The following is a 126,537-nucleotide window of genomic DNA, read 5'->3' as shown; positions in this document are numbered from 1 at the left end:
TTACATTATTTCATCATATGGCACGTTTTTACAACATGTTCAAAAATCTCATTTTTTTTCGACATAGTATAGTAAGGCGTTTTTTTGCGCCAAAATTCATGATGATTTTTTTTTTTTTAAAGAAAACCTCTCTGGAGTGTTTTTCACGGCCTCCTTTACATTATTTCATTATATGGCACGTTTTTACAACATGGTGAAAAATCGCTTTTTTTTTTGACATAGTATACTATGGCGTTTTTTTGCACCACAATTTATGATTTTTTTTTCCAAAGAAAACCTTTCTGGAATGTTTTTCACGGCCTCCTTTACATTATTTCATCATATGGCACATTTTTACAACACGTTGAAAAATTGCATTTTTTTTTTCAAAATAGTATACTATGGCGTTTTTTTGCGCAAAAGTTCATGATGATTTTTTTTTTCAAAGAAAACCTTTCTGGAGTGTTTTTCATGGCCTCCTTTACATTATTTCATCATATGGCACGTTTTTACAAAATGTGGAAAAATCACATTTTTTTTTCGACATTTATACTATGGCGTTTTTTTGCGCGAAAATTCATGATTTTTGTTTTCAAAGAAATCCTTTCTGGAGTGTTTTTCATGGCCTCCTTTACATTATTTCATCATATGGCTCGCTAAACTATGATGTTTTTGTCACATTTTGGACGACATGCTATACTATGACGTTTTTAGAGCGACATGCTATACTGTGACATTTTTAGAGCGACATGCTATAATATGACTTTTTTTATCGACATGCTATACTATGACGTTTTTAGAGCGACACGCTATACTATGACGTTTTTTGAGCGACATGCATGCCGTTTTTTTTATCGACATGCTATACTATGATGTTTTTAGAGCGACATGCTATACTATGACATTTTTGAGCGACATGCTATACTATGACATTTTTGGAGCGACATGTTAAACTATGACGTTTTTTGAGCCGCATGTTAAACTATGACGTTTTTTGGGCGACATGCTATACTATGATGTTTTTAGAGCGACATGCTATACTATGACGTTTTTAGAGCGACATGCTATACTATGGCGTTTTTAGAGCGACATGCTATACTATGGCGTTTTAAGAGTGACATGCTATATTATGACGCTTTTTGAGCGACATGCTATACTATGATGTTTATAGAGCTACATGCTATACTATGACGTTTTTTGGGCGACATGCTATACTATGACGTTTTTAGAGCTACTATGACGTTTTTTGGGCGACACGCTATAATGTGACGTTTTTATAGCGACATACTATACTGTTACACTTTTATCGCGACATGCTATACAATGACGTTTTTAGAGCTACACGCTATACTATGACTTTTTTGAGCGACATGCTATACTATGATGTTTATCGAGCTACATGCAATAATATGACGTTTTTAGAGCTACTATGACGTTTTTTGGGCGACATGCTATACTGTGACGTTTTTATACCGACATGCTATCCTATGATGTTTTTTGAGTGACATGCTATACTATGACGTTTTTAGAGATACTATGACGTTTCTTGAGCGACATACTACACTGTGACGTTTTTAGAGCGACATGCTATAATATGACGTTTTCAGAGCGACATGCTATACTATGATGTTTATCGAGCTACATGCTATACTATGACGTTTTTTGGGCGACATGCTATACTATGACATTTTTAGAGCGACATGCTATACTGTGACGTTTTTTGAGCGACATGCTATGACGTTTTTTAATCGACATGCTATACTATGACGTCTTTAGAGCGACATGCTATACTATGACGTTTTTAGACCAACACGTTATACTATGACGTTTTTTGAGCGACATGCTATATTATGACGCTTTTTGAGCGACATGCTATACTATGACGTTTTTAGAGCGACAGGCTATACTATGACGTTTTTAGAGCGACATGCTATACTATGACGTTTTTAGACCAACACGCTATACTATGACGTTTTTTGAGCGACATGCTATATTATGACGCTTTTTGAGCGACATGCTATACTATGATGTTTATAGAGCTACATGCTATACTATGACATTTTTAGAGCGACATGCTATACTATGATGTTTATCGAGCTACATGCAATAATATGACGTTTTTAGAGCTACTATGACGTTTTTTGGACGACATGCTATACTGTGACGTTTTTATACCGACATGCTATCCTATGATGTTTTTTGAGTGACATGCTATACTATGACGTTTTTAGAGATACTATGACGTTTCTTGAGCGACATACTACACTGTGACGTTTTTAGAGCGACATGCTATAATATGACGTTTTCAGAGCGACATGCTATACTATGATGTTTATAGAGCTACATGCTATACTATGACGTTTTTTGGGCGACATGCTATACTATGACATTTTTAGAGCGACATGCTATACTGTGACGTTTTTTGAGCGACATGCTATGACGTTTTTTAATCGACATGCTATACTATGACGTCTTTAGAGCGACATGCTATACTATGACGTTTTTAGACCAACACGTTATACTATGACGTTTTTTGAGCGACATGCTATATTATGACGCTTTTTGAGCGACATGCTATACTATGACGTTTTTAGAGCGACAGGCTACAATATGACATTTTTAGAGCGACATGCTATACTATGACGTTTTTAGAGCGACATGCTATACTATGACGTTTTTAGACCAACACGCTATACTATGACGTTTTTTGAGCGACATGCTATATTATGACGCTTTTTGAGCGACATGCTATACTATGATGTTTATAGAGCTACATGCTATACTATGACATTTTTAGAGCGACATGCTATAATATGACGTTTTTAGAGCTACTATGACGTTTTTTGGGCGACATGCTATACTGTGACGTTTTTATGGCGACATACTATACTATGACATTTTTTGAGCGACATGCTATGCTATGACGTTTTCAGAGCGACATGCTATACAATGATGTTCTTTGGACGAAATGCTATACTATGTTTTTAGAGTGACATGCTATACTATGACGTTTTTTGGGTGACATGCTAAACTATGATGTTTGTTGAACCAAAGGCTATACTATGACGTTTTTAGAGCGACACGCTATACTATTACGTTTTTAGAGCAACATGCTATACTATGACGTTTGTTGGGCGAGACTCTGTACTATCGGGTTTTTAAATTGACATATTACTATGACTTTTTTTTGTCTTAGTTTTTTTTGTTGTTTTTTAGCAACATATTATAAGAATTTAAACAGTTTTAAAAATTACTATACTTTGGCATTTTTTAGACAACATCTTATATTCTGATGTTTTCTTGAATAACATACTATTTTGACAATATACTGCACTATGACATTTTTTGAACCACATATCATACATGACAATTTTAGGCAACATCCTATCATTTTGCACTTTTTTAATCACATAATAATCAGTTGTTTTTTTGCCAAGCTATACTATTTACTACAGGCCATACTATGTTATTCTTGAAAAGTATACTGTACTTTGACATTTTCTGAACTACATCCGATACTATGGCATTATACACAGAGTGCTCTGGTTACATGTTGATTTATAATCTAGATTTTTTTCTGTTTTGTTTTTTGATGGGACTACCAGAGACCTGACCGTGAACACCGTTGACACCCACCTGAGGGAGATGATGCCTAAGATCTCAAGGCTGCTTGGTCGTGGTCTTTCTGGTCCTGCTCCAGAACGCCTTCATCAACTATGTCTTCTTTTGAAGAGGCCCTCAGATGCTGCAATCTCTGACCTTCAGGAGGAACTGCTACTTTCACTCTGTAACGAGACGGCAGTTATTTTAAAGACCCAGTTCCTGGTGACCCAGCTTTGAGTGAAAATTTAACGTCCATCAAAACGGAACTACAGACAGTTAAATCTGAGCTGTCGGTCAGTATTTCAAACATCAAGTCCGACCCGGTTGCCCTAAAGCACGCTGTGGGTGAAACGGAAACTTCACTTTCCACATCACCGACGACATCGTCACACTCCAAAACAGAGCACCTGTCTGCTGAACTTTTAAAAGTGGACAATAAATGTGAAGACTGTGAGCAGCAGCAGACTGTGAGCAGTGGAACAGATGTGATCAGAAAGAAGTCATTTTCTTTTCTTTCTGGTTAACTTGATGCTGTCAGATGCAGATGTTGGAGCTGATTCTGATCTTTCAAGATAAAAAGCTGCTTTTCCTTCACAGACTTTTCAGGAAATTATTCTCTCAGGTTTTCTCTGCTATTTATATTTTTATTATCTGTGATTATTTCATTATTTCTTTATTGTAAAATAAAGTTTGAGGCATAAAGACTCATTTAGTTATTTTATTCCTGAAATCTTTGATGTAGCAGAACTAAACTTCCAATTCCTTCTTGTGCTTCTGATACTAGAACTAAACGTATCTTCAACACGGATCATCTGGTTTTAATGAATCAGCAGCAACATCACAACAACAAATGAGACAATTTTCAACAAATTAATGAAACTGATGTCATTTAAAACTATCAGAGTCTGTTTTGGTGTCAAATTAAAGCTGATTACTGACAACTAGAACATTAATGTTACTGTTTTAATCACATTTAAGTTTCCTGAACGTTACATTAATGTCAACCAGCCACAGTTTTATGAACTTAATGAACCACATTACAGGAACAGAACACACTTCAGCTGTTTACATGAAACTCAACACATTAGCTTGATGCTACGTTAGCTTTAATCAGGCTAAGACTGAGCAGCTAGCTCGGTTAGCATCGCTAACATTAAAGCTAATATTTACTATGCTAACTTTCTTCTCTGGTCAACACACACTGAAACAAACTCCACCAACATCTGGAGTGCATGGCACACATTACATCTGACACTAAAGCTGCATATAAAGTGCATTAAAAGCAGCACCGATACGAAAATAAACATTTACTTAACCGAACTATCAGAGTCCTTTCAGTGTCTGCTGGTAGTAGTGATGCTACGAGATGCGCCGAGGCTTCGAAGCGTGTGTCGAGTAATGGAGGGGGCGTGTCCAGGAAGCGCGTATCGAGGCTTGCTTCATTTAGGGGAGGAGCCAAAATGATGACGAAGCCTCGCAAGCCGGTCGTACCACGTGACTGGTTCAGGAAGTGGTTCGCAGGTTTGACGTGCAATTCAAAATATAAGGTGCAGCGAAACGCAATGGATTCCCCGTTCACATTTGTTGGATTTTTACCTGCTGTATCTTTGCATTCAATCGCTTTGAGACTCTGTTTTTATATATAGAACCAGCCAGAAAGAGAAGATTCTCCCCTGTCTGGGAACACTTTGACCTGATTTCTCCTAATAAAGCAGGCACATAACAAGTGTAATATGAATAACTGTGACAACACCAAACACCGCTTGTTCTAATTTCTTTCTTTTTTTTTTTTGTATTTTAAAAGGTGAAGTGTCTGTTGTGTTCCAAGGAGCTAGAAAAATATTGTCCAAAAAAAAAGAAGTCGCCTGAATCCCAGCACTGTGGAAAAATTGATATTTTTGAATGAAAACAAATAAAATGTTGTCCCTACTTTTGTTTTACAGGTTGTCACTGGTACCACACGCAGTCACAAAACAACAAGTAGCAAAAGCACAATAAATTTCATTTATATAGCCCTTATTACAATTAAAAGCATCTAAGCACTTTACAGAAAGCCAGAACCTGACATCAATCAAGCAGTCAAGCTACAAATCTCAAATCTCTCCCCAATTTGTTTCCATTTCCCCCTCTGTCCTGCTATCAGGAAAAGCAGACACTATATTAAGTATATTACTTGTTTATTGGCATTATCATTTAAGCACAATTCAAAGCTTCACAGCAAAGCTAGTGCGTCATTATTGGCACTCTGCCTGTTTTACTTTTATTTGTCCAGTTGATGGCGCAGTAGAGCAAATGAAGCACCATGAAGCTTCAAACCATGAGTGAACCAGTTGGATGGAAAGCCTCAATGCTTCATGAAGCTTCATCTCGCCATCACTAGCTGGTAGAATCAGCCGAATGTAGAAAACGGGTTAAAACAAGCCAAGGGGCAGGAAAACTGTCTGTGGAAAATGTTCTGCTGCTCCACCGATAAATAAACCAACAGTTATTATATCAGAATTAATCCAAACGAGGAGAGCAGAGTCTCTGCTTCCTCCTCCATAGAACCTGTCAATCATTCCAGACCGGACTGTCAATCAAGTAGTCCCGCCCCCTGGCTTTGCAAAACTTTAACGCTCTATAAAAAAATCAATATTGATTTATTCTAAGATCGGCCACCTGATCTCTCATTTTGACGATGAAAACTAACGAAAAAAAATATATACAGTCTATGCACCGTGCTCTGTTTGGCTCCACACTTGCTGATGACCACTTCCGGTCTCAGAAAATGAAAAAACTGACCTTTTTTCGTTTCTGTCTCTTACTGATTTTACTTTCTTGCTATTCTAAATATAAAACGAAAATCAAACCATTTTTTAAAAAAAAAAAAAATTTGTATATCCGTTTTTGATCATGAAAAGGAAAAACGCCTTGTATTTCAATTTTAATTTTTGTATTTTAAAACGAAAATCAAATAACCACTCGTTTTTTGTTTTTCAGTACCCGTTTCAGAACTGAAAATCCAATTACCAGATCCGTACACGGGCCTTAAACCTTCCCTGCATTCATTGTACAGCTTTAGTTGCTTTACAAAAGTGTGATTTTTGCACAAAATGCATATAGAGCTTCTAAAATAAGATGGTTTCAGTGACAAGTAGAGCTGAATTTATAAGTACGTTGTGTAGAAAATGACAGGAAATGACAAGTTTTAATTGCAATTTGTTGTTTTTCAAATAAATTTTATCAATGTAGAACATTTTAAAACAACCAGAGTGCTGCACGTTTTATAAAGGCAGGCGAAAAAAACAACACAAAACACTTAAAAACAAGAAAAAACTGGTTTGCAACTTGTACAATCAGTTTCTATTTTTTAATCAGGACTTCTGGATCCTCAGAAGAATCGTTAACTCTTCAGTGGTAACAAGTAACTAAGTACATTCACTTGAGTACTGTATTTAAGTACAATTTGAGGTATTTTTACTTCATTCAACTTCAGTAGATGCAGTTATCGACCACATGGAGGCGCTCTGTGCTCACTGACAGACATCCAAAGTATCACGTCGATGGAAACCAGTAGAGACTTTACTGACGTTTCTATCATTTATTTATATTTAAGGTGAATGCATCAGTTCATCATCAGTCGGTTGTCCTTGTATGTCATTTTGTCTCTTTGTGTCTCATTTGTCTCTTTGCATCTTATTGTGTGTCATTGTGTCTCTTTGTATCTTATTGTGTGTCATTGTGTCTCATTTGCATCCTTGCATCTCACTGTGTCATTGCGTCTTATTGTCTCATTTGTCTCTTTGTGTCTTTGCATTTCATTGTGTCTCCTTATGTCTTGTTGTGTCTCATTGTGTCTCTTTGCATCTTATTGAGTCTCCTTATGTGTCCTTGTGTCTCTTTGCATTTCTTTGTGTCTCATTTTGTTTGTTTGCATTTTATTTTTTCCTCTTTGCGTCTCTTTGTGTCTCCTGTGTCTCTTACTGAGTCTCATTTTGTCTCATCATGTCTCTTTGTATCTCAGTGTGTCTCTTTGTGTCTCATTATGTCTCTTTGCATCTCATTGTGTCTCCTTGTGTCTCTATATCTCATTTTGTCTCCTTGTGTATCTTTGCATGTTATTGTGGCTCTTTATGTCTTATTGTGTATCTTTGTGTCTGAGTTGCAAAGTGTGTCTTTGCATCTCATTCTGTCTCACTGTGTCTCTTTGTGTCTCATTTTGTCTCCTTGTGTCTCTTTGCATCTTATTGTGTATCTTCATGTCTCCTTGTGTCTCTTTGTGTCTCTTTGTGTCTCACTGAGTCTCTGCTGCAGATCCTTGTACGATTTCTCTGATTTTCTGAGTGTCGGCTTGCAGAGCTTCATTATGAGGGTCGATCTTCAGAGCAGCCTGAAAATCCTGCAGCCCTGAAAACAAACCACAGGTAGAGCAGCTGAAGGTCACCTGTTACCTAGTCACATGATCACCTGGTCACATGATCACCTGGTCACATGGTTGTCTGGTCACCTGTTCATTCATCGTTCTATAAAACATTCTGTAGTGATGTAGTATTATTTTACCCAGAGGTGAAACCAAATCAGAGTTCTACAAGTCCCAAGTCAAATCCTTATTCAAGACCAACAAGTCCCACATCAAGTCCCAAGTTAAGAACAACACGAGTCAAGAACAACAAGCCCCAAATGAAATTCTAACTAATGACCAGCATTCCCAAGTCAAAAACAACAAGTCCTTGGCCAACAAGTTGTATGAGAAAGACAGCAAGTACCGAGTCAAATCCCAGTGTAAACACCAACAAGTCTCAAGTTAAAACTAACAAGTCCTTGGTCATGTACTTCTTCAGAATCAACAAGTCCAAAGTCAATGGAAAGACCAACATCTGAGAATCAAGGACAACAAATCCTGAATCCCAAATCTAGGCCAACAGGTCCTGTGTCAAGACCAGCAAGTACCAAGTCAAATCCTGAGTCACAACAACAAGTTGAAAGCAAGTCCCAAATCAAGAACAAGAGGTTCAAAGTTATATCCCAAGTTTTAACCAACAAGTCCCAAGTCAAGTTTTTAGTTAAGACCAATGTTACAAATCAAATCCCAAGTTAAATCCTGAGTCAAGACCAACAAGTCCTACAGAAGTCCCTGGTCATGACCAACAAGTCAAAACTAACAAGTACTTGGTCAAATCCTTATTCAAGATCAACAAGTCCCAAGTCAAGTCCCAAGTAAAGACCAAGATTCCTGGGTCAAGAGCAGCAAGTTCTGAATCCCAAATCTTGGCTAACAAGTTGTGTGACAAGAACAGCAATTACCAAGTCAAATCCCAAGTCAAAACCAACAAGTCCTAACTCACATTCAATGTCAAGAACAAGTTTTGAGTCAAGAAAAAGACGTTCTGAGTGAAATCCCAAGTTACAACCATCATCTCCCAAGACATATCCCAAGTCAAGACACAGCCTCAAGTCAAATTTCTAGTCAAGACCAACGTTCCAAATAAAATCCTAAATCAAGTCCCAAGTCAAGACCAACAAGTCTCAACTGACATCCAAAGTCGAGAACAAGAAGTGCTGAGTCAGTCCAAAGTTACAACCAAAAAGTTCCAAGTCAAGTCCAAGGTCAAGTCCTACACAAGTCATTAAGGGTGATTTATCGAGTTATTGCCATTTTAAGCAGCAGACCTTCTGCGTAAAGCTGCAGCTGGCAGAAAGCAGACCCTCGGCGGACGCTGGCTCTGACTCTGGCAGCTGCATTTGCTGCGACTGGAGGAGTCAAAAGATCAAGAGCCTGCAGAGACACATGTGGCCAGATGTTAATCAATGACCTGCTAAATCTATAATCAGTACAGCTTCAGTATCAGCACATTCACAGAGCAGAGTGTACAGAAACCAACCTACTGATGTGATTTTGAAATGTTAGAGCAGAGGTGTAGGGGAGAAGGTACCAGATATTTCATAGACAACATGATCAACTGATTATTGATAAATGATCAGCAGATAATAAGGACAGCAACAGCTGAACACAGACCTGAGAGGCGTCTCCAATGGCCTTGTGAAGGTTCCTTAACTTCAGGTGACAAGCTGCCCTGTTAGAATACAGAGCTGGGATCTTCCTGTTGAGTCTGATGGCCAGACCGTAGGCATTCACAGCTCCCAGGTAGTCGCCGCTCGCAAAACACTTACTGCAGGCGGAAGTCCTTTCAGTGACTCGGAGTTTCAAATATAATAAATATAAGAACAGTTAAACAGATCAGAGATCTAGATTCACTCACTCTCCTTTGTCCTTCAACCAGTCGGGGTTCTTCTGCTCCTCCTTCAGGTCCTTCAGCTCCTCCAGCAGCTCTGAGTTTACAGCTCGTCTGGCTTCAGCTTGTTTATTTAGCCACTAAAGGTTAAAAAGAAAAAATATACACATGCCTTTTATCCTCTTACATACAAAAGTTACATAATAATTTCTATAATCTGCAGAGAAAAACCACATCCGCTGAGTTCTGAGTAAAGGCCAGCGGGTTTCAAGTAAAGTTCCAGGTCTATACTAGAAAATGTCAAGTCAAACCCTAAGTTAAGACCAACAAGTTTGAAGTCAAGGACCAGGTGTCAGCCAGTAAGTGCCAAGTCGGGTCCCGGGTCCAAACTATCAAGTCCCAAGTCAGGGCCAACAAGTCCAAAGTCAAGTCCCAAGTTAAGCTCAACAAGTTCGAAGTAAAGGATCATGTTTCAGCCAACAAGTGTCAAGTAAGATCCTATGCCCAGACTACTAAGTCCAGTCAGGATCAACAAGTCAAGACCAACAAGTCCAAGTTTAAGTCCCAAGTCAAGGCCTCCACTAAGACCAACAGGTCCCAAGTTAAGTCCCAAATCTCTGCCAACAAGTGCCAAGTCAGGTCCTTGTTCCAGACTAGCAAGTCCTGGTTTCAGAACCAGATTAGCAAATGTCAAGTCAAGTCATTAGCTAAGACCAACAATTCCCAAGTCAAGTCCCGAGTCTCAGGCAACAGGTGGCAATTATGTTTACAGATCCAGACAAACAAATGTCAAGTCAAGCCTCAAGTCACGATTAACAAGTAACAAGTCAAATCACAAATGAAGATTAATAAGCCAAAAGCCAACTCTGAAGTCTAGTCCACCAAGTGGTAAATCAGGTCCCAGGTCCAGACTAGAAAGTCCCATGTCAAGATCAACAAGTCCTAAGTTAAACCAACAAGCTCCATGTCAAGTCCCAAGACTGGGCCAACAAGTGCCAAGTCAAGTTCTGGGTCCAGATTAGCAAGTGTCAAGTCAAGACCCAAGTTAAGATCAACAAGTCCCAAATCAAGTTTGAAGTCTGGACCAACAAGTCCCAAGTCATGTTCCAAGTAAAGACCAACAAAACCATTGTAAAGTTGCAGATCAAGACTAAACAGTCACAAGTCATGTTCTAAGTCAAGACTAAAATGTCTGGACTGTCTCAGAGTTTTGGTCCTGATTGTAGATATGAAACACTGATATTTACCCAAAATGTGATGTATTTTCTTGTAAAATTGTTGTACATTTTAAAAATTCCTTTTTGCTTGTGTACTGGAAAATGCACTTGTAATTTATGCTGCTGTAACTGGTCAGAAAAAGCAGCTCACCTCTTCCTCCTCCGCTACTCTGGACTCTCTGAGGGCTGTTGGGAAAACTCTTGGCGTGAAAGTGATCTGAATGTTTCCGCTGACTCTCGGAGGAGGCGGGTCGGCTTGTTTCTTGCTGCTCTTTGCTTCACTGTTGGTTCTTTGATCTAAACACAGGAATATGATCATTAAAATCAGCCAGTGTTGGAGCAGAAACCATCACCAGGACATCACTCACCCAGTTTGACTGACGGTTTGTTTTCCTGCCTCTGTTTACCGGCTCGCTGCTGGTTTGGACTTCCTCTCTGACTCAGTTTAGCGTCTTCCTCAGCTTCCTGTTTCTGCCTGAGCTGCCATGCTGCCAGCTCTGCCGCAGTTTTCTCTCGCTCGGCATCCTTTATCTTCTGGATGTTCTCTCTTTCCTCCTTTTCCAGCTGACACAAAGCAAAAAAACACTGTTAAAAATCCAACTAAATTTCACAGCAGCTTCTTGTCGACACCATTTATGAGATTTTACCTTCATCATCATCTCCAGAGTGTATTTTTTGTCTGCTTGCCGTTTCTCTGCTTTCTGTCTGGACTCTGAGGAAAGCTTCTCCTGGTACCTCAGCAGAGCCCTCTCTCTGATCTCCTTCTTCTTGTCTTTATCATCTGAAACTAATTTATGGTGAGTCATCTCTTTAAAATGATGATCTCTAATCATAGAGAACATGAAACAGCCAAAATATGAATCACACGCAGAGACAACACAGATCAGAACAGATAATACACCACATAATGCAGCGTCGCAAAGTTAAAAATCATTTCTAGACCATGACAAGTTATTTTGATCATAAAATAAAATGCTAGATTGTTGATTGTTCTTTTGTCATTTTGTGTCTCATTTTTGTAATATATTATCTTGCTTTTGTTGTTTTTGTCATGTTTTTGTTTTCTTGTTTTTGTTGTTTTGTGTTTCCTTTTTGTCTCACGTGTTTTTTGTCTTGTTTTTGACATTTTATGTTGTTTTGTGCATTGTTTTCCTCATTTAGTTTGTTTGTCTTGCTTGCATTGTTTGTGTAATTTTTGTCTCATTTTTGTTGTTTGACCTTTTTTTGTCACTTTGTAACTTTTTGGTCTATTTTTTTGTCTATTTTTTGTTTTGTTTCATGTCGTTTGTCTCATTTTTTGTCATTTTACTTCTTGCTTTTGTCGTTTTGTGTCTCGTTTGTGTAATATTTTGTCTTGTTTTTGTTGTTTTTGTCTTTTTTTGTTTGACTTTTGTCGTTTTGATCATAAAGTAAAATACTACATTGTTCAGTTGCAGATACCTGTAATTAAATGTTGTGTTCCTTTGTAGACACTCTGATCTGCCAGTTGTAATGTGTAAATGATGAACTGAGGCATGATATTGCTGAAATTGTCAAGAAATTTCTGGTTGTTCATCATGTTTTGTAAAAAGACAGTTCCTTAAATGTGAACATTTTTTAGAACATACGTTTTTGCACCAAAACAAATGGTTATTTATGGGTTATTATTTTGTGATTTTACTGGTCCAGCCCGCTTGAGATCAAATTGTGCTGAACTAAAATGAGTCTGACAATCCTGCCATATACAAAAATATAGTCTTCATATCAAACTGTCATTCATGCAGGATCCAAGCTACTGGGTTTTGTACATTACAGCTGGTTTGATCACTCTCTTCTCCTGTGGTGGAGGACCTGGTATGTCCTTCACACTTTACATAAGTAGCTGAGTCTTACAAAATGGAACCTCACTCGTGGTTGAAAATTTAATTGCAATTCTAGGATGTGGCTACAAATGATTCCGTCAGTGTCTACACTGGAGGAAAATAAAATAGAGGAAGTTCCCATGTATGAACACCTGGATGTCTTCATTGACGACTCCTTCACTTTCAAGCCACATATGGAGAAACTTGTGAAGAAACTGAGGCTAAAAATGGGTTTTTAGTTTCAAAAACAAGTTGTGGTTTTCTTTTAAAGCAAAAAAGCGACCGTCAAGTTCCTAGTCAAGTTGCAAGTCAAGACAACTAGTCCCAAGTTTCAGTCAACAAGTGCTAAGTCAGGTTCCAGGTCCAGACTGACAAGTGTCAAGGAAAGACCCAAGTGAAGACCAGCGTCAACCAAACCAAGAAGCAAATAAAGCCTTAAAAGTTTGAAATCTGGGCCAACAAGTCCCAAGTCAAGTACCATGTCAAAACTAACAAACCCCAAATCATGTTCCAAGTTAAGCCCTACACATTTGAATTCATTCACTTTGATCAGATAAATCTGATCAAACTTGCCTATTGAAAAACTTCCTGTTTATGGACTTCCAAAAACTATAGGTGAAGTTCTTCTGCATTTCTTTACTGTTTGCTAAATCAGGATATAGTTGAGCTTCAGAGAAAGTTATCATGGTCACTGCTTCTAATCTGATCAGAAATAGAGTCTAAAATATTTCCTCATCAGTTTACATTCAACCTTCCTGTGTTTCTACGTCTACATTAAAATATGACACATTTTGATGACTAAGACGTGGCTACAAATGATTCTGTCAGTGTCCACACTGGAGGGAAATGAAATACAGGAGGTTCACATGTAGAAACACCTGGATGTCTGGATTCACGACTCCCTCACTTTCAAGACACATCTGAAGAAACTTGTGAAGAAACTCAAGACTAAAACTGGTTTTTTATTTTCAAAACAAGTTGCATTTTTATTTTAATGTAAAAATGTGGCTTGTCGCTGCCACTTTTTTGTCTCGTTGGAAGACGGAGATCTTTTATATATGAATGCTTGAATGCTTGACATTGTTTACCATGCTTCTCTGAGGTTTATTATGAATTGTAAAGTGTCGACACACTGCTGTGAGTTCTACTCTCAGGTAGGATGGTCAGCTTTAGTCACCCCAAGGATCCGTCATTGTTGTACTTTCATATACAAGGCAATACTTGGACTACTGCCTGCTTACATTTGCTCTTAATTGCACAGAAAAGTTCTGATCTTTACTCTTCATTTGTTGCTTTTAGTTCCATATGGCTGTACTGAATTGGGTAAAAAGGCTTTTGTTTACTCTGCATCTTCTGCCTGGAACATGTTGCAGACAGACTGGAAACTAACTGAGTTAATCTCCATGAACACTTTTAAATCTGACTTCTTGAGACCGACTCCACAACATGCACTTGTTTTTCATAATTTGCTTGTAAATTTTATCTTTTTGTTTGTTTGTTTTTTGCCAGTGTGTGAATTGTGTTTTAACTGTGTAACTTTGTAACTGTTTTGTATTTGCTGCTGGACTCCCTTGAAAAAGAGGTTCTTGATCTCAGTGGGATTTCTCCTGGTTAAATAAAGGTTAATAAAACTAAATAAATAAATTACTGCAGTGATCCCATGTCAAGTCTGGCTGTGGAGATGTGTGACTTGTCATTCCTTCCCTCTCTACTATCATTGTTGAACCCGTACAGCAGCACACTAGAGTCCTGGGATCTTCTTGGTCGAGCTGCAGAACTTCCTGTCGGCTTCAACCTCCATGTTGGTGAAAGCTGTAATTAGTCAGTGTGGCCACGACAACGGCATCCTGAAACTGGCCAGAAGGGACAAATGAAGTGTTTTGATTTGAACTGAAGAATCCAGCCAAGCAGTTGCCATGGAAATGCCATGGAATGACATCACTGAAGACATCACTTGTGCCTTTATGACATCACATCACCACAGCTATAAAAGACAGGACGGTCACCTCAAGTTCAGAACTCACTGAAACAGTCAGCACTACTATCAGACCAGCAGGATTTGAAGACTTCAGAGCAGATTGTTGTAGAAAACTTTGGTTTTTCTTTGACAGTTCAACATAATTGTGCATTTTACTGACAAGCTCCTTCAGAACAAGATGGACAACAGAGGAGACGCTTTTAGAGGACTGCCCATATTCCAACGGCCCGCATTTGATTGGAATAACCAGGGAAATGGAGATAATCTAGACCATGCACCTGCACTGCTTGCTGGGGCGCCCCAAAATCAGTTGAATTTTCTTGGCAACGTTAACAATGTTGAAAACGACCAGATAGAGGGAGCAGAGGTGGAGAAGATCCAGGAAGTAGAAAGTGTTGATCTTCAGCCTGAATTATCACGACGACGGAAGAGAGAGGAGGACGGAGAGGATGAAGGTACACGAAACAAACGATTCCGTTGGTGGGATGAGTTTGACGATACCGACTCTGAGTCTGACTCTCTCAGCGACACCGAGGACGACGATGAAGATGATGTTGTTGCTGAAGTTGAAGTTAGTCACCAAGTCAGTCAGGCTGATGAAGGTGTTCTTCCTGGTTCCTCCACAAAAAGACAGAGAGAAGATGATGAGGAACTGGATCATCAGAGCAGCAAACGCTTCAGATTGTGGAATGAAGCCTCTGAAAAACAAAATAATCCTTCTGGCTCTAAAAAAAGAAAAAGAGATGAAGATGAAGATGAAGATGAAGATGAAGAGGACAACAGCAGAAGTCCAAAACATTTCAGGCTCAAGTGAGTCAAACATGAAGAGCTAGAAGTGATCTGCCAGGAAGAAATGAAAAAAAAAAATAGAAAAGTAATTCCTGGTTGCTTAAAAAAGACGAAAAAGGAAAAAGAAGAAAAAAAAAAGTCCAAAGTATCTTAAGTGCAGATGATTATTCTCTGCAATCCCTTTTCCCTAAACCCGACCGGTCAAGGCAGATGGCCGTCCTCCCTGAGCTCGATTCTGCTGGAGTTTTCTTCCTGTTAAAAGGGAGTTTTTTCCTCCTCGCTCATAGGGAACAAATCTGAATTTGTTGGGTTTTTAACATAAAATTGGTGTACAATAGTTCAGTTGGTCAAGATTATATATATGTGATATATTGTATAATAATATACTAATAGTTTATTATATATTTTTGTAATAAAAATAAAATCTGCAAAAGATTGACATTGTCTGGTATAAACCACATTCAGAACATACTTCCATGTGTATCTTAGTAGCATGGATCAGGTATCCAGTAATGTACCAGGTTTATGTGCTACTTTGACTAACATTCTCACCCAGATATGAGGATCTGCAACACAAACATTACAAGCTCAAAATTTAATATGATTCAGGTGTTCAAGTGGAACTCAACATCTACATTTTCTGGATATTCCATTGATGACTTCATAATGACTTCAAATATTTAAGAGTCATTACTCACTTCAATTTTGACATAAACAGTCCAATAAAACAAATATGAGCTTGAAGTCAAGTTTGTAGGTTGAGTCAGTTCATGGTTCAAGTTTACTATCCAGTAGGATTGTGTGGTTAAACAATTGGACCCCAAATAATTTGCTTGTTTATTTTTAGAAATGCTAAAAGTGATGATTGTAATGTTGCATGTTTGGTCTTTCCAGAGTTAGAAATGCAAGTAGGAACTTATGTGCAGTATGTATAGCATCCTTTTTTCCAGTATGTTTAACACCTGCAGGCACCTGGAAAAATGTAGTACATTTTGATTTGGACTGAGTTTTAGATTAGCTGTTTGACAAAAATGTAACTACTGATTTACAGTTTGATTGTTATAAATTTCACCAAAATTATCAACAGAACTTGGCCAGAATTCTCTCACACTGCCTGAAGGAGGAAAAGAAAATTCTGGCTTTGGCTCCCAAGGTGCAGGGTTGCAACAATCCAGGCATGGAACAAAACTCTGCAGAGTTGGACAACAAAGTCAGTGGCCTGAAACAGCAGACTTTGGAGGTAAAGGAGGTAAAGGACGAAATTAAGACACTGGAGGATCTATATGAACACTATCTTGCAGGGACTAGATTCCAATCCTTTCCACAACTGAAAGGATTATCGAGGCAGAATTTCCAGACTGTGCACCTGCAACTTTTGCACTGTAATCCATTTTACATTTTGATTCCAGGTTCAGGGCTGCACGGTGGCTTAGTGGTTAGCACTTTCACCTTGCAGCTAGAAGATCCCCGGTTCGTGTCCCTGAATTCCTGGGATCTTTCTGCATGGAGTTTGCATGTTCTCCCTGTGCATGGTGAGTTTTCTCCAAGTGCTCTGGCTTCCTCCCACTGTCCAAAAACATGCTGAGGTTAATTGGTGACTCTAAATTGTCCGTAGGTGTGAATGTGAGCGTGGTTGTTTGTCTCTATGAGTAGTCCTCTGATAGACTGGTGACCTGTCCAGGTGTCTCCTGCCTTCACTCTGAGTCAGCTGGTATAGACTCCAACCCCTCAGGACCCTAATGAGGATCAAGCAGTAGATAATGGATGGATGGTTTCCAGTTCCTTAAAATTTTTGTATAATAAATTATCAAACAAATGTAATTTTCATTTTATTTTGATCTTTCTTATGGTTTACGGAATTTTAACTTTGTTGTACTGCAACAGGGCTGCACAGTAGCGTAGTGGTTAGCACTTTTGCCTTGCAGCTAGAAGATCCCTGGTTCACGTCCCGGCTTTCCCGGGATCTTTCTGCATGGAGTTTGCATGTTCTCCCTGTGCATGCGTGGGTTTTCTCCGGGTACTCCGGCTTCCTCCCACAGTCCAAAAATATGCTGAGGTTAATTGATCATTCTAAATTGCCCGTAGGTGTGAATGTGTGAGTGCTTGTTTGTCTTTGTATGTAGCCCTGTGACAGACTGGTGACCTGTCTAGGGTGTCCCCTGCCTTCACCTGAGTCAGCTGGGATAGACTCCAGCCCCCCCATGACCCTAGTGAGGATTAAGCGGTGTATAGATAATGGATGGATGGATGGATGTACTGCAACAAAGATATGTTTTGAGCTCTCTCTGCTATTAGCCATCATGGTTGTGGGTCATTCCAGAATTCAAAGACATTTGGGCTTAGATTTTTTTAAAAACACCTTCTCTTTTAGAATTTTCTGCTACATATTCATCAATAATAGGTAATAAACTGTCAAAGGCTTGATTGGCTCAGCTTACACATCAGTGGTAAAGTTTTTATTCCATGTTTTATTAGTTGTTTGCTAACCCTACTCTAATCACAGTAACAGGGTTGCTAATCCATGCTAATGTGATCTTTTTCTCAGCAGCAGAAGCTAGATATTTAGCTGCTGTTACTGCTGACCAAGAGGACAAACTGACTGATGGAAAACAGTCAAAAGAATTAGTCTGATCCTGATAATATGAGGTAGAGTGAGACATTCAATCAAGGCTGACAATGTTATGAAAATTTGAAAAATAGAAGAGAGGACATAACGTTGCTCTACCCATTCTTTAGGGAAACTGATGATGTTAATTCCAGCGTATCATGTAATTCACTGTTTTCTTCTTCTTCTACCAGCTAAAATGGTTATAGTAACAGGGTTGTGTGCATGTTGTGGGACACACGTTCCATGCATAATAATTATCATTTAAATGTCATCAAAATTCATAAATGAAACACGATGTTGTCTTTGGATACAGACAGAAACCTCAGAAAATTTTGCCCATGAACACTTGAATTGGACCTTTTTTAAAGTGGTCTACATGTCAGAAAAGCAGTGAAATCTGTCTTTGTTGCATTTTCACAAACAGAATTGAGGTTTCACAAATAAAAAAATGTTTATTTTAAAGGTTTTTTGGTCTCTGCAGGGCAATTGAGTCCAGATTTCACCCGACTATAGGTAGTTTTTCATCTGGAACTCATCTAAAGTGGTAAACTTTAGATATGCTGATTTAAACAAATAAAAAAATGTGGATGCAACCTGAATACCGCTTCACATGTAATGATGCCGTAAAAGGCAAGCTGTGAGAAGGAAGCTGAGTCAACAAGCCAAAAAATACATAAATATAAAAGTAGAGTCACAACACTCAACATACAGAACTACAGTATCTACATAACATACACTATATCATTAACTCAATACTACATATACAGAAGTAGCTCTTACTTGTAGTTATCATCAGCTGATCCCACTGTTTGTTGATCCTCTTTGGTAAACTGATGAGTGCGACTCCATTTCCAACCTTTGCTGAGCTTCTGTCTTCATCAACAGGTTCAAACAGGAAGGCTTCAAACAGGTACGGAGGAAAACTCACCTGTACACAAACAAAACAGAAAACATGTTATTTAGTCAAACAACACAAGGTCAATCACAAGACCAACAGATCCCAACTCCCAGATCAAGACCAACAAGTCCCCAGCAAGACCTATGAGGCCCTATTCAAGTCCCAAGTTAAGACCACGAAGTCCCTAGTTAAGTTGCAAGTCCACTCCTAGGTTAAGACAAGACCAACAAGTTCTAGATCAAGTCCAAAGTTAAAACCAACAAGTCCCAAGGTCATGTCATGGGAACAGTTTGAAGAGAAGGACCACACCCCTTCAAAAAATCTTTAGCTTTGTACTTCAGGTGGGTTGAAGTCAATTCCTGGATCAGGACAAGACCGACAAGTCCCAAGTCAGGACTAATAAGTCCAAAGTCAAGTCTAAGTCTAGGCCAACAAGCTATAAGTCATGTCCTTAGTCCCAAGACTGAAAGCTTGCAACTCAACCCAAAGTTAAGACCAAAAGGTCACAGATCAAGTTTCAAGTAAAGACCGACAAGTTCTAGTTCAAGACTAAAAAGTCCCAACTCAAGTCCTAGGTCAAGATCAACAAGTATCCAGGTCATGTACCAAGTTAAGACTGACAAATCCCAAGCTAAGAATCATGGCCCAAATCAAATCTAAAGTCTGGGCAACAAGGCCCAAGTCATATCCCAAGTTAATACTAACAAATTCTAGGTCAAGACTATCAAGTTCCACTTTAAGTCCCACGTAAAGACCAACAAGTCCAAAGTCAGACCTCAAATGAAGACTAACAGTCCCAACTAACCCCCTGACACCTTTTGCTGCGAATTAGCCGAGATAGCGTATCCATTCCCCCAGTGTCAGTTTGTGCATATTCAATACGTACCTCGGAACCTTTTGCAAACACTGGTTTCTCGTAGGACTGGTCCGAGTGGGACCTAATTATTATACATCTGTTATTATTATTATTATTATTATTATTATATATCTATGTTCTATGTGTAATAGATAAATAAACAACCTCCACTTATTTTAACATCAGCTGGAAAGCAAAAGCACACAATAAATGTTTTATATAATTGTAAATAAATTCAGGTGTCAAGAGGTTAAGTCTGGGCCAAGAAGTGCCAAGTCATGTCTTGGGTCAAGGTTACCAAGTCTGCTGTCATGTCCCAAGTTAAGACCAACAAGTCCCCTGTGGCAGGACATGAACCTCTTCGGAGGAACAAAGCTGGAAACCTGTTGTAGAAATTTTAGTACTCAAATTAGGTCAGCTGTAAAAATTGTGTGCTTCTTCTAAATCAGGAGACAAAAAAAATCTACGAGCATGTTGTGATTCTGGTGTTGTAGAAGGACTAAAATCTAAATAATATTGCATTTGCACATTTAAAGATTAAATTAATGTAATGTAATTAAATAGAATTGTCTTTATTTAATCAACTCGATCGTTTTTATGGTGTTTTCTATGAATTGTTGTTTTTTTTTTTTTTTTACCCTGTTCACCTGTAGAGTTTCTCCATAGCATTAAAAAATAATGGAATAATAACTGTCTCCTTTAACCCTCGTGTCGTGGGGATTTTTAAAAAAATAAAACTTTTAAGGGAAACTTTTAAGGACTTTTTTTTTTTTTTTTTTACATTTTCTTCCTGAAGATTTTGCAAATTTTTACAAATTTGGGGATTTTTTTTGCTGAACTTTTGGATTTTTTTTCAGAGAAGGAACAATATTTTTTGGTTCCCATAAATGAGGACAACAGGAGGGTTAAACTCCCTGGATTAAAAACTAGCTGGCTAACCCAGAAGACCTGGTAAGTAGAGTGTTTTTCTGAATATCCTTCTCATTTATGCTAATTAACACGTCTTTAATTATTCAGTTATTCAGAAATAGTATTGATCTGGACCTGGTCTAATGTGGTCTAGATGCGAAAAAAAAGCATCGAAACTGCAGCCAGTCTTCAGATGTGGTATTATTAGTGGTAACAAAGCGATATAAAACGTAACCTAACAGACGGTAAAAGATCTGTGCTACTGTTTGATAACTTTACCTTCAGGTATTCGTCCGTAGAAACTATGTCCACTTTCACGGCTTTAGCTCCCTTTAACGGCACGTTAATGTAAACGGTGGAGTCGTTCTGGGTCCAGGAATAGTCCGACACGAGTAGCGGCATGTTGGGCTCAGTTCTCCTCCCGGTGGCCCGCTGGACGTAGAAGAACTAGCAGCTTGTGCTTTCATAAAAATATCGACGTTTTCAGGTTAAAAACTTCTGCGACGAACGGTCCTGAAAGGTAACACCAGCGAAGCGTCTTGTTGCTATGGTGACCACATACAGAATGCTGCCTTCAGGCGTATCTGAAAAATCCGAATTTAGATTTTCTCCATTTCCACAGTTTTAAAAAAATATTTTCTACAGAGAACATGAACATGAGATGAAGACAGACGTCACAGTATCAACATGAACAGCAGAGGTTCGTTTTAAAGTGACCCTGATTTAACATGATTTAGTGTCTTATATATAAACAGAATGTAAACTCTTAGAAGAAGCAGGAAGTAGTTCTGACGTTACCACGAAGTTAGCGAGATTAGCTTTACGCTAACATTTTAGCCATGATGTTTTAGTCTTTATTTGTGCATATTTCAAAAAAATACCAATGCCGAATTCTCTTTTAGCAGTTTGTGTTTGCTGTATATCATTAAATGTGCTGACAACTGTCTATAAACTACTTTTGTAATGAAGAAAACTTAAAAATGTGACGCTTCTCAGTAAAGTTCAGGAGCTACACAGAGCGTCTTTTTCCATTATTTTTTAAGCCTATTTCTGTTCACATTTTGTAAAAGTAACGAAGCCAAATTCCTTTTTAGCTGTTCCTATTCCCTATGAACTATTGTATGGGCCAAAAACTGCCTATAAGTTAGTATAAAACTAAAGAAAGACCCAGGCAAGTTCTGGGTCTTCTTATATGGTTTGTGGACAGGTTTAGGTTTTTTTTGTTTTTTTTTTGGCAAATAAGTGTTAGGTAGTAGTAGGCAAAAACTGCAGGTGACATCATATATAAAAATATGAGTTCTGAGTTCAGTTGTTGACACTAAATTTACCTTGATTACCTCTACTGCTGCTGCAACTGCTGATGAACATCCAAATAACACACCTGGACACACCTGTCCTGTTCACCTGATCAGTGACGTGGTTCAGCCCAAATGTTTCATGATTTATGATGTCTTTGTATGATTTCAGCTCTTTGTATGATTTCATCTTTGTAGTTAAATGTCCTTCTGTGGCAGTAATTTATACATTTCTATTGCAGCATATGTTTTAATAAATAAAGCAAGTAACAGAATGTGGAATAAAGGTTCTGGATGTTCGAAACCCCTAAATTTAGGCAGAATTATCATCCATACAGAACAACATCCTGGGTTAAGTAACTATGACATATCAGTAATACTGCACATTCAGAAAAGCAGACCACAACAGTAAATTCTTAAGAAATAGTTTTATTTACTTTATCAGAATGGAATGAAATGGTTGCATTGAAATATCTAAAAATATCCAGTCAGCATAGACATACAGTTTCATAGTTATATAGACTTCACTTTTTACATTTTTGCACAGCAGTATCTCATAGGCAAAGAATACTGACAAAATTAAGTATTTCAATTTTAAAAGTGCACAAGTATTCCTTTGTCATAGCCAGAGCGAGTGTGAACAATAAATAAAGGAATGTCCTCATTAACAATCCAGTTTTATCATAAATTATTTTGCAGTGGGACAACAAATACAGTAAACCTTAATTCTTAAATCTGAGACCCCAAAGTTGTCAACTCAGGAGCTCAATATTAAACATGAAGAAACAGAAACAATAGAATCTCATATAATTTAGAGGCCAGAGAGGACTTTTTGTTTCCTCTGTCATCACTAAATTATCATCCAAATGTTATATGAAAACATACAAAAAAATCCCCATTTACAAGGAACTCCTTTTCTATAACCACGAGATTGTAAAACTATGTTAAAAAGCAGATTTTTAAAAGGAAAAAGCAACAAAAACATGTCTTCTCTGGTCCTCTGACTTAAAGTGTCACATTTTAATGTTATTTATATTTCTGCTTTCAAGGATTCAAAATATATTGTAATTTCCAATTCAATTTAAATAAATTGCAGCACCAGCAAAGCTCAGCAGCTAATTTGGGTTCCAATTCATGCTAAAGGTGAACAGGCTGTGAGTACTACTTCCTTCCAGCACCGTATCTGCTTCAGTCCTTTAAGGTGACTCAGGTGTTGATGTTTTTTTCCTAATTACTGTCCTATTTGTCCCAAGGACCTGTGATGTCATCACCATCATCTGCTGTCAGAGCAAGAGTCCACAACGTGATGATGGTTGCCACGGAAACCAAGGCTAAGACCAACACAAACACTCGTGAGTAAAGTCTAAAGATTTATATTAATGACAAAAGAACATTTTTTAAATTGCACAAAGAACAAGTAAACTCCTCATTAGGACTTAGATTCAGCTATGAACCAGTTCAGAACATTGTTCTTGTTCTCTGCGATCCATTTTATGTTGGCGACGGTTCTCTCGATGGACTGATCCAGTGCCAGAGTCCCGGAGCCAAAACCGACTTCGGCGTTATCGGCCTTGAACTGTTTCAGCTGAAAAACAAAACATACGATCAGGTGAGTGATCTGAAAATGTACAGGTTGTTTTCTTTTTATTACTATTACAAACATCTGCACTCTACACACAAATATACATAAAACTGCGTGACTTTCCTGTTATTTCTAGTGCTCAGAAACTGTGGTTGTTCTACCTGGATGAGTATTAGTCAGAGCAGATTGATATATTTCATGTTTCTACTTTCTTACTGGTTAGTGGTTATTGCAGGCAGCATGTTGCATGAAGTCGAGATTCTAGACTTTTGGAGCCTCAATCTGCTTTAGAAAGTCCCTTTTCTGGAGATTTTCTGGGTTCACAAACTACAAATTTGTCCTGAAAAACTGTTGGTGTGCAGTCAAAGCAGCTGTGGAACTATAACTGAATCACTGGATGTCATCTTCATGCTCTGGTTCTGCTTTAAAATTATTTAAATCATGAAAACTAACATCTTCATCTGCAGAGTTTTTTCATCAAAACCCTCCAAAGACCTGACAATCAGGTGCTGCAGCATCAAGTGACAATGATAAGACAAATTTCTGGATCATTGGGTCTCGATTTAGGCATCTTAACAGTGGGACAACACTGCCACCATCAGGTCAGACTGTGGATTACAACACTGAACAGTCATGATCGGTCTATCAAACAGTCAAATATTTGTGGTTTTATTGAGTTTAAACTAAATTTGTGTTGCATTAAATGTGTGAAGAGGAACAAAATGTGCTGCAGTTCATAAGTTCAACTAGTTCTAATGTGTTGGGCCTGAAAATGTGGTCAAACCTTCAGTTTCTACAACTTAGTAGCATAACAAAAACCAATGGAAAAAAACAAAGAAATATCAAACCTGCTGAAGCTCGAATTCAGTGGAAAAGCGTTCAGTGACTCCGTTGATGAGGTTGGGGAAGGAGTTCGATTCACTACCGTACCTGAGAGGAAGTAAAGCAAGAGATAATCATCAGTTAACAGCAACTAAAAACTGAAGAATCCTCTATGGTTTTAAAATGAACCATTTCTTTCAAATTTAGGCTGCCCTTTTACTGTGAGTGTAATAAAGATGTACATTTTTTTAAATCATAAATGAACTTATTCAGGATAAGATAAGCTTTAATTACTCCCACAGTAAAGAAATGTGTGGTGTTATATCAGTAAAGGGGATAGTGTTAAATGCATTGGGGAATTGGTAGAAGAATAAAAAACAAACAAGAAATATACATAGGTGCTGTTGATATTGTACAGATTCTTCTGTGTAGAAATGCAGATATTGCTGAGATTCCTTTGAATGTGGAAAACAATATTCTGCATGTAAAAAAAAAACACTTTTATGACACAGATTCTTCCATGAGTAAATACTACTAATATTAAAAATAGTGATATTGCACAGAGTTTCCGATATATAGAAAAAAATCCCTTGTAGCCCAGTTGGTGTATGACATCCCATCCTGCCATAAGTCTTTCCTAACTTCTCTACCAACACCCCCTAGCTATGTTAATCTCAAGCTTTGATATAACTGTTTTTAACTGTCAAAATCACAAAACAATCACTCAAACATCAAACCATGTTCTCATCTGATCAGGTGTGCAGGGTTTATGAGGACCAAAGGTCACCTGAGAATGAATCTGAGCACGCCGGGTCAATAAAATCTGTCGCTGATGAAAACTGTTGAAGTGCTTATCTGCTTCCAGTTTGAGATGTGCTGCATTACATAAGAATCTTTGTTGTACTCACTGGCTGAAGATGTAAGACCATCGAGCCCTGACAAAGTCCCACGCTAGAGACTGACCAATCACATTATTGGCGATGTAGACGATGGTGGACATGGCGTCCTGCTTCCGGATCATGTTTGGGTTCAGGGCGTATTCCAGATACCTGTACAGGTACGAGCAGACGTGTGCTGGTCAGTAGCTGGAAGTTAGACGCTGTGATGTGATAAACATTAATAAGGTTGTGTGTGGACTGACCTGTTCAGCAGCCAGGCCTGTTTGGTGCAGGCCAACGCAATGCGTAGTTTGTCAACTTCAGCGGCAATGCTTGTGTTTTTAAATTTATCCCAGGCAAACTCCCACTCCGCAGCGCCCCCTGTTGCAATGGCGTTACAGTACATGGTGGAGCGGAGGTTGGGGTGGATCCTGAAGGAAGAAAACATTGGTAAAATCCAGCAAATGACAGAGGGTCTCTTTATGTACAGTTACACAAAGCTGTAGACTTGAGACGTGGAGTCAAATCATGAAAATGAGAACTTAAGACTTCAGGGCAAAAATCTGAGTCTTAATTTGGTGACTTGGATGAGCACTTTAAAGAGTTGAGACCTGAGTTGGACTAGTCCTGTTAAGGCTTGAGACCTGACTTGGAAATGAGACTTGACTTGGACTACCTCTTAAAAAACTTGCTTGGACAAGGTCTCCAAAGACTTGAGACTTAACTTGGACTTGAGATTTGATGTAGAATATCTCCCTAAATACTTAAGACTTGACATAGGATTTGGCTTGAACTAGCTTTCTAAAAACTTGGGAACTGACTTGGACTTGCCCTCTAAAGACTTGAGACTTGACTTGAATTATCTCTCTAAAGACTTAATACTTGGTTTGGATTTGACTTCTAAAGACATGATTCTTAACTTGGACATGACTTGAAGACCCAAGGCTTGAAGTGATACTTGACTGAAAATAGCTGTCTCGAAAGACTTAAAACCTGGTTTAAACTTTAGCCATGGCTTGAACTATCCCTCGAAAGTCTTGAGGCTTGACTAGGAATAATTCTCTTTAGAAACTGAAGACCTGATTTAAACTTTAGATGTGACTTACATTAACTCTCTAAAGATGTGAGACTTGACTTGGACTAGTTCTCTAAAGACCTGTGATGTCACTTGGACTAGCCCTATAAAAAACTTAGACTTGACTTGGTCATGACTTGAACTATCCCACTCAAGGCCCAAGATTTGGCCTGAGACTTGGAGTAGTTCTCTCTAAAAACCTAAGACCTGGCTTAAACTTTGGACTTGACTTGCACTAGCCCTCTGAAGACTGGTCACTTGACTTGGACTAGCCCAATAAAAACTTGAGACCTGATTTGGACTTGAGACTTGACTAGGACTAGCTCTCTAAAGACTGAAGACCTCATTTGGACTTGCCCTCTTAAGAGACGAGGCTTGACTTGAACTTACCTTTTCTAAAAACTTAAGACCTGGCAAAAACTTTAGACTTGACTTGCTCTAGCCCTCAAATGATTTGAGATCTGACTTTCACTATCCCCCTCAAGATGAGAGATTTCTCAAGGACTAGGTCTCTAAAGACTTGAGACTTGACATGGACTTGAGACTTCGACTAGATCACTAAAGACTTGAGACTTGACAGGGTTTGATTTGAGCTAGCTCACCCTTAAAATTTAAGACCTGACCTAAACTTTAGACTTCACTTGCACTAGCTCTCTAAAGACTGAGAATTGACTCAGACTAACCCTCTATCAACTTGAGAGTTTAATTGGACTTGAGACTTTAACTAGCCCACTCAAGACTTGAGACTTGCCTTGGGCTAGTCCTATCCGAAGACTTGAGACCTAGCTTGGACTTGACCTGCGCTAGTCCTCTAAAGACAGGACTAAGACTGGCTCGCTGACAACTTTGGACCTGACTTGGAAGTTAGATTTTTATAAGCCGTCTAAAGACTTGACTTGAGAATTGACTTGGACTAGTCATATCTAAAGATTTGAGACTTGGCTTGCACTGAAGACTTGACTTGTTCTAGCCCTATAAAGACTACAGTCTTGACTTGGACTTGATCAAAGACTGCAGGGAAGCTAATTAAAGTAGTGGTCAGGAGAAACTGTCGACTCACTTGTTGACACCGGTGTTCATCCAGTCTCTGAACCAAGTCGTGGTCAGCTCCTGGCACTCCTGCAGGTCGGTCCTGCAGGCCAGGCTGATGGCGTTCACCTCGTTGTACCTGAGGAAGAAGGAGGAGTGTGAAGACAAGAAAACAAAGAAAATATCATCAAAATCAACCCATTTAACAGTGTATGACAACTGCAAAAGCAGCAACCACAGAACGACTCTTACTCCTCACAGCAAACCACAAATTTTGAACCACATTTTGCATGTTTTGTCACTTTAGGGTGGTTCTACCAACACACAACTGGTTTTGTTGCTTTTTGTAAATCTACACATGAACTGTTACCTATGCTTCCACCAATACAAAACAATCCATTATGAAGGATCTTCCAATTTTTTTAAATGAGGATTGAGAAGACAGGAAGCTTGAGGAGTCGCTTAGGATGAGAAAACACAAGTGGTAACTGTCTGACCTGCATCAGCACAGTCTAGACTGGTCTAACATGGTCGTACATACAGTATTCATCTTTACTTACTGGTCCATGTGTCCTGTAGGCACATCAGCCCAGTTCCCTGTCAGGTCTTTGTAGTAGTTGAACAGAGGAGTCACCTGTTTCCTCAGATAATCCTGTAAAAAGTGAAAAGACAGATTCAGGAATCCAGATGAACTCTAAAAATCAGGATCCTAACAACAATTTATTCATGTTTTTATTGGTCTATAAGAAGAAGCTCACCTGCATGGGTCCGTAGACCTCACTGCGGTCGAACATCAGGTAGAAGTAGTCCAGGTTGTTGATGGCCGACGCCCACGGCATGTAGGCTGTCTCGTTGTTCAGGTACGTGGTGGTTTCTAGGGCCTGCACTGTCTGGATGATCTTCGCTCTTTGGGGTACAGGATTGTGAAATTTAATGGGACATCCTTAATGTCCACATCATCAGCATCATTTCTTATTTCTGCAGATTCACCAGATTAAATGTACCACTTTTTTAGATTGTAATGTAACACCTTTGTGATGGGAAACCAAAAATAAACCTAACAAATATGTATTAAGTCTGTTGTTTATTTTTTCAAATACATTTTTTATCACATTTGTTGTAACTCATAGTAATATATCTCATCCATGTGCCTGAGCTGCACCCAAGTATTGATGAATAAACTGGTCTATTGTTTGAAAGTCATAAAGCTGAATTTACTTCAGCCTCATTAATGTGTTTATCGAGTCACTGAGTTATACTAATGCATTCTGAGCATCAAACACATAATTTCCTGCATTCTTGTGAATTTTTTGCATCAATTTACAGTGAAAATGTCTCTAGTAATGTAAAGAAATCAATAAATTCAGGCGACAGGTGATGGTTCAAAATATAATGGAATACATATGGATATAATTATATTTTCCACCACAGACTGAGGGTTTTTATGAGCTCATAATTCATAATTTGCAAGAAATCTACCTTTACCTGTGTGTGAAAATGAAAATGAAGGTTTTCTTGACTGTTTTTGAACAATTTACTGTGTTGCTGAAATACAGACAATAACTAGTAAAATGACAGAAACAAAAATATTGATTTATATGTTAGCTGTGAAAAAAGGTCATTCTTTTGACTGTAAAATTGCACTATTTTTAATGCATTTAAATCAGCAAAAAAAAAGTTATTTGCCATCATTTGGAAAAAATTCTGTATATTAAGAAATGAAAAATGGTTTAAAAGTTTTTATACACATTTTAAAGGTTTTGATGAATCACAGATATCTTATAAAGTCACGTAAACGATGATTTTACATGTTGAATGTAAAAAAAGAAAAACTCTAAATAATGTCCACATCAAAAATCTGTATTTTTACAAATGGCTCATTTGCTCATTTACAATATCTGACTGTAAAATTATGCTTTATTGCATTTAAACCAACTAAAAATATCATTATTTCACAGATATCTGCAGTTATTTTCACTATTTTTACTTTTTTCATGGCCCAGTTTTTAATGTACACTACAGTTCAAAAGTTTGGGGTCACCCAGACAATTTCATGTTTTCCATGAAAACTCCCACTTTTATTCATGTGCTAACATAACTGTACAATAGTTTTCTAATCATCAATGAGCCTTTCAACACCATTAGCTAACACAATGTAGCATTAGAACACAGGTTGCTGGAAATGTTCCTCTGTACCTCTATGGAGATATTCCATTAAAAATCAGCTGTTTCCAGCTAGAATAGTCATTTACCACATTAATAATGTCTAGACTGGATTTATGATTAATTTAATGATATCTTCATTGGGGAAAAAATGCTTTTCTGTCCAAAATAGGGACGTTTCTAAGCGACCCCAAACTTTTGAACAGTAGGGTAAGTTTTCTGACATCCTTGCAGCCAGATTTTGACTGTTTCTTTACTTATTTTTTAGACATTTTGTCCATCTTCAGTGCAGTCTTTTGGTTCTACTTAAGTCATCAGTTTGTCTACATCTCCTCATCATGACCACCACCATCCTCTGTGTGTGTGATGCTAAACATGTAGGACTTACCTGGCCAGGTTGAAGGCGTCGTCCACCAGCTGGGCTCTGTTGATCACTGGAATGACCTTTAATAACAAAAGCAGCAGTTCAGATCAAGAAGCTCGTCAGTAATCAGAGTAACGTCACCGTGTGAACGGCGACTGGATTCTACCTCATGGTTGGTGTTCAGAGCGTTGAGGAGTTTGTCCCAGTTGGCCTGGTCATAGTTGACCCTGTAGTATCCCGCCACGTCAATGTTGGCCAGCACCCAGTCATTCCCCGTTACCTTCATCGCTGGGATTGAAGCTACAGAAAAAAAAAACACAATTATTGTTGTGCTACATGAAAAGATAAGACAGAGCATTCAGTTTATTATTATTTGTCTTTGGGTTTGATTATCTGCAAGTGAACTAACAGATTCGTCATAGATATGTTGGAGTCTAAACCTCATTTACAGGTTTCAGCACCATATTTTCTCCAATGCAAACACATCTGAAGACACATTAATGTAGTGAGGAGAATGTATTCTTGGATATTCTATGTATTGATACAGGCTTTCTACTCTCTGAGGTATCTGATTGTTTTAAATCTTTCAGGGGTCATTTCTCTTCAAGTGAACTCATATTTGGGTTTCAGAGTTTCTGTTCATCTCTAAAGGAAACTCTGATGGAGATTGATACCAAATTAAAAGTTCTTTAATAAGTTGCTAGTTTTTACTTTAAACTCAAATATAAAAAATCATGTTTTTTATCGTGAGCACCAGCATTTTTTACAAAAAATATTCTGTAATTTGCAGCTAAACAGCAGCAAGTTTTCACAAGATTATTTGAAAAAATGAAGTCTCTATTATTAAGTTACCACACATAACTCTGTATGTTTTCAACACTGTATTGAGACTTAGAATTGATACTGATTCATACCCTGAAAAGTTAAAATGCTTTGACACATTCTTGCCATCAAGGAACATACAAATAAATCATTCTGAATCCACTGTACCTCTACTTGTGACCCTTGTTGTGTTTGTATTATTTACCTGATTTCGTCTCCAGCCACGTCAGAGCCTGCACAGCTCCGGTCTTCATCCACCGCATTGGAACGATCCACTCATAGCTGCAGCAGAGAAATACAGTTTGTTGTTTATTCTGCTTCTTATGAACTGGAAAATGAGCCTGTATCAGAGGATGTCTTTAAAGTTAAAAGGATTGTAAACAAATAGAAGAGTTATAGGTGACAGTAGAACTGATAGTAGTAATGAGAACAACAGCAAACAGTGGGAGGAAAGGATGATGGATGAGATCATGCAGCATAATTACTTGTAGGGGGATGGAGTGGTGACTACAGATTCTGGATCCAGCAGGAAGTGCTTCTGGGAAACGTCTCCAGTAGCGGTGTTGATGGTGACCACAGGGAAGCCCATCTGCAGCACCCAGGTGTTCATGATGTTATTGACCGACTGAGGTAGGGCAGTACCGGTGGCATCAACGGCCTGTGGAAGCAGGAAACAAGAAGACACGATGCAACTGGTGCAAAATCAGTCTCAATGGATTAGTTTTGGTTTCAGGAAACACTATCCTAATTTATTCGCAGTTAATTGAACACTTGTTTGCTGGCCTGAGGTCAGAAAGCCTCACATCAGTCTTTGTCATGGTGCCCCTTTAAAAGCTAGGAACTGCCCACCTCCTTTGGTCGCTACAGTGTTAAACAGTAAAAGGCTTCATCTAGTGGAACAACCAGGTACTACAGCTGATCTGCAATAATTTAAGTGTATATTATCTAGGAAAATTGTACATAACTGATTTAGATTTTCAATTTTTACCCAAAAAACTCTCAAAGAAATTCAACTTGTCTTCTAGTGACTGAAAATGAACAATTCATTAAAATATGCAGAGAGGAACAAAGAACTAAGAAGAGCAGTAAATGTTCTTCTGTAGAGACTACAGAGGAGAACGTACCATCTGCAGATGTGTCCAGAGGTCTGTGTAGACGGTGTTTTGAAAAGCAAATGCCTTCAGGTAGGTCTGCAAGATGGACAGAAAACAGTAAGATTACTTCAGAGGCAAAACTTTGAATGAAAGTGTGATGCAGCCGGTCGCAATATCCTCCAAATGTGACGTGTTTTAACTTCCAAGTGTTCAAAACTTGGGTCATTTTTCCAGTTCTCAGTTCACTAGTTTGTTCAGTTTGTACACTTCATTATGACAGAAACTTTTGTAACGGCACTCAACAAATGCTGATTCAACACTAGATTCACTTAAATTCATAGCTAATTATTAGTGGTGGAGCCATTTTTAAAGGCCACAAGAGGGGCGCTGTGGGAGATTTGGAGTGCACATATAAGGAACCACTGATTTGTTCAGGTGTGGCGCACAAGAGATTAATTGTTTTTGACCACAAGCTGGCAGTGTTCTTTTTTAGTTGTATTTGTTGGACATTTGATTTGCTGTTGAATCAAATAAATGGATTGGCATATCCAATCAAAGTAAGTGACCTGATGTCTTGTTTGTAGAAACAAAGAACTAAGTAGCATGCCAATGAAGCGCGAGTACAAAACCGGGAACAGTGTGTCATCAATTAGTTCTTTCATGTAGGGAGCAATGAATAATGTATGTCAAAGGTTTAATTCTCCGAAAACCCAAACTACAACTATCGAAGATAATGCGAATTTTGAATACTGGCGTCTTTACCTGAAACCCCTGTTCAAAGACGTCTTCGGTTAGGAAATCTGACATCATCCTGACGATAGAAGCTCCCTGAGGGCAAGAAAACACATTTTAAGATGTTATTAATACGTTTCTTAATCAAGCTACAAAGAGTTGAAAGAAAAACAACATCAAGCAGATGGAAGTGCTATAGTTTTCTCAAAATGTGTCTCTGACTCATTTATGGTATATATTTATAAGACACTACTCTAAAACATTGGAATTTAAACATTAATCGTGATCATAAAGATAAGTGTTGTTTTGTGGTCGTTTTGTGTGTCTGTTGTTGTTTTTGATCTTTGTAGTTGGTTTGTGTCTCTTTGTGGTCATTTTGTGTCTCTATAGTTGTTTTTGTCTGTTTCAGTTGGTTTGTGTGTCTTAGTGGTCATTTTGTGTCTCCAGGTGGTCAGTTTGTGTCTCTCTGGTTGTGTCCTCATTTATGAATCTTCACTGAGAGCAAATGGAGCTGTACTAATCTATTTCCTACCTGTGCAGGTCTGACTGTGTGTGGTTACCTTGCTGTATGTGATGGTGTCGAACAGCTCATTGATCTGGGCTGGTTTCTGGATGTCTTCCTCTTTAGAGGACAGAGGGTGAGAAGAGGCCAAGGCATCCACGGCGAACACTCGGTGGACGTCATTGAGCACGATGAGGTCTTTCTGTTGGGAGACAAAGGAGACACTCAGAACTCCATTGATCTCTTGCATCGATCACGAAGCGGTGAGGTGGTGGGTAAATCCTTACAATGTTCCAGGTGGGCTCGGCTTGGTGTGCTCCGAGGTACTCGCCGTAGGTCGCGAAACCTTCGTTCAGCCACAAGTCATTCCACCATCGCATGGTCACAAGATTACTAAACCACTAAAAGGACAGCGCAGGGAAAGCATGTAAATGCAATGCTGAGAAAAAACAAAATCACCAAGATAGTGGCAGTTTTAATAAGAAAAATGTTGACAACTCCATAAAAACTAGAATACTTTTAGAGGTGAGACTTGAAGACATTTAAGTCTCAAGGTGCACCATACTGGAAATTTCATTTTTGTGCACTAACAGGACTTGGTCTCAAAGGTTTGAAATTTAAGACGCTAATTTCACAGTTTTCGGGGGGGTTTAGAATGTGAGAATTGCAGAGAATCAGAGTTAAAAATTCCATTTTAACTTGTATTTTTAGGACTTGTGACTCGATTTTAACTTGTTTTTGAGGAACTGGGGCTCATCTTGATCATATTTTCCAAGAATTAAAAAAAAGACTTGATTTAAACTTGTTTACAAGTACTTGAGTGTAATTCAAACTTGTTTTCTAGAACTTAAAACTGAAACAAACTACTTTACAGGACTTGAACCTGTCGTGTTGAACCAGAAACTCAACCTGAACTTGTTTTCTCGGATGGAAAACTTGACTCATACTTATTTTGAGACTCAATTTGAAGTTGTTTTCCAGCACTTAAGACTTGACTTGAGCTTGCTTTTCACAGCTTGAGATTTGACTTTATCTTGTTTTCTAGGACTTGAGATTTGACTAGAACCTATTTGCCAAGACTTCAGAACTGAATTGAACTTGTTGAACTTGTTTAGAACCTGAGACTCATTTTAAACTTAGTTCCAAAAGGTCAGACTTGATTTGAACTTTTTTTCTAGGACTTGGGACTCAATTTAAGCAACTTTCCAAAGAATTGAGGTTCAATTTGAACTTGAGATATGACTTTGTTTTGTTTTTTATGACTTAAGATTCAACTTGAACTTTCTTTATAGGACTTAAGACTCAGATTGAACAAGTTTTTTTGGAAGTGAAATTTGACGTGAACTTGTTTTCTAGGACTTCAGACTCAATTTGAACTTGATTTTCCAGATTTGTTTTGAATTTATTTTGTAGAACTCAAGTCTCAATTTGAATTTATTTAAGGAGTGTGATTTCCAGCAGGAGTTACAGAAGTTTCCCTTCATTACTGCCCTCATTCCTCACCATGTGAGCCAGCTCGTGGGCAATGACAGTGGCGATCCTCTCCTTGTCGGAGTTGGACGAGTATTCCTCATCGTACAGCAGCGCCGTTTCCCTGTAGGTGATCAGACCCCAGTTCTCCATGGCTCCAAAAGGGAAGTCTGGCAGACCTACCTGATCTGATATCATAAAAATGATCTGTCAGTGTTCCTGCAGAGTTTCTTTACCAGCGTTTAACAGCATTGGAAGAAGTACTGACAACTAAACTCAGTAACTAAAGCTGCCAGATAAATGTAGAGTAAAAAGCACAGTAGACATGTAGAGAAATAGAAGTTGAAGTTCCAAAAAACTGTTAAACTCAAGCAGACATCCACAGAAATCTGGCACTGCTTAAAGATAGAAACAACAAAGTTATCAAGGTTAACTGTTAATAATTGATATGGTAAGTCGACAGATAAAAGTCTCCCTGTGACTGTCAGATCGGGACTTTGATAGTTAATGTTTATTTTCTTACTGGTGTCAGTTTTAATGCACTTTTTGAGCAATTTTGTGTCAGATATAATGTGTGCAATGCACTGTAGATGTTGGTGCAGTTTTTTTCTGTGTTGGCCAGAGAAGAGTTAGCATCCAGTAAAGATTAGCTTTCATGCGAATCAGCGATGCTAACTGAGCTAGCTGCTCAGTCGTAGCCTGATTAAAGCTAATGTAGCAGCATTAAGCTAACGATGTTTGTGTTGAGTTTCATGTAAACAGCTGGAGTGTGTTGTGTTCGTGTAATGTGGTACATTTAGTAAATAAAACTGTCAGTGGAGATGCTGGTTCACATTAATGTAACGTTTAGAAAACCTAAATGTGATTAAAACATTAAGGTTCTGTGTAGTCAGTAGTCCTGAATATCTGCTGAGTCTCTGAAGTTAAACTGGAGAAAACAGTAAATCTGCTCTCTAGTCGTTAACATTGTTTAATGACTGATTCACATGTTGTAGTACTTATTCCTGCAGTGTAGATTGGAAAAATAAACTCCCAGAATATGACCACAGTCATGACATAAATAAACTCCATCAACATTTGGAGTGCATTGCACACATTATATCTGACACTAAAGCTGCATACAAAGTGAATTGAAACCGGCACCAATAAGAAAATAAACATTTACTTACCAAACTGTCAGAGTCCTTTCAGTGTCTGCTGGTTGAATCAACTGAAGGCAGAAAACTGGTTAAAACAAGCCAGCGGGCAGAAAGACTGTCTGATAAATAAACTAACAGTTATTATCAGAATTAACCTAAACAAGGTTTACGGTGTACCAGCGTCTGGGGTGCCTTGTCCAGGACCTGTCAATCAATCCAGACCAGACTGTCAATCAAGTAGCCCCGCCCCCTGACGGGACTAAAACTTTAACGCTTTACATAAAATTCAGTATTGATTTATTTTAAGATCGGCCACCTAACTGTAGAAAATCAGTCTTTTGTGTTTTAGTTTTTGCCGTGTAGAATTGGGGTCCACTGAGCTTTTTGGAGCCAGAACCTGTCGAACGGATTGGTACTGCCAGTTTTTGACACTTCCGCGTTGGTTTCACTTCTGAAGCCAGTTGCTACGTCCATCTTTGTTATACAGTCTATGGTAACTACTGAGGTACAGGGCAGCAGAGCGGAACGCAGCCAGCATGAGCTCAGGGAACAGAAACCCTGATGTTTCAGACACGAATCTCTATCACGGCAGAAGTGTAGCAAAAGTCATGTGTAAAAAGAAAGCCAACTGTGAATCCGTTCGACTCGCAACTGGTGATTTGTTTGTATTTCCAGCACTTGTGTAGCCGAATACGTAGACTTTTCAGATATGAATGTCTTTGTTTGCATTGACAAATCTTATTACATGTGCAAATTTCAATACAGATTAACAGATTTTTTACACATTTGAAATTCTAATTACAGACAGACAAATTTTGAGACGACTTTTGCAGATTCTAGTTTGCACTGACAAATTCCTTTACGCATTGACAAATCTCACTTTGGACACACGGATTGAGATATATAGAGACTTTTACACGGACAGCACCCGACATGTTTATCTTTCGTCCTCGAGATTTCCTTTGCATTTAAAGCAACATTATAATGTGCTTTGTATTGTGGCCTTTAATGTGCGCAGTAAAAGCAAACAATAAAGTGCATCTTAAAAGCAATGGCAATTTACTGATCGCCACATTAAATTAATTTTGCTTTATAAAAACACACTTCTTAATTTTAAATGTTATTTATTTGTCTTTATATTTCTACTTTTATTAGTCTTTTATGGATTCTTTTTTTGATTAATATTGCTTTATAGAGCAACAATTTTTTTAAATTTATTCATCTTTATATTTCCACTTTTATTTGCTTATTCTTTTCTAGATTTATTTTTGTAATTTGGCACTCTCACTAGTCCATACATGTCTCTCTTTGTGGTCATTTTTTGAGTTTTAGGAGCCAATTTGTGTCCCTTTGTGTGCCTCTGTAGTCATTTTTCATATGTCTGTAATCATTTCTGTGTTTTAGTAGTCATTTTGTGTTATTAGTAGTCATTTTATGTATTTTTGTAGTCACTTTGTATCTGTCTGTAGTCTTTTAGTTCAGTTTGTCACAACTTTACGTGTATTTGTAGTCATTTGACATCTGTTTGCAGTCATTTAGTCTCAGTGAGGTCATTTGTTGTGTTTTTTAATGCATTTGCTGTCATTTTGTGTCTCTTTGTGGTCATTTCTTAGTGATTTTCTGTCTTGTTGTGGTTGTTTTGTGTTTTTGCTGTCATTTTGCATCTCCTCTGGCTCTCTAGTCTATTAACTGAGCTCTGTGACTTTCCAACAAGAAATACAAAAAGCCGCTGTGTCTAACTTACCAGACTTGGGCAGAGGGTAGCTGTAATTGTAATACTCCTCAAAGAATTTCAGCATGGGTCCAGTTTTGTTGAGAGCGTACTCTCCTTGGCCGGCAGCGATAGCAGGCTTCCGGGCGAAGATGCGGATCTGTAAACCCACACAAATCACACGATTAAACATTTAAATTCAATATCAACTTGTAGCTTTAGGCATTATTTATTTTGGGATGAATTTATTCCCTTTTCCAAACATACTCAGAAGTTACAAACACAAGAAGGACATTTAGTTTTTACTTAACCCTCCTGTTGTCCTCATTTACGGGCACCAAAAAATATTATTTCCTTGTCTGAAAAAATCCAAAAATTCAGAAAAAAAATTCCCCAAATTTCTGAAAATTTGCCAAACGTTCAGGAAGAAAATTACAATAATTCCTCAAAAATTTCCCTTAAAAGTTTTATTTTAAAAAAGTCCCCCAAATTTGGTAAGAAAATTCTTGTAAATCTTTTCAAAAAATGAGTAAAAAACTTCCAAAAAATGAGTAAAAATATCTAAAGTGATTACATATATATCAGCAAGGCTTCTAATATTTTCTTGAAGAACATTCACATAAAAATCAACCAAAATCCAGCGAAATTTGCTGGATTTTGGTAGATTTTTTTTGTGAATGTTCTTAAGAAACATTTTTAACATTTCTTTTTTCCATCAAAATGTTCAAAAATTGCCCCAAAATGTTGAAAATGTGGACATCAGAAGTTTCACTGTAAAAATATTTTTATTTTTCCACATTTTCAAACTTTATACCGGGTCAATTTTGGCCTGCGAGACAACACGAGGATTTACCACTAGCACTTTGACAGTCTTTCTGTTTTTGTCATTGTCTGTGGGGCCTTGTTTATTCACTGCGTCCACGGATGTGATGAATGCAGCCTTACAGGTCTCCTTAAGCAGGGTTTCCTTACTATTTGCATACATCACTGTGTGGCACAGTGTGTTTAATGAGACATTGAAATAGTAGCCCCCCCCTTTTTTCATTTTATTTTTTCATGCTAACCTCAGCTTTGTCAACAGAGGGCGCTGTAGGTCCTGTACTACGCTGATTATCAGTAGCTGAAGCAGAGTTGTCAGTACCTGATGAGTTCAAGTGTACAAGCTCAAGAGAGCGCTCCTAATCTGAACTGTATATCTCTCTTTCAAACAGGTAAGCTGATCATATATAATGCCCTGATTACAGACAACAGTAGTATGTTTTAATAGAGCCTTAGTGTGCAACTGTGACAGGCAGAGACTGTGAATTTGACCGTGGTCAGAAATGTGCGTCGCTCTCAATAACAAAATGGCGGGCGCACATAGCAAGGCCACTAGCTAAGTACAGTAAATACCCGCTAGTGACCCCCCATCATGCGTGTGATTTTCAGATGCGGCGCGTTCATGTGCGGGAAAAACGCATCTAGTGGACACGTACCTTCACTGTATGTTTTCTGTAAGTATTCAGGCACCGTGCTGCAATTCCAGCGTGCGGCGCCGGCGTTTGGCTCGAGAAAAAAAAAAAAAAAAGATAGGACTACATTGCCAATCGAATTCATCTACCAATGGAATTAGGGGAATACAGCCTTTGCTCTCAGTCAAACTAATATCACTAGCCAATGGAAAGTAGAGTGGGGGCGGGTCTTCGAAAGACGTTGAGATCCAGCTGCATTTGAGACCATACCGGCACTCAGAGAGCACAGTATTCCACCAAGGATACTCGGTTGTTGTACAATTTCTGACTGATAAGTCCGCAGCGGTAGATTTGTTGTAGGATTGCAATCATGTGATCGTCAGCAGGCAGCTGACATAGTGTTCAGTTGACATGGTTACAGTGATTCTAAATACATGTAGGGTTCCCATGGTTTTGAGTTTTAGTTGAATGCCCCTGTACTATACTATATATGTATAATACCCCTGTACTATACTATATATGCACAATACCCCTGTACTATACTATATATGTACAATACCCCTGTATTATACTATATATGTACAATACCCTTGTACTATACTATATATGTACAATACCCCTGTACTACACTATATATGTACAATACCCCTGTACTATACTATATATGTACAATACCCCTGTACTACACTATGTATGTACAATACCCCTGTACTATACTATATATGTACAATACCCTTGTACTATACTATATATGTACAATACCCCTGTACTACACTATATATGTACAATACCCCTGTACTATACTATATATGCACAATACCCCTGTACTATACTATATATGTACAATACCCCTGTATTATACTATATATGTACAATACCCTTGTACTATACTATATATGTACAATACCCCTGTACTACACTATATATGTACAATACCCCTGTACTATACTATATATGTACAATACCCTTGTACTATACTATATATGTACAATACCCCTGTACTACACTATATATGTACAATACCCCTGTACTATACTATATATGTACAATACCCCTGTACTACACTATATATGTACTATACCCCTGTACTATACTATATATGTACAATACCCCTGTACTACACTATATATGCACGATACCCCTGTACTATACTATATATGTACAATACCCCTGTACTATACTATATATGTACAATACCCTTGTACTATACTATATATGTACTATACCCCTGTACTATACTATATATGTACAATACCCTTGTACTATACTATATATGTACTATACCCCTGTACTATACTATATATGTACAATACCCTTGTACTATACTATATATGTACAATACCCCTGTACTATACTATATATGTACAATACCCTTGTACTATACTATATATGCACAATACCCCTGTACTATACTATATATGTACAATACCCCTGTACTATACCATATATGTACAATACCCTTGTACTATACTATATATGCGTCCAGGACAGTTATTTCTGTTGCACAGCACGCTCACTTCCGCTTTTGATGCTGTAACGTGCATGCCTATTGCGGAATCCGATTACTCAAGTAATAGAATAATCGATAGAATCCTCAATTACTAAAATAATCGATAGCTGCAGCCCTAGTCATGAGTTACAGTAGCTGAAGTAGAGTAATTGTCGTTGTCAGTATGTGATGACTTCAAGTGTACAAGCTAAAGAGAGCGCTCCTAATCTGAACTGTATATCCCTGTTTCTAACAGAAAATAAATGTGTTGCACCAGAGTGACCAGCTCATCATTCAAGTAAGTGGAACAACTGCATAACTCATAAATGTTTAGACTGGTTAAATATTACATTATTTACGATATGAAATGTGTTACTAATTTGAATGTTGTATTTTTTCTCTTCTTTTATTCTGAATTTGAAAGTTTTTACATTGCTTTCCCTTCTCTTTTCCTGGATTATGCCAAGTACTGGTTCATTTTTTTGTATTGTTTGTCTTGTTCTATGTGGGGTTTTTTTTGGTCATTTTGTGTCCCTAGCAGTTTTTTGTGTCTTCATTTTAAGTCTCTTTGTAGTTGTTTTTAGTAGGTCTATAGTCCTTTTGCATCTGTTTCTGGTCATTTTTTGTGTTTTAGTAATCTTTCTGCTTCTGTTTGTAGTCATTTTGTTTCTCTTTGCTGTTATTTTATGTTTCTGTGTCGCCATTTTGCATCAGTTCTTAGTCATTTTGTGGTAATTTAGGGAGCTTAGTAGTCATTTTACATACTTTTCTTGTTGTGTTTTGTTTCTTTGTAGTTGTTATCTGTCTCTTTGTATTCACTTTGTGTCTTGTGGTTGTTTGGTGTCTTTGCATTCATTTTGCATCTCCTTTCACTTTCTAGTCTTTCAACTGAGCTCTGTGACTTTCAAACAAGAAATATACTATTGCCTTTGTGTATGAAATTTTTTATACAAATAACTTGTCTTGCTAACATGCTTTTACTACAACATCTGATCTTGCCCAACATTCTCTACCTGTAGTGGCTGCAGCTTTATGAAACTGTTTCCTGTTTTTTTTTTAATGGCGGCTCTTGGGCACAGTTTTGGAAACATGTTGGTCTGCTTTTATAGAGAAAAAATCCACAGCTTGTTCACATTTAATCAAAACAACCATCTTTCCTGAACCTTCTTAAAGCCTGGAGTCTGGATGTGAACCACAGTCACAACACTTTGCACTCCTTCCATCCACCCCAATCTCCTCCTGTTTTCTCTGACACAGTTCATAAATGTTGCACTTCATCACATTGCGAAAATATTGCTGCATTTCCTTCAACCTGACTTGCTGACAGATGTCTGCATTTGTTATGGGTGAAAGCTGATTTGTTTGCATTAGGACGCACTTTAACATTTGCACTTGTTAACAAGAGGTGAGATCTTTGATTAATTACCAAAACATCATCGCTGTTGTCCTGGATGAAATCGAATTCGCTGACGATAAATGCCAGCAGATAGGTGGACATTCTCTCAGTTCTCTCAAATTTTGTCTTCAACACTTTAACATCACCCATGGTGTCCTCTGTTGTTTCTGTAGACGAGAAAATAAAATTCTTAGAAAAAGATATACTTTATAGTTCAACCTTGAATTTCCCCTCTTTCGTGTGTTTAAAAAAATAAAGTTCTGGTGTTAACTTCCTCATAGATTCAACTCAAATAACCCCGTCAAGTCACCAAACTGACCTATTTCCTTGCCGTTGGACAGGGCTACAGTCCCCAGGTCATGGATCAGAGTGATGTCGAAAGTAGCCTTCATCTCCGGTTCGTCGAAGCAGGGGAAAGCCTTCCTGGCGTCCGTCGCCTCCATCTGAGTGGTCGCAATAACCCTGACAGGAAACAGAGAAATTCAGTTTTTAATAAAAACCAAGAACCACATGATAGAATTTATATCAAATTGAATAACAGAAGTAAGCCCAGGATTTCTTTAGCCTGGCTTAGCATAAAGACTGAAAGTAAAACAGCTAGCTTAGCTTCCTTAAAAGGCTCCAGAAACTCAGCAGCTACAGAGTAGAGCAGCTGCAAAAAGAGCCAGCCGTGCACATGAACAACAAAGGTGAAGTTTGACTTCTATCCAACTACTTTGAAACAGCAGACATGTTTTGAAGCAAAAGTATTTGAGTTTTTCCAGAAGCAACGATCAAATTAATTTGCACAGAAGTCTAATTTGCTAATTTGGAATATTTCTGATTGCTCTGCAGGTACTTTTCAGTTGTTTCATATGACAAATAACACACATACTTCTTTACTCCGTTCTCAGTGTACTCGCTCCTGTAGAAGCCTCCAAGATCGTCAGCCAGCTCTCCTTCAAAGATGGTTTCCAAGATGTAGTAGTTGCCCTTCGTCAGGTCACCCTTCAGCTGCACGACCAGGTACTGAGTCTCATTCTGCAGCCACACGGACTCGATGCCGGGGACTGTGTCGCCATTGTTTACTGCAGTGAGCCTCGCCAAGAGGCCATTGCTAACTGGGCTGTAGGTCAGCTTGTGGGAGTGAATGAGAATCAGGTTGGTGGCCTCAGCGCAGTGAAACTCCACAGAGGATTCACCTGGAACGACATGAAATAATGCACACTGCAGTAAGAAACCTTGTTGAGTGGATTTGAAGTTTGAGATCCCAGAAGCAGCCATTAAAGAAAGACGCTGGTACTAAATGAGCAGAATAAGAGATTGGATGTTACAAAGTACTATAACACAATGATTGTATGCTTAACTTTGAGCTGATTATTGTAATAGTAAAAGTTGATTTGGGATAATTCTAGGTTGGGCTGCAGCTAGCGATTATTTTAGTATTCGAGTATTCTATCGATTATTCTGGCGATTAATCGAGTAATCGGATTCCGCACTAGGCATGCGCATTACAGCATCAAAGGCGGCAGTGAGCACGTTGTGCAACAGAAATAACCGTCCTGGACACCCACTTTCCTTCCCATTAGCTAGTGATATTAGTTTGGTTGAGCACAAAGCTGTGTTCCCCGCATTCCATTGGTAGATGAATTTGATTGGCAATGTAGTCCTATCTTATTTTTTTTTTGATCCAAACGCCGGCGCCACACGCTGGAATTGCAGCACGGTGCCTGAATACTTAAGAAAACATACAGTGAAGGTAGGTGTCCACTAGATGCGTTTTTCCTGCATGTGAACGCACCACATCTGAAAATGGCACACATGATGGGGGGTCACTAGCGGGTCACAACATCGTCACATGACAGCGCTCGAGCTTCAACAGGCCACTACGTGGTCACGTGACTGAGCTTTCAGCTTGACAGTCCAACAGATGCGTTGGATAAACAAAGCGGCTCAGCTGCAAACTTTCTCTTTTATTCCAGAAACACTTCAGGGAAAAGTATTTCTGAAAGCATTTGAGGCAAGAAATAATCTGTGCAGTAGCTGAATCTGTTCTTGTTATAGTTCACTGACGGCTGGTTTAGACGAGCGTTTAGACCGTGGACTGGTTGGTCCTCCTGCCGTAAACAATAGAAAAGCTGCGCTGGTTAAAATAGAAGCGTCCCGTCAAATTTAAGGACCCGGTTTGTATCGAATGAAGTCTGGGTCCGGCCTCGGACCGCGGTCTGCCATTTCGTGACCTGGGGTCTAGCATGTAGTGGATTAAATGAAGCATTGATTCAGAGAATGTTGCCTTGAGGAATTTTGGTAATCGAATTACTCAAATAACTCGAGGAATCGTTTCAGCCCTAATTCTAGGTAATCAAGTGATTTCTAACTGCATAATTGGTAAAGAAATGTTGTAAAGACGACTTGACTAAGAGGCCTCATCCAGTCTGTCCTGGCAGTCAGCACAGCTGCACAAAAGGAGTTCTTTTTCAAGTTAGACATTGAAGCAAATGAGGATTGGAAGTTATAAGTCATCTTACTGAGCTACAGAAGAGTGTGTGCTAATAATAAGAGTGTACAAGCTGGGAGGGAGAGACATGTGATGCATGTGTGTCCATGGGAATGTCCAAAAAGTACATAAATGAAGAGAAACGATGCTTTAGACAGAGTTCTTCGCTGGACCTCGTTGGAGTTCGATCTTATCTGATAACCTCCACGAAGGAGGATTATACTTTCCGAAAAGTTGGATCTGCAGTTCTACTCAGAAGGAATAATGGAATATTTTCTTTACCCTGTCTGAGGGAAACAGAGGAATATCAATCTTGCATTACTGAGAAGTGATGACCGGATGACTGTTCCACAAGTTTTGCTCATATGGATAAAGAGAATATTGAGGATATCCTAATCTACTGTTGTAGATTTACAAATAAAGAATATACCAGTTTTACCCAAATGGATAGAGGATTATTGCAGACTTGATTGGAGTCTGGACTTTCCTTCTCACCCTGAATGAAGGGGAACCTTTATAGGGGATTTGGGCCCTGTACCGGGTTTTCCTACTAATTTTTTTTTTCAAAGATAACTTCCTCACCCATCGGAGGGTGAGGAAGTTATCTTTGAAAAAAAAATTCAATTACCAAAATGACACCATTTATCAGCCAGAAAATGTAAGAACAAAAAGAATCATTTTCAAGTTTCTTTTTCCGACATATCTCATATAAAAAAAATTGCCTGAGAAGCCATCAAAGACTCAGCGGTGGCTAACAGTCACGTGAGAAAAATCAGGGAATTTTCAGGTGAACTGCAGGCAGTGTTTCCTCCGACAGGAGACAAGTATGGAAACAAATTATAAATGTAAACAGCTAAAATAAGATAGGACTTTATTAACCCTGAGGGGAATTCTTGTTCCAGATATTGCACAGAAAACAAAGATTAGATAACATGAAATGCAGTGCGTAATGGAAAAGCAATAGAACGTAAGTGCCAAATACAAACAAGTGAGCTAAAATGAGACTAGAATGGAAAATAATGATTCTGAGGTAGTAAAGTAATAAAGTAAAATAAAAACCCACCATTTTATTCCCAGTATTAGTAACACCTGTTGGAAAAATGTTGCACATGTTGATTCCAAATTTTTCCAATTTTTGTAAAATAAATATTTAACTTAATTCAGCTTTTTTGGGGGGCGTCATACTACACAGACTACATTTTTGATTTTTCTCTCCTTCTAGTTATGATGGTGCTGTTTTCATAAGAGGTGGAGGACTTCATATTGCAGTGAAAAATGAGCCCACAGTGAGGAAAAATGTGACCGAAGACAAACTGTTTGGGGTTCAGAGGTTTTAACCACTGCTGATTAGAAGATAAGGTCAGATAAAACTTTAGTAAGGGAATTCTTGTGCCAGATATTGCGCAGAAAAAACATAAAATAAGAAACTAAGTTTCTAAAAAGTACAAAAATGATAAAAGTACAATACAATAGCAAAATAAAATGTAAGCTAAAATAAAGATAGAATAGGAAAAAAATAAAGGAGGAGGGAAAAGTGCCAAACGAGGAAGGATTTAAAATCCTGAATACTTTCAGGCTCCAGAGGATTCACTCATAGAAAATCTTACCAGTAAAGATGTATTTTCCACTTGCATCTGGAGTCAGTCGTGGCCGCAGGGTGACGTTATAGTGGTTTGGCACCAGGTTAGAGGGCAGCCGATACTTGTCCCAAAGCTCATTGGACGGTTTAGCTGTTGTCGGGCCGGGAGGTTTAGTCACTGGGGGTGGTTTAGTCGGTTGCAGGTTACTGTCATTGTTTTTCGCCTTTTCCTGCGAGTAAACAACAGACAGAGCTATGATAGTGGCCACGGCGCCCACAGCTGCGACGATGCACACTATCCCAACAGCTTTACTGATAAAGAAACCCTTCGCCATGATGCCCGCCTGCACTGGAGCTCCACACCAAGTCACTGCAGGTGAAGGTGAGAGGGAAGCTTTTATTGGGCTGCATCTCCCCTCCCATCCACTGCAACAGGTGACACATTAACAGTGAGATTGTAAACACCCACATCACCTGGTGAACACACAACTACTTGCTCTAATGCAAGAAAGGAGATTCTAGGAAGCCAGAAATTCTAACCTAGTCTTGTTTCTCACTTTAAATCAGTCAGCTGCTGAATTTGAAAAGTAAGAAAAAAGCAGCTTGTATGTTTTGAGAATTCACGTCATATTCCAAGACATAAATTTCTACATTGAGCTCAATCTAAAGTCAAATATTCTAGATTTGGCTGGATATTTAAAGATGGAACAGCTTGTAAATAATGTAATCTTACAATAAGTGTCTTAAGATTTATACAAAATTACTTGTCCGGTTTCAAGATATTAACCCTCCTGTTATGCTGCAAAAAAAAAAAAAAAGTAAAATAACATTTTTGAAAGATCAACATCATGTAAAACTATTGTATTTTATATGTAGAGATTTCCATTGTACATTAAAAAAGTTTAATCTCTTACAAAAAACGAGTCAATTATCCTTATTGAACCATGATCTGTGAGAGGTAAAGAACACCAAATATTGGTAGAAATGGTCAGTAATGGAGTTAATAATGAGATATAAACAATGTTTGTTGGATTTTTTGGTTTCTCCCACTTTTGGATAATTAAACATGACCCAGAAGACACAAACCTAACAGGAAGGTTAACTCAAGCAACTTGAAAGACAAATAATCCAGTATAAAGCATCTTCAACCAGGGTTTTGTAACAGATTATTGTCTATATGAAGCTTTACTGGCCTGAAATCAGCACATTTCACTAATTAATATAGACTATTTTGTTATTTCTAGGATAATTGAACCACCATTTTATTTCACATTTAACTTTTTAAAAATAAACCTGAAAACATGAGTTAAAGATGACGCAAGAAATGAACATTTTTAAACATTTTTCTACTTGTACAATTTACTAGTATTTTTGCGGATTTTCCCTGTTTTGTTAAAGTACAATATATCTAATGAAATCACAGGAAAAAAAGGTTTATATTTCTATGTTGCCTGTAAAAAAATGGAAAATATGAAGAAGAGTTGAGGTAGCAAACATTGAACAAAAAAAGGCATTATCACCTCTCAGCTGCTGTTTTCAGGCCACGTCAGTTAAATATGATGTTTGCTGCAGCTACATCACCCTTCCATAGTTTTGTTATAACTTGTCACTGTGTTTTATGATCTCTGTTGAATGAGCAGCACAGTATTCATGAGAACATACAGTAAATATTTACTTCTAAATGTAACCAGTGGTTTCTCTCTGCATTGTTAATTCAGCCGACACGTACATCTTTTGGAGGCGATCTCTGTTTATTTTTATTCTTCACATTAGACAAAAAACCCACACAAAATCGTCCCTCTTACAAACTTGGGCTCCTACAAGAAATCAAACAATGCACATATCAGAATTGGAAAGTGAACTAATAAGTGGAATTACATAACATTAATACACACAAATCACAACTGCACAATCTCGCCTACCTCTCCTTATGAATACATGAATAAAAGGGGAGAGGTAAGGTGGGATAAACACATTTATAGGACACCGTGGGGCGGCTGAAAGTGCAGGAACCCCCTGTGCTTTGGTTTTGCAAACTAGTGGATAAGAATGATAAAAATTCAATTTCACAAATCTGCTCAGTCAGAGAGGGGCTTTCATTTGTACTGGTGGAAGGAAAACCTGTCAACTATACAATTGTGGAACCTTAAACCACGATGATAAAGTTACATATAAACAGAAATACATGGCAAAAAAATAGCATCCTATGGTTATTTTAGAGAGCCTTCAAACCTTCACAAACCCTGTTTTCAGCAGAGAGGAGCAATAAAGTACTAATAAACTCACAGACGTGGTTATGACCGGTCATGACTTTTATTAATAATTTGCTACTGTTAACTCCTTAATATAGTGACAGGATTTATCATTATTTCCTCACTGGACAGTAACTGATGAGGATAAGGACCAAGTGGTGATTTCATGACCCAGAAGATGACCTCTATGGTGTATTTTATCGAAAAGTGGAAACCTGGTAAAATATATGCAGGATGCAGAAGCAAACATTTACCTCCTTTAAATACATTTATTTTATTATTTTTTTGCTTATTTTTAAAATTCTGGCCCTATGAATAACAGTTGTTATCATGTTTATGAGCTTGTAAAGTAAATTGATCCTTGCATAACATCCATAAAGTCAAAGAAGTGTACTTAAGATTTAGTTGGCGTACAATTTTAAAATAACCCTGGCTGCAAGTAATAAAACTACAGCTTGAATCACATTTTACAAGATTTTATTTAAATTAATAAGAATATCTGTGTAGTGGATAAACAAATTACATTCAGCTTGAGTGAAACTGTTATTTAAAGGCTATTATTTATTTATTTTTCAATTTTTTGTGTGTTGTTTTAAAGCTGTTAGCATCAAGAAAGTTGATCTTTGAGCTACAGCGAGTTCCGTTCATGATATTGTGCCAACACAGCACATCTTTATTAATGTGTATCTGTTTCCGCCACTTAATAAAATACATGACCACAAGATAAGACAAATGAACTCTCTGCACACTTATTACATAAGGCAGGTGCATGTAAAAGTTACAAACAGACTTCCACACGGTCTAAATTGCAAAAAGTATATTTATAGCAACATTTGTCTAATCTTGCAGTTTGATTATGTGTTGGCAGTAGGTCACTTGAGTTACGTTGTAAAGCTTGATACAGATTAATAAAGATGTTGCGTCTTGGCATAGTATCGTAAACATAACTCGCTGTAGCTCAAAGATCAGCTTTCTTGATGCTAACAGCTTTAAAACAACACACAAAAAATAGAAAAATGAATAAATACTAGCATTTACATCTCAGTTTAACTCAAACTGAGTTTAATTTGTTTATCCACTAGACAGATATCTTTACTAATTGTAATAAAAACATGTAATACATGTGATTCAGGCTGTAGCTGTTTTCTTATTCTAGTTTTATTACTTGCAGCTGAGATCATTTTAAAATCGTACATCAACTAAATCTTAATATAAAGTACACTCCTTTGACTTTATGGATGTTCTGCAAGGATCAAAGTATTTTACAAGCTCAAAAACATGATAACAACTGTTATTCATTGAGCCAGAATTTTAAAATAAACAAAAAAGCTTAATTTAAAGGAGGCGAATATATTGCATGTATTGTATCATATGGTATCTGGGTCATAAAACCAAGATATTTTATTCTCTACATCACCCCGCCTGTTTAAATGTTTGTCTTTGTATTCTTTTGTGCTTTTTAAAGCTTTATCTTGCTTCTTAAATTTTATTTATTTATTTAGTTTGTTTGTGTTTATGTATGTTGTAATGTCTGTGGGTTTCTGTGGATTATCTGCAGGGAAAACATTGCCGGACGTTGTTTCCTGGCAGTAAAAATCCACGTGTAAAAATAGTTGAGCGAACACAAGAGAATCGAAACCTCTAGAAACCTGGAGGAGATGATGAAGGATTAGGGTTATTTCTTACTGTTTTTAACATCATATATAATTTATTCAGTTTTTTCAAGGTGGGAACGTGCATTGTAAACACAATTTTTAGCAGTTTTTAAATGTAATTTTTCCAAAAAATGTACTGTTATTGTACAGAATTTTCCCATTTTCCAAACTAGTTAAATCATAGAAAAATGAATTAAATTGTACATTAACTGTAACAATACAGGCTGAAACTGTAAATCACGTTCACATCAAAAATCTGACTTTTTTAAAATAAACTTAATAAACTCCTATACAGCATTTGGCCATAAAAGTAATTTATTTACTTTTTTTTTTTTTTAATGGATCAGTTTGACCCGCAACATAACAGGAGGGTTAATATCTTGAAACTGGACAACAAGTAACTTTCTATAAATCTTAAAACAAGACACTGATTAAAAGATTACATTATTTACAAGCTGTTCCATCTCTAAATATCCAGCCAAATCTAGAATATTTGACTTTAGATTGAGCTCAATGTAGAAATTTATGTCTTGGAATATGACGTGAATTCTCAAAACATACAAGCTGCTTTTTTCTTACTTTTCAAATTCAGCAGCTGACTGATTTAAAGTGAGAAACAAGACTAGGTTAGAGTTTCTGGCTTCCTAGAATCTCCTTTCTTGCATTAGAGCAAGTAGTTGTGTGTTCACCAGGTGATGTGGGTGTTTACAACCTCACTGTTAATGTGTCACCTGTTGCAGTGGATGGGAGGGGAGATGCAGCCCAATAAAAGCTTCCCTCTCACCTTCACCTGCAGTGACTTGGTGTGGAGCTCCAGTGCAGGCGGGCATCATGGCGAAGGGTTTCTTTATCAGTAAAGCTGTTGGGATAGTGTGCATCGTCGCAGCTGTGGGCGCCGTGGCCACTATCATAGCTCTGTCTGTTGTTTACTCGCAGGAAAAGGCGAAAAACAATGACAGTAACCTGCAACCGACTAAACCACCCCCAGTGACTAAACCTCCCGGCCCGACAACAGCTAAACCGTCCAATGAGCTTTGGGACAAGTATCGGCTGCCCTCTAACCTGGTGCCATGGCACTATAACGTCACCCTGTGGCCACGACTGACTCCAGATGCAACCGGAAAATACATCTTTACTGGTAAGGCTTTCAATGAGTGAATCCTCTTGAGCCTGAAAGCATTCAGGGTTTTAAATCCTTCTTCGTTTGGCACTTTTCCCGCCTCCTTTATTTTTTTCTTATTCTATTATATCTTTATTTTAGCTTAAATTTTATTTTGCTATTGTATTGTACTTTTATCTTATCATTTTTGTACTTTATAGGAACTTAGTTTCTTATTTTATATTTTTTCTGCGCAATATCTGACACAAGAATTCCCTTACTAAAGTTTTATCTTCTAATCAGCAGTGGTTAAAACCTCTGAACCCCAAGCAGTTTCACTATTATATTGTACTTTTGCCATTTTTGTACTTTTCAGGCACATTTCAATTATCTTACCTTATAATTCACAGTGGTTTGAATCTCAGAGCCTCGGGTGCCCAGATAGCTCAGCTGGCTGAGTGGGTGACCCATAAATAGTGGCTATAGTCCCAAATGCAGCGGTCATGGGTTCAAAACCAACCATACCATTTACTGCATGTCATTCCCCCACTCTTCTACCCACATTTTCTGTCTCCCTCTCTACTGTCCTAAAAATAACTTAATTTTAAAAAATCTCTGAACCCCAAGCAGTTTGACTCCTGTCACATTTTTCCTCACTGTGGGCTCATTTTTCACTGCAATATCAAGTCCTGCACCTCTTAGGAAAACAACACCACCCTGACTACAAGGAGAGAAAAATAGAAACTATCTTCTGTGCAGTATGATGCCAAAATTCTGATTTCATCTAATTTTTTAAAACAATTTTTTTCCAACAGGTGTTACTAGTAGAGATTGAACGATATGTTTTTTCAGGGCCGATACAGGTACAGATTATTCGTCGTCAAGGAGGCCAATAACCGATATTTGGAGCTGATACTCATTTGCAGTAAAAGTGAAAATATTGGTGTCAAAACTTTGAATAACACAAACTTCAACACTTTCTTTAAATGCCTTTAAGCATATGTTTATTAAACAGCTTTTCAGATTTGTAACATGTTTAAGTTTTTTTTTTTTAAATCTTAGAGAGTAGACACCTTTGTTTTAAAATTCTAACAAAAAGTGCAGGGAGCTCCTAGGCTCAGCAGCATGTCTTACAAAGTTACATGAAAGATGTAACAAATAAATAGCTCCCGAAGGTTTTATCAATATATTTATTATATTTAAATTAGGGGTGGGAACCTCTGGGTACCTTGTGATACGATACGATTCACGATACAAGGCTCACGATAACGATTATCTCACGATATGGCGATACAGCGATTATTGATATATTAGGCAGGAAATCAATCTAAGATACTCCAGAATACAACTATTAATGACAAAAACAAGGTATTTTTAAATGAAAAAAATAAAGTGTTTATTTTTTTTGCACTTTTACTGACACAATCTGTCAAAAATTACTGCCTTAACAGAATATTTCAGTGTAACATTTCTGTAAACAAATACAAGTGTCTTCTTAACAGTGACACTATTCTATTGCAATATTGTTGTAAACAAATGAGTGTCTTTCTTAAAAGAATCACTATTGTACTGCAAAATTTCAGCAACAAAGATATTTGTTCCTTTTTTAAACAGCGACACCATTTCTGTGTAACAGTGCGACCAAGTGCAAATCTACTGCAAGGCATCTATCTACCTGCACATTTAGAGAGAACATACCACAAAACAAAACTTCACAGCTTAAGCTTACGTTCAAATATCAAAATGATTTATCTTGAGAAATGATGTAGTTCAAAAAGTGCATTTTTAGACATCACACAGATTTTAGAACTTAAACACTGAGAATTCTACAAAACTGATCCACTTTCTGGACATGTCCATGTTACACAGGGATGTGCATGTTTTTCCTGAGAAAGAGCAGCTGCTCAGCATGTTCAGGAGTGAACATACTTCTCTGAACACTGATGATGTCGCCAGCGCTTGAATGTAAAATCCGAAATGTACCCACACTTTTGACTTGTAAGCTGCCGGTGCATCTTTCAACTTCTGTTTCTCGCTTGTTGCCGCCATGTTTTCTCCCTTTGTGCGCTCTATGGGTATCTTCTTCGCCTGGCGACTTCCGCCCACTTCACCGCCACTCCCGGCAGGAGCGCCCCTAGCGGACCACCAAGGAATTGCCCAATAAGCAATGAACATTGAAAGAGTCGTTTATAGTGGCCGTATGTTAAATAAAAGTATCGATCCTTGGCGGGAGCATATCGATAATCGATCGGGAGACAAAATATCGCAATATATCGCCATATCGAGATATTGTCACACTCCTAATTTAAATAGTATCTACAATCTTGTTTTAAATGATCTAGTTATTGGGCTCACAGTAACATTACTAGTAGTTGTGAGTTGTAGAGGACTGGGATGTTTACTACCATTTATAGAGAGTCTGCTGCCGTAACTTACCTTCGAAACATGTACACTACCAGTCAAAAGTTTGGACACACCCTCTCATTCAGTGGTTTTTATTTAATTATTTTCTACACTGTAGATTCATACTGAAGACATTGAAACTATAAAAGAATACATGTGGAATTATGTTGTGTGCTGCTAGACAGCCACCGAACCATTAAAGAAAACTCCGTACACAAGGCTTTCTTTTCTTGCATTTATGGAGGTCTCTTGTAGTCAAACGTGACAATTGGTAACTGTAGCATACGGAACAAGAAAAGCACTCAGAGTGCGCAGTACTCCGCCAAGGCTGTTCATTCCCCCATATGGCATTGTCAGAAATGCAGCATTTTATTATTATTGTTATTCCTGATGATCAGAAATCACGGTAACATAGAATGTGGCCATTTAATATAGATATAAATGACTTTGCGCTGAGCACAGGCGTGTGTTATGCATGTGTACATTATGTACGGATACTGAATCACGTGACCTACATATGTATAAATTATTATTATTTTGAAGGCCTATTTTTTTAATGTTAAGGGCTTTTATTTTTGGCACCATTCCCGCGGCACAGGAAGTGTTTATCTAAGAAGCGGTTTCTTGACATGAGTAAGATTGTGCCAAAAAGTCTGAATTCAGGATAGGTTAGGAAAACTCAGAAACACCCCCACAATTTAATCAATTGTTTCTTGTATCATTTCCAACGGATAAGCCTGATAAGTCAGTAGTAGGATCGTAATCATGTGATCATCAGTATGCAACTGATGTAACCTTCACTTGTTGTCATGGTTACAGTGACGCCATGCCGGCCACTGTGTCACACAATGGGAAATCTTTAACAAATCCGTGGATCCAGACTTTAAGCCGCATCACTGCCAAAATCTAATCACACATCAGTCACTGCTAACGGAAACACCATCGAGTTGGCAAAATTTACTTAAAGTAGTAATTCTATGGCCTCTGTATAAGTGCTTTGTCCACACAATAGAAGAAAATTTCCCAAAGCTGAAACGTTTTAGAGCCAACACAGCATATTCATGAGGTTTTTCAGATGTTTCTGCCGTACTGCTAGCTTGTTTTTCGCCAAGAGAAAAAACACCAAATATTGTCTATAGAGAGATGAGCATCCACTCTGCAGTAACCAAAACGATCCTTTATGGAGAGGTGTTTCCCTCTGATAACTTTGTAACTACAGCCTTTTAACAGATTTTACCATGAAATGAACTTATTTATTTATACACTGTTGTATTAATTTAAAATGTAGAAAACAATACAAATAAATAGAAAGCACTGAATGAGAAGATGTGTCCAAACTTTTGACTGGTAGTGTATCTGCTCTCCTAAGCTTCTCCACTCAGCAAAGCACTGCGCATGTACAGCTTTCACTGCTGATTGGCTGTTACCTGTGTCCTGGCTCTGCGTGTAACCAATCAGATGGTGCTGTGGGTGGGACAAAGCTGGAGACAGAGAGGCTGCATCAGAGCCAAAATAACTCAGCTTTAAATTGATCTCTTATCGGCCGTTGGATTTTTTAAAAAAAGGCAGATGCCGATATATCCCTAGTTACTAGTACTGTGAAAAAATGGTGTCTTTTTATTTTACTTTATTACTTTCCTACCTCAGAATCGTTATTTTCTATTCTAGTCTTATTTTAGCTCGCTTGCTTTTATTTGACACTTACATTCTGTTGCTTTTCCATTATGTGCTGCATTTCATGTCAGCTAATCTTTGTTTTCTGTGCAATATCTGACACAAGAATTTCCCAAATTTCCAATTTTTGAAATTTGTTTCCATACTTATCACCTGTCTGTAAAACACTGCCTGCAGTTCACCTGATTTTTCTCACATGACTGTTAACCACTGCTGAATCCTTTACCGTTTCTCAGGCAATTTTTTATATGAGATATTTAGAAAAAGCAAGTTGAAAATGATTCTTTCTGTTCTTACACTTTCTGGCTGATAAATGGTGTCATTTTGGTGATCTTAAAATAAACTAAAGTTAACTTCCTCACCCGTCGGAGTGTTTGGGAGTCAGAGGGTTTTGTTGAGGTTAATAGTTCCCTGAGTTTACTCTGGAACAGGGCCACTGGTCCAGCTCTTTGTTTCAAGGGTTAGATTCTATTTGCCTAAAGACATTGACCCTAATAGGTTCTATAGAACAGCTGGAGTCGAGGAAACTCACCTAGTTTCTAACTGCCTACATCCTGACGCCTGTCCTGCTTACTCTAAGAGTTAACCTGGCTGAGCAGCCTACACAGACAGGTTACCTTATTATCCACACCTATTAACGGCAGCTTTCCTCTGAATGGACTGAGCTCTTGGTAAGTTACTAGACTGTGATTCAGAGGTTAGGAATAAACTTCAGGGATAAGTTTACAAATCTGGAATGTCTACATGACTAGAAAAACCATTAAGAACCATTTGAATGTAGTGCACACAATCACCCCACTTTTTACTACCATCAGATCTTAATGATACAAAATGGCTAATTAAAAGTCCAAATTTCTTTAAATGCGGGTAAATAGTTTATTGCGACATATTTGCATGGGCATGACAACAGCTCTTGATTACAAATACTTTCTTACTGACTACGGGGGAATCCTCCTAGTAGGGTAGGAAAACCTGGTACAGGGCCCAAATCCCCTATAGAGGTTCCCCTTCATTCAGGGTGAAAAGGAAAGTCCTCACTCCAATCAAGTCTGCAATAATCCTTTATCCATTTGGGTATATTCCTTATTTGTAAATCCACTAAAGTAGATTAGGATATCCTCAGTATTCTCTTTATACATATGAGCAAAACTTGTGGAACAGTCCTTCATTGCTTCTCAGTAATGCAAGGCTGGTATTTCTGTTTCCCTCAGACAGGGTAAAGAAAATATTCCATTATTCCTTCTGAGTAGAACTGCAGACTGAACACGGCTTCTCTTTTTTCAAAGTATAATCCTCCTTCCTGGATGTTTTCAGATAAGATCCAACTCCGACGAGGTCCAGCGAAGAACTCCGTCTAAAGAGTCGTTTCTCTTCATTTATGTACTTTTTGGACATTCCCATGGACAAAATTTGTAGTTTGTGAAACCAGAAAATCTCAGGAAAAAGTCATCCAAGTAGAACAACCACAGTTTCTGAGCACTAGAAATAACAGGAAAGTCACGCAGTTTTATGTATATTTGTGTGTAGAGTGCAGATGTTTGTAATAGTAATAAAAAGAAAACAACCTGTACATTTTCAGATCACTCACCTGATCGTATGTTTTGTTTTTCAGCTGAAACAGTTCAAGGCCGATAACGCCGAAGTCGGTTTTGGCTCCGGGACTCTGGCACTGGATCAGTCCATCGAGAGAACCGTCGCCAACATAAAATGGATCGCAGAGAACGAGAACAATGTTCTGAACTGGTTCATAGCTGAATCTAAGTCCTAATGAGGAGTTTACTTGTTCTTTGTGTAATTTAAAAATGAAATGTTCTTTTTCCATTAGTTTAAGTCCTTAGACTTAGATTTGAAACATGAGTATTTGTGCTCCTAAAAAATGAGATAATATGTTCACCTTTAGCATAAATTGGGACCCAAATTAGCTGCTGAGCTTTACTTGTGCTGCAGTTTATTTGAATTGAATTGGAAATTACAATATATTTAGAATCCTTGAAAGCAGAAATACAAATAGCATTAAAATTTCACACTTGAAGTCAGACAGCCAGAGATGACATGTTTTTGTTGTTTTATACTTTTAAAAATCAATTTTTTAAAAATAATTTTACAATCTCGTGGTTATAAAGAAGGAGTTCCTTATAAATGGCAATTTTTTGTGTTTTCATGTAATATTTGGGTGATAATTTAGTGATGTCAGGGGAAACAAAAAGTCCTCTCTGGCCTCTAAATTCTATCAGCTTCAATTGTTTCTGTTTCTTCCTGTTTAATATTGAGCTCCTGAGTTGACGACTTCAGCGTCTCAGATTTAAGGATTAAGGTTTACTATATTTCTTATCCCACTGCAAAATAATTTATGAATTTATGATAAAACTGGATTGTTAATGAGGACATTTGTTTATTTATTGTTCACATTAGCTCTGGTTATGATGACTTTTTGCTCTGAAACCAGTGTTTTTTTAATTGTATTTCCACCTTTAAATGGACAAAACAAAAGGAATACTTGAGCACTTTTAAAATTCAAATACTAAATTTTGTCAGTATTCTTTGTCTATGAGATACTGCTGTGCAAAAATGTAAAAAGTGAAGTCTATATAATTATAAAATTGTACATATTTGCTGACTCTGGATACTTTTAGATATTTCGGTGCCACAGTTTCACTCCATTCTGATAAAGCAAATCAAATTATTTCTTCAGAATTTACTGTTGCGCTCAGCTTTTCTGAATGTGCAATATTACTGATATAGTTTCTTAATCCAGATTGTTTCACTCTGATCAATTTACTCCGTCTTAAACCATACATAATGGACGATACAGTTTCTTTGTTGAACTTTATTAAACATTGTGCGCAGGCAAACACATGCTCCTGCAGTCAGTTAGTGCTACTGAGCACTGCATATACTGTCACTTGTTGCTGTTACCACAATGTAACTTATTAAATGGCAAATAAAACAGCTTTATCAAGGCGAGTAAACAACTGACAGCTAGGTTTGACAGAATGTGGTCTCTGCTTTAAAGTCTTTCAAACAGCATGTATTAGTGACCACACTCAGATGAGTTTTGCTGCTTGTTTTGTCGCCTTGGTGACAGTTTCAAACTACATACTAAGCACTCCATCATTTCTCAAAAGATATTTCACTGATGGAGTGATGGTTATATCTGCAAAAAAAGTGAGGGAAGCTGGAACACACATCTTGTCTAAAACTTTGTTTTTTGTTCTTTTTTAGGTGCATACAAATGAGATGGCAGTGTAAAGTTTGTGGATTCAGAGCAACAACAAGGGGTGAGCTTCTGCAACACTACAGATTACAACACATGACACTTGAGATTGGAAACTCAGTACCACGCCTTGATTATGATTTTTCATGCTCCTTTAAAACATCAAATGCACTGAGAACTCATTTGTCAAGGTACCATGCTGAAGAAGGATCTAAGGAGCAAGGAGTAATTCACTTGTTCACATGTGTAAAATGTTCAACTAAACATAACACTGAATATATTATAATATTTCCTACATTTTGGTTATCACTTAAGGAGTCATGAAACTGTAGAGTGTGTTTCTGTTGGATATACATTCAAGACAAATATATATGGAACGTTTATTAGACACAAAAGCAGAAAGCTCAATCCTTATTCTCTTGATGACCTCAAGCCAGATGTCATTTGTGACCACCGCCCTTTGTCAAATGTGACAGATCACTTATTCCCAGGTGATAGTGATCGTGAGAACACCAGTTTAAGTCCTACAGTTGATGTATCTAAAGAAATCCATCAAAGAATTGGTTCACTTCTCTTGAAGTTGGAAAGTGTGTGTTGGAGAGGTAATGCTGTAATGAACGACATGGAGGCTTCTTTGTTCTTGCAGCAAGGGTAACCACACTCAGTGTAACAAGACACGTCTCGTGTGAGCTACCAAGAGGTGGGTCCCTGCCGTCCTTTATTTATACACAGCTGGGTTCACAAGGTAATGATATGCGAGTGGGTGTGAATGTGAGGTGTTACATCCTGGTAACCACCGGAGCAGCAAACCCCCAATACTTGGTATCAGGAGCACCTGAGAGTGTTGCTGTTGGAAAACTGTAGGGAAGTGGATCTTGTTTCTCACTACAATCTTCAAGATGTCTATCCACTTGCAGCTTATAATTTTGCAGGGAAGTGCATGGTTACACTGAAACGTTACATCTATTACCCATTTTAGATTATATCTCCCTCACTATCACAAAGTGTTTGATATTTTGTGAATTAGCTTATTATGTTTTGATGCATAATGAAAGAATAAATCTTCTTTTTGTGGCAGGATTTTGGAGGTTAATTTTCTCAACGAGCCACCTGGCATGGATTCAGCAGTGCTTAAGGTGATCTTTGATCACACAATAGAGAAACTGATTTTTCCACCTGGAATACCAGAGATGATGGAGGAAGTGAACTTGGCTGCCTGCCGGACGCTTGATGCCAGAAGTGAGAACCCGGCCACGGCTTGCCTCCCCTCCTCACCAGGTAAGTGAAAAAACAATAAAAGTAGTGGTATTTCACAGGCAGCCGAAGCATCCCACTTATTCTACACCTCTCATGTCTCTTCACAGTGCCAGACTAGAGTCAAGCTTAATAGGGTCTTCTCTCCCTGTTGATTCTGCCAAGCCCGTTCCCTTGGCTGTAGTTTCTCTAGATAGTAGGTAGTGACAGTGGGAATCTCGTTCATCTATTCACGCACATCACTAATTACATGACGAGGCATTTGGCTTTGTTACGTGCCGTAGCATTTCAGTGCATTTTTCCAGGTTTCATTTCATGTCGTCTTCCCTGAGACATGTGGCTCTATTTGTGGGCATAATTCTGCTTCCGTCTGCCTGGACATCTGGATCAATTTCTGGGAAAAATTCTGCTTCAGTCTGCCTGGGCATCTGGATCAATTTCTGGGCAAAAATCAGTTTTGGGTGCCTGTAGTGTATTGCAGGTGTAGTTTCTGACTTTCGCCACAAGATGGAGCCATTTACCTATGCAAAATTCTGCTTCAAGCTGTCTGAACATCTAGCTCTATTTCTGGGCAAAATTCTGCTTCAGTATGCCTGGACATCAGGATCTATTTCTGGGCAAAAATCTGCTAGATGTAATTTTGTCACATCACTGGAGCACAAATCACAGGTGACCACTACATGTTTGTGCTCCTTGCACACAGGCCTGGTGCACTGGGAACACCGGCTGCCAGTTTTTCTGTCTTTGGAACACAGGCAGATTGCACACGTCTTCCTCTTCTTTTGGCCCCCCTGGCTGATGTCCACCTGTGGCTGGGTGGTGGCTGTATAATCTTTTGTAACCCACATCTGTCTATTGCTCCGTTGGGCCTCTTCACATGTGGCATGACAAGCTCTCGGCCCAGCTCTTTGATGAATAGCCGGCGTGCATTGTTCACACCACCCTGGTAATCAGGATGTTGTATAGTGAAGTTAATGTAGACATTCAGCGTGGCAACGTCCAGCATCTTGTGCTAGAGCACCATGGGCCACCTCCGTGTTCTCCACTTGCATGAGTAGTTGCTACCATCTGATCCATTATGTCCACTCTTTCCTTTGTTCTGTTGTAGTACAATTGTTGGACAACATTCCCTCCAAGTTTCCTATGAGCCTCCTCTCCTGGCTGTCTACTTGTATAGACAATTCCATCTACTGCATAAGGTACCCTTGCATCGCACATCCAGAAGACTTGTATCCCATATTTCGCAGGCTTGCTAGGCATCTATTGCAGGAACTTGCACCTGCCTCGGAACAGCACAAGCTGCTCATCTATGGTGACACAGTAACTGGGGATGATCTGTCTTCTGCAGTTGATCTTTCAGTGAAACAGCTGTTGATCCAGGTGGAGGTCCTGGGCAGCTTGGCAGAATGATATCCCTTCTTGTTCTGCCATGGATGGCGGGATTCGCATGCCAGTAAGATCTAGTTTTACTCAATCTGTTGGCATCAGTCTGAGTTTCCTCATCAGACAACTCAGCAGATTCATGATCTGAGACCTCCATGTCATCAGAGGCGGCTTCATGTAGGAGAGCTGACACACTGGCAGTTCTAGCTTGACCCTATGGCAAAACATCTGGGTCGTTACCATCATCATAACTTCCAGACAGTGAAACAGGATGAATTAACCCCTTATATTCCTCGTCTGGTTCTTCCAGCAGCCTCAGTAGTGTTGTCTCAGCTGAAGAGCTGAGAACAGCCATGCTCTGGATAAAGTGAGTCAACAACACAGTAGTTTTTTCAGGTGTACATGAATACTCATACACATACATACATACAGTTTTACTTTGGTGACTTGCCTAAATAGCGTGGCTAAACTAACTTGGGTAACTGCTTGACGCAACCTAAACCTAATTACTTTTTATCTACAGTTATCTGTCATAAATGTCATCAGATATTTGCTCAAGTTGTAAAACAAGACCTACATGTAGCATATCTACTACACGGAGTTGTACTGAGCAGTGAAATGTCTGGCTGGTGAATAGTTGTTCGAGGAAAGTACTTTCCTACTTGAATTAATGGTTCCCACTTACCGTTTCATTGATTGCACCTGGGTTGTTTCGGACCTGCAACACAGCATAGATGAAATAATATGGAAAATGGATATGGGTCACTTTTGACCCATTTTGTGCATCAAAGGGTTAAGAACACTAGCAAGAATAACTGTCCTGTGTGGAGACAGTTATACCAGAGATTATTTCAAAATCGTACGACAACTCAATCTTAAGTGCACTCCTTTGACTTTATGGATGTTCTGCAAGGATCAAATTATTTTACAAGCTCAAAAACATGATAACAACTGGTTTTCATCAAGCCAGAATTATAAAATAAGCAAAGAAAAGCTAAATTTAAACTAGGCAAATGCTTCCTGCTGCATCCTGCATATATTCTAGCAGTTTTCTTTTAACTTTCTCGCTTTCATTTTTCTGTAAAATACATCATGAGATCATTTTCTGGGTCATAAAACCACCACTTGATCCAGATCATTCTCATCAGTTACTGTCCATGGAGGAGATAATGATAAATCCTGTCACCATATTAAGGAGTTGATGGTAGCAAGTAATTAACAGAAGTCATGTCCGTTCATAACCACGTCTGTGAGTTTATTACTACTTTATTGCTCCTCTCTGCTGATAACAGGGTTTGTGAAGGTTTCGAGCAGGGATGTCAAACTTATTTTAGTTCGGGGGCCACATTCAGCCTAATTTGATCTCAAGTGGGCCAGACCAGTAAAATCAGAGCATGAAAACCTATAAATAATCACAACTCCAAATCTTTCCTTTGTTTTAGCGCATAAAAGTACATTCTGAAAATGTTCGCATTTAAGGAATTGTCTTTTTACAAAACATTATGATCAAGCTGAAATTTCTTAAGAAAAATAAGTTCAATTTCAACAATATTGTGCCTCAGTTTACAAATTATAATTTACAGATTACAGTGTATCTACAAAGGCACAAAACATTTAATCATCTGGAATCAGCTAAATATGACTAGCATTAGCCACATTAGCAGTAGCATTGCATATTCCATCAAGCATATTAGCAGTTGTAGACTAAACTCTACACAAGTCCACTGTTGGTCATGTTTTAGTTGTAAATATCCCCAAATTCATTGCTTTAATCAAATTTATTTGTCAAAGAAATTATACTCCCCTTGAATTATCCTTTTATGGTATATTTTTCAGCCTACACTTTCTGTAACATACAGTGCCGTAAAAAAATATTTTCCCCCTTCTTGAATTCTTTTTTTTTTCATATTTTCCCAACTTCAATGTTCAAGATCATCAAACATATGTAAATATCAGACAAAGATAATCCAAGTAAACACAAAATGCAGTTTTTAAATGATGATTTTATTTATTAACCCTTCTGTCATCTTCATTTATGGCCACCAAAAAATATTGTTTCCTTGTCTGAAAAAAATCCAAAAATTCAGCAAAATAATTCCCCAAATTTTTGAAAATTTGCAAAACCTTTAGGAAGAAAATTCCAATAATTCTTCAATAAGTTTTTTTTTTTTTTTTTTAAATTCCCCAAATTTGGCAAGAAAATTCTTGTAAATATTTTCAAAAATGAGTAAAAATCTTCCAAAAAAAATCCTAAAAATATTTAAAGTGATTTTTTTTCCTGCATTTTCAAACTTTAAATTTGCAAAACCTTCATGAAGAAAATCCCAATAATTCCTTAAAAATTTTCCCTTAAAAGTTCTATTTAAAGAAAAATCCCCCAAATTTGACAAGAAAATTCTTGTAAATATTTTTTTTAAAAAATCTTCTAAAAAAAAAAAATCTTAAAAATATCTAAAGTGATTACATACATATCAATAAACTTCTAATATTTTCTTCAAGAACATTCACCAAAAAATCAACCAAAATCCGCCGAATTTTGCTGGATTTTGGTTGATTTTTTTGGTGAATGTTCTTAAGAAACATTTTCTTGAACATTTCTTTTTTTCCCACCAAAAAATATTCAAAAAGTTCCCAAAAATGTTGACAATGTGGCCATCAGAAGTTTCACTGTGAAAATGTAAATTTTTTCCCCACATTTTCAAACTTTAAAACAGGTCAGTTTGACCCGCAGGACGACACGAGGGTTAAGGAAAAAAAAACTATTGAAAGCTACCTGACCCTGTGTGAAAAAGCAGTTGCCCCCGAACCTGAATAACTGGTTGCTCCACCCTCAGTAACTGGCAACTCTGTCCGGCAGATTCACAGGAAAAAGTGGCCGTTTAGGTTATTCAAGTTGGATCAGCAATGATCAATGTCCACAGAGTCCAATGTGGTGAAACGAAACTGACACTTTACCAGTTTCCATGTTAACACACACACAGGTAATTATTGTACACACCCACCCACCCAGCTCTATCTTTATGGATGGGGTGGAAACTAAATTTGGGTAAATGAGGGAGGTGTGCACTGATTTTGACCTCTTGCCATGTTGTAATGTCTGTGGGTTTCTGTGGATTATCTGCAGAGATAACATCGCTGGACGGCAGAGAAAGTAAAGTTGTCATTGTTGTTTCCTGGCAGTAAAAAGCCACGTAAAACTAGTTGAGCGAACACGGAAAGAGAATCGAAACCTCTAGAAACCTGGAGGACATGATGAAGTAAGAAAAGAGAGTGAGAGAAAGCTGTAGTCAAAAGCACAAATTTCTTATGACTATTTTTCACTTTTTTTAATACCATATATATTGTATTATATCATTTTTTCAGTTTTTTTTTTTTTCAAATTTCATTTCAAACAGTTTGTAGCAGTTTTTAAATGTAATTTTTCCAAAAATATGTACTGTTATTGTACAAAGTTTTCCCATTTTAAAATCATCAAAAAAATGTTTTAGTTGCACATTAACCGCAACAATACAGATCAAAAGTTAAACAATGTTGACATACAAAATCTATATTTTTTTAAATAAATATAATAAGCTCCTTCACAATGTTTGATCATAAAATGACCCAATTTTGCTATATTATATTACTATATAAAGATTTATTCTTTTTTAATTGTTATTTTGCAGATTTTTCCTGTTTGGTAAATTACTGATGATATCCAGTAAAATCACAGAAAAAATGTTAATTTGCATGTTTACTGTAAAAAATAAAAAAAACACATTCAAAATTGTAAATAACGTCCACATCTATAATCCGTATTTTTTTAGATAAATATAATAAGCTACTTTACAAATTTTGATCATGAAATAACCCAATTTTACTCTATTTAAATTAGCTTAAAAGATGTATTTTTTACAGACATTTGTCATTTAAAAAAAAAAAGAAAATTATTCAGAATAAGGATTGAAAAATGATAAACATTTTTTGCAGATTTGCCATTTGATGAATTACAGATGATATCCGGTAAAATCACAGAAAAAAATGTGTTAATTTGCATGTTTGTTGTTAAAAAAAAACAAAACATACAAAATTGTAAATGATGTCCACTTTTAAAATCTGTAATTTTTTTTAACCAATAATAATTCTGCTCTTTTACAGCCTGTAAATATAAAATGAAACTGCTCTGCTGTATTAAAGCCAGTTTAAAATGTCATTATTTTAAAGATATTTGCTGTTTTTTGGAAGAAAAATCATCCATATTAAGGACTGAAAAGTGGTAAATAATTTTAAACTGTTATTTTTCAGATTTTCTTTGTTTTCATTGAAATTAAATGACAGATATTGAATAAAATCACAGAAAAATTTATTAATTTGCATATTTGACTATAAAAAAGGCAAAAACTGTACATAATGTCCACAACAAAAATCTGGATTTAGTAATTCCGTCTTATACAATGAGTGAATATAAAATTACACAGTCTGACTGCATGTAAATCAGCGAAAAATATCATTATTTTAGAGATATTTGCAAGAAAAATTATGTATATAGAGATTTTAAAAAAAAAAAAACAGTAAATCTTTTTTTCTGTTATTTTACAGATTGTCACTGGTTTGTTAAATGACAGGTAATATCAAGTAAAAATCACAAATTTTAATTGGCATGTCTGTGAAAAAAAATAACACAAAAATTCTACATAATGTCGAAAACAAAAGTCAGCTAATCCTGTCATTTACAATATAAATTTATACAGTTTTACTGTATTTAAATCAAAGTATCCTAGTTTTACAGATATTTACTGTTACTTTCACAGCTTTTTTTTTTTTTCTTTCTGTCCGTCACAGTATTCCAACATTTTTACCGTATTTTTTCCAGTATTTTTCTTTGTACAGATTTTATTTTTTTTTTTTTTTAGAGAATGTAAAGTTAAATTAAATGAGTCATTTACAGTGACTGTGGTCCAGTAACAAAGAAAAGCACCTGAAATAAATAAATCTGAATAGGAAATAAATCAATAACAATAAGAAAAAGGAAAAACTCAGTCAGCTGAAGTAACACCATCCATAAATACATAGACAGTAAATGCATATTAAGTATTTCCGGCGTCAACCTTTAAAGTTAACTATTAAATTAACCATTGCTGTTTTTAAATGTTCTAGAAGACAGCGGGAGCCAAATGTTCACATCATAACACCACGTCCCCAAACGTCTCAGTAATAAATAACAAGAAAGCTTTGACTTCGGCCCTTTCATGTGCTTCCTTTGAGCTGATAGACGTTTTTATCGGAGAGCTGCAGAGATAAGAACAAGGCCAGAGATAGATTATCACTGGCAGAATTTGATGAATCACTGTCTGGAAGGAGATGAAACTTTAACGTTGCAGTCCTGAGAGGATTTGGTTCGGTTTTACTTTTCTTTGTTTTGTCCAAAACATAAAGATTTAGAAAGTTGGGATAGTTTAGCTAGTTGTCTTTGAGCACAAGTGAGCTAACGTGATGAAAAAATTAACTATACCAACAAAACAAACTAAATCCGAAAATCTACTTCCAAAGCTTTAAACATATGTAATAAAACTTAAAATTGCACAAAAACTTACAAAACCTACTCTAGTACAAGTAAATTGTCATTTTTACATTAATTTATCTTATATCTACAAGTATTTTGTCAGATTCAAATTACATACCATACCTAAATCGGGTAAAAATAAATTATATGATGCAGAAAGACAACTTTTTATTCATTCATGGCACTCATTCATACAGTTTTGGACACAACTGCACACTTTTGTGGCACTTTTTGTTTAATCATTGTTTTGCAGGGTATAATTTAAAAGAAAATGTGTATGTTTTAAATTTCTATTACTATGCAAGACAACTACAAAGTCCAAACAAGGCTCAGGGTGCCCCGTGAAGAGTTAACTTCCACATTAGAAAGTTTTTTCACTTTACATTGTGATGGTTTATCAACACATGTACGCAGCAGTCAGCTGGAGGACAGCGCGCATTGATACGACGGGACAGGAAGTAGTGCCAAGTGATTACGTGGTGTGACTTTTTCGTGGAAATGGGTTTTTTTATGCAAATAAATCACTCTTTTGAACACATGCTGTTTTTAGAAGAAATACGTTTTATTTAAGTGACCCTGGAAACCTGCCGGACTACTTTCGCAGCGACCAGAACCGGACCAGAACTCGGCTCACGGGACACTGTCGGGGGTAAGACAGTGAGAGTGTACGTTACTAATGATAGGGATGCCATAGAGATTCATGTCAAAAATCCTGAACTATCCCTTTAAGTATAAGCTAGCTGACAAAGTAGCTGCCAGGTTTAATCATTTTTTTTCCCCTTGTTGCTATCTGTAAAACAAAATATCCCTTTTGATAAAGTGATGTTTTAATTCTTCTCATCTTTTGACTCACATACTTAAGTGTGTCAAATTGTAAAATCAAATATTGTAAGTGCTGGGATGGATAGAATATCCACACGCTATTAACGTTAAATATTATTCAAAGTATAGTTAATTTCCTTAATCACACTAGTTAAAATGGACCAGAAAGCTAGATTTCCAAAAGCCAGAATGCGATATATTTTTTACTTGTTAGGTGGCTTCTTTGACAATGCTTTCTGTGGTAATAAAATAGTTCAACAGTTAGCTGGTAAACTTTAAACCATTTTTCATAGTTTTTTAATTGAAATACAAGCATCTATTTCAGGTTTTCTGATCTCCATGAACAACATGCGAGGGAAATTGTGTTGTGAATCTGCTATGACTAGATTTTAGGAGTCGACGTAGGTACAAGCAGGTTGAGATTGTCATGTTCTTCATGTCTAAGTCATCCCTGCTGAAATGCTCATGCTTTCTGTCGCAACTTTAAGAAACAAACAGGCTTTGTAAATCATTCCACCTTAGAGGAAGAGCAGGAGGTTAAGTTAGACCGTAGTGAACTGCAGTAACTGGCAGGGTTAAAGGCTGCAGATGGAGCTCATCTTCCCTCCTGCTTTACAGCTGCACGACCATAAAGTGATATTCATAAAATAGTAGTATTATGCAAAACTATCCCTCTGTTAAAGTCTAACTACACAGTGGAACATTAGATCAAGATTACATGGAATGACGGGAACAACAGCATCATTATCGTGTGGCTCTGAAGAAATAAAATGCTGCATACACTTCACAGTTTAATGAAAAGATCATTTTTTTGCACTGCAATGAAACAGGCAAATGTAGGTTTGTAATACAAAGAACACATCAGACTTGCACCTTCATTTACCTCTAATTTTCACATTTCTACCCCCCACTAATTTTTGATTATTGCACCAATTCTTATCTGTTATCTTTATGTTGCTGCACACCAAGACCAGAAGCATGGTCTGGATTTTAGTTGTTTTTTTAAAAGGTAAATGTGTTAGGTAAACAACAAATAATCATATTTATCCACAGCTTATTCAGAAAACTAAGTAAAATAAAATAAATAAAAAACAGCATAAATATAGGTGCTGCCCATCGCCTTCTGATACCATCTTGATAGTGAAGCATGGTGGTGGCAGCATCATGGGGGTGAGTGGTCAGAGCTTAGAGAAGGATGAATGCTACCAAAGTAAAAAAAAAAGTGTGAAAATCTGGCAGCAAATATCTGTAAAATACCAGTAAATTGTTAAAGTTTAAAAATGTTTTAAAATGTTAATTTCTTGCATTGTATTTAACTCATGGTTTCAGGTTTATTTTTTAAAAGTTAAATGTGAAATAAAATGGTGGTTCAATTATCCTAGAAATAGCAAAGTAGTCTATTGTAATTAGTGAAATTTGCTGATTTCAGACCTGTTAAGCTTCATATAGACAATAATCTGTTAAAAACCGTGGCATGGGATGCTTTATACTAGATTATTTGTCTTTAAAGTTGCTTAAGTTAACCTACCTGTTAGATTTGTGTCTTCTGGGTCATGTTTAATTATCCAAAAGTGGGAGAAACCAAAAAATCCAACAAACATTGTTTATATCTCATTATTAACTCCATTACTGACCATTTCTATAAATATTTGGTATTCTTTACCTCTCACAGATCATGGTTCAATGAGGATAATTCACTGGTTTTTCATCAAAAATCCAATCTTTTTTTAATGTACAATGGAAATATTGATATATAAAATACAATAGTTTTACGTGACATTGATTTTTTTTTAAATTTTATTGTTTATTTGATTTTTTTTCTTTTTATGGAGTGATGTTGATAAATTAACATACTTCTTCTGTTCAATGTGAGTTTGCAAATATGTGAAATGAACCATTTTCATGTTTTATGTTGTTTACACTTAAGATGTTTCATACTGAAAAAAATACTTGTAACAATGTTTTTTTGTTGTTTGTTTTTTTTTTTTTTTTTTAGATTTTTCACTTTAAAATAGGTCAGTTTGACCCGCAACATAACAGGAGGGTTAGTATCTTGAAACGGGACAAGTAACTTTCTATAAATCTTAAAACAAGACACTTATTATAAGATTACATTATTTACAAGCTGTTCCATCTTTAAATATCCAGCCAAATCTAGAATATTTGACTTTAGATTGAGCTCAATGTAGAAATTTATGTCTTGGAATATGACGTGAATTCTCAAAACATACAAGCTGCTTTTTTCTTACTTTTCAAATTCAGCAGCTGACTGATTTAAAGTGAGAAACAAGACTAGGTTAGAATTTCTGGCTTCCTAGAATCTCCTTTCTTGCATTAGAGCAAGTAGTTGTGTGTTCACCAGGTGATGTGGGTGTTTACAACCTCACTGTTAATGCGTCACCTGTTGCAGTGGATGGGAGGGGAGATGCAGCCCAATAAAAGCTTCCCTCTCACCTTCACCTGCAGTGACTTGGTGTGGAGCTCCAGTGCAGGCGGGCATCATGGCGAAGGGTTTCTTTATCAGTAAAGCTGTTGGGATAGTGTGCATCGTCGCAGCTGTGGGCGCCGTGGCCACTATCATAGCTCTGTCTGTTGTTTACTCGCAGGAAAAGGCGAAAAACAATGACAGTAACCTGCAACCGACTAAACCACCCCCAGTGACTAAACCTCCCGGCCCGACAACAGCTAAACCGTCCAATGAGCTTTGGGACAAGTATCGGCTGCCCTCTAACCTGGTGCCATGGCACTATAACGTCACCCTGCGGCCACGACTGACTCCAGATGCAAGTGGAAAATACATCTTTACTGGTAAGATTTTCTATGAGTGAATCCTCTGGAGCCTGAAAGCATTCAGGGTCTTAAATCCTTATTTTAGAAAAAATGGGAAACATTTGGAATTAGCATGTGCAACATTTTTCCAACAGGTGTTACTAATACTGGGAAAAAGAAAAAATGGTGGCTTTTAATTTTACTTTGATGATTACTTTACTACCTCAGAATCGCTATTTTGTATTCTAGTCTCATTTTAGCTCATTTGTTTTTGTTTGACATTTACAGTCTCTTGATTTTCCATTATGCGCTACATCTCGCGTTATGTAATCTTTGTTTTCTGTGATACATCTGGAATGAGAATTCCCCTCAGGGTTAATAAAGTCCTATCTTATTTTAGCTGTTTACATTTTTAATTTGTTTCCATACTTGTCTCCTGTCTGAGGAAACACTGCCTGCAGTTCACCTGAGAACTCCCTGATTTTTCTCACCTGACTGTTAGCCACCGCTGAGTTTTTGATGGCTTCTCAGGCAATTTTTAAAAAATAAAATATGTAGAAAAAAGAAGTTGAAAATGATTCTTTCTGTTTTTACATTTTTTGGCTGATAAATGGTGTCATTTTGGTGATTCAAATTTTTTTTATTTTTTTCTTAAAGATAACCTCCTCACCCATCAGAGTGTTTGGGAGTCAGAGGGTTTTGTTGAGGTTAATAGTTCCCTGAGTTTACTCTGGAACAGGGCCACTGGTCCAGCTCTTTGTTTCAAGGGTTAGATTCTATTTGCCTAAAGACATTGACCCTAATAGGTTCTATAGAACAGCTGGAGTCGAGGAAACTCACCTAGTTTCTAACTGCCTACATCCTGACGCCTGTCCTGCTTACTCTAAGAGTTAACCTGGCTGAGCAGCCTACACAGACAGGTTACCTTATTATCCACACCTATTAACGGCAGCTTTCCTCTGAATGGACTGAGCTCTTGGTAAGTTACTAGACTGTGATTCAGAGGTTAGGAATAAACTTCAGGGATAAGTTTACAAATCTAGAATGTCTACATGACTAGAAAAACCATTAAGAACCATTTGAATGTAGTGCACACAATCACCCCACTTTTTACTACCATCAGATCTTAATGATACAAAATGGGTAATTAGAAGTCCAAACTAATTTCTTTGAATGCAGGTCAATTGTTTATTGTGATTATTCCTTCTGTGTAGAACTGCAGACTGAACACGGCTTCTCTTTTTGCAAAGTATAATCCTCCTTCGTGGAGGTTATCAGATAAGATCCAACTCCAACGAGGTCCAGCGAAGAACTCTGTCTAAAGCATCGTTTCTCTTCATTTATGTACTTTTTGGACATTCCCATGGACACACATGCATCACATGTCTCTCCCTCCCAGCTTGTACACTCTTATTATTAGCACACACTCTTCTGTAGCTCAGTAAGATGACTTATAATTTCCAATCCTCATTTGCTCCAATGTCTAACTTGAAAAAGAACTCCTTTTGTGCAGCTGTGCTGACTGCCAGGACAGACTGGATGAGGCCTCTTAGTCAAGTCGTCTTTACAACATTTCTTTATCAATTACGCATTTAGAAATCACTTGGTTACAAAGAATTATCAAAAATTAACTTTTACTATTACAATAATCAGCTCAAAGTTAAGCATACAATCATTGGGTTATAGTACTTCGTAACATCCAATCTCTTATTCTGCTCATTTAGTACCAGCGTCTTTCTTTAATGGCTACTTCTGGGTTCTCAGACTTCAAATCCACTCAACAAGGTTTCTAACTGCAGTGTGCATTTTCGAAATGTCGTTCCAGGTGAATCCTCTGTGGAGTTTCACTGCGCTGAGGCCACCAACCTGATTCTCATCCACTCCCACAAGCTGACCTACAGCCCAGTTAGCAATGGCCTCTTGGCGAGGCTCACCGCAGTCAATGGCGACACAGTCCCCGGCATCGAGTCCGTGTGGCTGCAGAATGAGACTCAGTACCTGGTCGTGCAGCTGAAGGGTGACCTGACGAAGGGCAACTACTACATCTTGGAAACCATCTTTGAAGGAGAGCTGGCTGACGATCTTGGAGGCTTCTACAGGAGCGAGTACATTGAGAACGGAGTAACGAAGTATGTGTGTTATTTGTCATATGAAACAACTGTAAAGTTCAATTCAATTTTATTTATATAGCGCCAGTACCTGCAGAGCAATCAGAAATATTCCAAATTAGTTCCTAGAAATTAGACTTCTGTGCAATTACATGGCTGTCTTCCTTATTAAATTATTTGCATATTATTTCTTTTTAATAATCAATACCAGGAAATAGTTTAAATACCCCAAGGTGACACTTCACCTTTACAGTTTACTGTGGTATAAGACAAAAAAAAAAACATTAAATCTTTGCATCTGAGAAGCTGGAACCATCAAATGTTGGTATCAGAATTAGAATTTTAATATCCAAATAGTTGCAAACTCATTAATTGGCCAGTGGTTGCAGCTCTGTGATGAAGAACTGCATTTATGAGCATGAGGAGGAGGTCACAAAGAGACATAAAATTGCTACAGCAGAAACAAAAAAAATGACCCAGAAATGACATAAAATGACAACAGAAAGAAACAAAATGACTCCAAACATACACAAAATCACTACAAGCAGACACAAAACTACAGAAACACAAAAAATTACGAGTTCTTCATATAGGTAATAGCAATGTACAGTGTGAGAAATATAATGTGTCTCAACAATGCAATTCCAAAAACTGTTTAATGTACACTGTCGCAGAGGTTCATCTTAGTACTGACGTTGAACCCGTTTCTTGAGGTTAGTCTGATAACATTATGGGAAAATTAATTTGATCTTTGCTTCTTGTTACGGCCCCAGGTGATTGTGTGCCATCTTGATTTCTTTGGGCCATTTGTATGGGGAGATGTCATGTGTTGGCCCAGCTGCGGCTGGTTTGAGAGCCCAACCAGGATTCTGGAGAGGCTCTCAAAGAACTCCACCCCAGAAACAAGACAGCACACAGTCACCTGTGCCCGTAACACACCTCCCCTTAAAATGTAAACCGCAGATTTTGCATACAACCATACTGCAACCCTTACACCTTGAGCAAACAGCTGGGAATATGTTCTCCACACAAAATGAGACATGCTTGATGTCAAATGACATGCTTTCAGCTGATCACTTACCTGCAACCAATCACCGTAAACAACCAAGTTACTAAGCAATTAAATTACTTTGCCTTTTTGCTGTGGGACCATTTAAGATCCCGGACGAGCCCCCAATTCATGTTATGCCCAGCCTAGGGGTTACTCGAATGCAACATGAAATGCCATCCTTCCCAGATCTCAAGCAGCCACTCAAAACACTTTTTCCTCTGAGAAAATTACAATAAATGTGATGTGATAAACAAAGGATGTGGTTAACAAAACAAAGCAGTGGTAATGTATAACTTAAATTCGGAGTGAGCCAAAAGCCAACATAGCAAAAAAAAGCCACACTCTCCTTAGGAGTCGGTCTTACCTACCAAAATAAAAGTGGCTAAAATAAACACAGTCTTGCCTCCCTTTCTACTTAAACAAGAGAAAACAAATTAAACCAAAAGTGGCAGCTCACTCCTACCATACGTTGACCACACTACTTGCTGTGTCTCTACAAAGAGCACTGTGCTTAAGCTGTGTGTGCTGGTTGGGATGCCGTGGAGGCTGGCCCGCCTATCTGACCTTCTCTCTGACTTCCGGCGACGTCATCTTATCATCTTACCTTAAATACCACGTTCTTCAGTAACTCAACCAATCCTGTCATTGGTACAGCGCAGCCCTATTTGAATATTAGAAAGGCACATAGATGGGAAGCACACACAAAGCACAGGAAAAACTACATACATATACTACCTTGGTTCTTGGATTTTGTTCAAAATGTCATTCTTGAAGCTTAATTTCTCTGTTTCCTGTCAGGGTTATTGCGACCACTCAGATGCAGCCGACGGATGCCAGGAAGTCTTTCCCCTGCTTTGATGAGCCAGCGATGAAGGCTACTTTCGACATCACTCTGATCCATGACCTGGGGACTGTAGCCCTGTCCAACGGCAAGGAAATAGGTCAGTTTGGTGACTTGACGGGGTTATTTTGAGTTACAGATAAAATGAGTTGAATCTATGAGGAACTACCAGAACTTAAAATTTTTAAACACACATGGGGGGAAAATCCAAGATTGTACTATAAAGTATATGTTATTCTAAGAATTTTATTTTCTCATCGACAGGAACAAAACAGATCCCCGTCGATGGCGTTACAGTGCTGGAGACAAAATTTGAGAGAACTGAGAGAATGTCCACCTACCTGCTGGCATTTATCGTCAGCGAATTCGGTTTCATCCAGGACAACAGCGATGATCTTTTGGTAATTAATCAAAGATTTCAACTGTTTTTAACAAGTACAATTGTTTTAGTGCGTCTCAATTCAAACAAATCGGCTTTGACCCATAACAAATGCAGACATCTGTCAGCAAGTCAGGTTGAAAGGAAATGCAGCAATATTTTGTAAATGCGATGAAGTGCAAAATTTATGAACTGTGTCAGAGAAAACAGGAGGAGATTGGGGTGGATGGAGGGAGTGCAAAGTGTTGTGACTGTGGTTCACATCCAGACGCCAGGCTTTAAGAAAGTTCAGGACAGATGGTTGTTCTGATTAAATGTGAACAAGCTGTGGATTTTTTCTCTATAAAAGCAGACTCAAAGAAAAAGAAAAGAAAAAATTTAACATTCAAATCCGTAACATATTTCGTATCGTAAATACCTAATATTTAACGAGTCTAAACAATCGTGACTTATGCAGTGTTTTATGTAGTCAGGAAACCCTGCTTAAGGAAGCCTTTAAGGCTGCGTTTGTCATTGTTTCCATGGATACAGTGAATAAATAAGGCTGCACAGACGACAACAAAAACAGAAAGGCTGTGAAAGTGCTAGTGGTTAAGTAAAAACTAAATATCCGTCTTGTGGTTGTAACTTCTGAGTATGTTTGGAAAGAGGAACAAGAATAACCTAAAATAAATAATGCCTAAAGCTACAGTTGATATTGAATTTAAATGTTTAATCATGTGTTTTGTGTGGGTTTATAGGTCCGCATCTTCGCCCGGAAACCTGCTATCGCTGCTGGCCAAGGAGACTACGCTCTCAACAAAACTGGACCCATCATGAAATTCTTTGAGGAGTATTACAATTACAGCTACCCTCTGCCCAAGTCTGGTAAGTTAGACACACTGACGGTTTGTATTTCTGTTTGGACAGTCACAGAGCTCAGTTAATAAACTAGAGAGCCAGAGGAGATTCAAAATGACAGCAAAAACTCAAAGCAACCACAACGAGACAGAAAATCACTATAAAGAGACATGAAATGACCACAAAGAGACACAAAATGACAGCAAATGCATTGAAAACACAACAAATGATCACACCGAGACTAAATGACTACAAACAGATGTTGAATGACTACAAATGCACAAAAAGTTGCCACAAACTGAACTAAAAGACGACAGACAGATACAAAATGACTACAAACAGACACAAAATGACCACAAAGAGGCACACAGACAGCAAAAGGACACAAAATGACTACTAAAACTCAAAAAATTACCATAAAGAGACATAATGACAACCAGGAGGTACAAAATGACTCCTAAAATGTAAAAATAATCACAAACTGATGCAAAATTGCTACAAACAGATGCAAAATGACTGCACAGGGACATAAAATGATTATTTATACACAAAAAATGACCACAAATGGGCTCAAAATAGCCACAGATGTAAAATGAAAATAAAGAGACACAAAAAATTATGACAAGATACAAAACCACCAGAAACACACATAAAACAACCACAATGACGGAGACTTTAAGTCTCTTTGTAGTCATTTTGTTTCTCTTTGGGGGTGTTTGGTTGGTTTGGCATCTTTTGTGGTTATTTTGAAAATTAAAAATGCCATAATTTTCTTTTTGTGACCAACACCACACAGCACGAATACAGATCTTGTTCAAAAAGCCAGATTCTTCTCTCTGAGGCTTTTCTTCTGCTGCTCACATGAAACAGCAGAACACTGAGTACGGATGATTGTGGAATCCTCTGATCTAACCTCGGTCGTGTTTATTGCCGTCATGTGTGTTTTTATGGCCGACTTCTACAATATTTGCTTTTATAGAGTGAGACATTGGCTGCAGTCTCCAATAAAACCACTGCGTTGGCCTTTTTTTTAGCCATGTAACTCGCCGATCTTCCATTCTATTCCTATCCTTTATTGATCATCTGACAGTCACGGGGAGACTTTTATCTGTCAAGTTATGACCTGTTATGAGAAGATCATGTACCGTATCAATTATTAACAGATAAACCTTGATAACTTTGTTGTTATATGATCGTTTATCTTTATGCAGTGCCAGATTTTATGGACCTCAGCTTGAGTTTAAGTGTTTTATGCAACTTCAACTTGTATTTCTCTACATGTCTACTGTACTTTTTACTCTACCTTCATCCGGCAGCTTTAGGTACTGAGTTTAGTTGTCAGAACTTCTTCCACTGCTGTTAAACACTGGTAAAGAGACTCTGCAGGAACACTGACAGATCATTTTTCTGATATCAGATCAGATAGCTCTACCCGACTTCAATGCTGGAGCCATGGAGAACTGGGGTCTGATCACCTACAGGGAAACGGCGCTGCTGTACGATGAGGAATACTCGTCCAACTCCAACAAGGAGAGAATCGCCACCATCATCGCCCACGAGCTGGCTCACATGGTGAGGAATGAAGCCAGCAGTGGAGGGAAACTTTTGTAACTCCTGCTGGGAATCACACTCCTTAAATAAGTTCAAATCGAGACTTGAATTCTACAAAAGAAGTTTAAAACAAATCTGGAAACTCAAATTAAAATAGAGTCTGATGTTCTAGAAAACAAGTTCACATCGTTTCCCAAACAAGAAAACCTGCTCAATCTGATTCTTAAGTCCTAAAAAGTAATTTCAAATTGAATCTAAGTCATAAAAAACAAAACAAAGTCATATCTCAAGTTCAAATTCAATCTCAGTTCTTTGGAAAGAATAAATTGAGTCTCAAGTCCTGGAAAACAAGTTCAAATCGAGTCTTACCTTTTGAAACTAAGTTTAAATTGAATCTCAGGTTCTAGACAACAAGTTCAAATCAGTTGTGAAGTCCTAGCAGATAGGTTCTAAGTCCTAGAAAACAAGATAAAGTCGACTCTCAAGTTTTGGAAAAGCAAGCTCAAATCAAGTCTTAAGTGCTGGAAAACAACTTCAAATTGAGTCTCAAAATAAGTATGAGTCAAGTTTCCCATCCTAGAAAACAAGTTCAGTTTGAGTTTCTGGTTCTACAAGACAGCTTCAAGTCCTGGAAAGTCGTTCAGTTTCAGTTTTATGTTCTTGAAAACAAGTTCAAATTGGAAAATATGATCAATATGAGCCTCAATTCCTCAAAAACAAGTTAAAATTGAATCACAAGTTCTAAAAATACAAGTCGAAATGGAATTTCAACTCTGGAAAGTAGTTCAGTTCAGATCTCAAGTCCTAAAAAACAAATTCAAGTTGAGTCTCAAGTCAAAGTATGTTTCAAATTGATTCTCACATCCTAAAACCCCCAAAAAACTTCACTGTGAAATTAGCATATATATATTAGCATATATAGCCTTTGAGACCAAGTCCTGTTAATGCATAAAAATAAACATCCAATATGGTGCACCTTGAGACTTAAATGTCTTCAAGTCTCACCTCTGAAAACATTCTAGTTTTTATGGCGTTGAGTCCACATTTTTCTTATTAAAGCTGCTTATATCTTGTTTATTTTGGTTTTTCTCGGCATTGTATTTACATGTTTTCCCTGTGCTGTCCTTTTAGTGGTTTGGTAATCTTGTGACCCTGCGATGGTGGAACGACTTGTGGCTGAACGAAGGTTTCGCGTCCTACGTGGAGTACCTGGGAGCACACGAAGCTGAGCCCACTTGGAATGTGGTAAGGATTTACCCACCACCTCACCGCTTCCATGATCGATGCAGGAGATCAATGGAGTTCTGAGTGTCTCCTTTGTCTCCCAACAGAAAGACCTAATCGTGCTCAAAGACGTCCACCGAGTGTTCGCCGTGGATGCCTTGGCCTCTTCTCACCCTCTGTCCTCTAAAGAGGAAGACATCCAGAAACCAGCCCAGATCAGTGAGCTGTTCGACGCCATCTCATACAGCAAGGTAACCACACACAGTCAGACCTGCACAGGTAGGAAATAGATTAGTACAGCTCCATTTGCTCTCAGTGAAGATTCATAAATGAGGACACAACCAGAGAGACACAAACTGACCACCTGGAGACACAAAATGACCACAAAGACACACAAAACGATCACGACGACACATAAAATAATCACCAAGAGACTCAGAATGACCAAAAAGACACATAATGACCAGAATGAGACACATAAATACCACACAGAGACAGAAAATTACCATTCGGAGACCGAAAATGACTACTAAGAGACACAAACCAGCTTAAAAAGGCAAAAACAACTACAGAGTCACAAATGGCCATCAAGAAACATGAAATAACCACAAAGAGAGCCAAAATTACCATAAAGACAAAACTACAGAGACCCAAAACGACCAGAAAGAGACACCAAACAACCATAATGAGACACAAAATGACCACGCGACTCAAAATCACCATAAAGAGAAACAAAACAACTACAGAGATGAAAAATGACCAGAACGAGGCACAAAAATACACCGAACAGACAGAAAATGACCATTGAGATACACAACCAGTAAGAGACACAAACCAACTCAAGGAGACAAAAACAACTACAGAGACACTGAACAACCACAAAGAAACGCTAAATGAATAGAAAGAAACACAAAACATCCACAAAGCAAGACAAACTGACCAGAAGAAGACATAACCTGACCACACAGAGACAAAAATCAAAAATCAGAAAGAAACACGAACCAATTACAAAGATCAAAAACAACCACATACACAACACGGCCATCAAGAGACACAAAACAACACCTATCTTTATGATAACAATTAATGTTTAAGTTCCAATAGTTTAGGGTAGTGTCTTATAAATACATACCATAAATGCGCTTTTATGCGCAGCGTGGGTCAGAAGACTCCCATTTTCCATTGGATTTGGGTCACTTCTGACCCATGTTGTGCATCAAAGGGTTAAGAAAACCCCAGCACTTCCTTCTATTTGATGTTGTTTTTCTTTCAGCTCTTTGTAGCTTTGTTAAGAAAGGATTATTAACATCTTAAAATGTGTTTTCTTGTCCGCAGGGAGCTTCTGTCCTCAGGATGTTGTCAGATTTCCTAACCGAAGACGTCTTTAAACAGGGACTCCAGGTAAAGACGCCAATATTTACAGTAAAGAATCTTCAATAGCAGATCTTCATTGGGCTTTCGGCAAATTAAACCTTAACATATATTATTCATTGCTCCCTACATGAAACAACTAACCATTAGCTATGAATTTAAGTGAATTTAGTGTTGAATCAGCATTTGTTGACTGCCGGTATAAAAGTTTCTTCCTCTTTAAAGCCACACAAACATCAGAATCACACTATTTTCATACTGAAGTGTACAAAGTGAACAAACTAGTGAACTGAGAACTGGAAAAATGACCCAAGTTTTGAACACTTGGAAGTTAAAACACGTCACATTTGGAGGATATTGCGACCGGCTGCATCACACTTTCATTCAAAGTTTTGCCTCTGAAGTAATATTACTGTTTTCTGTCCATCTTGCAGACCTACCTGAAGGCATTTGCTTTTCAAAACACCGTCTACACAGACCTCTGGACACATCTGCAGATGGTACGTTCTCCTCTGTAGTCTCTACAGAAGAACATTTACTGCTCTTCTTAGTTCTTTGTTCTTCTCCTCATATTTTAATGAATTGTTCATTTTCAGTCACTAGAAGACAAGTTGAATTTCTTTGAGAGTTTTTTGGGTAAAAATTGAAAATCTAAATCAGTTATGTACAATTTTCCTAGATAATATACACTTAAATTATTGCAGATCAGCTGTAGTACCTGGTTGTTCCACTAGATGAAGCCTTTTACTGTTTAACACTGTAGCGACCAGAGGAGGTGGGCAGTTCCTAGCTTTTAAAGGGGCACCATGACAAAGACTGATGTGAGGCTTTCTGACCTCAGGCCAGCAAACAAGTGTTCAATTAACCGCGAATAAATTAGGATAGTGTTTCCTGAAACCAAAACTAATCCATTGAGACTGATTTTGCACCAGTTGCATCGTGTCTTCTTGTTTCCTGCTTCCACAGGCCGTTGATGCCACCGGTACTGCCCTACCTCAGTCGGTCAATAACATCATGAACACCTGGGTGCTGCAGATGGGCTTCCCTGTGGTCACCATCAACACCGCTACTGGAGACGTTTCCCAGAAGCACTTCCTGCTGGATCCAGAATCTGTAGTCACCACTCCATCCCCCTACAAGTAATTATGCTGCATGATCTCATCCATCATCCTTTCCTCCCACTGTTTGCTGTTGTTCTCATTACTACTATCAGTTCTACTGTCACCTATAACTCTTCTATTTGTTTACAATCCTTTTAACTTTAAAGACATCCTCTGATACAGGCTCATTTTCCAGTTCATAAGAAGCAGAATAAACAACAAACTGTATTTCTCTGCTGCAGCTATGAGTGGATCGTTCCAATGCGGTGGATGAAGACCGGAGCTGTGCAGGGTCTGACGTGGCTGGAGACGAAATCAGGTAAATAATACAAACACAACAAGGGTCACAAGTAGAGGTACAGTGGATTCAGAATGATTTATTTGTATGTTCCTTGATGGCAAGAATGTGTCAAAGCATTTTAACTTTTCAGGGTATGAATCAGTATCAATTCTAAGTCTCAATACAGTGTTGAAAACATACAGAGTTATGTGTGGTAACTTAATAATAGAGACTTCATTTTTTCAAATAATCTTGTGAAAACTTGCTGCTGTTTAGCTGCAAATTACAGAATATTTTTTGTAAAAAATGCTGGTGCTCACGATAAAAAACATGATTTTTTATATTTGAGTTTAAAGTAAAAACTAGCAACTTATTAAAGAACTTTTAATTTGGTATCAATCTCCATCAGAGTTTCCTTTAGAGATGAACAGGAACTCTGAAACCCAAATATGAGTTCACTTGAAGAGAAATGACCCCTGAAAGATTTAAAACAATCAGATACCTCAGAGAGTAGAAAGCCTGTATCAATACATAGAATATCCAAGAATACATTCTCCTCACTACATTAATGTGTCTTCAGATGTGTTTGCATTGGAGAAAATATGGTGCTGAAACCTGTAAATGAGGTTTAGACTCCAACATATCTATGACGAATCTGTTAGTTCACTTGCAGATAATCAAACCCAAAGACAAATAATAATAAACTGAATGCTCTGTCTTATCTTTTCATGTAGCACAACAATAATTGTGTTTTTTTTTTCTGTAGCTTCAATCCCAGCGATGAAGGTAACGGGGAATGACTGGGTGCTGGCCAACATTGACGTGGCGGGATACTACAGGGTCAACTATGACCAGGCCAACTGGGACAAACTCCTCAACGCTCTGAACACCAACCATGAGGTAGAATCCAGTCGCCGTTCACACGGTGACGTTACTCTGATTACTGACGAGCTTCTTGATCTGAACTGCTGCTTTTGTTATTAAAGGTCATTCCAGTGATCAACAGAGCCCAGCTGGTGGACGACGCCTTCAACCTGGCCAGGTAAGTCCTACATGTTTAGCATCACACACACAGAGGATGGTGGTGGTCATGATGAGGAGATGTAGACAAACTGATGACTTAAGTAGAACCAAAAGACTGCACTGAAGATGGACAAAATGTCTAAAAAATAAGTAAAGAAACAGTCAAAATCTGGCTGCAAGGATGTCAGAAAACATTCACTACCGTTCAAAAGTTTGGGTTCGCTTAGAAACGTCCCTATTTTGGACAGAAAAGCATTTTTTCCCCAATGAAGATAACATTAAATTAATCATAAATCCAGTCTAGACATTATTAATGTGGTAAATGACTATTCTAGCTGGAAACAGCTGATTTTTAATGGAATATCTCCATAGGGGTACAGAGGAACATTTCCAGCAACCATCACTCCTGTGTTCTAATGCTACATTGTGTTAGCTAATGGTGTTGAAAGGCTCATTGATGATTAGAAAACCCTTGTGCAGTTATGTTAGCACATGAATAAAAGTGGGAGTTTTCATGGAAAACATGAAATTATCTGGGTGACCCCAAACTTTTGAACTGTAGTGTACATTAAAAACTGGGCCATGAAAAAAGTAAAAATAGTGAAAATAACTGCAGATATCTGTGAAATAATGATATTTTTAGTTGGTTTAAATGCAATAAAGCATAATTTTACAGTCAGATATTGTAAATGAGCAAATTGCCATTTGTAAAAATACAGATTTTTGATGTGGACATTATTTAGAGTTTTTCTTTTTTTACATTCAACATGTAAAATCATCGTTTACGTGACTTTATAAGATATCTGTGATTCATCAAAACCTTTAAAATGTGTATAAAAACTTTTAAACCATTTTTCATTTCTTAATATACAGAATTTTTTCCAAATGATGGCAAATAACTTTTTTTTGCTGATTTAAATGCATTAAAAATAGTGCAATTTTACAGTCAAAAGAATGACCTTTTTTCACAGCTAACATATAAATCAATATTTTTGTTTCTGTCATTTTACTAGTTATTGTCTGTATTTCAGCAACACAGTAAATTGTTCAAAAACAGTCAAGAAAACCTTCATTTTCATTTTCACACACAGGTAAAGGTAGATTTCTTGCAAATTATGAATTATGAGCTCATAAAAACCCTCAGTCTGTGGTGGAAAATATAATTATATCCATATGTATTCCATTATATTTTGAACCATCACCTGTCGCCTGAATTTATTGATTTCTTTACATTACTAGAGACATTTTCACTGTAAATTGATGCAAAAAATTCACAAGAATGCAGGAAATTATGTGTTTGATGCTCAGAATGCATTAGTATAACTCAGTGACTCGATAAACACATTAATGAGGCTGAAGTAAATTCAGCTTTATGACTTTCAAACAATAGACCAGTTTATTCATCAATACTTGGGTGCAGCTCAGGCACATGGATGAGATATATTACTATGAGTTACAACAAATGTGATAAAAAATGTATTTGAAAAAATAAACAACAGACTTAATACATATTTGTTAGGTTTATTTTTGGTTTCCCATCACAAAGGTGTTACATTACAATCTAAAAAAGTGGTACATTTAATCTGGTGAATCTGCAGAAATAAGAAATGATGCTGATGATGTGGACATTAAGGATGTCCCATTAAATTTCACAATCCTGTACCCCAAAGAGCGAAGATCATCCAGACAGTGCAGGCCCTAGAAACCACCACGTACCTGAACAACGAGACAGCCTACATGCCGTGGGCGTCGGCCATCAACAACCTGGACTACTTCTACCTGATGTTCGACCGCAGTGAGGTCTACGGACCCATGCAGGTGAGCTTCTTCTTATAGACCAATAAAAACATGAATAAATTGTTGTTAGGATCCTGATTTTTAGAGTTCATGTGGATTCCTGAATCTGTCTTTTCACTTTTTACAGGATTATCTGAGGAAACAGGTGACTCCTCTGTTCAACTACTACAAAGACCTGACAGTGAACTGGGCTGATGTGCCTACAGGACACATGGACCAGTAAGTAAAGATGAATACTGTATGTACGACCATGTTAGACCAGTCTAGACTGTGCTGATGCAGGTCAGACAGTTTCCATGTGTGTTTTCTAAGCTACTCCTGAAGCTTCCTGTCTTGCTCATTTAAAAAAATTGGGAGATCCTCCATAATGAATGATCTCTGTGTTACGGGACGGTAGGAAACACAAGTTAGCATAACGAAAAGCACCAAAAGACCGACTCGTATTAGAGATCCAACATGGTTGAATATGTTTTTATAGTGTTCTGTGGTTATAAACTTAGAGGTGTAAAATAAAAAGCTTTTAAGATCTGTAGACGTTCACTTCTGCCTTTCCTATATCTCACACACTCATTTATATGTGTCAGTCATAGACACAGAGTGAGTCTTCTTCCTGAATGGGCCGGAGACAGCAGCAGCTCAGCTTTGTTTAAAGTGACAGGCACTGAAACAGTCAGTCAATTGCATCTGACGGTATCGGTGACATGAACAAAGTTCTTCATCCAGCTCCTTCTGTCCAGCATTGCAGTCAAAAGTTCTTTGCCTTCCAGACCAGTGTCTTCTTCTAGAACCTTCGTTAATGTTGTGCTAGGCCTGCCAACCCTTTTGACAGCATCAGGTTTCCATAACAGTAGTAGACCAGTTGCTTCATTGTGTCTCACCACATGTCCAGCCAGGGCTGGTCTACGTTGCCTAATGATAGTTGACAAGCGTGCATGTGGACCATGTAGAGATTTGTTGGTGAGATGCAATTTCCAGGAGATGTTTTGTACCATCCATGGCATTCTGGTATAGGTCCCATCAATTCTTTTTGAGAGAGCCTTCGATAGTGACCAGGAGTCAGACCACAGAGTAAGATGGATTCCACTGACACCTTGAATACTCTCACAACATGAATTTCTAGGAGCAGAAATACTGTGACGACTTGCCAAGACTATCACAGGAGCAGTTCCCTACTGAAGGGGGCAGAGTTTCCCAACTGTTGGCTCTTTACAGTTCATCCGCTTAACAAACAGGCATCAGTGACAGAAACAGCTGTCTATCGATGTTCACCCACCAAAGCTATCACCATCCCTGCTTCCTGAATGGATCTACACGTCACCCTGCAACTGGTGGCTGGCGGGTGCTATGCCTTGCCAAAGGGCAGCCTGGGATTTGGTCCGGGACTGTTATTTGCAGCGAACCCTCATATCTGAGGGCCGTTCCTCTATCCGCCACCTGAGGACCCGGTGGATGGGAACCGTCAGCTCCACACCACCAAACAGCAAGTTTAAAACAGGACAAAAACCAGAAGTTATATAGTCAAATGAACCATCTTTGCTGTATTTTGAGCTGACAAAGTGCGTAAGACACTCTGAGGAAATGCAAGACAATCATGAATTAATTGAAAAGGCAGAATAAGTTAAAAAAAAGTTTGGTTTTAGAACCAGTTCTGTTGTGGACCTGTAGAACCATAGTGGCACCAAGTGAACCAGTTGTTACCAGAGTCAATGCTTAACCATAAATGAGAATAAACCAGGTGGCGGAACGCATTGTTTACCTGCAGTTTGTAGGTTCTTATTGCAAACATCTAAAAATGGATGTTTGACAGACGTACACAAGTACACACATGACTGATGGCGGCAAAAGTGTTTCTATTCACAGGATTTTTCTGCCCACCGATCACACATCAGGTTCTGCTGTTTTGTGGCTCCAAGCAGGAACCACGTTTACTGGTTTTTGCTTTGTTTTGTTTTGGTGAAAGCATAGGTAACAGTTCAAGTGAAGGTTCACGAATAAAAACAGAACCGGTTCTGTGTTGGTAGAACTGCCCTGAAATTACAAAACATGGAAACAGGGGTTCAAAATTTGTGGTTTGCTGTGAGGAGTAAAATATTCTAAGATGTTCTTTTGTTGCTACTTTTGCGGTTGACATACACTGTTATCGGCCCGATTTTGATGGCATTTTCTTTGTTTTGTTGTGTTTACACTCCTTCTTCTTCAGATATAACCAGGTGAACGCCATCAGCCTGGCCTGCAGGACCGACCTGCAGGAGTGCCACGAGCTGACCATGACTTGGTTCAGAGACTGGATGAACACCGGTGTCAACAAGTGAGTCGACAGTTTCTCCTGACCACTAGTTAGCTTCCCTGCAGTCTTTGATCAAGTCCAAGTCAAGACTGTAGTCTTTATAGGGCTTGTACAAGTCAAGTTTCAAGTCCAAGGCAAGTCTCAAATCTTTAGATATGACTAGTCCAAGTCAAATCTCAAGTCAACTCTATAAAGGGCTAATAAAAATCCAAATTCCAAGTCAGGTCCAAAATTGTCAGCGAGCTAGTCTTAGTCCTGTTTTTAGAGGACTAGTGCAGGTCAAGTCCAAGCTGCATCTCAAGTCTTCAGATAGGACTAGCCCAAGGCAAATCTCGAGTCTTTAGAGGGCTAGTAAAAGTTTCAAGTCCAAGTAAACTCTCAAGTTGGTGGAGAGCTAATCTGAGTCAAGTCTCAGTCTGTAGAGGGCCTAGTGCAAGTGAAGTCTAAAGTTTAGGTCAGGTCTTAAGTTTTAAGGGTTAGCTAGCTCAAATCAAACCCTGTCAAGTCTCACGTCTTTAGCAGGCTAATCTAAGTCTCAAGTCCATGTCAGGCCTCAAGTCTTTGGAGACCTTGTCCAAGAGAAATGTCAGGTCTTTAGGGGGCTAGTCCAAGTCAGGTCTCAAATCATTTGAGGGCTAGTGCAAGTTAAGTCTAAAGTTTTTGCCAGGTCTTAAGTTTTTAGAAAAAGCAAGTTGAAGTCAAGTCTCAAGTCTTAAGAGGGCAAGTCCAATTAAGGTCTTAAGTCTTTAGAGAGCTAGTTCAAGTCAAATCCTAAGTCAAGTCTTTGTATTTAGGGGGCTACTCTATGTCAAATATCAGGTCCAAGTTAAGTCTCAAGTCTTTAGAGACCTTGTCCAAGTCAAGCAAGTTTTTTAAGAGGTAGTCCAAGTCAAGTCTCAAGACCAAGCCAAGTCTCAAGCCTTAACAGGACTAGTCTAAGTCTCAAGAACTAGTCCAACTCAGGTCTCAACTCTTTAAAGTGCTCGTCCAAGTCACCAAATTAAGTCTCCTCAGATTTTTGCCCTCAAGTCTTCAATCAAGTCCTCATTTTCATGACTTGACCCCACATCTGAAGTCTACAGCTTTGCCTAACTGTACATAAAGAAACCCTCCGTCATCTGCTGGTCTTGATAAGTGTTTTCTCCCTTCAGGATCCACCCCAACCTCCGCTCCACCGTGTACTGTAACGCCATCGCAGCAGGGGGCGCTGCTGAGTGGGAGTTTGCCTGGGATCAATTTCAAAACGCCAGCATTGCCACTGAAGCTGAAAAAATACGCGTTGCGCTGGCCTGCACCAAACAGGCTTGGCTGCTGAACAGGTCAGTCCACACACAACCTTATTATTTATCATTTTATTTATTTATTTAACATCTAACTTTACAGCTACTGACCAGCACACATCTGCTCGTACCTGTGCAGGTATCTGGAATACACCCTGAACCCAGAGCTGATCCGGAAGCAGGACGCCACCTCCTCCATCATCTACATCGCCAATAATGTGATTGGTCAGTCTCTGGCGTGGGACTTTGTCAGGGCTCGATGGTCTTACATCTTCAACCAGTGAGTACAACAAAGATCTTCGGTCTATGACGCAGGTTATCGCAGTGTGAAAGGTGCAGATTTATGACATGTTAGGTAACGCAGCACATCTCAAGCAGATAAGCACTTCAAGAGCAGCACAAGTGTCTTATGTTTAAATTAACATGAGCGACAGATTTTATTGACCCGGCGTACTCAGAGTAATTCTCAGGTGACCTTTGGTCCTCATAAACCCTGTACACCTGATCAGATGAGAACATAGTTTGATGTTTGAGTGATTTTGTGATTTTGACAGTTAAAAACAGTTATATCAAAGCTTGAGATTAACATAGCTAGGGGGTGTTGGTAGAGAAGTTAGGAAAGACTTATGGCAGGATGGGATGTCATACACCAACTGGGCTACAAGGGATTTTTTTCTATATATCAGAAACTCTGAAGTCTTTAGAGGGCTAGTAAAAGTTTCAAGTCCAAGTAAACTCTCAAGTTTGGGGAGAGTTCATCTGAGTCAAGTCTCAGTCTTCAGAGGGCTAGTGCATATCAAGTCTAAAGCTTAAGGTAGGTCTTAAGTTTTTAGGGTGAGCTAGTTAAAGTCTTTAGAGACTTAGTCCAAGGGAAATCTCAGGTCTTTAGGGGGCTAGTCCATGTCAGGTGTGCAATATGGCTGTTGTGATGTTACATATTTTCCCACAGTGGGAGTAATTAAAGCTTATCTTATCCTTAATAAGTTAATCTATAATAAAAAATGTCCATCTTTATTACACTCACAGTAAAAGGGCAGCCTAAATTAGTCAGAAGTGGTTCATTTTAAAACCATAGAAGATTCTTCAGTTTTTAGTTGCTGTTAACTGATGATTATCTCTTGCTTTGCTTCCTCTCAGGTATGGTGGTGGATCATTCTCCTTCTCCAACCTCATCAACGGAGTCACCGAACGCTTTTCCACCGAATTCGAGCTTCAACAGGTTTGATATTTTTTTGCATTTTTCATTGGTTTATTTTGTTGTACTAAGTGGTAGAAACTGAAGGTTTGACCACATTTCCAGGCCCAGCACATTACAACCAGTTGAACTTACGAACTAAAGCAAGTTTTCTTCATTCATAAATTTAGTTTAAACTAAAAAAAGCCACAAATATTTGACTGTTGGCTACACCGATGACTGTGCATTGTTGTAATTCACAGTCTGACCTGATGGTGGCAGTGTTGTCCCACTGTTAAGATGCCTAAATCGAGACCCAATGATCCAGAAATTTGTCTTATCATTGTCACTTGATGCTGCAGCACCTGATTGTCAGGTCTTTGGAGGGTTTTGATGATAAAACTCTGCAGATGAAGATGTTAGTTTTCATGATTTAAATAATTTCAAAGCAGAACCAGAGCATGAAGATGACATCCAGTGATTCAGTTATAGTTCCACAGCTGCTTTGACTGCACACCAACAGTTTTTCAGGACAAATTTGTAGTTTGTGAACCCAGAAAATCTCCAGAAAAGGGACTTTCTAAAGCAGATTGAGGCTCCAAAAGTCTAGAATCTCGACTTCATGCAACATGCTGCCTGCAATAACCACTAACCAGTAAGAAAGTAGAAACATGAAATATATCAATCTGCTCTGACTAATACTCATCCAGGTAGAACAACCACAGTTTCTGAGCACTAGAAATAACAGGAAAGTCACGCAGTTTTATGTATATTTGTGTGTAGAGTGCAGATGTTTGTAATAGTAATAAAAAGAAAACAACCTGTACATTTTCAGATCACTCACCTGATCGTATGTTTTGTTTTTCAGCTGAAACAGTTCAAGGCCGATAACGCCGAAGTCGGTTTTGGCTCCGGGACTCTGGCACTGGATCAGTCCATCGAGAGAACCGTCGCCAACATAAAATGGATCGCAGAGAACAAGAACAATGTTCTGAACTGGTTCATAGCTGAATCTAAGTCCTAATGAGGAGTTTACTTGTTCTTTGTGTAATTTAAAAATGAAATGTTCTTTTTCCATTAGTTTAAGTCCTTAGACTTAGATTTGAAACATGAGTATTTGTGCTCCTAAAAAATGAGATAATATGTTCACCTTTAGCATAAATTGGGACCCAAATTAGCTGCTGAGCTTTACTTGTGCTGCAGTTTATTTAAATTGAATTGGAAATTACAATATATTTAGAATCCTTGAAAGCAGAAATACAAATAGCATTAAAATTTCACACTTGAAGTCAGACGGCCAGAGATGACATGTTTTTGTTGTTTTATACTTTTAAAAATCCGTTTTTTAATGTAGTTTTACAATCTCGTGGTAATAAGAAAGGAGTTTCTTATGAATTGGGACTTTTTTGTGTTTTATTTGGATGATAATTTAGTGATGTCAAGGGAAACAAAAAGTCCTCTCTCGCCTCTAAATTCTATCAGCTTCTATTTTTTCGGTTTCTCCATATTAAATATTGAGCTCCTGAGTTTGCAACTTTAGGGGCTCAGATTTAAGAATTAAGGTTTACTGTATTTGTTGTCCTGCTGCAAAATAATTTATAATAAAACTGTATTGTTAATGAGGACATTCCTTTATTTGTTGTTCACACTAGCTCTGGCTATGACGACTTTTTGCTCTGAAACCAGCGTTTTTTTGTTTTTTTTTTAATTTTATTTCCACCTTTCAATGGACAAAAGAAAAGGAATATCTGTGCACTTTTAAAATTAAAACACTTAATTTTGTAAGTATTCTTTGCCTATGAGATACTGCTGTGCAAAAATGTAAAAAGTGAAGTCTATATAACTATGAAACTGTATGTCTATGCTGACTGGATATTTTTAGATATTTCAATGCAACCATTTCATTCCATTCTGATAAAGTAAATAAAACTATTTCTTAAGAATTTACTGTTGTGGTCTGCTTTTCTGAATGTGCAATATTACTGATATGTTATAGTTACTTAACCCAGGATGTTGTTCTGTATGGATGATAATTCTGCCTAAATTTAGGGGTTTCGAACATCCAGAACCTTTATTCCACATTCTGTTACTTGCTTTATTTATTAAAACATATGCTGCAATAGAAATGTATAAATTACTGCCACAGAAGGACATTTAACTACAAAGATGAAATCATACAAAGAGCTGAAATCATACAAAGACATCATAAATCATGAAACATTTGGGCGGAACCACGTCACTGATCAGGTGAACAGGACAGGTGTGTCCAGGTGTGTTATTTGTAGTTTGGATGTTTATCAGTAGTTGCAGCAGCAGTAGAGGTAACCAAGGTAAATTTAGTATCAGTAATTGAACTCATAACTCATATTTTTATGTATGATGCCACCTGCAGTTTTTATCCACATTATTTGCCAAATTCCTAAACCTGTCCATAAACCATAGAAAAAGAAGGCACAGAACTTGCCTGAGAATTGCAACGATTTAACGTTTTCTTCACTATTATAGCAATCTACAGGCAGTTGTTGGCCCATATAATAATTTACAGTAACTAAGAACAGCCGAAAAGGAATTCGGCTTTGTTACTTTTACAAAATGTGAACAGAAATAGGCTTAAAAATAGTGGAAAAAGACGCTCTGTGTAGCTCCTGAACTTTACTGAGAAACATCCCATTTTTAAGTTTACTTCATTATAATAATAGTTTATAGACAGTTGTCAGCACATTTAATGATATATAGCAAACACAAACTGCTAAAAGAGAATTCGGCGTTGGTAGTTTTTTTGGAATATGAACAAATAAAGGCTAAAAAATCACGACTAAAATACTAACATAAAGTTAATCTCGCAAATTCCTGGGAACGTCAGAACTACTTCCTGCTTCTTCTAAAAGTTTACATACTGTTTATATACATGGAGGCACAAAATAGTTGTTTTTTTTGTTTGTTTGTTTTTTTTTTATAGATTTTTAAAAGCTACACATTCTTTTCGGCCCGGATTTCTGATGTGTGATAGTTTCCATTAAACTACTTTTTGCGGGATTATATGTTTTCCTGCTACAGTCACCGCTAGTTTTACGCCATTTTGTCGCGAGTCGGACAACCACAAGCGCTGTTCTCTCATCATTTCTCCTCTGAAACAGGTCGGTTTGCTTTATCAGCTTAATGAATATAATTAATATCTACTGCAATGATGTTGAGGACACGTCTAAAAAGTGGAACATGACTGTGTGTGCATTTAAAAGCCGTGTCAAGAGCAGCGTCATGAGTAACACCGCAGTAGCGTTAGCACCTAGCTAGCATGTAGGCTAACTAGCTACATAGCGATGAACTAGCAACGTTAAGTTCGTGTTTAAAATCCCGCTTCTGCTGTTTAACTGTTAGAAACTGTAAAAAGTTGTCTTTAAAAGTTAATGTGCTCAGTCTTAGCATATAATATTTACTGAAGTAACTAGGTACACATTTTAAGTGTTTTTTTTAATGTTATTTTGTACTCTTGTCACTCCACTACAACTATTTGACAGTTAATCCCTTTAAAGTGGGAAAAAAAGAACAAAACATCAATAATAATAATAAACTAAACTATACTATGCCAATGACATTATAAAAGGCAAGTTACTGATAGACAAATAATGATAGTAATTTAAATAGATTTTTTCCTCAGTTTAGGTTGTTTCTTTAATGATATAAAACAATAACAGCAAGAAAAAAACACCAAATGAAAATGACCTTAATCCCTGAAAATTATACCTTAAATGGCATTAGTTTTCTAATTAAGCTAACAAACTTGTACTTTTTAAGGTTTGGGGGTAATTTTGAGTGCAGTATTTCCATTAAATCATGAAAAAATAAGTTTAAAAGACTGGTTAGTTTAATTATATTAATTATCCCACTTCGTTCGATATTACATATTACATACATATTTTCCCCTTTTTTAAATTAGTAAATATAACCAGGTAAATTACAGAAAAAAATATGTGTTGATTTACACATTAATCCTTAAAAAGGCAGTCCAAAACTGTAAATAATATCACTTTAAAAAAATCAGTATTTTTAATGCAATAATTTGCTAATTTTTAATGGAGGACTTTAAAATTACACACATTTTATTTTACAGATATTTTTTGGTATATGGAAACAAATCTGTATATTACAGATTAAAAAATGATAAATAATTTTTTGATGTTTTACAGATTTTCCCAGTTTTGTTAAATTAGTAACTATAACCAGGTAGATTACAGAAAAAATTGTGTTAATTTACACATTGACCCTGAAAAAAGCAGGCCAAAACTGTAAATAGTATCCACTTTAAAACTCTCTATTTTAACAAATGGTAGTTTGTTCCTTTACAACATTTGACTCTAAAATTACCCTGTTGTTATTATGTGAAAACAAATCTGTTTATTAAGGATTAAAAATGGTAAATAATTTGTCAGTGTTTTACAGATTTTCCCAGTTTTGTTAAATTAGTAACTATAACCAGGTAGATTATAGAAAAAAAAATGTGTTAATTTACACATTAACCCTGAAAAAAGCAAGTCAAAACTGTAAATAATATCCACTTTAAAAAATCTATATTTTTAAAGTGTTAGTTTGTTCTTTTTCCATGTATGACTGTAAAATTACACCATTTTTACTGTATTTAAATTAGAAAAAATATTCTTTTACAGATAGTTGTTATTATGTGAAAACAAATCTTTATATTAAGGATTAAAACATGGTAAATATGTTTTTTATGTTTTACAGAGTTTCCTTGTTTGGTTAAATTACAAGTAATAATTAGTAAAATAAAATTTAAAAAAAACTATTAATGTACATGTTGACTGTCAAAAAAAAAAAAACACAAGCCAAAACTGTACATAATATCCACATCCAAAATCTGCATTTTTAAAAAATGTAATTTGTTCTTTACAATGTGTGACTGTGAAATTACACTGTTTTACTGCATTTAAATCAGCTGAAAAATACCATTGTTTTCCAAATATTTGCTGTTGTTTTCCCAGGTTTTTACAGTTCTTGGACATTGCAGTATTTCACCATTTATTAATGTATTGTTTTGGCACCCTTACCTCCAGATTTTCACTTTTTTTAGATTATTTTTTAGTGTACTGACACATGTAGGACCAAATATAACACATACACTGTGGAAAAGTAAAACTGAGTGACCTTACAGTGTTGGTATCAGCACTTGTCATTCTGGAATCTGCAAAACGTGATACATTGCATTGTGGGAAACAGCTGAAAGTTTGGCCTTGAACGCTGTGAGTCATTAAACTTTTCTCTCAGCAGACATCGCTTCATGGCTGATATGTGAACGTGCACTAACACGTTATTGTAGATGATTTATTGCTGCAGAGCAGATGTTTATCAGCAGTTTCCAGTTGCAACCTTCCCACGAGAGCAGCTCAGCGCTAATATATAATCCATTCTTTGCACACAGTGACGGGACTATATTATGGAGGAGTCTTAGGGGCTCGTAAATGCTTTCAGTCGCTTCTCTTTGTCATTGTTTGCAAGAGCCTCAGAGACGTGATTTTAGCATTTTGCAGTACAGTTGTGTGTTTGTCAGCAGCTGGAGGAATTCCTCCACATCTGTCCGCGATGGGAAAGAGCTGCCGGGTCAGCAAACTGTGCGTTCTTTGTGTGGTCTTAGCCTTGGTTTCCGTGGCAACCCTCGTTACATTGTGGACTCTTGCCCTGACAGGAGACGATGGTGATGACGTCACAGCTCCTTGGGACAGGTAGGACAATAATTAGACGAAAAAAAGGTTCAACATCTGACTCGCCTTAAAGGCTGAAGCAGATACAGTTCACCAGCATCTCACAGTGCTGGAGGGACGCAGTATTCACAGCCTGGACTGAAGGAGAAGAACCACAACATAGAAATACTGTGAGGTTATTTTTTTTCCAATCTGACTGCAACTTTCACAGAATTACTCCAACATAAAATAATAATGCCACAACTAAGAAAAGTAGAAATGGAGCAGAGTCGATGATCTTTAGTCCACTAGGAGATTTATTTGACGCCATACAGATTTGCCTACAGCAAATCAAGCTGGTCTGAAGGTCAGCTGAAGTAAATAAGATTCTTTATGCTGCATTTCGTATGTCATTCGTCTCCCCAAAGTCTGATTATCACCTGATTCTCATGTCCCGTCCTGAGTGGCATCGCCACATCACGTTATCGGCCTCGCAGGCTTCTATTTACATTCAAACCCCGTATAGTCTTTGTACACGTCTTGCGATTTGAACGTTGAGCCCGGCAGAATTCAGATCGAATCAAATCAAATGCTTTTATTGCCACTGGACGTATGTACAATGAAATTTTGAGTCTCCTTCGTGGGATAAAACGATAATAGATAAGATTATATATATGTATGTATGTATGTATGTATGTATGTATGTATGTATGTATGTATGTATGTATGTATGTATATATATATATATATATATATATATATATATATATATATATATATATATATATATATGGGCTGGGACTTTAATGCGTTAATTTCGATTACTTAACTTAATGACCGCGAAAATAACGGGTTAAAAATAATAACGCAATTAATTGCACCCTCCTAAGTTTCCTCATTTCTGGCACACCGGTAACTCTGATGAACTCTCCAGCCCAGTAGGTGGCGGTAATGAACCTAAAGTCTGTTTGTAGACATGAAGAAGAAGCACAGGAAGCACTGAGTGAAGTCAGGCACTGGTGAACAGTGAAGGAAGACCAGATTGAGCTTGTTGGGCAGAAAGTTTTCTTTTAAAAATCTTCCCGATGGCAGCTTGGATAAAAGCCTGGTTGTGTGCAAATTGTACAACAAAGAGTTTTCTGATCACTGCGTCACTTCAAGCCGACGGTATCACCTCAATGTAAAACATGTTGCTGTTAGCACCAGAGCTAATGTTAGCTACGAGTCATGCTAACGGCTAACGGTGTAGCCATCCCATAATAGACCATTTTTCTAGACAGTGCTTGAGTTTACAGAAAGTCTTAAAATGTTGAATAAAATCGCTATAATTGCACTTAGATTTGCAGTAATCTGTGAGTGTAGCAGACAGATGAAAAATGCAGATAAATAGAAATATAGTCAACCTTATTAATGTAGAAGACTAGTTATCAGTGACAGGTTCTTTGCTATCACATGCTGTTAAAACATCACATTTTAGAGCCTTTCTTGAGCACCAATCGGCATCAGTATTGGCCTTGAAAAATCCATATTTGTTCAACTCAACTCGGATGAGCAGTAAATCACCTGAACGATAAAGGAAAAGCTTTTTATAATGTACAGCAGGTCAGGATGCTGTGCAGGATGGAGGTGTTTACAGTCTGGACTTTTACATATGGTTGAAACCAGAAGTTTACATACACTGTATAAAAAGACACATCATCTTTTTTTCCCTCACTGTCTAACATTAAATCAGACTAAACCTTTCCTGTTTTAGGCCAGTTCGGATTATTAAAATTATTTCTATTTGCTAAATGCCAGAGTAGTGAGAGATTTTTTTTTATTAGTTTCTTGAAAGTCAGAAGTTTACATACACTAAGATTACAATGCCTTCAAACTGTTTGGGAAGGCCCAGATGATGATGTCATGGCTTTGAAAGCTTTTGATAGGTTAATTGAGAACATTTGAGTTAATTGGAGGCACACCTCAAACACACTGCACTGGGAAAAGCTAAAGAAATCAGCCAAGGTATCGGGACCTTCACAAGTCTGCTTCATCCTTGGGTACAATTTCCAGATGCCTGAACAGTCCACGTTCATCTGTTTAAATAATTATATGCAAGGATAAACACCATGGGAGTGCCCAGCCATCACACTGCTCACAGTTTATGGACTATCATGTTGTTTTCTCAGTGAGAACCTTATAAATGTTGTTGCATTGCAGTCTTGCACTACATTATAATGACAATAAAGCTATCAGCTGATTTATATGAAGTTGTCCACATCTAAACAGATGATCTTTGTGTTTGTTCCCCCTCAGCTATCGTCTGCCCACAGATTTGGTTCCCAAGTTCTACAACATCACCCTGTGGCCTCGACTCAGCCGCCACCCGGACACCGGCCTCTACATTTTCACAGGTGAGTAACAGTTCTGCTTGTTTACATCTTGTGGCTGCTTAACAAGTTCAAAACACACAAGCAAAGGTTCTGCTATTTAAGAATAAGTACAGAAGTATTATCATTAAAATATTCCGCTTTAGGATGTCTCCTGTGACTGATAGATGTGACTTTGCTGCTGGAGCTGCTTTTAAAACTTTATTTACAGTCAGCTTATTCAGTCCATTGGTTCCCAGCTTGGGTTGGCTTAACATGTCTAAGAGTCTCTGGGCAAAAATTTACAGTTTATGGTAATATGATGAAGCCTGTAGCACCCAGTAATGTTGTATTTACTGAAAAACAGGCCTCCAGACTGACTTTGTCCTCTTGTAATGCTGGTACACCAGGATTATCCACTTCTTTCTTGGGACATTGTGCTATCAATCCACTTTGCATGCTGATTAGTAGTTGTTTTTGCATCCCCTAGTTTTTCACCAATGTAAAGGTTGATAGTAACTAAAGAAAATACACTGATTTTGTCACCAGTCTTTTCCTGGAGGTTCTCTGATATCACTCCTATAAACTGGGCTCAGGCTAAAGTCCTTATTTGCTGAACATCCACTAACAATAGATATTATAATTTACTGTTGTTCCCTAAACGCCTCACATGAGACTACTGGAATCAATTTAGTTATAGCTAAGTTTCATGGCTGTGGGAGTTCTATTTATGACAATATTCAACCTCAGATAGTGTTTCTGAGGTCTAAATTTTGAAAATTCCTGGTCTGACAATATACGAAGTTCTCAAAATTCTGTCAAAATATTTTATCAAACTTAGTTTTTGATCCCCAATAACAAACTGAACAAAATCTGAGACGATGGAGAAACACCGACCTCTAAAATGACACTGACCCTTAAAGTGTTCCTGAAAGTTGTTGTTTTTTTGGATTGTGGCTGTTTTAAAGAAGCAGTATTTTGTTGGAAATCAGTGGCAGAGAGAGTGAAGAATTGCCTTCAGGTCTCCAGTGCTTCTCTGAAGTTTATCTGACCTGGAATTCTGGATTTTTATTTCGTTTTGGTTTTGCAGTGAGTTAGAGTAGTCCATCACCTTCCCAATAAGACCAGGATGTTGATACATGTCCCTGAGTTTGCGCGGAGTCTGCACTTTAACCTAACAATAATTATGTCCTTGCAAATCCAATGTATACACAATTATTTAAACACAAAATGTAGAAATCTGGCATGAAAATGAGCTAGAGTATTACATTGTCCATCCAAAGTATTGTTTCTTGTGTACTATTTCTAACAACCTGTCGCCTTTTACCTTCTATTTTTCTAACAGGATGCATTTGACCTCAAATTTATGTCTTTTCCTGTGTATCCATCAGGACATTCGACTGTGCAGTTTGAATGCGTGAAAGAAACCAATCTGATCCTGATTCACTCCAACAAACTCAACTACACCAAACTGGATGAAGCTCACATTGTCAGACTCACTGCTTCAGGTACACAACATAGTAACACAGAGAAAAAGTCTAGATGCAAAGAAAACCTGCAACACTTCATGTTAATAACTTCTCATAAATCATTTTAGTTCATAGTTTCTAGTTAGTTTTTTTTTTTTTTTTTACCACTTCTTCTATGAGAGTTACAAATTTGCATATATAAGCCACAGCAGCAGATTGTATTTAGAGTTACGGATGTCCAAGCATATAAAAAGGCTTTACCAGATGTGTAAAGTGGAAGTTTTTTGCATTTTGTATTTATTGAAGAACAATTGCAAAAGTTCAGATTTTGAATTTCCAGTAGATATTAACACAAAAAAGAACAAGTCTAAAAGATCACCTAATTACATTTGTTGCTTCCAGATTTCTACTGATTTTTCACTCCTACAAAAAACAGATATCTTTTTTATTATTATTATTATTATTATTATTATTATTATTATTATTATTATTATTATTATTATTATTATTATTATTATTATTATTATCACTTTATTTAAAAAGGGACCATGTACAATATTAAACATAAATGTTGCCATTTGATGTATTGCACCAGAGTTAGCTTTAAGCTAATTTCCATCTGCAGTCCCTTGGCAGGTCACAGTGAAAACATCACAATATTAAAATGTTACAAAAAAGTACATGACAGTGTAACAAAACATTATACATACACACACTCTTAAAAGCACACACGTACACACACTCACACACAAATGCCAATTGAAAGGACATTGCTAGACTAAAATACATGACAGTGAAACAAAACATACACACACACACTCTTAAAAGCACACATGTACACACAGTCACACACAAATACCAATTAGAAAGACATTAATGGTTGCAGTTCTGAGTGTTCTTAAGCAAGTTTTTTCAGTTTGCTTTTAAAACTGCTGATAGAAGTACAGTTGTTAATGTCATCAGGCAGGGCGTTCCACTGAGTCGTAGCTTTTACAGAAAAAGCTGACTGTCCAAAGGTGGTGCGTCGAAAAGGTATTGAACAGTCATTGGTGGAAGATATTCTCGTGGATTTTATAGATTGTGCCGAGCGATACTGAACGAAGTGGTGCAGCGGCGGAGGGGCCAAACCATTTAAAATTTTAAAAACAAGGCACATATTTGAAAATAATTTAAAATTTTCAAAGCTCAGAAGATGATGCTTATCTAAAATCCTGCAATGGTGGTATTGCATAGATTTTTTTTGTCCAGGATTTTCAAAGTCTGTTTGTAAAGAGACTCCAGCGGTTTGATGACAGTCTGCCCAGCTTGTCCCCAACATGTGATACAATATGACATGTGGGACAGGATCATAGCGTGCATGAAGGTCTTTGCAGCATCCACAGATAGACAGCCTCTAATGTGCCGAAAGTTTATCAGATTATATTTTATAGTTTTTGCAAGGTTTTTGATGTGTGACTTAAAATTGAAATTAGAATCCAGCATTACACCAAGATATTTAAACTCACTCACAATTTCTATTTTTTCAGTCCTAATTAAAATGTCAGCGCTGACAGACATCTTTGTTTTGGAGAAAAACGTCCCTTTTGTTTTGGTAACATTGAGGTTGAGACATGACTGATCAAGCCACTCTATAATCTTTCCCAAAGCATTCGTTAGTGTCTCAGCCACTAACTCAGCAGTTTTTGCACATTATAAATGACCGTGTCATCAGCATACATTTGTACATCTATGCCATGGCACACCTGCGGAAGGTCATTCACGTAAAGACTGAATAACAGAGGCCCTAACACAGAACCTTGGGGAACACCCATGGAGCACATGACATTGTCTGACAGAGAGATGTTAACTTTGACACACTGTGATCTGTCAGAAAGATATGAAGACATCCATTGTAGTGCTCCAGGAGAAAAATTGAATTTTGAGAGCTTTGATATCAGAATTTTGTGATTAACTGTATCAGAGGCTTTTCTGAGGTCTGAAAAAACAGCACCAACCACCCCTCCTTTATCTAATTGAGATTTTATCTGCTCTATTAAATACAGCGTAGCTGTGTCAGTGAAGTGATTGGCCCGAAAGCCAAACTGCATTTCATGGAAGCCAAAGTTACTAGTGTCAAGGTAGGATGTCAGTTGTTGGGCTACAACCTTCTCAGCAATCTTGGACAATACAGGCAGAATATTTATGGGCCTATAATTACTGGCTACATGGTGATTTCCAGACTTGAAAATTGGAGTGATAATTGCTTGTTTCCATATGCTGGGAAAAAGACTTTGTGTGAGTGATAGATTAATTAGATGAGTAATAGGTGGAACAAGGAAATCCCAATGTTTTTTAATAAACATGGTGTCCAGCTGGTAGTTGTCCTTACATTTTGAGCTTTTTAAGGATCCAATTATTTTATGTTGAGATGATGAAAACATCTGTGACCTGGTTGATGCAGAGGACAGGTGTCTTTTCAATGGAGTACCTTTTTAGTTTACAAATCTTTTCCTGATGCAAGAAGAGACTGTTCTCAGTAGTTTACGGAGAATTTGTGATAAATACAACTTGAAACATTTTTATACTGATTCCATACAAGACTTGAATAGAAAAAGAATGTCTTTTTAAACAATAAGGACTTAAATAACTCTTCAAAAGAAAGTTTGACTATCTTGGAGTTGTTAAATGTGTATGAGGACAGCAGCTCAGCCTATGAAGTGCGACTGTTTGTAGATGATGTTCTAATATTCACACTGGTCGTACAGACAGTCTGGTGAAGATACACATCACCATTTCACATCAAATTTTTCTTCACTAGGTGGTGCTTCTGCCCCCATTATCAAGTCGACATGGCTGCAGCCTAAGACTCAGTACCTGGTCATCGAGCTGAACGGTAAATTAAGTCAAGGACAGACGTATCAACTGTACGCCGAATTCACCGGAGAACTAGCTGACGACTTAGCCGGCTTTTACAGGAGTGAATATGAAGAAGATGGAGTCAGAAAGTAAGTTCTCTACTCTTTGTCCATCTACAGTATGTTTACGCCTGTGAGCTAATTTCAGATTATGCTAATCATGTACAGGATTGTTGCCACTTCTCAGATGCATCCGACTCATGCCAGGAAAACTTTCCCTTGTTTCGATGAGCCGGCGATGAAAGCAGTTTTCCACATGACTCTCATCCACCCGCCTGGAACTGTAGCCCTTTCCAACGGCATGGAAACAGGTCAGTTTCCATTCAGTTTCTAAAGAAGCAGGGGTGTCAAAGTGTACAAATTACAGAGAAGACACTGAACACCGTGCAATATAATGTCAGTCAGTAGCTTCAGTACAAAAGAGTTTGGTTTGGTGGAACCCTGTTGTTGATGTACTGCCACAACTTTTATGTGTTTGTAATGTATACACTAGCAGTCAACAGTTTGGACACACCTTCTCATTCAATGTTTTTTAATTTTTTTGTTATTTCTACATTGTAGATTAATATTGACAATTAACACTTGTTTGTTTACAACATAATTCCACATGTATTCTTGTATAGTTTTGATATTTTCGGTAATAATTTGCAATGTGTAAAACAATTAAATAAAAACCATGGAATGAGAAGGTGTGTCCAAACTTTTTACTGGTACTGTACATTTTACACATCTACAATAAGAAGAACAACTTAACCTTCTTCCTAAATAGTTCCGATTTAGTTTGCATGGTGTGGTGTCAGGATTACTACAAAGATGAGGAAATTAGTGTAAATTTAAAATAATAAGATACGATGTGATCTGTAAGTTGTAATGTGTAAATGATAAACTGTGGCATAATATTGTTGAAATTAGGCTTATTTTTCTTAGGAAATTTCAGGTTGTTTGTGTTTTGTGAAAAGATATGTCAATAAATGTGAACAATTTCAGAATGTACTTGGACTTTTTTGCACTAAAAAAAGGGAAAAAATTGGAATTTTTGTTATTTATAGATTATTATGCCATGATTTTACTGGTCTGGCCACTTGAGGTCTAATTGTGCTACATTTGGCCCCTGAAATGAAATCAGTTTGACACCCGTGTTAAAGCGAAACAAATATAAAACACAAGTTTGTTTTTTTAATAAGAAGTTAAGCAGTTGGGCCTTTAGCCTTGAGTTGAGGTGACAAGCTTTTAACCAGGCAGCTATATGCACAAGTTAAAAGTTAATTCTCCTTAACTGTGTTTATCCTCCTCAGATGTCGTTGACGCCACTATCGATGGAGTAGCCGTGACACAGACCAAGTTTGAGCCCAGCAAGAAAATGTCGTCCTACCTGCTGGCCATCGTTGTCTCTGACTACACACACCTCCGAGCTAAACAAGAAGACACACTGGTAACTGTTGTGTGTTCCCTTCATTTTAGCACAGAGGTTCTCAGACTGGAGGGCTTAAAGTTAAACAGAAAATTTTCAAATATATCTGTTGGTAGATCAGAGGCATTATTGATGTCTCTGTTGTAAAATGGCTCTGACCTGTTTGGTTTACAGCTAAGAAACAACTGCAGTCTAAAGCTAGTAAAACTGTTCTGGACTCCACATTAATTTGATTTAATGTCTGCTAAATGAGGGAAGTTTATTTATAGAGCACATTTCATACACAATAGTGCCTGAAAAATGCATTAAAATGTGTAAAAACAGCAACAAAGCATTGGAATTCTGATTTAAACGATAGAAAAAAATAAATATTAAAAATATATAATTCACAAAAGTTGAAACCTGAATTTACAGAATGTGTGAAAGTGTCACAGGTCCCACTTTATTCAGATAAAGCTTCCATACAACGAACACACCGGTATTCTCATTAATTTCTTTGACAGTTTTAGATCCAGTCTGAACGTAATGCATCAAAGAAAATGCAGAAGTGACCAAGCTGTGTCACATTCCTAATATTTACTGTTGAAACACGAAGGCTTTGGCATACAGTCTGAGGATGAATAAACATTACGTTCAAAGATTTGACATATGCGAGAATCATAAATGACTTAAATGGGTGATTTATTATCAAAGAGTTGTAGGAAATTTATATAGGAAATATTTAACACATTATTTTAGCACTATAGAAACAAAAATACATGTAAATGTGGATTTGTTTAACTGTATGTAGCAGCTTTTTCCAACTTTTTGCTTCATCAACATAGGTTTTTAAACTGGTGTGGAAATGCAGAAAATCAACAGTTGTACGTTGAAGTTTTAGTCAATACAGCAACTAAAAGGTTCTTTCAGACCGTTGATTTTCTGCATTTCCATTCCAGTTTAAAAAACTGAACATAAAGGAAATTAGTCTGTTGAAGCTGTTTATACATTTATTATATTACTATACACTGTCATTCATCCATTAGTCGGATGCTTTCTTTGTGAATTCAGTGGTAATGTGTCAGTGAAAAATAATTATAATAATATATAATATTGTTTTGCATTTTTTTTCTGACAAAGATGCTTTTGTCTTTAAGGTCCTGAGTGTCAGTAGTTGTTTTTGGTACTACGTAAAAAATTATATCGCGTTAGAATTACGTTGTTTACCATTAAATACATCCAAGACTGTGAATCAAAACAATAATTTTCCTCTTAGCACTAATTATATATCATTTTTGACAAGAGTGTCATGTAATCAAACTGGCATTTAAGGAGTTAAAATACAGAAAATTGGGGGGAAAGTTAGTCATTGAAAGTTAAAGATAATATTAAAATAAAGCATTTTTTTGGCCTTGTTTTAATGTGGGCATGTTTGTCATTACAGACCTCTGTACATTTTTTTAAAGGTTAAAATTATCTTTACCTTTATTGCCATGGCTCTACGTATTTTTCAGTGTAGCCTGTAGCTTCTGAAAATATCTGCAGCTACATAATTGACAGAAGAGGTTTTTTTCGTGTTCAGATCCGTATCTGGGCTCGTAGGAAGGCCATTGAACAGGGACAAGGTGACTACGCCCTCAATGTGACCGGACCAGTTCTGGACTTCTTCCAGTCCTACTACAACATCTCGTACCCGCTGAGCAAGTCAGGTGAGTCTGGTTTTATTCAGATTCAGAAAACTTTATTTGTCCCCAGGGGACAATTAAAAATGATTATGATCACCTCCTGGTCAGCTGACATTTTCACGCTCACTTCTGTCTGAGTATTTGGGTGTTGGAAGAGTTTTTCTTTCATCTTACATCTTCCTGTTGCGCAGTCAGATCTTATATGCTCAGTTTAACCCTCCTGTTATGTTGCGGGTCAAATTGACCCATTTTAAAGTAAAAAAATCTTTTATTAAAAAAAAAAAAAAAAAAAAAAAAAAAATTGATATGAAACATCTTCTGCTTAGCTTAATAATTATAATCAACACATAAATTGAAAATGGTTCGTTTCACGTATTTGCAAACGCACCCTGAACAGAAGAAGTGTCTTGTGTTAATTTTTCAACTCCATGAAAAGAAAAAAATTCAACTGTAAAATGAAAAAAATGATCATTGTCATGTAAAACTACTGTCATTTCTTTGTGAGATGGTTGATGAAAGTATGCAACGCAGTTCTATTATTTCACTGCATGTAAGGCTCTATTTGAACTTAAAAACATGGCACCTTGCAGAGCCGATTTGGAGGAGGGTTAAAGTTGTATGGCTCTGTTTGCTTTGGTGACTTCCCATAGCTTGGCACAAATCCTGTCTTGCGTAGGTTCATACCACTTGAGGAAATATTGTTTTGCAATACAGCTTGAGTGGACTTTATTTTTAATCTTGTATCGTCGTGACTTACCTGTATAAACCTACTCTTTCCCTCACAGACCAGATCGCTCTGCCAGACTTTTATTTCGGTGCCATGGAGAACTGGGGTTTGGTGACGTACAGAGAAACCAACCTGCTGTACGACCCTGCAACCTCCTCCAACAGCAACAAAGAAACCACTGCCACCATCATCGCTCATGAACTGGCCCACATGGTGAGCTGTCTGTTTGTTGTATGTGTTGATCGATTTGCTCATCGATTTACTCATTGATTAGTCGCATCTGGTGCAGTGGTTTGGTAACCTGGTGACGCTGCGCTGGTGGAACGAGGTGTGGCTGAACGAGGGCTTTGCTTCGTACGTGGCATACCTTGGAGCCGACTACGCCGAGCCCACGTGGAACGTGGTGAGAACACAGCGTCACATTTGGATGTCATACATTTCTCTCATGGTATGAAATCATATTTACAGACTTTTGTGCGTCTGTTTGCTGCAGAAAGACTTGATCGTCCTCGATGACGTCCACAGAGTGTTTGCAGTCGATGCTTTGACCTCCTCTCATCCTCTGACCTCTAAAGAAGACAGCATCGTCCTGCCGGAACAGATCACTGAGCAGTTTGACACCATCTCCTACAGCAAGGTACACAGACCACGACCTCTTAGTGTTTATACATATCCATTGGTAATCGGCCTTAATTTAACGGGATTTAAATTTATAACTTACTACACCACTGCTCAATTTGCCCTTCATCCAAATATTTTGTAAAAGCTAACTGACTTTCTTGTTTGTGTCGAGTCACTGTTTTTTATATAGCACATTTAAAACAGCAGACGTTTACCTAAACACTAGTTTATGACCAGACTTCAGCAGCTGTATGTGGTAATTAGTTTCCATATACTGTACCGTTCAAAAGTTTGGGGTCACCCAGACAATTTCATGTTTTTTTCCATGAAAACTCACTTTTATTCATGTGCTAACATAACTGCACAAGGGTTTTCTAATCATCGATTAGCCTTTGTGTATGTTTTCTGCCATCCTTGCAGCCAGATTTTGACTGTTAAAAATAAGGACATTCCTAAGTGACCCCAAACTTTTGAACGATAGTGTAACTGTCAAGCGAAAATAGTTTGAAGCTAAAATGCAAATGTGAATAAGGCTTGTTTCCAATAACTGAACAAACTCTGCTGCTAGTGTCGTCAGAAGGTGGCGCTGTAGGCCACATGGCTGCTTAACAGAGTAGAAGAAGCTGGAAACACAAGCAGTTGTTTTGGCAACTGGTTCCAGATGTGTAGAAGGAGAAACTAGCCAAACATTTAAAGAACAATGAAGAGAAATCTTTATGAATCATTTTTAGTTGGTCAATTTAAAACTATTCTTTCACTTCACTATGGTAAAGAACAACAACTACTTCTGAACACTGAAAATGGCAAGTTGAGAACAAGGATTAGCTTCTCCTTAGATCTCTACATGGAGGTTAAATCACGACAGCCACCTTAAGTTATCTCTAGACAGCAGAGCTCAGTTTTCCATTAACATGAGTAATAAATATCAAATAAATATATAAAACGTCTGTACAGCTCGTCATAAATCTTTGTTTAATCATCAACGACAGGACTCTACGAGTCTCATATTTAGCTTCTCTATCTATAAAATCTGATTTTACTGCAGTTAAAGGACAGAAACAACTTGTGAATGTGCTTTGGAAAATCCCACACTCCATACGTATGATCCATCTTCTGACATCATTTGCTGGAGTTATTTTACACATCCTTTTACTCTCAAAGCAGCGTGTGCAAATGACAATAACTTGACCAGTGTACGGCTCTATAACCTTTCTGATGTTAGTTTAATCAAGTTCTGCAGGAGCCACAAACTGCTCCCAAATCGTCCGTTGTTTTAATGAATCCACTGAGCTGCAGAGCTAAAGTTCAGGCAGCCTTCACCTGTTGGACACCGATTATAAAATTACCTTTATCAGTCAAGCCTTATCGCAAAGTCAATAGACGTCTTTTATCGGCTTTTATGATGTTTTCTTTTGTGACCCTGTGAAAGTGTTCCATCTGAACAAGTTTCCACACGTCACCATTGGAGTAAACGCCGTCTGGTGTGTTAGGTTCTCATCTTTGATGGACTGAGGTCACCTTAGCTCTTACAGAACACAGATCCACAATATACCCTACAGCCCATTACAGGTGCCATAATATCTAAGGGTTGTATTAGTTATTATAAATGCAAAAACATTAAAAATCTTAATTTCCTCCACAATAACAGTGTTCAGTTATATTATGTAGTCTGTTCTAGTATAAAAATCTATAGGGCACTATCCCTATTAAGCTAAAATTGGTCTCGCTAGTGTAGGCATTTTTATTTATTATAAAAATCTACTGGAGTCTAAGCAAACGTGCACTGGTTATAAGCATCAGTGACAAATATAAAATGTTAAATTAGCAATAGTAGCCTTTAAGCATCTCTAAATCTTTTCCAGCTCCTTAAATAGCTCCCCAAAGCTGGTGAATGTGAATAATTTAAAAAAAAAAAAAAAACAGCAACACACAAACAAGCCCAAACTTTTTCCACCTGTAGCAGAGTGACTGTGACGTGCAACCAGGCCATTATATACTGAAGAATTATATATACACATTAAATTATGGACACATCTGTTGAGTTACTGGTGTTCTCAAGCTGCTGTACAGTGTGTTGTATGCTACTGTTCTAAAGTGTGAGGTCACTTAGAAATGTCCTTATTTTTGAAAGAAAAGCAGTTTACATAACATTATATGAATCATAAATCCAGTGTAGACATTGTTAATGTGGTAAATGACTATTCTAGCTGGAAACAGTTGATTTTTAATGGAATATCTCCATAGAGGTACAGAGGAACATTTCCAGCAACCATCACTCCTGTGTTCTAATGCTACATTGTGTTAGCTAATGGTGTTGAAAGGCTCATTGATGATTAGAAAACCCTTGTGCAGTTATGTTAGAACATGAATAAAAGTGGGAGTTTTCATGGAAAACATGAAATTGTCTGGATGACCCCAAACTTTTAAATGGTAGTGTATATAATGTAATAATTTTGCACTGTTCAATAGAACTTGTATCTGTTGCTATAGATTGATTGATTGATTGATTGATTGATTGATTGATTCATTCATTCGTTCATTCATTCATTCATTCCGTCTGCATTCTCCTCAGGGTGCAGCGGTGTTGAGGATGCTGTCCGACTTCCTCTCAGAGACCATCTTCGTCCAGGGACTCAGTGTGAGTTTACATAATTACATAATACAGGGCTCCAGATGACCTTTTTCACTGGTAGTAATGGTGCGACCAACTTTTTCTATCCTCCCACCTTGTCACAGGCAAAACACATCACTTGCTGAACATTTTCTTATTGATAAACACTTCAGTTTACCGATGTTCCCTAAACGCCCCACATTCCAGTCTGCTGTATCTGCTGTTGGGTATCTGTGGTGTGTTCAGACAGGTGTGTGACCAAAAATGACCCTGAAAATAGTTAAACTACTGTCTTCTGGGTGCTTGGACTAATCCAGGAACTCTCAGCAATATATGTAAGCCAAATAATTACCTTTCTATGGTCTTCTCTTTGCCAGTTCTCTCACTGTGTGCATCACAGTTAACCACTGTAGAATGTGATTCAGGGTTTTAATCTATTGTAGTGTGTAGATGTACTAAACTGCTGGAAAATAATAGAGAATTTAGATACTATAGACTGATGCACACTTTCTAATCTTACTGTTTTTGTCGTAATTTATTTGGGTCATGCTCAAGTCACATTAAATACATGTAGTTGTATATTTTTTATCAACTATAGATGCTGTATCTTGCAAATCTCAGAACACAAACATGTTTTTAGAAAAGCTTCCTAGTCCGTGAAATATAGCTGTGCTTTCCAAGATGGAACCGAGTGATTTTTTTAATAGATTCTGTCTTTTGTATGAGTGGAAAAAACAGTGCCTGTCGAGAAGACTGCATTAGTAATGGTACGTGTCCACAGGGGCGTTTTTTCTCGCATGTAAACGTACCGCATCTGATATCGCCTGCTTGGTGGGTGGGTCACTAGTGGGCCAGTAGCTGGTCACATGACCGCTGCTTCGCTTCAGTCCAGTAGAAGCGTCGGATCGACATGGCGGCTTGGTTGCAAACTTTCTTTTTTATTACGAAAACAGTTCAGCAAAAGATATTTCCAAAAGCATTTGAGGCGAGAAATAAGCTGCTGAATCTGTCCTCATTTTAGTTCAACGACGGCTTGATTAGACAGTTTCATACAGACCTCCGCTCCCCGCGCTTCATTTGCATGAAGTAGAAATCAAACTACTTTATGCAAATGAGCTCTGGGGTGACGTGCTGCAACGGAACCAGCATGCAATGTGGTGCATTTCACATAGACAACAAGAAAAGCACTCAGAGAGCGCAGTACTCCGCCAAGGCTGTTCATTCCCTGACCTTGTGCTGAGCACAGATGTGTGTTCTGCATGTGTACGTTATGTACGGATACCGAGTCACGTGACCTAAATATGTAGCAGGCAGCGGGAACTGATGGGACTCAGAAACACCCCCAATAATTTAATCAGTTGTTCCTTGGATCATTTCCAATGGATAAGTCCTGATGAGTCCACAGTGGTGGATTTGTAGTAGGATCACAATCATGTGATCATCAGCAGGCAGCTGACGTAGTGTTTACTTGTTGTCATGGTTACAGTGACGCTGTGCTGCTATCTGGCAATGATGCAGAAATCTTTAACAAATCCGTGGATCCAGACTATAAGCCTCATCACTGCCAAAATCTAATCACTTGGTCATTGTGTCATTTCTGACCTTCCCTGAAAATTTCATCCAAATTTGTTGGTCCGTTTTTGAGTAATGTTGCTAACAGACAGACAGACAGACACATAACTGGCATTTCTTGGCGGAGTAATGAATGGGATGCGAGAAATTGATAGATCCTGGGGACATGTACCTTTTGCGTAAATACCGCAGTAGATCATGTTCATGTAATTGGGGGGAAGCATAGTTGTGATTAATGTTCATTTAATTTTGCATTCCTGCTTCTATGTTAACCGTTGCAAGTGAATGAATGCTTCTTTCCTTCACCAGTGTGTCGGACTTCTCTCTGTCCGCCTCCTCTTCTCTTATTCTCATTTTAAAAAATCAGCTTCAGATCACCTTATCTTCTTAACACCAATCAACTAAACAGCTTGTTGTTAAACAGACTGACAGAGCCACTGAAGTTATATAAGTAATACAGCAGCACTAGTGCAGCTTAATGATCCTTATTCACTCGTCCGAATGCGACCAGTTGAAATTTCAATTCGCGCACTCTCAAGAAAAGCTTGCAAATGTCTGGAGCTCTGTAATATGTACTGTACATTTAGATGAGGCACTAAATCAAGTGTTGAGATGAATCAGCCACACAAAAACGAATTATGATCGTAGACTGAATATAAAGACGCAGAAATAAGTGCTGCTGTCTTGTTTACAACCAGTTAGTGCAGTTTACTGCAGAACAACTCATTTAGTGGCTGGAGACAAACAATAAATCAGTCACTTTATTCAGGGCAGCAGGAGAAAATATCTGATCGATAACAAACTGATCAGCAACATGAACAAGCTTCACCGTGACAGGAAAATATGGAGATATTTAGCTTCACTTTTGGGGATCAGTCATGTTGGCCATCTTTGTAAACATTCTGACAGGATGAAGCTGATTGTTTTTCTTCTGTCTGCAGTCGTACCTCAATCACTTCGCCTACAGCAACACAGTGGGAAATGACTTGTGGCAACATCTACAAATGGTAAGGTGAAGATTTCTTATTTCAAAATGTATTATTAGAAGTTGTTGTTTTATTTTTTTTAAATTACATTTAGCTACAGCTGCAACACATAGTTCTTAATCATAGCTGTGCAGAAACGCTATTTACTCTTATACCCAGAAAGTATCCACAGTGGTGGAAAAAAGTTTTAGGACACCCTTAAAATTTTACACAATCTCAAATATTATCATGAAATATTTGTGGAAAAATCTTTTTTGTCTTTCAAAAGGTGTGGCTGCATTAGACAGACGCAAACAAATACAAATGATTTTTTTTGTTTATTGTTTACAAGAAAAACTAACAAAACTAAACTCTACCAAAATGGCCCAATAATCAAAGTAATTTATTTTTACGGAGCCATTCAATTTTAAGCTTTTAATGGCCTTTTTAGGATTTGTTTAGTATTATGGCTGTGATTGTACTTAAAGAAATTGGACCTGAAGATCTAAGAGTGATTCTTAATGCAGTATTTCACAAATGTATGGGGTGTCCAAAAACTTTTTTCCACCACTGTAGTTCATTTGTCCTACAGGCCATACGGCTCTTCAACTCCTCCTCACAGAGATAAACATGTAATATTCCATCTGAACTTTATCTGACAATGTTGGTTAACTGGACATGTATATAAATGGGCATCTCTGGTTATTTGCACTTATTGCACAGATTTATATTTTTCTGCCTACTTATACACCATCTACACAGTTTTTAGCTTTAGTATATGCATTCTGTACATGATTTTGCCTTTATATCCACTGTGTGCTCCCTTCTTACCGCTTATATTTCTGTGTATTCTGTATGTTTAATAAGATAAGATAAGATAAGATAAAGTTCTTTATTTCTCCCCACTCCAGGGGAAATTTACATTGTTACAGCAGCTTTATTTACAATATATACAAGGGTGAAAAAATTTTTTAACAGAAAAAATAAAAATAAAAATAAAGTTTAAAAGTGCAGAGATGTGCAGTGCAAGAATGAATATGCTGCTGGTTCTTGAATTTCACAATAAAGTACCTACCTATGGCCAAAATTTTCATGTGTATCAGCTGGTAGGGACTTTTAGGGTCTGTAGTATCTCACTGTGACCATTAAATCCAATTTTTTAGTCGCAGGGGAAACAACATCTACAGGTTGTCTGTTGATGAACTACATGTTCCACAGTCCACTCATGTCGTTGGTCTAAGTCAGGGGTGTCAAACATAAGGCCCGCCGAAGGGTCCAATCAGGCCAGCTGGATGATTTTTCAAAGTGTAAAAGTTATGGAGGTGAAAGTGAATACTCACCCCTGGTCTAAATGAAATCTTAATCCACATAAGAAGCTCGTACTTACAGCATATTAAATCAATGGTGCCTGATTATTTTATACCAACTGGCTCATGTACAAATGTAATTTCTGAAAGTAGAACTTGATCAACTGGTGATCCAGCACAAGAACTATTGATTAATAAAACTCAGACAAGTTAGCTGCTGTTTTTAGATGATCTGATGATTTGACGTGGTGGTTGTTGAGCTGTGATGCACAAACTGCTGTTTTTACTGAATTTTTTGTCCATCTTCTTGAACAAAATGCAAACACACCGATTAATTCTTTGACATGGTGTCAGTTAATTTGAAGCCAAATTAGAATAAATTTTCAGTAAATAAGTTAGACCCAGTAGTCTCCATTTAGTTGGGCCAGTGGATGTAATACTACAGATTTCCTGACAAATTATCAGAACATTTGGACACTACAGACAAAAACAGCTGTAAAATCTGCATATAATACAAAATGATTGCTCAGTATTCTGACAACACACTCCCTAAAAACTAAACTTGTCTCTTAAGTCTTATTTTTCCTCATCAAAGATAAATAATGATGTTGATGAGCACCGAATGCAGCTGTTTATTAAACTTATTTTAATAAAGGTTCTAGTATTAAATTTGTTTGCAGTTCTAGTTGATAAGAAACACACTTGTTGTTTTTACATGTAGTAATAAAAATGCATTGACTTTATAAAGCGATTATTTCTTAAAATATTTCTACAGGCGGTGACAGACAACGATGTTTTACTTCCTCGTCCAGTTCAGGACATCATGAACCCCTGGGTGCTCCAGATGGGCTTCCCTGTGGTTACCGTGGATACGGCCTCGGGGAAAGTTTCCCAGCAACACTTTCTGCTGGATCCAGAGTCCAACGTCACGGTCGATTCGCCATACAAGTAGGTAACACCTTAACGGTACATCAGTGTCTCTGCAGGGACTGCTTTTATCTCCACTCATGAACAGCAGCACATCTGTAGCAGCTGTTTTTAGTGATGTTACAAATTTAATTCTCAGTTCCCTCCCGTGGAAACTTCACATGTTTTGTGGCTTCAAATAAAGAAGACGCTTGTACTATTATAAGTACAAATCCGGGACATAGTTGTTGATTAATTGACTTATTGTTTGGTCTGTAAAATGTCAGAAAATATTGACAGATTTTGTAACTTAAAAAGCGCTAATAATTCTGAGTTTAGTTTGAGTTATTGAGAAACTGTGATGTTGGTCTCCAAACACCAGGGGGCGCTGTAGTATGAGTAAAAGCTTGATTATAAATTAAATGTGTTGCTTCCTCCAGGTACGAGTGGCCGGTTCCTGTGCGGTGGATGAAGGCCGGTGAGGTCCAGACAGACATCTGGTGGCTGCTGGAGAAGGAAGGTGCATTAATATTCTGATAAAACCCCTCGTAAACACAATAAACAGTGTTTCTGTTGTTAATGTTCTTTGACTTTGTGTTGGTCCTCCATCAGCGGTGAACCCGGGCATGAGGAGCGGAGCTTCGTGGGTTCTGGCCAACATCAACGTGACCGGATTTTACCGAGTGAACTACGACCTGGGGAACTGGGAGCGTCTCTTCACTCAGCTGAGCACAGATCACCAGGTAGGCATGGTTCTGTTTTATTATCCGACCGGCACCACGGGAGTTTACTCAGGAAATTAGTCCTTCATCATATTTATGTTGCTGTTCCTGCTTAGTTTTCATTAACTGCATCTACATGGACGCAAATTTTCCACTAATAATCACAATAACAGCTCAGTTTGAATAAAATGCCTCCTGTAACCACTGATTTTTTTTAAAAGCCATTAAACAGGAATATTGGTGCCTAAGAACCATGTAAATGTTTAATACAGTTGTTTCTTTCTAGCTGGAATAAATGTATTCTTTGTTTTTGTCCCACGTCTTTAATTGGTGAAAAAAAGGGAACAAAATTGTGGTTTCCCTCCTTTTAAAAAAAAGGACATTTCCCATCCTTGTGTGTCTCTTGTGTTTTTGCTTCCTCCCTTTGTCACTGTTTCCCTTCCTTTTGTCCCAGTTTCCCTGCCTTTGTATTTTAAAAGTCTCCATCCTTGTGTATCTTTTGTGTTTTCACTTCCTGCCTTTGTTATGGTTTCCATCCTTTTATAAAAAACATTCCTGACATTCCCTGTCCATGTGTGTCTTGTGTTTTACTTCCTCCCTTTGTCACAGTTTCCCCGCTTTTGTATTTTAAAATTTCCTGTCCTTGTGTATCTTTTCTGTTTTCGCTTCCTCCCTTTGTCATGGTTTCATCCTTTTTTAAAAATGTTGATGTTCCCTGTCCTCGTGTGTTTCTTGTGTTTTTACTTTCTCCCTTTGCCACTGTTTCCATTCTTTTTCACTGTTTCCCTGCTTTTGTATTTTAAAATTCCCTATCCTTGTGTGTCTTTTGTGTTTTTGATTCCTGCCTTGGTCATGGTTTCCCTCCTTCTTAAAAAATGTTGACATTCCCTGTCCATGTGTGTATCTTGTGTTTTTACCTCCTCCCTTTGTCAGTTTCCCTGATTTTTCCTTTTTCACTATTTCCATGCTTATGTATTTAAAATTGTATATCTTTGTGTGTCTTTTGTGTTTTCGATTCCTCCCTCTGTCAGTTTCCCTCCTTTTTTAAAGAATGTTGACATTCCCTGTCCATGTGTGTCTCTTATGTTTTTGCTTCCTCCCTTTGTCACAATTTCCCTCCTTGTTTCGTTACGTTTTTCTTGATTGTCTGTGTTTGAATGTTTTTAATGTCAAAGCACCTTGTGAATGCTGTTCTTAAGGGTGCTATATAAATAAAGTATTGTTTTAGTATTATTAGAGTATTGACTGCAGTTATAGTGAGCCGATAAGTAATATCACGCATGATAGTAAAATATTGCACATGAAAAATGAGATGAAACTGAAATCAACTCATTAAAGTTTGAGGCAGATTAGACCCTTCACAGCAGACAGAACTAAAGTTATATTCTGAATAAATGCTTTGGAGCTTGTAGACACACATCTTCTCAAACTAGTTTACATGTAAACAGCTAAGTTGGAATCAGAATTACTTTCATCAGGTTGAAGAAATACCATCCATATAAATGCAGCTGTTGTATCTTTCATGATTGTGTTTTTTACAGATAATATTGAATCTTTCTGGTTTGTTTCAGGTCATACCAGTGATAAACAGAGCTCAGCTTGTGGACGATGCTTTTAATTTAGCCAGGTATGTTCCTCTAGCTGCAATCAGACTGTGGAAAACAACCACAGCACATTTAATCAAGTATCTTTCTGTTAATGCGGCCTTCCACTTCTCACTTCACTACATTCATCTGACAGATTTATGTACAGTTTACTATTTTATGAGTTGAGAATGTACCAAGTATGTCTAGTAGGTGTTGTATCTAACTACAAATTTGGGCTACTTGCATGTTCTTCTACTTCAGACTTTCATGTCAGAGGGAAATATTGCACTTTATATGAATAAATGTAGTGTACAGTTACTGCTCAGAACAGTATTTCATGCCCTTCCTGCTCAGTGGAAGCTGTGTTTCTCTAAATTTGGAGATTTAAAATTACATTTGATCTCTTAAACTGAAAGAATAACTGTTCCCCTATGAGTAAAGAACACTATTCTATTTTTTAAGATATATAAACTGTTTTATTATTTGCTGGAAAATGTCACAAATATGAGAACAGAGTGGCTGAAAAGTTAAATCTATAGTCACATGACAGCAGCATTACAAACACATGATGATCGTACAGAATATGATGCATTACTTTCAGTTTATTAATCAGCTTCAGCAGTAAAATGCATCAAACATCCCAATAAGACCATCTGTTATGCTGTTTTAAGGATATTTTGCTGTAAAGACCAGCAGACTAATTTACATTTTTACACCAGAGGGCATAACAACACCATCGTTTTAGTAAAAGACACCATTAGACCAACATCCCAGCTGCATATTAACATAAATAACATTTAACTTGTTGTTTCTCCTGCAGAGCTCAGCTGGTCTCCACCACTCTGGCTCTCAGAACCACCTCCTATCTGTCCCTGGAGATGGACTTCATGCCCTGGCAGTCTGCTCTGGACAACCTCAACTATTACTACCTCATGTTGGACCGAACCGAAGTCTATCAGCCGATGCAGGTGCAAACATTTTACATGGTTTACCTTCGTTTTTATGACACTCAGAGCTCACCTGTTGCTGTGTGTTACCTCAGGACTACCTGAAGAAGCAGGTGACTCCCCTCTTCATGCACTTCAAGAACCTGACGTCAGACTGGACTCATGTTCCTGAAGGACACACTGACCAGTGGGTACACACAGCCGAATACACACCCTAACACACACAAATACACACCAATGAACAGGTAACAATATATTAGAGTAAATTTAAAGATGAACACAGCTAAAAACAAAATTCAAAAGTCCCTTTGCTGTATTTTCTGTTTAGCTCTTAACCAGCTTAAATCAGACTAATTTTCCATGAATTCTGGTAAAAATTTACTTTTTTAAATCATAAAAAAATGGCTGCCTCAAAGCACTTCACTGAAAACTGAAGAATCCTGATTAAAGAATTTACTAGTTACTGGTTGTTTTACAGGAAAACTCAGTCAAGAATGTAAGATAAGATAACCTTTATTGATCCCTCACCGGGGAAATTCACGTTACAGCAGCTGGATAGAGATGAGGCAGAAAGAAGCACAAGAACTACAACTGGACTACAAAATACAGATATAATAATAATAATAAAACACGTCTCACAGAGACAATATAGCACTTATAAATAAATCTACATATGGATATATGCATTATTACAGTAAAAGAGGACAATCCAAGACGGAGCTGAACCTCCTGACCGGTTTGTTCACTCATTACATCGTTCAAATATCCCATAATACTTAATAATATCGGCTTGTTAAGACGTCACATAATCTGTTAACATCATTTCTGTTACACAGCCTTTTTATTAGCAACATTCATTTACAACAAACTTTAAAATCTCTTGTTGCCTCTGATCTCATGCTGTACTGGACATAAATATTTTAGTTTATTTATGTAGCACAGTTCACACACAGAGCAACGCAAGGTGCTTTACAGTGGCAGAGAAATACATTCAGAAAAATGATTTAAAGGTAGAATCATACAAGTAGACATTAAAATCATAAAAGTGCATTAAAACACAAGGAAACAAATTGAGCATCTAAGAGAAAGCTGCAGTAAGCAATCTGCTTTTCAGGCCTGATTTAAAAGAGCTCCAGCTGGAGCAGAACTCAGGTGTTCAGGAAGCAGAAGAGCTCACTTCAGAAAACAAGAATCACCTTCTGATCAACTAAGATTTCACTCTGCAGGATGATATTCACATCAGATGTCTGTCTGCCAGCATAATCAATGCCGTTATCTCTAAAAGTGCATTGACATCAGTATTTTTGGTTGTTTTTTTGTTGTTTTGTTTATTTTACTTCAGTTCATGTAAACTTAACCCTATAAAACCAACTGTTGCAAAAATACACCAGCTTATTTTTTTAAATTATTATTTTTTATCTTATATGTAATAAGAACAAATAGAAAAAAATGAACAAAATATTTTTTTAACATTTTTTATTTTTATTTTTATATATACATATATATATATATATATATATATATATATATATATATATATATACATATATATATATATATATATATATATATATATATATATATATTAAAAAAATATTTTTTAGTTGTATTTATTTTTGCTGTTTTTTTTTGCAATATTTGGGTCTTACAGGGTGAAACCTGTATTTTCTTCAGTATCTCAGTGAATCAACCTGTCTGTCTCCTGCAGGTACAACCAGGTGAACGCCGTCCGTACCGCCTGTAGAACCGGACTAACGGAGTGTCAGAACCTGACCAGCACCTGGTTCAGACAGTGGATGGAGAATCCTCAACACAACACGTAGGTTTCTCCTTAAATCCTCCTTTACGTACACTACCGTTCAAAAGCTTGGGGTCACTCAGAAATGTTTTTATTTTTGAAAGAAAAGCATTTTTTTTAGTGAAGATAGTATAAAATGAATGATAAATCCAGTGTAGACATTGTTAATGTGGTAAATGACTATTGTAGCTGGAAACAGCTGATTTTTAATGGAATATCTCCATAGGGGTACAGAGGAACATTTCCAGCAACCATCACTCCTGTGTTCTAATGCTACATTGTGTTAGCTAATGGTGTTGGAAGGCTCATTGATGATTAGAAAACCCTTGTGCAGTTATGTTAGCACATGAAGAAAAGTGTGAGTTTCATGGAAAACAGGAGTTGCCTGAGTGACCCCAAACTTTTGAACAGTAGTGTACATTTTAAAATATTGTGAAAGGCATAGAGTAACACAAAAACAACATTTTATATAATAAAGTACAAAATACAGTTTAAAAACAATGATAAAAGTAGAACAAGAAGAAGCAGAATTATAGATGATGATCAACATTTAATGAAATAACCACAGCAACATGTTAGTTTGGTTTTATCGGCTTCTTGTCCAAAATTTTGTTGGAATTCTTTGATTATATTTCATCATAAAGAGAATTGTAGCAATGAAATGTTTTGTGAAACACTAAACAGCCTCCAATGAGTCTGAATGTTTATTATTCTTCATTTTGAGCTGTTTTCCCTCCTGATGAGTGATTTAAGTGTTATTTTTCTCCTCAGGATTCATCCCAACCTGCGGTCAGTCGTTTACTGCAGCGCCATGGCAGCAGGCGGAGAAGCTGAGTGGGAGTTTGGATGGATCCAGTTCAAGGAGGCGTCTTTAGCCAGCGAGGCCAGTAAACTGATGTCTGCTCTGTCCTGTACGAGCGACACCCAGCTGCTGCAGAGGTCAGAGTTATTAGGATCATGATGTCTGCAATGTGTCTAAAATAGAGAAAAAACACTGAATTCAGTTCTCAGAAAGATTCCTCAGAAGGTTCTTAAAAATGTTCAGTTTCATTTACAGAGGTTGCTTTTTATTCTTTTGCAGACGCTAACATTACTGGTAAACTGGGTTATTGGGAGCCGTTGTACATCTTTAAACTAAAAAATGTGACTGTTGTGCAAATATGTCTAAAGCAACAACAGTTATTAAATTAACCGACAATTGTTTTGACAATGGATTCATCAATTTTTGTGATTTTTTTTTTTTTTTTTTTTTTTAAAGAAAAAAGTGTCAAAATTCTCGGTTTCCAGCTTCTTAAATGTGAATATTTCAGTGACAGTAAACTTAATATATTTGGGACTTTGGAAAACTCTGATCCACATTTTTCACCATTTTCTGACATTTTAGAAACCAAGGAATATAAATAATAATAACTTGGTAAATAATTAAACCCACCTGAGGAGATTAATCCTGCAGTTTCAGTAACTTCTGAAAACCCACTTTTATAGACTTGCTTTTATGTGAACATTACTTTCAGCTTTAATTAGTTTGTGTGTTATTTTGTATTATGTCCTGTTTATCTTAGATGTTCTCTCTTTTAATTTTAGCTGCCTGGTTCTTTGGTGTGATGTTGTCTCTAATTTTTTATGATTTTTAATTTCTAACTTTTAACCTTCCTTCTTATTCTTTAATTTTCAAACTGCCGAGTTCCTTTGTTTGATATGAGTGCTAAACTAGCTTATTATTCATTTAACTTATCGTTTTTATTATTTATTTTATGTGACTGCTCTGCCTCGTCTCCTTATGTCTTGCTTGATTGTCTGTGTTGCATGTTTTGACTGTCAAAGCACCTTGTGAACGCTGTTGTTAAGCGTACTATACAAATAGTTATTATTATTAATTTAATAGAGAAAACAATCAACAATGAAAATAATTGTTAGTTGCAGTTGTACTGAAAGAAATATCATAAAAATGACAGAAATGTCAATAAATTCTTCCACTAGGTTGATGTTCTTTTCAGAATTTTATACTTTAATATAGATAATAATTAAGTTTCATTTCTACTTATGAAAATCTTTATATACTTAATATTAATCACTAATAATAATTATAATTATTACCTCTAGATGCAGGAGTCATCTCACCGTAAAAACTTTACTGTTGAGACAATTAAAACCTTCAGCCTTCTGCAGGACATTAAAAAAAAGTTATTGTGAAAAATTAGCGGAAAAAAACTAATAACGAGCTGAGCAGCTTCACGGTTATCATTTTATTTAAGGTGATTTACTTCATGATGTCTTCATCTATTTAGTTTTGAGAATGTGTACGAGTCCATTTTTTATAAACAATCAATTAGAAGTTGCAGTTTGAGTGATGTGAAATAAATAAAACTGATTGAGGTTTAATTAAAAACTGTTGTTCATTTAAAAAGATCTGTGGTTACAAATATGCTTTAAACACAACATTAGCAGTATTTTGAAGCAGTTCTTGACGTCTGTTTTTCCTTCCCAGGTATCTGTCTTTCACCTTGAACTCCACTTTGATCCGTAAACAGGACGCCACCTCCGTCATCACGTCTGTGGCCGCTAACAGAGCAGGACAGAGTCTGGCCTGGAGCTTCGTCAGGGATCGGTGGGAGTACATGTTCACTCAGTGAGTACACACCTGTCAAAGTAGTGCATTTAAACTCTTCCAGAAAACTGTTCCATCATATTCTGAGACTGAACATTAATGATGGACGTTTAGGGGAGATGAGCCGGTTTTTACTTGAGATGTCGTTTCAGTGATGTCTAAAAATAAAACACGTTGATATCTTACTTCGTATTATTTTTTGCTGTTTCATTCTTTAAAAGCTGTTAGATGGTGTTTCATTCTGACTTTTAGTCGTCTGATCAACTCTACTGAATATCGTCTTACACAACTCCTGTGATGTTTTGTGTTGCTGCAGCTGTAAATGTTGTTCTTATTGTCCAGAACTAGCAGCATCTATGCTAAGAGAACCAGAAAAACAAGGATTTCACAGTTTTGGTTCCAAAATATTTATTTTTGTTCCCTCCCTAATGCTCACAGAGCCTCTTTAACAGGTGGTAAAAACTTCTGGAGAATTCTTACCTGTGAAATAAACAGCTCTCATATGTTTTCCAGATATGGCGTTGGCTCCTTCTCCTTCGCCTCCATGATCACTGGAGTCACAGCGAGATTCTCCACATCTGATGAACTACAACAGGTTTGTGCTCATTTCTACTCAACTTATAAGTACTGATCAGTGTTCCAGGATGTTTTCAGCTTCTTTAACCCTCTCGTTGTCCTGCAGGTCAAAATTGACCCGTTTTAAAGTTTGAAAATGTGGAGAAAAAAATATTTTCACAGTGAAACTTCTGATGTCCACATTTTCAACGCTTTTGGGAAATCTTTGAACATTTTTTGGTGGAAAAAAAGAAATGTTAAAAATGTTTCTTAAGAACATTCACAAAAAAATCAACCAAAATCCAGTGAATTTCACTGGATTTTGGTTGATTTTTTTATGTGGATGTTCTTAAAGAAAATATTACAAGTTTTACGGATATATATGGAATCATTTTTGATATTTTCAGGGTTTTTTGGAAGATTTTTACTCATTTTTTGAAAATATGTACAAGAATTTTTTTGCCAAATTTGGGAGATTTTTTTAAAACAGAATTTTCTTCCTGAAGGTTTTGCAAATGTTCAGAAATTTGGGGAATTTTTTTGCTGAATTTTTGGATTTTTTTCAGACAAGGAAACAATATTTTTTGTTGCCCATAAATGAAGACAACAGGAGGGTTAAGATGAGATAAGACAGTCCTTAATTGCTCTCCACACCAGGGGAAATTTACATTGTTACAGCAGCAATAAACATATGTATAATATTAATAATAAACGTACAAGGATGAAAAATGGAAATTAATAATTACAGTATTAATACACTGTAGACAACATCAATATAAAGTAGGTTGTAAAATAAATGTAGAAGTGCAAGATGCAGCAGTGTAAAATAAAAATACTCTTACTAGTAAAACTTCTACATTTAAAGGTTATTCCATCTTAAATCATCAGGTAACTTTCTGCTCCAACATGTGTCTGAATTGCTCAAAACTTTATCATAAATGATGGATACTTAAAATGGTATCTGTTAAATTTTAATTTGAAATATCAAATACTTTACAAGGTTTTTTAATGCCTCTCAACCCACTTTCAGCACATTTTTATTTATATTTTTAAGTATTTTTTCTCAGCATGTCATTGATTTAAAATCTAATGTTGGATATGTAGATAAATAAATAAATAATAAAATAATAAATATTAAAATAATTTCTGATTATTATGGGAGAGTTCGAATGTGAAAAATATAATTAGTACAACTTGTCATAGCTGCTTTATCTATCTATAGCTCTATCTGTCTATATCTATCTATCTCTATCTATTTATGTATTTATGTATTTATTTATTTATTTATTTATTTATTGTGTGTTTCTATTTTTTACTCTTATTATTGTTTCGATCTGGAACAGCTGCTCGGTGCATTATACTATATAGAATTGTCTTTGTAGCAAATAAAGGTCTTGAAATCTTGAGTTTTTTTCATTCTTATGACCAAGTAAAGTATTCTATAGTTTTGTTTTGTTTTAATTCATGTGATCTGCAGATACATGTGGTTCAGAAAATGTCACTGATTAACTCCTGTATTATCCATTTTTTGTTAATTTGAGCTCAACGATGGGACCTTTTAATGCTGCCTTTTAATTATTTTATGTACATTCTACTTGTCTAATATTACAGATTCTGAATCAGTGACATGATGAGAAATAACAGAGAAAAATAGATAAGTTTTTATCTTTAGTAGTTGCTGACATGTTGTTCAAACATCCTCAAATTCAATTCTCAAATGTGAGAAGGAAAAAAATTGCTTAAAGTGGGTCAATAATTATTTTAAATCTCAGAAAGTATTTGATAAATGAAGCTTAAATTTCACACATATCTATAAATCACCTTAATAAGCTGTCTTATATTGCACTACTGCCAGTTCATAGGTTGATTTTTATATATGTTATTTTATTCATATTGTATTTCCTTTTTAAAATGTATGGCGCTAATGCTAAGGTGTGAGAAAACATCTGTGTATGTCATGGATATATAAAGAGAAATTGACAATAAAAATCTTCTATTCTTTTCTAAATATCCACATTTTATATTACAAAAAAATCAGAAATTGTTGGAAAGATTTGATGATTTGAGACGGAATGACCCTAAAGTGAAAGTACAGAGCAGTAAAATGTAGTTAAAGTACTGCAGTAAAAGTCCGTCTGACTGATAAATTATTAGATTATTATTATCGGTGTGTCAGCAGCAGGTTTTTATGTACAGTTTTCTATCTGTACACCTAAAGTCATGATAAATGAGAGAATAAACGAGGTCCTGATCCGTTGTCCTGCTTCCTGCTGCAGCTGGAGGAGTTTGTGGAGCAGAACGGAGCTGCGGGGTTCGGATCGGCCTCGCTGGCTGTGGATCAGGCCTTGGAGAGGACCAGAGCAAACATCAAGTGGCTGCAGCAGAACCAGCAGGAGGTTCTGGACTGGTTCAGCAGCCAGACGCACTGACAGAACTGTGAGTAAACTAGCACCTGGAAACGGGTTTCTCTCAACAGAAACACAATGACGAAAGAGTTTACAGGAACACAAGTACGATAAAGCAACACTACATAACAAATATTCAACCATCTTGCGTCTGTATATTTGATTAATTTACACAGAAACAAATGTGGTGTACAACCGTATGTGAGTTACAAGTTTTGGCAAAAATCAAGTTATGTCGCGCCATAAGAACGAGGATCCCCTGTATTGGTTTGTGATCATTCTGTGTCTTTTTAGAGTTGTTTTGTGTCTTTTTGTGATTGTTTTTCTTTTTGTGGTCATTTTGTGTCTCTTTCTAATCATTTTGTAGTCATTAAGCATCTCTTTGTACTTCTTTTGTGATTTTGTGGTTGTTCTGAGTCTTCTTGTGGTTGTTTTGTGTCTTTTTGTGGCTGTTTTGTGTCTTTTTGTAGTCATTTTGTGTCTCTTTCTAATCATTTTGTAGTCATTAAGCATCTCTTTGTAGTTCTTTTGTGATTATGTGGTTGTGTTCTGTCCTTTTGTGGTTGCTTGTGTCTCTTTTTAGTTAGATTCCCTTTGTGTGTTGTAAGAGCTTTTCTGCTGTATGTTGTGGCAGCAGGTTCGGCCGTGTGTTCATGTCTATCGGTGTTGATGCATGTGAGTCCCTCCCTTTGCAACGCTTCATAGACAGTTTGTGACAGAGCAGGAGACTCTGCATTAGAAAAGTGAAAGTGGAGCATCCAGCGTTCAACTAACGTCCCAAATAACCAAACAAAGTATTTTATTCATGATATTCACTTCATTTACACAACCAGTCAAAAGTTTGGACACCCCTTCTCATTCAATCGTTTTCATGTAATTATTTTCTACACTGTAGATTAATAGTGAAGACATCAAAACTATAAAAGAATTCATATGGAATTATGTTGTAAACAAAAAAGTGTTAATCTTTAGTATTAATCTACAATGTAGAAAATAATGCAAATATATAAAAAGCATTGAATGAGAAGGTGTGTCCAAACTTTTGACTGGTTGTGTATGTGCACTGTCCTCTGCTGCTGTAATACATATGATGACCACTAGAGGGTACTGTAGTCTCACATGTTTGAATTAGAGAGCTAATTATTGGTTTGTGGTCGTTTTGTGTCTTTTTGTGGCCAAATGTAGTCTTTTTGTGGCTATTTTGTAGTCATTAAGCATCTCTTTGTAGTTCTTTTGTGATCATGTGGTTGTTTTGTGTCATTTTAGTTAGATTCCCTTTGCGTGTTATAATCTGTGCTTTTCTGCTGCATGTTGCGGCTGTACATGTTCATACGTGTTGACGCATGTGAGTTCCTCCCTTTGAAACCGTTTGCCTTCCTTAGACTCCTGCTCTGCATTAGAAACGTAGAAATGCAGCATCCAGTGTTCAACTGGCGTCCTAAATAACCACATATTCTTAAAACAAAGTGTTTCATTTCTAATATTCACCTCATTTATGTGCACTAGCTTCATTTCAGCTCAGTGTGAGAGTCTCTAGTACTGAAGTTTAGTCCTTAACCCTCGTGTCGTCCTGCGGGTCAAAATTGACCCGTTTTAAAGTTTGAAAACGTGGGTAAAAAAAAAACATTTTCACAGTGAAACTTCTGATGTCCACATTTTCAACATTTTTGGGAAATGTTTGAACATTTTTTGGTGGAAAAAAGAAATGTTAAAAGTGTTTCTTAAGAACATTCACAAAAAAAATCAACCAAAATCCTGCGAAATTTTGGGGATTTTTTTTAAAAATGAAACTTTTAAGGGAAACTTTTAAGGAATTATTGAAATTTTCTTCCTGAAGGTTTTTGCAAATTTTCAGAAATTTGGGGAATTTTTTTGTGCTGAATTTTTGGATTTTTTTCAGACAAAGAAACAATATTTTTTTGGGTGTGCATAAGTGAAGACAACAGGAGGGTTAACATACATCGTTCCACATTTCTAGGTCAGTATTTCGATGCTGGCAGAGCTTAGCTTTGACCCACAATCCAAAAGCTCTTTATGTGAAACCGTTTTTGTTTTTTTGTTTTTTTTAATTCTTGAATGGAGGTGAACAGTTTCAGCGGGAGGGACCTACATGCACTGTGTCGCATGCAGAGAGCAGAATCCAGCCACTGGTCATTTATCGGTGTCAAAGTGCTGCCGTTTCTTTCTTTTATTGATTAAAAACAGACTCAGACCATTTCAAACTTTACACGTTATGTTGGAAACACAGAGCCAAGAGAGAGAAAACATTAGACAAACATGCAGTCATTTACACAACCAGCTGCAGCATCAAACAGTACAAGAAAAACATCGGAACTAATCCACCGTCCGTACAGTCGTAACTCCCGTTTTACTGCCGAGCCACAGAGAACAGAAAAGAAAAGCAGGGGCAGAAAGAACCGATTCAAGCTAAATGTACTTCTCTTGTTCATTAGTCCCTGATTGTTTTACTGATTTCATTTCAACCATCTTGTTTGAAATGTGTTTCTCAAATTAACTGATTGTCAGAGCAGAGCTGAATAAAAGCTCTTTATTCAGCAACAACAACTTGATTTAGGAGCTTTTTTTGGTGTTTGGGCAGAGTTTGGTAAAGTTTCTGTCCAAATGCAGACCGAAATTCTAAACCAATTTTTTAAAAATGCAAATCAATTTCATCCTCGACCATTAATGCTGACGTTAACATCTATACTGTCCACACAAATGATGTTTTGGTTTCTCTAGTCGACGTTGAAGTCAGTGTTCTTTTAATTTGCTTTTATCGCTATTGTAGAATAATATTTGATTCATGTACAGTGCAGATTAACTGTATTATGAGATCCACTGCAGTAATTAAGACCTGCATCATTTGTCTTCTAGTTACTGCACTGTGCAGGATTTCTGCTTTAAATACCAGAAATAAGCTGTGATCTTACATTAAATCCACTAGATGGTGCTGTAATACAGAGAGCTGCATGCATCAAAGTGATGATTTTAGGATTTTTGTTTGCTGCCAGTTTAGGGAAACACTTTCAGGAGAACTTGTGAGGCTCTTTACATGAAGCATTTATTGCTGATCTGTGACTCTCCTGCTGCTTCCTGGTTGTTTGATCACTGGTCAGACTGGTCAGACTGGTTACTGTTTGAATCTGTTGTTTCCATGACAGATGAGGTTGTTTATGTTGGATTTAGTGCAGCAGCTTTAGTGTCTCTCAGTCAGTCAGCTAGATGCACATTTTAAACTAGTTTCTTCACAGATGACAGCGAGGCTTTAGAGGGTTTTTCATCTCAAATCATCATCGTTCTGCTCGACCGTGTCTGATTTGCCCAAAACTTTAGTTATCATAAAGTATCGATATTTAAAATGTTTTAACTTGATATATCAGTTCTTTCAGAGATGTA

At 37.3% G+C, this 126,537-nt stretch overlaps 6 protein-coding genes across 14 annotated transcripts in view; 3 read left to right on the top strand and 3 right to left on the bottom strand.

The window, feature by feature from the left end:
- Nucleotides 1-6,726: 6,726 nt before the first annotated feature.
- Nucleotides 6,727-21,431, bottom strand: dnaaf4 (dynein axonemal assembly factor 4). Of its 3 annotated transcripts, none has more exons than XM_023284669.3 (9): nt 21,170-21,431; nt 19,008-19,155; nt 11,659-11,798; nt 11,419-11,575; nt 11,163-11,308; nt 9,822-9,934; nt 9,578-9,731; nt 9,232-9,337; nt 6,727-7,968 (listed from the first exon to the last, which is right to left on the bottom strand). In XM_023284669.3, exons 1-9 carry the CDS (start codon nt 21,290-21,292, stop codon nt 7,856-7,858), a joined length of 1,200 nt encoding a protein of 399 aa, XP_023140437.1. In that variant the 5' UTR covers nt 21,293-21,431; the 3' UTR covers nt 6,727-7,855. The 3 variants fall into 3 exon arrangements, with proteins under 3 accessions (XP_023140437.1, XP_035810673.1, XP_023140436.1); XM_035954780.2 differs by having other exon boundaries at nt 6,730-7,968; nt 11,380-11,575; nt 11,659-11,792; XM_023284668.3 differs by having other exon boundaries at nt 6,732-7,968; nt 11,380-11,575.
- A 1,167-nt stretch (nt 21,432-22,598) lies between these two features.
- On the bottom strand, nt 22,599-46,341 carry LOC111578062 (aminopeptidase Ey-like). The gene is made up of 21 exons (XM_023284649.3): nt 45,988-46,341; nt 42,779-43,085; nt 42,224-42,366; nt 41,935-42,071; nt 37,602-37,728; nt 34,752-34,906; nt 33,536-33,649; nt 33,307-33,450; nt 32,777-32,842; nt 32,045-32,110; nt 31,406-31,578; nt 31,126-31,202; nt 30,265-30,398; nt 30,123-30,178; nt 28,330-28,477; nt 28,132-28,223; nt 27,603-27,710; nt 25,731-25,898; nt 25,498-25,638; nt 24,616-24,697; nt 22,599-23,770 (listed from the first exon to the last, which is right to left on the bottom strand). The coding sequence occupies exons 1-21, from the start codon at nt 46,292-46,294 to the stop codon at nt 23,615-23,617; spliced, it is 2,901 nt and encodes a 966-aa protein (XP_023140417.2). The 5' UTR covers nt 46,295-46,341; the 3' UTR covers nt 22,599-23,614.
- A 4,310-nt stretch (nt 46,342-50,651) lies between these two features.
- Nucleotides 50,652-57,659, top strand: LOC129348564 (aminopeptidase N-like). Its single transcript, XM_055009049.1, has 2 exons — nt 50,652-51,004; nt 56,655-57,659. Exons 1-2 carry the CDS (start codon nt 50,698-50,700, stop codon nt 56,675-56,677), a joined length of 330 nt encoding a protein of 109 aa, XP_054865024.1. The 5' UTR covers nt 50,652-50,697; the 3' UTR covers nt 56,678-57,659.
- Nucleotides 57,660-57,812: 153 nt separating this feature from the next.
- Nucleotides 57,813-90,275, top strand: LOC111578069 (aminopeptidase Ey-like). 2 transcript variants are annotated; one of them, XM_055009048.1, is made up of 23 exons: nt 57,813-58,320; nt 59,335-59,534; nt 69,864-70,065; nt 71,852-72,155; nt 73,984-74,126; nt 74,291-74,427; nt 75,146-75,272; nt 76,663-76,817; nt 77,928-78,041; nt 78,128-78,271; nt 79,356-79,421; nt 79,826-79,891; nt 80,358-80,530; nt 80,734-80,810; nt 81,538-81,671; nt 81,758-81,813; nt 83,465-83,612; nt 83,719-83,810; nt 85,792-85,899; nt 87,030-87,197; nt 87,298-87,438; nt 88,296-88,377; nt 89,201-90,275. In XM_055009048.1, the coding sequence occupies exons 2-23, from the start codon at nt 59,487-59,489 to the stop codon at nt 89,354-89,356; spliced, it is 2,841 nt and encodes a 946-aa protein (XP_054865023.1). In that variant the 5' UTR covers nt 57,813-58,320; nt 59,335-59,486; the 3' UTR covers nt 89,357-90,275. The 2 variants fall into 2 exon arrangements, with proteins under 2 accessions (XP_054865023.1, XP_054865022.1); XM_055009047.1 differs by lacking the exons at nt 57,813-58,320; nt 59,335-59,534 and having other exon boundaries at nt 69,721-70,065.
- Nucleotides 90,276-93,720: 3,445 nt separating this feature from the next.
- The window catches only part of LOC111578088 (aminopeptidase N-like), a 70,316-nt gene continuing 37,499 nt past the window's right edge, over nt 93,721-126,537 (top strand). For 3 of the 6 annotated variants that reach the window (XM_055006620.1, XM_055006622.1, XM_023284686.3), the window contains exons 1-23: nt 93,721-94,067; nt 96,321-96,418; nt 97,765-97,881; nt 100,640-100,826; nt 100,905-101,047; nt 102,032-102,168; nt 103,709-103,835; nt 104,597-104,751; nt 104,828-104,941; nt 105,032-105,175; nt 107,732-107,797; nt 110,284-110,349; nt 112,390-112,562; nt 112,961-113,040; nt 113,133-113,263; nt 114,814-114,869; nt 115,649-115,796; nt 115,871-115,962; nt 117,484-117,594; nt 118,345-118,512; nt 120,062-120,202; nt 120,695-120,776; nt 123,013-123,172. In XM_055006620.1, the coding sequence (XP_054862595.1) occupies nt 93,928-94,067; nt 96,321-96,418; nt 97,765-97,881; nt 100,640-100,826; nt 100,905-101,047; nt 102,032-102,168; nt 103,709-103,835; nt 104,597-104,751; nt 104,828-104,941; nt 105,032-105,175; nt 107,732-107,797; nt 110,284-110,349; nt 112,390-112,562; nt 112,961-113,040; nt 113,133-113,263; nt 114,814-114,869; nt 115,649-115,796; nt 115,871-115,962; nt 117,484-117,594; nt 118,345-118,512; nt 120,062-120,202; nt 120,695-120,776; nt 123,013-123,165 (2,829 nt within the window). In that variant the 5' untranslated portion in view covers nt 93,721-93,927 and the 3' untranslated portion in view covers nt 123,166-123,172. The remainder of the gene's footprint in view (nt 94,068-96,320; nt 96,419-97,764; nt 97,882-100,639; nt 100,827-100,904; nt 101,048-102,031; nt 102,169-103,708; nt 103,836-104,596; nt 104,752-104,827; nt 104,942-105,031; nt 105,176-107,731; nt 107,798-110,283; nt 110,350-112,389; nt 112,563-112,960; nt 113,041-113,132; nt 113,264-114,813; nt 114,870-115,648; nt 115,797-115,870; nt 115,963-117,483; nt 117,595-118,344; nt 118,513-120,061; nt 120,203-120,694; nt 120,777-123,012; nt 123,173-126,537) is intronic. The other 3 variants (XR_008600233.1, XR_008600223.1, XM_023284684.3) reach the window with 1 other exon arrangement.
- Nucleotides 125,315-126,537, bottom strand: part of LOC111578090 (synaptic vesicle glycoprotein 2B-like) — a 68,563-nt gene continuing 67,340 nt past the window's right edge. The window contains exon 15 of the mRNA XM_023284690.3: nt 125,315-126,537. This exon is cut by the window's right edge and continues 4,145 nt beyond it. The gene's annotated coding sequence lies outside the window, so the exon portion shown is untranslated.

This window comes from Amphiprion ocellaris, chromosome 3, assembly GCF_022539595.1.
Source record: "Amphiprion ocellaris isolate individual 3 ecotype Okinawa chromosome 3, ASM2253959v1, whole genome shotgun sequence".
NCBI lineage: Eukaryota > Metazoa > Chordata > Actinopteri > Pomacentridae > Amphiprion > Amphiprion ocellaris.
This window is presented reverse-complemented; position numbering and strand designations above follow the sequence as displayed.

What these genes read in the sequence shown, in the direction of transcription:
- dnaaf4 (XM_023284668.3), bottom strand. Translation starts at nt 21,292, where the DNA reads ATGCCGCTACTCGTGTCGGACTATTCCTGGACCCAGAACGACTCCACC. An exon ending in CTACGGACGAATACCTGAAG is followed by an intron (nt 19,156 to 21,169) that starts GTAAAGTTATCA and finishes GTTTGTGTACAG; the next exon opens with GTGAGTTTTCCTCCGTACCT. An exon ending in CCATTGGAGACGCCTCTCAG is followed by an intron (nt 9,338 to 9,577) that starts GTCTGTGTTCAG and finishes GTGTCTCTGCAG; the next exon opens with GCTCTTGATCTTTTGACTCC.
- LOC111578069 (XM_055009047.1), top strand. Translation starts at nt 69,759, where the DNA reads ATGGCGAAGGGTTTCTTTATCAGTAAAGCTGTTGGGATAGTGTGCATC. An exon ending in CCCACGAGCTGGCTCACATG is followed by an intron (nt 76,818 to 77,927) that starts GTGAGGAATGAA and finishes CTGTCCTTTTAG; the next exon opens with TGGTTTGGTAATCTTGTGAC. An exon ending in CCTACAGGACACATGGACCA is followed by an intron (nt 83,811 to 85,791) that starts GTAAGTAAAGAT and finishes CTTCTTCTTCAG; the next exon opens with ATATAACCAGGTGAACGCCA.
- LOC111578062 (XM_023284649.3), bottom strand. Translation starts at nt 46,294, where the DNA reads ATGGCGAAGGGTTTCTTTATCAGTAAAGCTGTTGGGATAGTGTGCATC. An exon ending in GACGCCTTCAACCTGGCCAG is followed by an intron (nt 28,478 to 30,122) that starts GTAAGTCCTACA and finishes TGTACCCCAAAG; the next exon opens with AGCGAAGATCATCCAGACAG. An exon ending in ATGAACACCGGTGTCAACAA is followed by an intron (nt 25,899 to 27,602) that starts GTGAGTCGACAG and finishes TTCTTCCTTCAG; the next exon opens with GATCCACCCCAACCTCCGCT.
- LOC129348564 (XM_055009049.1), top strand. Translation starts at nt 50,698, where the DNA reads ATGGCGAAGGGTTTCTTTATCAGTAAAGCTGTTGGGATAGTGTGCATC. An exon ending in CGGAAAATACATCTTTACTG is followed by an intron (nt 51,005 to 56,654) that starts GTAAGGCTTTCA and finishes TTTGTTTTTCAG; the next exon opens with CTGAAACAGTTCAAGGCCGA.